The following is a 144,179-nucleotide window of genomic DNA, read 5'->3' as shown; positions in this document are numbered from 1 at the left end:
GAAGGAAGTAACTATGCGTAGCCCACACTTAAGGAGTGGGGAGTTGGAGAGTTACATTCTACCTTATTTTTTTTTTCTTTTCTTTTCTCTTTTTTTTTCTTTTTTTTTTTTTTTTTTGAGACAGAGTCTCACTGTGTCACCCAGGCTGGAGTGCCGTGGCGCAGTCTCGGCTCACTGCAACCTCCGCTTTCCTGGTTCAAGCGATTTTCTTGCCTCAGCCTCCCAAGTAGCTGGGACTACAGATGCGTGCCACCACACCAGCTAATTTTTTGTATTTTAAGTAGAGACGGGGTTTCACTGTGTTAGCCAGGATGGTCTCAATCTCCTGACCTCATGATCTGCCTGCCTCAGCCTCCCAAAGTGCTGGGATTACAGGCATGAGCCACCTCACCCGGACTTTTGTTTTTTGTTTTTTTTTTTTTAATTTTTGCTGCTCCTTGCAGATCAGGGCTAACTCCTGTTCCCAGGCAGTGTTCTCAGAGTCAGCCATGCTCTACCTTCTTAAGGGCAGAGCAGCTGTATAAATTATTTGAAATTCTGCATGTGAGATGTGCCTGTGGTATCTCATTTATTTATTTATTCAATCACATATTTATATCAGTATGGGCTCATGGACATTTATTCTATAATTTGGATTATAATTTAATACTCTTTTATTTATCACCTTGCTCAAATTGTTTGAGCATTGACCACTGGGAGCTCCTTCAGTTGGCTCCTGCCTCCGTTTGACATCCCCTCATCACTGTGGGTTTCCTTTTGCACACTTCCTTGCTCTCTGACACTGCAGGAAGCTAAGATGCTCCAGGTTTATCTTGCATCCTCCTTTTCTAGCCCAAGAATCAGCCATTTCTGTAAGGGGCTGCTTTGTGGCTTGTGTCTGTGTGTGCTTTATGTAGCTGGTCGGGTTTCCCCTGACATCAGCTTCACCCCCATTACTACCTGCTGTGGGCTAATTCCCTGTGTTGAAATTTCCCTCTCCTAGTTCATGACTTCTAATCAGCTGCTGATTGGGAATTGGCAGCCCTGTCAAATCAGAACCACTCCCACTTCGTGTTCTTCACTCTCTTCACTCACCGCACCCCACACTCAGCCTTCCGTTGTCTCCTCTCACACGCCAAGCTTTCCACTGCCTCGGGCTGTCCCTCCCCCTCGGACACTCTTCCGAGGCCCCTTCTCACTCTTCACCTCTCACTCAAATGCTCCCTCCTCAAAGAGTCCTCCGCTGACCACCCTATCCAAAAAGAGTCTCTCAGACTAATCGCTGTTTCAACACTTGTCTTCTTTAAAATTGATTTTGTTTGTCAATTGATTTTGAATCTCTGAACCTCTCCACCACTAGTCTGTAAGCTCAAGTGGAACCACATCTATTTTGTCCAGGGTAATATGCTGTAGCAGTTAAAATGGTGGCCTTTGGAATCCAGGTGCCTAGGTTCAGATCCCACCTCTGACACTCACCAGCAGTGTGATTTTAGACAATTCACTTAATCTCTGTATGCCACCATGTCCTTATCTGTAAAATGGGTGTGATGATAGACTAATATATAATAAAAGGCTTAGAACAATGCCTGAAATGTAGTAATGATTGGAAATGCTATGTTATGTTTTCCTAAGTGTTCAGATAGGCAGTTTCGTTAGCTCTGGTGTCTTACTGACTGAGATTCCATGGTGTAACAGAGCTGGACAATTAGCAAGAAGCATGCATTGCAACCACTTCAAACTGCACCTTGGATCAAATTGCTGAACACTGGACACTTGCAGTGAAAGGGCACCTTACAGGCCTCACAGTGGCTGGGATGTGGAAGATCCTGTTTCTGAAAATGACACAATCCCTTAGGAACTCCTGGACATCCAGACTCCTTCAGACCACAGGGGAGTCTATTCCTCCAAACATGCATAGAGCATTCCTGCCTGTACCCCTCTATTTATGCTGTTCCCTCAGCTGAAACAGCTGCCACACCCATCTCTCCCTTCCATCCTTTCTGGGAACCCCCTTGTGCCTGGCATCTAGTTGGCCACTAGGGATGGGGGATGTGCAATATCAGGGCTTGTTCCTGCCCTTCCAGGGGCACGAACCTACTGCCTGATTCCTCCCCAGCTGGGAGTCCTACTGGTGCATGGAGCTGGATCCCTAAATAAGCCCCTCCCACCATGGTCTCTCTGGCCATTCCTGTCTTATCTACCCTTTATTATACCCCGCCTTGTGTATCACTATAGTAATAACTTCATTAATAGCAATAATAATGCACAATGCTCAATCCCACCAAGTGCTTCCCAGATATCATCTCCTCAGAGCCTCATGTCAACCCTTGAGGCTGGCAGAGCTGGGGCTACACATCCTTGTTACAACATTGGGGCTTACAAGCACCCCTCCAGCACACAGTCAGTGCCCAATAAATGCCTGCCAAGTGAATGAGTAAATACACAAACACAAGAAATACTGGCTTGGGAGGCTCACACTCCCACAGCTGGTAAGCATGTGTCTGGAGCATGACTCCCAGGCTTCTCCTCTAAGCCTGTTCCCCTTTGCAGAGGGATGGGGAGGAAGGGATAAATGATCAAGCTACATTTCTGGTGTTGCCTTGGCAGCCCCTATGGAATACAGTGGGGACAATGGAGGGACAATGTCAGTGTCTTGATTCTCTGACTACTTAAATGTTATTATTATTTAATAATAACTGTCACCCATTAAGGTGCTTCCGCGTGTTAAGTGGTTTTCCTATGCATCTCATCTCATCTTCTCAACAGCCCTGCAAGATAGGTAGCCGTATCCCTCCTTGCAGGAATGGATCAGAAGGGAGAAGTAGTGGAGAATGCCCAGCTAGTGAGGATGGAATATTTGAATCAATATCTGCTTGCTCCAAAGCCTTTGCCATGTATACTGACCTGTCATGTTGAAAACTGGGGTAATCTCTCAGGGTTCTACATTTGAAGCATCCAAGAGGCTCTTAGGGAGGATGAACACACACACACACAGAGAGACAGACACAGAGTGAGAGGAGAGAGGGGGGTTGATGAGAGTCATCGGGAGGTGAAAAGAAGATTGTGGTACTGAGATTCCTGTACCTACAGTGCACAAACAGAAGCTTCCCTCTTCTTCAGCCCACCATTCAAACCACTTTTCCTATCTCCTCCCTTAGCTCCCCTTCCATGGAGCCCTATAATTTCAGTTCCAGAAGACACACAGAAATCAAATCACCAACTTTCCTCCTTTTACAAATAAAATAATTGAAGATCAGAAAAGGCAAAAGGCTTGTTCAAAGGTGAACAGCAACTTGACACCACAGTGGGCAGTAGGATCCATGCTCTCTGACTCCTAAGTCATTCCCCTGGGTGACCTTGACATACACGGTAACCTGGTTTCCCCTGGTTTTACTTGGGAGTTGCCATGAGGTTTGGCATAATTCATCCCCCGTCTCATCTCTGTGCATGTCCTAGGCTTGCTGAGCATGTCCTCTGAAGACGGAGATCTTCAGCCCTTAGTCACCCAAGGACTCTCCCTTACCCCCACAATTAGGCTTTAGAAGAAGAATGTGAAGATTTTTTTCTCAAAACTCACTTTGGATCCTTCTTCTGCATCGTCCTTCGATACTATCCCAAGTCCCAGCCAGGACAGTGGGGACTTGGCTGCAGAGCCCAGAGCTCCACATTACAGTTGGATCAGACTCCCTGGTTCATTAGCCCCTGGCACCCGGTGTTTGGTGGGGACAGAACCCAAGAAATGATGAATACTCCCTGATTCATTTTCCAGCCCGATGGCAGTGGAGCCATCCACCTTGCCATTAAGAGAGCCCCATGCCTGGTAAGGGAGATGCAGGCAAACAGAGATGAATATTTTTATGATCCAGCTCTGGGTAAATTCATTTCAGGGCCTGTTTAGCTTCAGGGCAAGCAGGAAGAGATTAAATAAGTTAATGGTTGTGATAGCACTTTCTAAACTGTAAAATGGTTGTGAAAGCACTTTCTAACGGTGAAGTGTTATGTAAATGTGCGCTGGGATGAGTGTGTGAGCCATCCTGAGAGGGTGTGGGTGCAGTGTGGGAAGCAGCACTCCTCAATGCCGCCAACCTCTGCTCAACTATTTCTAGCTATTTCATTAATTTAGGTTTATAATCTTTGCTATCAAGCCAATATTTTTTCTCCCCCTTTGAGGAACTTTCCCTTGCAGCAGGCTGGGCTGCCCTAGTTCGTGGCTTCAGTTTAAAAGTGCATCACGCCTGTAATCCCAGCACTTTGGGAGGCCAAGGCGGGCGAATCACAAGGTCAGGAGTTTGAGACCAGCCTGGCCAACATGGTGAAACCCCGTCTCTACTAAAAATATAAAAATTAGCTGGGCGTGTTGGCGGGCGCCTGTAATCCCAGCTACTCGAGAGGCTGAGGCAGGAGAATTGTTTGAACCCAGGAGGTGGAGGTTGCAGTCAGCCAAGATCACACCACTGCATCCAGCCTGGGTGACAGTGCAAGACTCTGTCTCAAAAAAAAAAAAGTGCACGCCGATGGCAAGGAAGGTTTTCAATCACTCCTTAATCAAAAGTAGAATTTTCTATAAAACTAATTAAATCTGGTAAGTCTTAGAGAACACTGAGTAACCTCATGAAGCTTTATAAAAGACACAAACACTATAGGAAGAGTGATATTTTTCTAATCAATAATTATTATTAGTGATTACATGACTGCATACTCTTGTCAAAATTTATAAATTATACACTTAAAATTGGTAAATTTTATTGTATGTAAATTATGCCTCCATAAAGCTGATTTTTTAAAAAAGGGATAAATACCCAGGGACACTTTGGCAATTTTCAAACAATTATTATTACATTTAACCTAATGCATTTCTAGGCACTGTAGGGGAGGAAGAATCTATCACTAAATTCATCTATCACTAAATTCATGGCTGAGGCCTCGCAAAGACAGATTAACAAGAGAAAAGCATACAGATTTATTTTATTTAAGTTTCATGTGACATGGGAGGCTTCCTAAGGAAAAGGAAGACCTGAAGAAATGTGTAAGGTTTTACAATTTTTATGCTAAGTTTGATGAAGAGTGGATAGCTTTGGAGAAATATAACTGGACAAAGATGGTATGAGCAAATGGTGACAAACTGGAAGAATTTAGTAAGTCCTGTTCAGATTCTTCTCTGTGACCCTGTGACTTCAAAGATAAGAATGTTCCTTTCTTCTGGTTACAGGGAGGGGCCTTTCAAAGGAGACCTGCTTCAGGAGGGGGAAAGGGAGGTGGATGGTGAGAATGACCTTCCTGCTTCCGCCATTTTCTCAAACACCAAGGTGCCATATTTTGGGTTAGCATATCCTGAACCCATCAGTATAGATTGTACCTTCCTACATTATTTAAAATCTTATCTTCAAAACACAGTCTTGAAAAGAGTTACGAAACTTCACATCAAACCCCCCTAATAATTTTCTATTTTCTAGTTTTGCACTTCAAATTTAAAAGGCATTCTTTTCTATTATAGCTTCCTGCTGATTACAAGAGAGCCCTTGTCTTCATTTTCTAACCCTAATCAGCTAGAAAATTCTCCCTGACTCTCTTCTGCCACAGTCCTCACTGGGCAGATTCTCAATGAGGAAATGTAAAGGAGGTCATTTTCAACGAGGCTGCAGGGAGAGGGTGTCTGCTTTGCCAGCTGTGTTCTAGTTGGAAGTTCCCAGGCATGTGTCACTTTAAAGTTAGGCAAGATAAACATTTTCTTTGCAAAAATACAGCATTGACAGTGGGTCCAGCATTTTCAGTGATTCTTGCTGTCATGTGGGAACTCTTATTTCTGTTTTGTTTTTTTTTTTTTTGGAGACAGAGTCTCGCTCTGTCACCCAGGCTGGAGTGCAGTGGCGCAATCTTGGCTCACTGCAACCTCTGGCTCCCTTGTTCAAGCAATTCTCCTGCCTTAGCCTCCTGAGTAGCTGGGATTACAGGTGCACGCTGCCACGCCTGGCTATTTTTTTGTATTTTAGTAGAGACAAGGTTTCACCGTGTTGCCCAGGCTGGTCTCGAACTCCTGAGCTCCGGCAATCCGCCTGCCTTGGCCTTCCAAAGTGCTAGGATTACAGGAGTGAGGCACCGCACCCAGCCAGGAACTCTAATTTCTAACTCTTGATATTTGCACTGTTAAGAAATGAGCATGATTAACGTAACTCCCGATGTCTCCTTTTCCTTCCATATGGAGGGAATTTTATTAGAAGTCTTTCTCTGCTCCTTTATTAAATCTCTCTTGGGGCGGAAGTGACTTATCTGATTGGCAAATATGAAAAAATGAAGCAGGCAGGCTGAGTTTGGTTCCTTGTCTTTATCTTGAGAGTGAACCTGTTTGTAGGAACATGAGTTCTCTGCTTCTCCACGTCCTAAAGCTAATCTGGGCAGACCCCTCTCCATATAGACCCAGTGTCCTGTCCCACTCCAGCTGCTGGGACTGGGTAGTTAAGTCAGTTCAACTTTAGGGTTTAAGTTTAGTAAGCCTACTTACCCAAGGATATAAGCCATGCCCTCCAACCTAGCCTTTGTAACAGCTTGATGTTCCATTCACCCCTTTTGGACAGAGAAGGGGTTGTCATTATTGAATTACACTCAAATACCCCAAGACTTGTAAGAGAAGGCAGTGCGCATGCATTGAATCCTCAGTCCTATCAATTAACTAGAGTGTGACTATGGATCTACCACCTGATCTTTCTGAACCCCATCTGTAAAATGATGGGAGAATCATTATGGAGAGTAATGATACCAGCATCATTGAGCAGGTGTGAGTATCAAATGAGTAATAAACACCAGATAGCTTGGCCAACTGTGACGACCTTTATAAAGTGACCCATGCCTAAAAACACTGTAACAAGGTCTTTGGTAAACATATACAATGCACACATGCACGTAGAGATCCAAGCTATTTACATGACATCTGTTCACTTAGCGCTTCATAGATCATTGTCCACTTCATAGTCTTGGCTCTGGAACTAGCCCTAGCAAGACTTAGTAGCAGGTGAAGGCACCACTTTGTTGGATGTCACATGAATGTGGTGAGATGGCTGACAGCATGGATTCTGATGCCAAAAAGAACTAGTTTGTCTTCCAGGTCTGCCACTTACTAGCTGGGTGTCTGTGGGTGAATTACTTCATACTTCACTCTTCTTAGTCTTGACTTCTTTTTTTTTTTTTTTTGAGACGGAGTCTCGCTCTGTGGCCAGGCTGGAGTGCAGTGGCGCAATCTCGGCTCACCGCAACCTCCGCCTGCCAGGTTCATGCGATTCTCCTGCCTCAGCCTCCCAAGTAGCTGAGACTACAGGTGCGTGCTACCATGCCCAGTTTAGTCTTGAATTCTTTGTCTGAAAAATAAGAATAATAATAACTGATGGTGATAATGAAACCTGCTTTGTAGGGTTATTATAAGGAGCAAATGAAGGAAGGCATGGGATGAATCCAATACAAGTTTGGGCACATCATAGGCATCCATTACATGCTAACAGGCATTATGATGTCTACCCACCACCTCCATCATGGCACCTATGACACACAACCCCCAGGCTGGTCCGGATTCTCACCATAGCTCCTTGTCTGAGCCTAGCCTCCTTCTTAGCCTTTGTAGCCCACTCCTCTCAGCAACTCATATGTTCTCAATTCCTCCAGTCAACCACCCCATCCCACCCCACCATGCCCTGTTTACCCCAAGCTCCTGGCAGATGAACAGGAACTATGCTCATTTATTTATTTATTCAGTAAGTGCATACTGGGCAACTCCTCCATGCCAAACCCTGGGTGGGAGTTGGGGTCACAGAGGCAAATCAGCCTCATTCTCCCATTCTTGAGGAGCTCACTCATGAGTGAGTAATGAACACAAATGGCTCCACTCCATGGCAAGATGTGAAGGGGCAACTCCAGAGGGACAGGCAGTGCCTTGTGAGCACAGGACATGGTTCTTTCCAAGGAGGTCACATTTAACTAGAACTTAAAAGGCAGGAGGTGCTGAGGAGGAGCTTGCAAAACAAAGGAAATGGTGAGGAAAAGGACTAAGATAAACAAAGGCATGGAGGAAGGAAATGACAAGGATTGTGAGATGAAAGGTTATAGCAATCCAGAGCCTAGAGTGCTTAGGAGGAGACCACCAAGAAGAACTTTGTAATCAGAGGTAAGGTTGGGCAGGTGAGTTGAAGTTAGGCTTTGCAGAGCCCTGGATTTTGTCCCCAGGACTCGCATGTGCTGTGGGAGTCCATTAAAGGTCTTTGCACCACAGCATGCAGGAATGAGGGCAGCTCCTTAGGACAATGATGCGATCAAGTAGGAAGAATGGATTGTGGAAGGGTGGGGAGGACCAGAAACCTTCTGAAGACCAGTTGGCAGTAAGAGCATCATCACCTGTTTTCTAACTTATACAAGAAGGGGCTACTGAGTTCCGTATGTCAGGCAGAACCTGTGTCTTTGGATAGGACACTTGAACCTTCCCGGGCCTCTGTTTCTTCATCTGTGAATGAAGGATGTCAATATTCAGGAACAAAGGCTATGCCTCTGGCGTCAGATCTTGGGCATGGGTTGTTCCTGCTGCTTTCTGGAGTCTTCTGCCGCCTTTGAGATGCACTCCCTAGGACCCTGCTCGGTCCAGCCAACTCTTCTGAACTTGAAGACTGACAATATCTCCTCATCCTTCCCCAAGCTCCACCAGATTGTCATGTCCTGAGGACAGAGGCAGACATGTCCATATCATCTGGACATGCCTAGTAGGTGCTTGCCCTGAAATTGAATGTCACGTGAATGTCAGCATTCTTTGAAAAGGCATATTCTCCAGTCAGATGAGCAGCCATGGGTGCCCGGGATTTCATCTACTGAGCCTTTACTTCATGCATAGAAACTGTGGCTGGGGTCTCTTTTTTTTTTTTTTTTTGTCCTTATTTACAATTGTGATGTTTTTTATTTTATGAGTTTTTTTCTTTCCTTTTTTTTATCATATTTTCAGTTCTAGGGTACACATGCACAATGTGCAGGTTTGTTACATATGTATACATGTGCCACGTTGGTGTGCTGCATTAACTCGTCATTTACATTAGGTAGATCTCCTAATGCTATCCCTCCCCCATCCCCCCACCCCACAACAGGCCCCGGTGTGTGATGTTGCCCTTCCTGTGTTCAAGTGTTCTCATTGTTCAATTCCCACCTATGAGTGAAAACATGCGGTGTTTGGTTTTTTGTTCTTGCAATAGTTTGCTGAGAATGATGGTTTTGGCTGGGGTCTTTAATGACCTTTGCTTAGCCCTCCAAGAGGATTAGGAAATGGATGTTTGTGCTCTCATGTTCCCAATGACCAAGCTGAGGGCCAGAAAGATAAGGCATTTGCCTAAGGTCACAAAGTAAGGACACAGCAGAGCTGGGACCAAACACAGATGGGGCTGTCTCCTCACCAGTATTCTTTCAGCTACATCCCACATCAGACTCACATTGGCCCCCATCCCCGCCCAGCACCTCTCATTCTCTAGGGCTTTTGAGTGGCCCCTGCATATCTCAGGATCCTCAGCATGATGGTTCTCCCCACCTCAAGGAGAATGGCAGCAACATGATCTGGGGATGAATTAGCACATGAATGCATCTCGTCCATCATCCACTCCCAAAGGAAAAACAAAATATTAAACATGCTCTGTGTGCCCTTTCCTATCCTGGTGGAGAACAACAATTAAAACTTCTCATTGCAGGAGTTGCCCTAGAGACAAATGAAAGGAAATTGAATGTGAAAATGAGGGGAGAGCGGGATCTCCATAGAGGATCTCCGTAACTTCAAGACTGTTCAGAGAGACGATCATTTTAAAGCAGGCTTAGCTGGCAGTCTTCAGATGAAAACTCAAGAGCAAGCCCAAAACATTTCTGGAGTGGTCAGTGAACAAAGGCTTTTCTAATATAAAATAAGTATGTGTGTGTATATATATATATGTATATATATATATGTGTGTGTGTATATGTCTACAAACACACATATATACTTATATATGTTATATATAAACACATATACATATATAAACATATGTATACATATATACATACATATAAGTGTTTATAAACTTACAAGTGTTGTATATATATAAATACTTCTATGTATGTACTTGTGTATATACACACACTTATAGAAATGCTTTCTAACTTAAAACATAAGAGATGTTCATTAAAGAAAATCCTGGAAGTAAAAAAGGAGAAATCTTCTTTGGTCCTACCCCCTTGCTTCTTTCCCTTGCCCGGTAAACAGGTTGTATTAGTCTATTCTTGTATTGCTATAAAAGATACCCAAGACTGGGTAATTTATAAAGAAAAGAGGTTTAATTCGCTCATGGTTCTGCAGGCTGCACAGGAAGCATAGCGGCTTATTGGGAGGCCTCAGGAAACTTTTAATCATGGTGGAAGGTAAAGAGGAAGCAGGTACATCTCACATGGCTGTAGCAGAAGGAAAAGCCCAGGTGGGGGGTGCCATATGCTTTTAAATCACCAGATCTCCTGGGAACTCTATTACAAGAACAGCACTAGGGGGATGTGTTAAACCAGGAGAAATTGCCCCCATTATCCAATCACCTACCACTGGGTCCCACCTCCAGCACTGGGGATTGCATTTCAACGTGAGGTCTGGGTGGGGACACAGATCCAAGCCATACCACAGGTCCTCTCCAAAAGAGAGTCCAAAAGGTAACAACTGATTCCCTTCATTCCATTTATTTTTTCACATGCTCAAAACTATGACTTCATAGGGAAAGGAGGTGTTTATTTAGCACCTACAATGTGCCAGGCAAGTGGCATTGCTTTGCCTTTGCTACCTCATTTAATTCTCACAGCAATGCTGGGAGGTCAGTATCATTATCCGTGTTTTAGGGTTGAGGAAACTAAAACTCAGAGTGGTTCAGAAACGTACTCAAGTCACACAGCTTCCAAGCGGTGAAGCTGAGATTCCCGCTTGGCTCTAACTACAGGCCCCCCATTACCTCAAAGGAAGCAATGTGGAAAAACATGAAGACTTGGCTGCCACTCCCAATTGCTCCCAGCATTACAGGGCAGGTGAGATGTGCATGGCATCGACCAGAAGCCCAGACAAAATGCTGTAACTGTATGAAGTTTCATTAAAATCCTTTGCGAATTTACAAAAGGAGCATATTACTTTTAGTTGGAGAGAGGCAAACAGAGATTAGATTAATGGAAGGGGTGACATTTGAACTGGTCCTAAAAAAGGGGGTGGGATTTTAAAGGGCATACTGGAGGAGGTAGAAGACTTTCTAGGCAGAAGTAACAGCCTGAAGAAAGAAAAAGAGTTAGAACACTCAGAAGCCGTGGACAGGAGATAGACTCCTTCGGCTGGAACTTGAAGATGTGTGAATAGAAGATACAGACAATGAAGCTGGAAATGAGGTTGGAAGCAGATACTGAAGGGCATAGAATGCTTGGTTAAGGGTTCGAACTTCTGTTGTTGAGCAGAAAAATGGTATGCTCTGAGTAACAGTTTAAGGGAATCACTGTAGGAGCACCTTGAAGGCAGAATGGAGGGAGTGGGGGCAGCTTTCCATGGTAGGAAAACCAGGCAGGCTGCAGTTACTGTAACAGAGCAGAGGCCCATGAGGGTGAAGTGGTAATAGTATTGGGGACATACGAAGAGGAGAGCACTGGACTGTGAGATATATCAAAGATAGAAATGATGAGGCTTGTGTTGGGGAGATTTCTGACTTGAGTTATTGAATAGGTGGTGGGCCATTAACTGGGAGGGAGCACAGGAAGGGAAGCAGGCATCAGGGACAACGCAATGAAATCAATTTTTGTCCAGTTGAGTTCACGGTGATTGTGTGACATCTGGGTGAGATGTTGAGTGAGTAGGTGGAGGTATACCTCAAGCACTGGAGATGCTGGCTGACACCTTCCAGCACATTCTATCGCAAACCCAGCGGGGGCCTTGGAAGTCATCTATTCTAGCCTCATCATCCCTGCAGCAGGCCCTGCAACACCTATGCCTCCAATTCACTGACCTTTCAGTATCTCTTCTCTGAGCCACTTCCTTTACTTCCTCATCCCTGGGACCTTCCTCCCTCTGAAGTCATAATGTCTAGTATTAGATACTCTGATCTAACTATCCCATCTTCTCAAGACTTTATTTCATATTGGCCTTATCAGCACTCTTCCCCCTTCAGCCTGTCCTTTCTCTCCCAGTCTTTGGGATTGTTTGTGCCCATTTTTCATCCCTCTGGTGCTTTTACTCCACATGGATTTTCTAAGCCATTCTTTCACCAACATCCTTAATTCCCTTGCTCCTCTCTTGTGCCCTGCAACCAGCTGATGAAACTCCATCACTCCATCAATGCAGTGCCCCACCTTCTCTATTTCTATGCTAGATTGCCAAGCATGAGGAAAATCATGCAACTACATTGATCAAATATACTAAAATTAATGGTCTTTCCTCAGTTGGGCTCCCTACTCTGTTGTCAAAACCTTCCACTTGTCCTTTTTCAACTCTCTAATTCCATCTTTGCTCTTGTTGTTCCATAAATTGTCCCCTCTTTTCCTGCACCTCAGCCTCCCCTTCTTCACTGGCTCCATACTTAGATCTTTCTCACTTCAGTTGTCATCCCATCTCTCATATTTTTCTCTTCCCAACTTGTCAAAGGACTTGCCTTCCATGACATTCACTGACTTCCATTCACTTCCAAGCCCATTAAAATCAGCCTTCCTTCCCACTGCCCTCCTGGAACCACTCTCAGGAAGGTATCAGGGAGCTTCCAACAGCCAATGGCCACATCCTTCCTCCATGCCTCATCTCACTATGCCTGTCTCTTAGATTTGACTCTGTGAGTCACTGTACTTTTCTTAAATCTCCTACCCCCATGACTTCTATGGAGCAACAGCTTCTGGTTTATCTCATACCACTTTCATTCTTTCTCAAAATTCTTCATGGGTACCTCCTCCTCTTTCTGCCCCTTGAAGTTATTCCTTAACGTTATAGTAGTAGACCATGACTCTTTTAACTTTACACATACACTTGTCTGGGGGCTCTTATTCAAATCACCAACTAAATACAGACAACTCCAAAGACTGTATCATCAACCCGAACTTCTTCCATGAGCCAGACTCAAATCTATCTGCATACCTGATCTATTCCTTGACATACCATTGACTCCTCAAAGTCAACATATCAAAGTGCTCTTTCTCTTAGTTGATGACATGACCATCAACCTGATTTAACCTGGAAGTCATCCTTGACTCTTCCTTCCCTCACTCATCACATCCAATAGATTTCCAGGTTCTGATTGTTTTATGTCCTAAATGTCTCTGAAACTGCTTACTTCCTAATATCTCCTAGTGCTCTGTGTATCCTTAGCATCTCTACCCTGAATTCCTGTAACCCTTGCCTCACTGGTCTCCTATACACAGCCTTGTTTCCTTCAAATCCATTCTCCACACTGTTAAAGATAAATCCTATAGAATCACTCTCTTCTTTAAGACCTTTCAAAGACCCTGGATTGCCCATAAGCAGTGTTTACCAAAGAGGTTTTTTTAAAAATGGCTTTTCAGAATGTTAAAAAATGGTTACCAAGTTAATCAACTGAATAGTTTTCTTCATTGGAGGACTTCTCAGTGCCCAATGGGCTACTGTTTATTGGGAATCTCTAAGATATTACCCAAACATACTTGGCCTCAGGACTTTTCCCAAGGAGCATTTCACAGGACTGGCTTTCTAAGAAAAGTATTTTAGGACTCATTAGTTTACATCATAAAGTCAGAGCTCCAGAGCTCAGCATCTAAGGATGCCATGATATTGACCAAACTGACCACTCCAGTCTGACTCCTACCACTCCCCGCCTCACCTCCTGTGCTGTGGAAACAGCAGACACATGCCCGTCCCTACTTTCGTCATCCCATCTCTCACCTCCTTACTGCTCATGCCATGCCCTTTGTTTGGATGGCTCTTCCAATGCATCTTCTCTTTGCTGATTCCCAGTAATTTTTCACATCTCAGCATAGCTATCGTCTCCTCTGGGAAGCATAAAGATCATGGAATATACACAATGGGAAAGCCAGATATGCAGAGCAGACACCTCTCCAAGCAGCTGAAGGAGAACTGAAACTGACTCCTACCTGATTAATTACAGAGGGGCTAAGAAAGGGGCTAATCCTACCTGATTAATCACAGAGGGGCTAAGTCTTGAGTTGCCAAGACTGATTTGGGCTTCGCCTAGGTTTGCTTACCCCATGGAAGGACAGGAGCAAAAGGAAAACACATTATCTTAGACTGGATATGCCAATAGGGAGAGCCCAGAAGAACTCAAGACACCTATGCTCAGTCCCTTTGTCCATTCCTCCAGACCAATGAAGTCCCCTTCCTATCTATGGGAGTCATGAATTGATATGAGTGAACTAACAGATACAACCTCTTTCCATCATTTCCAAAAAGATAGAATTTCTCAGTTTAAGGGCCAAAGTAGAAAATGTGATCAAGCAAGAAAATGATTTATCCTCTATAAGAAACATTGCATACGCTTAATTACATAAAAGAAACAGGCCATTTGAGTGCATCAAAAGGGTTAAAGAGAGGCTGTGACCCTGCCAATCTAATTAAGGCACTTGATGCCTTCAGAAATTCTTCTTATGGCTCTGAGAAGAGAGACACAATGGAGCCTAGAAACAGAAAGTAAATCGGGATCCCCATGGTCTCCTTCCTGGCTTTGCAGAGAACTGGATTTCAAACATTCATCTCAATGAGCTTTACCACTGTCTGAGTGCCAGAAGTCACTGTCACTCCCCAGTTCTCCTTTTCTCTGAAGTCTCTCTGGTTATTCTAGTTAGGTGGGCACCTAGACTGACATTCAGCTTCAATTTCTCCTTCTTAAAGGGCATCCTGGTTGCCCCCCATTTCACGCAGTTGTCTGCTCCCTGAGGATATGTCCTCCTTCCAGTTCTCAGCTTCCTTCCTATCTTGCTGCTACCCACTTCTCTGTTTCCCAGAAATCTAATTAGTCTCTGTCTCCCTCACCTTACACTGCCCACAACCCAATGCAAAATGTCAGGAAATTGTTTCTTCATTGAATGCATCAGCAACCTGTCTCCCACGCAAAATGCATCATCTATCTTTTGGCCCAGACCCCGTTTCTTGTTGTCACACCTCATTATGATCAAGGTTGAGATACAGCATGGTGCCATGGAAGGGGCAGGCCTGGGTTTCCATACAATTCTGCCAGTAAACCCTTGCTTTGTTTAAGTTTATGACCCTTAACTTGTCTGGGCCTCAATTTCCCCACCTGTCAAATAGGGATAACAATAGAGAAGTCTCAGAATTTGTGATAATCAAATAAAAGGACCTCATACACCAAAAAAGCCCATAAATATGTTGGTTTAATGGAGACGCAGGGGATTTCCAGGCATTCCTGGAGAGCAGCTCTTTATCATTGGGTGTTGAGAGGGTTAAACATGAAAATGAATGCAGTGCCTGCAGTTCAATTCCAGGCTGATAGGAGCTCCCTTCCGTCCCTCACTTTCCCAATAAGCCACGTGTCCCATTGTCCTGCTGCCCCTGTACCTCCAGGACCGTTGGAAAGATGTGGGTGACCCTTCCACTTCCCTTTGAGCTGGATCCCCCACCTCCATGCCCTCTATTTACTCTGTTATGTTGCCAGCTCACTGAGTTCTAATTGCTTGTCTCATTAAAAATTGCTAATCTAATAAATACTAATTACTCTGAAATAAAACAAGAGCATCCTTTGAAGAACAGCATACTCAAAAGCGTCCAAGGTAATAGGCATGGGGATAAGCCACAGAGCGAGGGCCTATCTTTTCTCCAGAACTAGTGAACTCTTTCCAGATTTTAATTATATTACTCAAAAACAAAAACAAGACCTATTCCCCTGTGAGGGATTCATCCCTGTTTTATGGAGAACAGAACCAGCTGTGTTGAATAGCAGGAAAACACAACAGGAGAGGGGCAATCATGGCTAACATGTCCTGGACAAGAACAATTGCACATGTTGTCCTCACCACATGCATAAGAACAAGCACACTGTCCCCAGCCCCCCAACCCCTCCCCCGGCCGCTGGGTTTTTACCCATCCCTCAGGTATCCTGCCTAAGGGAGGATGAGAGGCATACATGTTCTGCAAAACCCTGTGTCCTCACCAGGCTCATCATGGCAAATGGCTGGGAATCTAACAACCCCAAATTTCCACCTAAGTTTGCATTTCAAACAGCAGCCTGCACACTGGAAACACTTGGGTTGCTTGGACTCATCTGGTCCATGATATAATGATTGGAGTTCTTCTTGGGAAAAGTCATTGAACCTTAGTCTCAGTTTCCTCATCCATGAAATAGGGCCAATGCTTTCCAGTCTGTCTACCTTCCAAGGTTGTTGTTGAGCTGAAAACAGAAATGAGACACCAAATATAGAGTCATGTTGCAGAGAACCCTTTTTTAAAGTAAGAGAGTTACACTGAGCAATGCTCTCTTCTCTCTGAATTAGGGTCATGGGGCAGAGAAGCCAGGCGATGACCCTCCAACACCTGGTGACCAGGGAGGAATGCTGGCTTTTCTATCTCATGTTATGACCAAGTCCTCTCTACTGACCTAGGCCCACTGGGAGAGACCCCCTTCTGAGATTCCACCAGAAGGGTCCCTTTGTGGATGCCACCCGGTGTGACATGTGGCATGGAACAATCTTGCTGGAACAGCCCCCTTTGAGGCAGCCTGAACTGCTCACCTCATCCCTCCAACCTGACCTTTTGCTCGGCGCTGGGGCTGGAAAGTGACAGCTGAGATAGTGTTCATAGCCACGTTTTCCTTAAACATAACTGAGGTGTGTGCAAACGCCTTGTCAGAAACAATAGTGCTTGGTGATCCATGCTGCTCCTTACAGAGGGTGTGAGAGAGAGCTGGGAAATGTGGTCCTTGCCTCTGCATCCTTCATCAGGGACTCTCTAGATGAGTAATTCTCGGCCCAGAGTGATTTTGACCTCCAGGAGGTGTTTGACAATGTCTAGAGAGATTTTAGATTGTCATAACGGTTGTGGAGCAGCTACTGGCATCCAGTGGGTAGAGGCCACTGACACAGCTAAACACCTTACAATGTACAGGACACCCCCCACAACAGAGATCCCGCCCAAAATGTCAGTAGGGCTGAGGCTGAGGAACCCTGGTCTAGATAATATTTCAGGGCTTTTAAAAACATTTGGCAGCTGTTGTCACCCGCACTAGCCTTTGCCTGTCTTTCCTTAATGGCAAATGACTCTTGAGGGGGCTTCCTGATCAACCACATAATGAACCCAATAACGACAGTCATTGCCAAAGAAAAGGTTCTCTCTTTTGAATAGAATGATGGTGTTTGCCATCCTATTTTATTATTGCCAAAATAACACACAGGCTAGTTTACATAGTCTGTCTGCCATCCCATGAATGACGGTGCTGAGACTTGCTTGATCGAAAGAACAAGTTGGTTTCCAATGGAAGAAGGTCCTTCTTTTCCAAATCAGAACCCTTCATATACACAAGTAAGCATGACATTTGCAAATCACAATGCTAATCCAAAATTATATAAAACTGGATGGATATATAACATTATATATCCAACCCAAGTCTTCACTGATGCCTTCATCTGTCAGCCAATAGAAACATGTCAAGCTCCTTTTATGCCCAAAACCTTGTGTTCCAGCATGGGATTCCAGTGAAAAGTGGCCTCTGCCCTTTAAGGGCACACTCTAATGGGAACAGACATTTGCAGAGAAGCAATTTCAGGAAAATGGGATGGATTGAGTGTGGAGGCCTGTGGCAGAAACTGACCAGTTGTTCTCCAAACCTGTTCCCTTTCCTCCTGCACACATAGCCATACCCTATTTTCCAGCCTCCTCTGAAGCCAGGATCTCTGCATTCTGGACATTGGACTATGAGTCAGAAGTGATGGGACTCACTCATAGCCTGGCCCATGGGAGCCTCCTATGGTTGGCCCCTGTCCTTTCCCTGTCTCCTACCCAGATACAGAGGATCCAGCAAAGGACTGTGAGACCCCATGGGACTGCAAAGCCACAAGATGAGAGGGACATGGCTACCTGGATGGCCTTGGGAATGACCACCTCCAAACAAGAGTACCCACCATATTCATCAGAATTCTCCAGAGAAACAAAATCAATATAATACACACACACACACACACACACACACACACACACACACACACACACACACACATTAATTTGATGTTATGGAGGCTCAGAAGTCCAACCATCTTCTGTCTGCAAGCTGGAGAACCAGGAAAGCCAGTGATATAATTCAGTCTCAGTCAGAAGGCTTGAGAAGCAAGAGAACCCACAGTATAAGTTGCAATCCAATGCAAAGGTCCAGAACTTGGGAGGCTGATAGTGTAAGTCCTGGTCTATCCAAAGACCTAAGAACTTACAGTGCTGATGTCTGAGGGCAGGAGAAGATGGATGTCCCTGCTCAAATAGAGATAGCAAATTCACCCTTCCTCTACCTTCTTGTTCTGTTTGGGCCCTGGACAGATTGGATGGTGCCCACCCACATTGGTGAAGGCAATTTTCTTTATTGATTCAAATGAGAATCTCTCCAGAAACAACCTTCCAGACACACCTACACCCAGAAATAATATTTAACCAGCTATCTGGGCATGGCTTGGCCCAGTCAAGTCAACACACAAAATTAGCCATCATACCCACAATGGACTGAGGCATCAATTTGCATTTGTTAATCTACTGGAACTTGGGACTTTAGTTGCTACAGCAGCTGATGTTACCTATATGAACTAACATAAGTTTTGTGCCCAGGCCATCATCTTAAGTGCAGCTGACTCTCCTTTGTGTCTGCCTTATATGTTATAGAGACCTTTATCTCAACACATGGGAGATTTTGATGCACTAATGCATTTACTCTCTGTCTCTCTACAGGGGTTGCCACAGACTTACTTGACAGAAGAGACTTAGGGATGGCAGTTAGACTAAGAGGGGGTGCTAGGAGATTTGTCTTGAGGCTATAACTGCCCAGAAAGAGTACTGTTGCACTCCTGATATAAAAATAAAAGAGTTTCTAGAGTGGTTTTGACACACTGCATAAGAATGAGAAAATGGCAATTGCTCCATTTCAAAGAAAGCGTAAGGAGTTCCCCTACCAACTTGCTGAAGAATAACTGGGTTGAATCTAGGGTCTGCCTTTTACCATTGGTGATGTTAGATAAGTTACTTAATCGTGTTCATCCTGCTTCTTCATCTGTAAAAATGGGGGTAGTGAGAGTACCTGCTTCATAGAGTTAGGATTAAATAAGATGATGCATGAAGAATGTCTCCTCTAGCTTCCGGCACCCAACGCCAGGCATCCTGATTGTTATTATCTCCAAATCCCCAGTGCTTAACCACAGTGCCCAAAAGCATGGTAAGTGTTTGCTGCGAGAATGAATAACTGAATTTTTAAAATCATCCAAGTCAGAGGAAGATAAGAGGAAAGATATTGCTCATCCAATGCTGATTCAGCTATCATAATTAATTTTAGAGATACATTTTGCTGGCATCTTTCCCACAAGGATTCTCCCCTAGATTTAATTAGGAAGGCAAAGTCAACATCCTGCCAAGGTACTTATACTTTTTTATGCTCCTTTTAAAAAATAAATAAATAAATAAAACAAAAAAAAAACTGTGATGCTATTTAGTGCAATGAAAGGTATTGTCCAGGGTCCTCACTGTAGCAGTGCACATTGCATTGAAGAGCCAGCCAGCTGTGCTACCTACCTTTGCAGAGAGAAAAGGGAAAGGGCCCTGGGGATCTAAGAGCCAATGCAAGGTCAGAAGACAGAACAATGGGGCTCAAAGGCTACTAAAAACAACAACCTTAGGAATCATCTCAAGTCATAGATGGGGAAGCTAAGACCCTGGGAGGCGCCAGCCAAATTGCCCAAGATTACAAGCCAGGAAGCAATAGGTGTGATTCCAATGGCTTCTCTCTTAAGCACCTCCAGAGGGTTTGGGTGGGTACATTTTGATTCTTCTTAAGCATCCTCTCCATCCTCTGTCCCCAGGATCTGGTGCAGAGTAATTTCTTCTGGCTCCTCCAGAGGTAGATATGGGTATCTGAGGGCAGTGGACACAGTCTGGACCCCTTATGCCACACTGGAAGGCAACTGGACCAAGGAGCTGAGTAAGACTCACAGCAAATGCATCCACTCTTCCAGGAAAAATATGCTCCAAGTCCTTGGAAGAGTAGTCAGATGTGTCAGCTCCATCTGCAGAGAGTAGTAAAATCAATAATATCCTTTGGGGTCAAATTGGGGTTACAGTACATTTTAGGGTCCCCTTGGGGTCAAATTGCCTGCAGAATAACTCAGAGGGTGGGGTGGAGGTGGGGGTGGGAGTTAGGACAACAAAAATCTTGCTTGATGAGCTGCCATGGGCAATATGTCCCACCAATCCAATCCCAATCCAACATCCAGCCCAATGCCCATTCATCCAGAGTGGCCACACATGCTGGAGGTTAAAGCACAACTCTGAGGGCTAGACTGCCTAGGCTGGAATCTCTGTTCTCTTGCTTACCTGTAAGACTGTGGGCAAGTCACTTACCTGTGCATGACTCAGTACCCCCCCCTATAAAATAGAGATATTAATTGTCCACAACTCATAGGGCAGCTGAGAGGATTACATGCAGCCTAGCTCCTTGTGCATACCACCCTCTCCAACACACACACACACACACACACACACAATTGTGATTACTGTTTCTGAACCATCTCTTCTGGGTCTGGCACTGATCTCAGCACTTCAGAGAATACAAAGATGAATGGTTCGGTCTCTGGACTAAGACAAGCATCAGAGGACTCTAATGTTAGAGTCCTGAGTGAGTGGGGCCCCAGGCAGGCTCACACTGTGTGTTTTGGTCAAAGGAGGGTGCTGAGCCTGGTGGTCAAGAGCCAGGGCTGGCAGCTCATGGTTGTGGGTTCCGTGCAGAGCTGGCCTGGGCAGAGGGGATCCCAAGGAGAAAGGTGGCAGGTGGCAGGTGTGGAGGCTGGAGGAAGTATGCTGAGAGCTGGATGACAGGGAGTGTGGCTCAAAAGGCTGATTCCAGAGCCTCTTTGGAGGGCAGGTTTTAAAAGGGGAGGGCTCCGTGTAGAGGAGCATGAGTGTCTCCCACGTGGTAGCTTTGCCTGCCTTGCCTGCCTTGCAGTTTACAGTGTTCATTTGATCTCACAACAGCCTCGGGGCAAGGCTGAGTGATGTCTCGTATTTCAGACGTGACTCCTCAATGCCCTGTACACTAGGCCCCTTCCTCAGCACTCAGCCTAAGGTAACACATCCAATCCTCCTGACTGCCCTTATCAACATCTCCTATCTACAGAGGGGAAACCGAGCAGTGAGACGTTAGGTGCTTTGTCCAAGGCCCCTCAGCTAGTGAAGGAGTCAGTCCCACATGAAGCTGACTCCACAGTCCACACCTTTAACCAATAAGCCAAAAAGGAAAAGTGGGGCTCAGAGCCAGGAAATGAGTCCTCAGGGCCTCTGCTGTGAGCAGGCTGAAAAGACAGACCTCAAACTCCATCCTCAGAGGTATGGACAGTGTCCTCCTGCCACACCCTTGTCCCCCTGGTTCTTGGGGTGATTCTGTGGGCTTGTCTATTTCATGGTCTCACTTCAGGCCTGGCCCACCTGCCCTGGGCCAGGCTCTCTATTCCCACTTTTGACTCACATATCTTCAAATATCCTCAGCTCTCTAGAATGTAGCTTCTGTCACAAGCTTCTGTCACCATCTCCCATGGCCGGCCCAGGAGATGTGGTCTAAAGGAAACAAACCTTTCCCTCCATGTCCAGAATCAGGGTGAAGATCATAGTGGACATTGGTATGAGTGGCAAGTGCTTTTAGCTGTGAGGAATCCTTTTGCCCCCCTATAGCCTAAAATAAATCTTTACAGAAGGAGGAAATTACCGAAGGTAAAACTGAGTCTGTATAGTGGTACCTGACTCACTTGAGAACAGTGCTGGAATGCCAATGGGCCCAGGCCTTTCTGGTCATCCTTCTTCCAAAGCAGAGTGCAGAAGGGAGATTTGCTAGCCATCAGCTGCCCAGTGGCCTGCAGTGGCCCCACTGCTGATCCTCTGAATGATCTGGGTAAAGATGCTTCACCTTTCTGTGCTTTTGTTTCCTCTTCCATCAAATAAAGATGACAATGATGACTCCTGCCTTGTATTATTAGTATCAATTAAACCATATTTGTAAATGCCTTTGCAAAAATGGCACTAACTATATACAAAGGAGTGTCATTATAACCAACTCATGGCTGATCTGCCCCCTCCAACTCATCAGATCCAGCATCTACTTCCTTTGATCATTCCAAAGGATTTAAACAGTTTGCATCTTGGCTGTACCACCTACTAGGTTATGACTTTGGACAATGTATCACCATGTCCTCATCTGTGAACTGGGGATAATATTAACTCCTGATAGGATGGCTGTGAGAATTAAATGAGAGAATTTACAGTAAAGCATATAGTTAAAGCAGTGCCCCGTAAAAGTAAATAGATATTTATATTCACAGCAATTAGCAGCAGCGGCACTCTCCCCACTTTGCTGTGTAACTTGTGTTTAAATGTCCTCCTTCCAAGATTGTGGGCTTCTCAAGTTCAGGGATCATTTTATATTTTAGTACATTCATCTCTGAACTGGATGTTGGATCACTCTCACACAGCTCTCTGAGATGGAGTCCACCGCTCTTGCCCTCTACGCCGTCTCTTTCCAGCCACTGCTGTGATGGCCTGTTCCACCGAGCTTCAACTGGCTTTGTGCAGGTGCCATTTGGCAGTGCCTTTTCTCAGGTTAGGGCTGTATGTCTCTTGTGCCCTATCCCTGGGCTTCTCTCAGGGTGTCACACTCCTGGGCCCTCAGATCCATGCAATCAAAAGTGTAGGATGTTAACTCTACGGGCAGCTTTGGGCCAACAGGGATAGGAGCTAATGCCTTCCTTCCACTTTCATCATCTGAGGGCAGTCCTGAGATGCGTTTCATAAAGTGACTCAGAAGTTCCATGGGATTGAGCAACCAGTCACTCATGGTGGTGGCCAGTTGAATAATGTCTCCTTGTCTTGGGTCTCTCCTTCCCATTTCACCTCCCAAGGCCCTCATTCCTGATTTCTGGCATTACATTCTCAACTAAACAACCCCACTGTGAACTTTTCTCTCAGGTTCTGTGGCTGGGGGACTGGGGGGCCATGGGTAGGGGATGGTGGGGGCAGGTTAAGAAAACCTGCTTCTCTCGCTATGCTCCCATTACAGTAAATAGCATCCCCAACCACATTGTTTCCAGGAAAGCACCTGGGAAGAAAATCTACTCCTCCTTTCCCTTCTTCATCCCCCTGCCTAGCCCTCAACCACATACTCACACACACAACAATCAGCTGATTTTCTTCCCATTGATTTTACTCAACTTCCCGTTGAGTCAACCTTACTTCCTGTTGATTTGACTTTATTTCCTGCAGACTCTTCTTTACTTCCTATTGATTCTACTTCCTTAATAGTTTTTTCAGCAGCTCATTTCTTACCTCCCGGTTGCCACTGCCTTTGTTTGAACCACCATCGTCCCTCTCTCAGGACACAACAACCATCCTGATGGTCTCTCTGCGTCCAGCACTCTACAAGGCCAGATCTCAGAGAAACTTGTACAGTCTGCCCTGGAGCTGGCACTTTATCCCCAGGGCAGTGCCCTGTTCAGATTCCTGTTGTAGAAGATCTTACGTGGTAGAGGGCATGATAAGAAGAGTCTAGGTACAGGGAGATAATTTAGCCTAAATAATTTAGCATAATTAAGTCTAATATGAGGCTGCTACCAGGAGACCAGGAAAGAGGTGGTACAATCCCAAGGAGCAGCAAATTTGGCAGTAAAGGTTTTGAGTTCACTCTCCATCTCCTGTATCCTAGGATTCCTGTAACTCATGACATTGCACCTCCAGGACTTCAGCAGGAGGGAGCAACCTTGCAGAGTCTGACAAAGCAAGCACATTTGGCATGGGGGACTCACAAACCCACTGTGAGCCAGCTTCTTGTCCTCAAATAAAAGTGCTGCTTCATCTCTAGGCAGGGCATGGAGCAGCCAAAGGGAATTAAGTAATAAACTGCATAATGACCATAGACCCACTCCACTTCTCTCTGTGAATCATCCCAGCACCAACACCCTCAGCCTTTGTGCTGATGAACAACTGTTCCAATCTGGAGAGCGGAAGCCTGAAGTTAGCTGTTTATATATTTATCAATGTCACCCACAGGTTCTTGGAGGTGGGAGATCTAGAAAAGGCTTGCTATGGTTAAACCCGATATACAATACACTGTTTATTTAGGGACTAATAAAGGCTGTCTAGGGTTCTTTTTTTCCACACTAACAGTTTCACGCCAACCATCATATTTAACACTCATAACCCTCTGAAGGGGCATTATTTTTCATTTTACAGATGTAGAAACTGCAGCTCAGAGAAGTGAGTAACTTTATTAGGCTCACAGAGGAAAGTATGCTTCTCTCCGTACCTACTACATCACACTGAAATTTCTTTTTAATCATTTTCTTCAAAATTACATGAGGCTGGTCAGAAATTTCCCTGCATGGAAAGAACCGGTTATAATCATCAACCTATTTTTCAAAGGTTATTTTTTTACATAGAGCCAAAGGGCTTCTTCCTGTTCATCAAAAGCCCTCAAGGCTGTTTAAATGCTCCTATCCAAGAAGACCCCTGGGACCTCTCCAGGCCACACCAACCACTTCTACTCCAAACTTTCATAGCATCTAAGCCTGTGTTCATCCTGTTTTGTGTGTGTGTGTGTGTGTGTGTGTGTGTGTGTGTGTGTGTGTGTGTGTGGCTTTCTTCTTTCTTTTTTTTTTTTTTTTTTTTTTTTGAGTCAGAGTCTCATTCACTCAGGTAGCCCAGGCTGGAGTGCAGTGGTGAAATCATAGTTCACTGTAGCCTCGAAATCCTGGGCTTAAGTGATCTTCCTGCCTCAGCCTTTCCAGTAGCTAGGACTACAGGCATACACCACTATGCCTGGCTAAGTTCTTTTTTTTTTTTAGACAGAGTCTCACTTGTCGCCCAGGCTGGAGTGCAATGGCACACAATCTCTGCTCACTGCAACCTCCGCCTCCCAGGTTCAAATGATTCTCCTGCCTCAGCCTTCCAGGTAGCTGGGATTACAGGCATGAACCACCACACCTGACTAATTTTATATTTTTAGTAGAGATGGGGTTTCACCATGTTGGTTAGGCTGGTCTTGAACTCCTGACCTCAAGTGATCCACCCACCTCGGCCTCCCAAAGCACTGGGATTACAGGCATGAGCCATCGTGCCCAGCCTTTTTTTTTTTAATTTTGTAAAGATGGGGTCTCACCCAGACTGTTCTCAAACTTCTGGCCTCAAGCAATCCTCCCTCCTCAGCCTCCTAAAGTGCTAGGATCACAGGCATGAGCCAACACACCTGGCCCCTTTGGTTCTTGATGGTCAGCATTTCAGACAACTTCTCTTTATTATTTAACTGCTCATCATGACACACCATTAAAAGGACGAAAAGGCAACCCACGAAGTAGTAGAAGATATTTGCAGTACATGTGTCAAAGACTATTATTCAGAATATATAAAGAACTTCTACAAATCAACATGAAAAGACAAACAACCCAATACATAAGTGGGCAAAGTACTCAGAAGCTTCACCAAAGACATTAATTTTAATGTTGATAATAAAAACCCTTTAACTGAAGTATAATAGACACACAGCAAAGTGCAAGTATTTTGAGTATGCAGCATGATGAATGTTCACAAATGCACCTGTGTGACCAGCACCCAGCTCAAGAAAGGAGATCATAACTAACACCTCCATTATCCTTCAACTTACACCCCCTTCCAGCTACCGCCTTTCCCCATTGAGGGTAATCCCTCTTCTAACTTCCAGCACTACAGATTAGCTTGGCTTGTTTTTATGTGTTCTGTAAATGGCATCATGAATAGAGTCATACAATGTGTACTTGTTTGAGTCTGTCTGCTTTTGCCCACAGAATGTCTGTGAAGTTCATTCATGGCTGATTTCTTCCCCTCAACCTTATGTTTGTGAATTTCATCCATCTTTTTGTGCATAGCTGTAGTTTGTTCATTCTCATTGCTGAGAAGGGCTTTCAGGTACTTACCAGATTGAGGCTATTTTGAATAGCACTACAATGCACCTCCCAATACATGTCTTCTGGTGGACATGTGCACACATTCCTGTTAGGTAAGAAGAGTGGGTCCCTGAAACCTGGAATAATACTGAACCCAATTGCTGTCAATCTGAACATGATTCTGTTCGTGTATTCCACCCACAAATGTCATGCCTTTTCTGCCTTCATTAAGCACTTATCATGCACTGTGGCTGTAACTTTTGCAGTTTGAGGTGCAACAACAAAAGTAGCATGAATTTCTTTTTCTTCTTTCACAATTTCATGGATAGAAGATTTGTTCTTACTGTAGATCTTAGCAACTTCAACATACTTTTTTTCTTTTTCTTTAAGTCAAGAACTTTCACCCTTTCTATTAAAGAAAGCACTTTAAAGCTTCCTTTTGGCATATCCGAATTGCCAGCATCAGTACTCTTGCACTTTGGGGCCATTATGAAATAAAATAAGGGTAACTTGAACATGAGCACTGCGATACCTCGACAGTCAAACTGAAAACCAAGATGGCCACTAAGTGGCAACTGGAAAGGAGTGTAAACAGCATGGATATGCTGGGAAAAGGGATGATTTGTGTCCCAGACAAGACAGAGCAGGACAGTGAGAAATGTCTTCACAATACTTAGAATAGCATGCAGTTTAAAATTTAGTAGTTATTTATTTCTGGAATTTTCCATTTAATATTTTTGCGCTGCAGTTGACCATGGATAACTGAAAATGTGGAAAGCAAAACCACAGCTTTAGTAGAAACTGTCAGTTTTCCAAAGTGGTTGAATAAATGTATACTTAACAAAATATGAAAATCCGGTTGTTCACATTCTTAGCGACACTTAGTATTTTCTCTTTTTCATTTTAGCAATTCTGGTAAGTATGTAATATTGATGTCTAATATTGGTTTTAAACTGCATTTTCCTGATGTCCAGTGAGGTAGAGCTTATTTATGTTTATTGGATATCTGGATAACCCTTTTGGTAAAGCTCTTGTCTGAGTGTTTTGCCCACCTATATATTGGGTTGCTTGTCTTTTTCATGTTGATTTGTAAGAGTTCTTTATATATTCTGAATACAAGTCTTTTTTCTGACACATGTAGTGCAAATATCTTCTACTACTTTATAGAAGAAGTAGGTTGCCTTTTCATTCTATTAATGGTGTGTCATGACGAGCATCTTTCATTTTATCCAAATTTAGTCCAGATTTATACGATTTTCTTTTATGGTTAGTGATTTTATGTCCTCCTTAAGAAATCTGCCTACTTCAGGATTATGAATACATTTGATCATGTTTTCCTTTAAAAGGTGAAAATCTTTCTTGTTTAAATCTGCAATCCATTGTACATTGTGTGAGGTAACAACTGAGATTCATTTTGGTCCACGCATATATGGCTGGGAAGGCTATCCTTTCCCCCACTGCTCATGGTGTCTCTTTTCTAGGTCTGTTTTGGGCTCTCTATGCTGTTCCATTGTGGAGTTTTTCTATCCTTGAGCCTACCAAGCTATTTTTTTTTTTTTTTTTTTTTTTTTTAGACAAGAGTCTCACTCTGTCCCCCAGGCTGGAGTGCAGTGGTGTGATCTCAGCTCACTGTAACCTCTGCCTCACGGGTTCAAGTAATTCTCCTGCCTCATTCTCCCAAGTAGCTGGGATTACAGGCATGCCACCACGCCCAGCTAATTTTTGTATTTTTAGTACAGACAGGGTTTCAAAATGATGGTCAGACTGGTCTCAAACTGCTAACCTCAGGTGATCCACCCACCTTGGCCTCCCAAAGTGTTGGGATTGTTTGATATGAGTCCTAAATTTCTTTTCAAAGAATCAATATGTCATATGTTCAATTCTTTGCCTTCTACTTTTAAACTGAACTTCGTCATAAAGCAACCTTTTTCAATTACCTGCTCCACCCTGACTCATTCGGATTACCTGCTCCACCCTGACTCATTCCGATTACCTGCTCTGTCATAACCATTTTTCCTGCCAAACCACTCACCCCCGTCACTCTCTTTAAATTAGCCAATCGGAATTAGTTTAGCCTGTGCAGTCTAACCCTAGCCAATGGGGAAACGACACAGCAGCAGGGGCCATGTGTATCAGGGATAAGAACCCCTTCACCTCCCTTGTCCAAGTGTGCGCTCACCATTGCTCCATCTGTGAGGGTGCACCCTTCTATAGAAGTACCTTGCCTTGCTAAGAATTAAAAAGAAAATTTTATATTCAAGTGCTATTTCTTTTGTGGCACCGAAACTTTATTTGTAACAGGATTACAGGCGTGAGCCACCGCACCCAGCCTATACTGTCTTAATTATTGTAGCTTTTCATCTGGTAATCCTCGGGGTTTGTTCTACTTCAAAATGGCCTTGGCTGTTCTTGGTTCTTGCAGTTCCATATGAATTTTACAACCAACTTGTCAATTTCTGACAAGAACAACAAAAAAAGATTAAACTTGCTGGGATGTTGATTGGGATTGCTTTGAGTGATGGCTTTATAATACTGAGTGATCTGATGCATGATATATTGAATCATTCCATTTATTTAAGTTTCCTTTCTATAATGTTTTGCAAATTTCAATATACAATCTTATGCATATTTTGTTATATTTATATATGAATAATACGCTATTTTAATAGTACTTTTAAAATTTTACTTTCTGTTTCTTGCACATAGAAATACTATTGAATTTTTTGTATATTGTATATTGTATATCCAGCAAGATGGTTGCTTAAGTTTCAAAGCATGTGTCTTATTTCCCCAACAGGCTGTAATTCCTAAAGGAGATCTTGGCACTGGGCTCCCAGTTTGACATACCCTAACTCCCTCACCAGTCCTTGAGATAGGTATAAATAGCCCCAGTTTAAAGATACAGTAACTGAGTATCATCAATGACTCAATTTGCTGAAGGTCACATGGCTTTTTGTGCATGACAGAGCCCAAGGCCAATGCTGGAATGTCTGATTCCAAGGTCTATATTCCTTATGCTACAGCAGACAGGGTGACTGATATTGTACCTGAGTAAATTTCTCTTTCCTCAGCACTGAACTAGGGACACAGAAGGTGCTTAGTTGTTTTTTGTACAAGGGTAAAAACCTTTCAAACTCATTGCTTACTTTCTCATTCTCTGTCTTCCATGAGAGCAACACGTGCATGCCAAGCTGCCAAGTTCCTCCTTTAAAGAGAATAACTCTGGACAAAGCGCTTGGGGCTTTAATTTTGCTGCTCTCTCATGTTGCAGACTGAATTTTGTCTGAAAACTATCTTTTCTGCTCCCAAAGGCTTTCACCTTGTGTTACAGACACAGAGCACTGGGCGCTTTGTTGGGAGTGGGGACTGGTCAGGTAAATGGATGCACAGAGGGAGAAAGAGGTTATTCAAGGCAGGGAGGAAAGGGAGTTGGGAGGCAAGAAACAAGGAATAGAATCCTCCTCTGACCACTTTCTGTACCAAGAGCTGGTCTGAAATTTTGGGAGGTGGGTGGTTTTTAGGAGCTCAGGTGCACAGAACTGAGTTCCTCATGGTCACTTCCTGGAACATTAGCACATTTTTGTCAGAGGCATTTGAACAAGAGAGACTCCATCTTGAATAGGGGCTGGGTAAAATAAGGCTGAGACCTACTGGGCTGCATTCTCAGGAGGTTATGCATTCTTAGTCACAGGATGAGATAGGAGGTTGGCATAAGATATAGGTCATAAAGACCTGGCTGATAAAACAGGTTGTGATAAAGAAGCCAGCCCCAACCCACCAAAACCAAGATGGTGATGAAAGTGACCTTTGATTGTCTTATTTGTTCATTATGTACTAATTATAATGTATTAGCATGCTGAAAGACACTCCCACCAGTGCCATGACGGTTTGCAAATGGCATGGCAACATCAGCAAGTCACCCTATATGGTCTAAAAGGGGGAGGAACACTCAGTTCCAAGAATTGCCCACCCCTTGTTTAGCATATAATCAAGAAATATATAACCTTAGTCCAGCAGCCCAAGCTGCTGCTCTGCCTATGGAGTAGCCATCTTTTATTCTTTTACTTTCTTAATAAAGTTGTTTTCACCTTACAGTATGGACTCATCCTGAATTCTTTCTTGCGTGAGATCCAAGAACCCTCTCTTGGGGTCCGGATTGGGACCCCTTTCCGGTAACAGTTTCAGGCAAGATGCCCCTTTGGTATCTCATTATTTCTCTCCATTATTCTGTCGATGTTATGGAGTATCCAATCTAGTGCTTATGCGTCCTCCCAATTTCCCTTCTAATATTTGTTTGGATGTATAACTTTTTAAAAAATAATTTGAGGGATGTGGTTTTAAAAATTACATGAATGGGATTTTTTCAACAAATCTGATTCCGTTTTTCACTTGCTTCCTTTGACAGGTGCTTTTGCAGTCTATCCAGGTGGCTCCACATAAATACAGTTTGCTGCTTGTAACTACTGTAGTATCCTCTTCCCTCATAGGAATATACCACATTTTACTTATCCATGCCTACAGGTGCAGATTGCTTACTTTCTGCTCTCTTTGTGACATTCATTCATTTCCTGATTCACAAACATCTGTTGAGTGCTTTTATCCTTCAGGCAATAATCTAGATATTGGGGCTAAATTATACTAAATTGAACACCCTTATAGCAACTATTACTCTGGGGGATTACATCTTTGAGTGGGATTGCTGGGTCAAAGGAGGTACACATACTTAATCTCAGAGTCCTGCCAGATGGATCTCCAGAAAGGCTGTATCCGTTACCCTCCTACCACCTATGCCTGCAGGTTTTTATTCTTTGCAGACTCCCCAGAATTCAGTATTAGATGACTTCTTATTGTTTTTCAATGTGATGGGTGTGACATGGTATTATGTTGCTTTAATTTGTATTTCTTTGACTAGTGTTATGATTAAACACCTCTTTTCAAGCAATGGGGTTTCTCCATCTGAATTTTCTGTATAGACTTTGCGATTTCCTTTAGACTTTTTGTCTTTATATTGCTGATATAAAAAAGCTCTTGGAATGCTCTAGATGTTAATTCCTCATAGGTTTTAGATACTGCAAATATATTTCCCTGTCCTGGTACCTGCCTGTCATTTTTGCTGATCGTTTTCTTCCCATTTTTTTTTTCCTGTATGCTTTCTTTTTTTTTCTTGTATCTTTCTTTCTTTCTTTCTTTTTTTTTTTTTGAGATGGAGTTTCACACTTGTCCCCCAGGCAGGAGTGCAGTGGCACCATCTCGGCTCACTGCAACCTCCGCCTCCCGGGTTCAAGTGATTCTCCTGCCTCAGCCTCTCAAGTAGCTGGGATTACAGGCACCCGCCACCATGCCCGGCAATTTTTTTTTTTTTTTTTTTTTTTTTTTGGTATTTTTAGTAGAGACGGGGTTTCGCCATGTTGAGCAAGCTGGTCTCAAACTCCTGACCTCAGGTGATCTGCCCGCATCAGCCTCCCAAAGTGCTGGGATTACAGGCGTGAGCCACCGTGCCCAGTGTCCTGTATGCTTTCTAATTTGAGGGTTTGTTAAGGAGATTCTTCTGCACTCCTGAGTCACAAACATATATATTGTTTTGCCTCTCATATGTGCCTCTTTAATCCATTTAGAGTTTTTGTTTTGGGGTTTTGTTTTGTTTTTAAAACATGTGAAGGATAGGAACCTAGCTTTCTCCATATAGTAAGGCAGTTTCCAAAATACTATTTATTAAAAGGCTCATGCTTTCTTCATTAGATGATACCTTGATCTTACATGTAATCTTCATAAATACTGGGTTCACTCCTCTATTCATTTGATTTATTTGTCTGTTGTTGGAAAAATCATGCCTCATTTTATCATTATAGCTATTAGAATATTTTTAAATGCATAAGGAACACCCTCTTTGCTCTAACTTTGCTGCTAGAAGAACTCTATTCTTTCATAAAAATTTAGAATATGTCAAGTTTTTATTGTGATTGGAATCACACTGAATTTGTGACGACTTTGGGGGAAAACTGACATCTTTACAATACTGAGTCATCACATCCATCCAGGTGAAGCAATCTCATTGCCCAAGGCATGACTCGAAGTTCTTTGTTTCACAACCAAGAAAAGCAAGGAGCGAGAACACCAAGGGTGAGGTTGGAGCAAAAGTTTAATAAGCGAAAGAAGAAAGTGTAAGAGTTAAAGAAAGAGGAAAGAAACAGGAAATGTGGCTGGCGGTTAAAGACAGGTTTTCTTTAGATAAAACCTGAAAGGGGCTCCTGGCTGATTTTGGTGAGAAGCACTTTCTCTTACAGACTGTAGGGTAAAGAAAGAGAGATCACACTGTTACTGTGTCTATGTAGAAAAGGAAGACATAAGAAATTCCATTTTTATCTGTACCCTGAACAACTGTTTTGCCTTGAGATGCTGTTAATCTGTAACTTTAGCCCCAACCCTGTGTTCACAGAAACATGTGTTATATGGAATCAAGGTTTAAGGGATCTAGGGCTGTGCAGGATGTGCCTTGTTAACAATATGTTTGCAAGTAGTATGCTTGGTAAAAGTCATCGCCATTCTCCAGTCTCGACTAACCAGGGGCACAATGCACTGCAGAAAGCTGCAGGGACCTCTGCCCAGGAAAGCCGGGTACTGTCCAAGGTTTCTCCCAACTGAGACAGCCTGAGATATGGCCTTGTGGGAAGGGAAAGACCTGACCGTCCCCCAGCCCGACACCCGTAAAGGGTCTGTGCTGAGGAGGATTAGTAAAAGAGGAAGGCCTCTTGCAGCTGAGGTAAGAGGAAGGCCTCCATATCCTGCATGCCCCTGGGAACGGAATGACTCAGTGTAAAACCTGATCATACATTCTTTCTATTCTGAGAGGAGAAAACCACCCTGTGGCTGGAGGCGGGATATGCTGGCGGCAATGCTGCTCTGTTACTCTTTGCTACACTGAGAAGTTTGGGTGGAAAGAAGCATAAATCTGGCCTATGTGCACATCCAGGCATAGTACCTTCCCTTGAACTTATTTGTGACACAGATTCCTTTGCTCACGTTTTCTCGCTGACCTTCTCCCCACTATCACCCTGTTCTCCTGCCGGTGCGAGTCTCTGAGTTCCCTCAGTATTTATTGATTACTATTCTACTATCTCAGCAAGGGGAATGCGGCATCTTTTAATAGGTGTTATGGTCTGACTGCTTGTCTTCTCAAAATCCATATTGTTAAAACCTAACCACCAATATAACAATATGAGGAGGTGGGGAATCTGGGAAGTGAGTCTTCTGCTACTTTGTTAGAGTTTTTTTTACATATTCTGGATCTGAGCACTTTGTCAGTTCTGTACGTTGCAAATATTTTCTCCTCCTCTGTGGAATTTTACTTTCTTTAATGAAAAGAAGTTCTTAATCTCAGGAAATCCAATTCACCAATGTTATTAGGGAAGAATTTAAGGTAGAGTTTAGTGGCTCCTTGTGCTACCCTCCGCCCCACTCTGGGTGGCCCAATGAGCTTCTGCCATTTCCCAATATAAGGTTTCTTTCTGGACAGCAATTCATTCATTCAAGTATTTCTTAAGCATCTCCTGTGTGACAGGCTCTCTCCTGGCTGTGTAGGATTCAATGAAACAAAACAAAAGCTTTGCCCTTATAGAGCTTACATTCCAACAGGGAGTTAGAAAAGCATAAGTCTGAAATCTTCAATGTGAGTAATGAAATAAATCATCAAGACTGCTGAGTGGGCTGAGCTGGGATTAGACATGATGAATGTATAAAATCAGAAAGATGCTATGACCTTCTCCAGTGGCACTCAGAAGCCTGAGAAGAGATAAAGCAGGCAATAGAGGGTTGGAAATTAAAATGAGGAAAAAAAACAGCAACTCTTTGGCTTGATTTTCAAGCAATATATTCTAATCTCCAGATGTTATTGCCACAACTGTTCTGCTCAATTTTAACACAATATAGCAATGCCCAGACTAATCCAGTGGTCAGCTTTTTGGCTCAAACAGAAACTAGGAAATGAAAAAGATTTTAGTGAGGTCACTAAGCTTTAGGAAAAATGGGTGTTATCCAGCCTTTGCCATCCCTAGCCTCTCACTCAGATAAGATCATGTAAAATTAGACAACAGATTAGGAGAATGAAGATGCACAGAGACTATCAGAAAGTGATGCTAACAGGAAGAGAAGAGAAAGTAGATGAGCACCTTGCAAGGCAAATGGAGCTAAGAAATACAGGAGTCGGGGGAGCACAGACTTTAACTCTTAAGGGGTGAGCAGCCTGATCAGGGGATGCATTCAGGCTCCTTGTGGACATTTCCAAATCATTACATGGTGCAATAACTTGACATGATAGAGCCCAGAAAAGAAGATTTATTTATATTTAGTCTACTACCTTTATGAACTCAAGGATAGATGTGATGTTGTCCTCTAGAGGGAGAATTCTCTGCCCCATCCCCTACTGCCAATGATATTTTTAAGTTGTCATAAATGGAGAAAAACTTCAGTTATCATGAATATAAACCACACAATCAGTAGTTCTTAACTTTTGGAGTCTTAGACCCTCTCCCTAGAAAAAGAAGTCATGTATTTACATATAAAGAAAATTTTGCATACAATTACAGGACTCTGATGCCTAGCTTTGAACTTCAAGCTGCAATCTCTGACTTATAGGTAATACTCTCATTTATTAGTGATACAAAAATAAATAAATACTGTTACTATTTTTGTTCCACTTTGCCAAAGTTAGTGTATCTTCCATGATACCCTCTCAGTTATATTTCTTAATAACAATGAGCTTAAAACCCATGTTTATAAATACAGTGTAATCCTGGTTAATCTTCCCCAGCTCCACTTCGTTGCTGAGTAATTTATGCAGGGCTATATTTATTCACCTGTTCAGTGCACCACGCTGTGGCCTCACCCACCTGGAGACACCCTGGCCTGATCTCAGCTTCCTCCCATCCTCAGGCCTGTGGACCCAGGCCACAGCATGCCTCCTGCCCAGGTGCACCTGACTGCTGAATGCCTGCTTCCCACCTCTACCCAAATTCCCCTACAGTTTTCCTAATTCCAATTTATTTATTAAATGTAAGAATAATGTCCTCCTTTATGGAGAGGTACTGTGACATCATCTCTGCCCAGAGTGTACTTGAACAGCAGCGCTGATTGTCCAGGAGAGTTTCCAGGACTCGACAGTCACTGAAAAGCTCTCCGTGCAGCTTTTAGGCGATTTAATGTCTACATATTACAGCTCATGTCTCTGCTCTTATGGGAGCCTCTCAGGCTCTGCTCAGAGCCCATCTGTTTGTACAACACACAGAATACTAAGAAATTCATGAATTTTTCGTTGACAAAGATTAAAAGCAAAATGTATAAGCAAAATGCAGAATGCTGGCATATATGGGGATATGAGTAACACTACATTGTGTGTGTTTGTGTGTGTGTGTGTGTGTGTGTGTGTGTGTGTGTGCATGCATGTATGTCATTTTTGAAATCCAGGGCACATTTCACATGTTCAATAGCCACATGTGGACAATGGTCACATATTGGATGGCACATCTTTAGAAAGTTAATCACATGAAGGCCTTATATATAAGGGCTCTTAGAGGAATTACTCCATCAAGAAGTGAATCTAGGAAGGAAAAATAGATATAAGAAGTAAATGTAGAGTGATGTCACCTAAGATAGTGGAGTAAAAGAAAACAGCCTTCACTCCCAAACAACAAAACAAATATTGACAGGTATCCACAAACCAGAATAGCCTTGGGAGGGCTCAAAAGCCCATTCCCCAGCACTTTGGGAGGCCAAGGCGGGTGGATCATGAGGTCAAGAGATCAAGATCATCCTGGTCAACATGGTGAAACCCCGTCTCTACTAAAAATACAAAAATTAGCTGGCATGGTGGTGTGTGCCTATAGTCCCAGCTACTCAGGAAGCTGAGGCAGGAGAATCACTGAACTCAGGAGGCGGAGTTTGCAGTGAGCCGAGATCACACCACCGCACTCCAGCCTGGGGGATAAAGCGAGACTCTTTCTCAAAAAAAAAAAAACAGAGAATACCCGCACAGAAAAGATTGCTTGTGAGACTGGCAGAACAGAGATGCCAGAAAATGGTTAGAAACAAAGAAGAAAGGCAGAGGCTACTGGCATCAGCCATATGGTAGAAGCCATCCTGTCCCCAACAGCCTGTTTCTCAGGGTGTAACAGCATCTTCTGCCTTGAGGTTGAACAACAGCCATTTTCACTGGTGAATCTGTGAGAGAAAAAAACCCTTGGGTAGGGTTTTCCCCACCCAAGAAACAGCTGTTGTGTGGCTTCAAGACTACAGCCACCACCCTCCCTTGGGTATGACCCTGACACACGAGCCACAGCTGCCCCACAAGTGAACACACTCCAGACACCAGGCTCTGTGGCTGCACTACACCCACCCGTGTGTCAGACACCAGAGACATAGCCATAGAACAAGCTTGCACCCCAGAGCCCAGAATCAAGGTCTCTCTGCACATGTACATGTCTATGCTTCAGGCATCTGCTCAGCTGCCACAGAGAACTAGGCCCTGCCCTAACCCCGGAGCCACTGTAACTCTGACCATGTCTGTGCTCCCATTCTTGGCTGACACTTCACAAGCACTCACATCTCATATATTGTTACCAATGCAGCAGTAGGGGTGCCTTCTCCCAGGCACCAGCAGACCCCAGAGCCATAGTCCCTCCACACATGCCCAAGCTTCAGATCTCAGCTCTATGGCTACTCCAGGGTACCATTCATCAATACTAATGCCACTGCCAATGCAAATCGGCCCACAAGCTGGACCCAGTACCAAAAGGGAACTCCTGTCCACAACTTACCCAGTTGGAGAAGAAGAAGTTGAGAAGATCTTAGCAGCTATTACCAGTGAAACCCAACAATCTTCACCACCACTGCAGACATCCACACTGTTGGCCACTTGCAATCTTCAGCAACATCAACACCTGAGCTGACAGAGCTGCACAGAGACACTGTCTGATAACAGTGGCACCCTCACTGGTGTCAGAACTGCTACATAGCATCCAGGAAGTGCCTTCACACCTCCAAGTAGAAGAAGGTCTTTCCACATTGAAACTAGCCCATAAAGTCTGGAAGGGATTGATCTTAACAAATGTGCAGAATTCAACATAAGGCAACAAGAAACATGAAAAGCCAAGAATACATATCGCCATGTATTAGTCCATTTGCATTGCTATAAAGGAATACATGAGGCTGGGTAGCTTACATAACAAAAAGAGGCTTATTTTGGCTTATGGTTCTTCAGACTGTACAAGAAGCATGGCACCAGCACCTGTTTCTGGTGAGGCCTCAGGAAGCTATTCCACATGGCAGAAAACAAAGGGGGAGCAGATATATTACTTGGCAATAGGGGGAGTAAGAGAAAGAGGGAGGTCTCATACTCTTTTAAACAACCAGGTCTCATATTAACTAATAGAGCAAGAACCTGCTCATTACCATAGGGTGGGCACCAAGTCATTCATGAGGGACCTGCCCCCATGATCTAAAACCTCTCTTCAGGCCCCACCTCCAACATTGTGAATTACATTGCAAAATAAGATTTGGAGGGGACAAATATCCAAAATATATTATTCCTCATTGGTCCCCCAAATCTCGTCATGTCTTTCTCATGTCGCAGAATACAATGATCCGTTTCCAGTAGTCTCCCAAAGTCTTAACTTGTTCCAAACATCAACTTGAAAGTCTCATCTGAGATTCAAGGCAAATTCCTTAGAGTTATGAGGCTGTGTGATCAAAAATAAATTATTTACTTCCAGGATACAATGATAATACAAGCACTGGGTAAACAGTCCCTTTTCAAAAGGGAGAAATCTGCCAAAAGAAAGGAACAACAGGTACCATGCAAGTCCAAAACCCAACAGGGCAGACATTAAACCTTAAAGCTCCAAAATAATCTCCCTTGACTCCATGTTCCACATCCTGAGCACACTGGTGCAAGGGGTAGGCCCTCCAAGCCCCGGGCAGCTCCATCCCCATGGCTTTGTTGGGTGCAGGCCATGTGGCTCTGCTTTCATGGGTTGGAGTAGAATGTCTGCAGCTTTTCCAGGCTGAGTGCATATTGCTGGTGGCTCTACCATTATGGGGTCTGGAGGGTGTTAGCCCAGTTTAGACAGTTCTACTAGGTAGTCCCCTAGTGGAGACTCTGTATGGGGGCTCCAATCCCACATTTCTCCTCATCATTGCCTTAGTAGAGGCTCTCTGTAGGGGCTCTGCCCTTGTGACAGGTTTCTACCTGGGCACTCAGGATTCCCCACACATCTGAAATCTAGGTGGAAGCTGCCAAGTCTCCATAACTCTTGCATTATGCACACCTGCAGATCCAATACCATGTGGAAGCCCCAAGGCTTATGGCTTGCACTCTTTGGAGTTGTGACCCAAGCTGTACCTGGGGCTGTTTGAGCCAAGGCTGGAGCCTGTGCTGCAAGTATGTGGGGAGCAGCATTGCAAGGTAAGACAGCACAGGGCAATTGTGCCCTGGGCCTGACCCCTAAAACCCGTCTGTCCTTTTAGGCCTCTGGGCTTGTGATGGGAGGGGTGACCTGGAAGATTCCTGTAATGCCTTTTCCCCATTTTACTGAATATTAGCACTTGGCTCCCTTTTAGTCATGCTAATCTCTCTAGAAGAGTTTGTTCCCCAGCCTGCATGGATCCTTCTCCTTTGGATTCCTCTCCTGAAGATGCTCTTTCCTTCTCTACCACATGAACAGGCTGAGGATTTTTGCTCCCATATCTTACTGTAGGTTGTTAGAAGTAGCCATGCCACTTCTGGAATGCTTTTCTGCTTAGAAACTTTTTCCGCCAGATATCCTAGGTCATCACTCTTAAGTTTAGTTGTCCATAAAGTCCTAGGACATGGATAAAATGCAGTTAAGTTCTTTGCTAGGGAGTAACAAGGGTGAATTTTGCTCCAGCCCCCAGTAAGTTTTTCATTTCCATCTGAGACCTTGTCAGCCTAGCCTTTACTGTCCATATTTCTATCTGCATTTTGGTCACAACCACTTAACCAGTCTCTAATAAGTTCCAAAGTTTCCCTTATTTTCCTGTCTTCTTCTGAGCCCTCCAAACTCCTTCAATCTCTGCCTGTTACCCAGTTCCAAAGCCACTTTCACATTTTCAGGTATCTTTATAGCAATACCTCACTACTCAGTACTAATTTTTCTGTATTAGTCCATTTTGCATTGTTATAAAGGAATGCCTGAGGCTAGGTAATTTATAAAGAAAAGAAGTTTATTTTGGTTTATGGTTCTGTAGACTGTACAAGAAGCATGACACCAGTATCTGCTTCTGGTGAGGCCTCAGGAAGCTATTACTCATGGTAGAAGGTAAAGGGGCATGTCACATGGTGAGAGGAAGCAAGAGATTGGGGGGAGGTCCCGGACTCTTTAACAACCAGATATCACATGAACTAATAGAGCAAGAACTTACTCATTACTGTGGGAAGGCTGCCAAGCCATTCATGAGTGATCTCTCCCTGTGATCCAAATACCTCTAGGTCCCACCTTGAATATTGGAGATTACATTTTAACATAAGATTTAGAGGAGACAAATATCCAAAGTATGCCACACCACAAAACAAACAAAAAACCAATAATCTCCCAGTAGCTGACCCAAAAGAAATGGAGATATATAAACTGCCTGACAAAGAATTCGAAATAATTGCTATAAGGAAGCTCAGAGAATTTCAATAAAAATACAAAAAAACAATTCAATTAAATCAGAGAAACATAAATGAACAAAATAGATCAAAATCATATACAAAAATAAACAGATTGAAATCATATGCAAAAATGAAAATTCTGGAGCTGAAAAATTTGGTGAATGTAATGTGAACTGCAACAGAGAGCATCAACAGCAGAATTAATAAAGCAAAAGAAGAATCTGTGAATTCAAAGACAGGTTATATGAAAGTATACAGTCAGAGGAGAAAAAAGAAAAAACTTTAACAATGAAGAAAGCTTAAAGAATTTATGGGGCAGCATCAGGAGAACAAATATTTAAATTATGGATGACCAAGAAGCAGAAGAGAAGAACAAAAAAAAACCCAGAAAGCTTATCTAAAAAAATAAAAGCTTCCTGGTGCATAAGGGGCACCAAAGAAAATAAATAAACAAATAAATGTTAGAAACTTCCCAAATCTGGGGAAAGATATAAATATTGAGGTATAGGGAGGTCAAAAGTCTCCAATCAAATTCAATCCAAATAAGACTGCACCAAGCCATATTACAATCAAACTGTCAAAAATCAAAGACAAAGAGAGGATCCTGAAAGCAGCAAGAAAAAAGAAGCATATCACATAAAAGAGGGCTCTAACAAGGCTGGCAGTGGATTTCTCAGAAGAAACCTTACAGGCCAGGAGAGAGTGGGATGATATAGTCAACATGCTTCAGGGAAAAAAACCCCTGCAAACCAATAATGCTTTACCTGACAAAGCTGTCCTTTAGGAAATGATAAAGACTTCCCAGAAAAGAAAAGCTGAGGGAGTTTGTCACCACTGGACATACCTTACAAGAAATGCTAAAGGGAATTCTTTAACCTGAAAGAAAAGGATGCTAACAAGTAACATGAAAACATATAAAAGTATAAAATTCACTGGTAAAAGTAAGTACAGAGTCAAATTCACAATACCCTAATACTGAAATGGTAGTGTGTAAATCACTTATATCTTTAGTATGAAGGTTAAGGCTAGGCATGGAGGCTCACGCCTGTAATTGGCACTTTGGGAGGCCAAGGTAGGCGGATCACCTAAGGTCAGGAGTTTGAGACCAGCCTGGCCAACCTGGTGAAACCCCATCTCTACTAAAAATACAAAAATTAGCCGTGTGTGGTGGCACATGCTTGTATTCCCAGCTACTCAGGAGGCTGAGGCAGGAATCGCTTGAACCCAGGAGGTGAAGGTTGCAGTGAGCCGAGATCACGCCATTGCACTCCAGCCTGGGTGACAAGAGTGAAACTCCATCTCAAAAAAAAAGGTGGGGGGTTAAAAGACCAAACTATTAAAAAGAATAACAACTACAATGATTTGTTAAGGGATACACAATATAAAAATACGTAAATTATTACACAAACATATAAAATGTAGTTGGAGGGGCACTGGAGTAAAAGCATAGAGGTTTTTGTGATCAAGGTTAAGTTATCAGCTTAAAATAGCCCATTGTAACTATTTGATGTTTTATGTAAGCCTATGGTAACCACTAAGCAAAAATCTATAGTAGATACACAAAAGATAAAAAGAATCAAAGCATGCCACTAGAGAAAACCATCTAACCACAAAGGTAAACGGCAAGTGAGCAAGAAAGGAAGAAAGGATCTACAAAATAACCAGTAAACAATGAGCAAAATTACAGTAGTAAGTCCTTACCTATTAATAATTACCTTGAATGTAAATGGATTAAATTCTCTAAGAAAAAGAGTGGCTGAATTGATTTAAAAAAAGAAAAAAAGCAGACTCAACTACATGCTACCTACAAGAGACTCACTTTGCCTTTAAGAACACACATAAATTGAAAGTGGAGGGATGGAAAAAGATATTTCATACAAATGGAAACCAAAAGAGAGCAGAGATAGCTATATTTACATCAGATAAAATAGACCTGAATTCAGGAGAACATTGACTACATAAAAAAAGAGACTAAGTTAAAAACTATAAAAAGAGACAAAGGTCATTATATAATGATAAACGAGTCAATTCATCAAGAAGATAAAATAATTACAAATGTATATACCCTCAACCTCAGAGCATCTAAATATATAATGCAAATATTAATAGACCTGAAGAGAGAGATAGACTGCAATACAATAATAGTAAGGGAACTTAATACCTCCACTTTCAACAATGGACAGATCATCCAGAGAGAAAATCAATACAGAAATATTGAACTTGAGCTACACTTTAGACAAAATGGACCTAACAGACATATACAGAACATTCTACACAACATAAGCAGAATATATCCTCAAGAGCACAGGGAACCTTCTATAAGATAGATTATATATTAGGCCACATAACAAGTGTTAACAAATTTAAAAAAATTGAAATCACATCAGGTATCTTTTCCAATCACAATGGCATGAAACTAGAAATCAATAGGAGGAATTTTGAAAATTCACAAGTATGTGGAAATTAAACAACATGCTCCTAAACAACCAGTGGTTGAAGAAGAAATTACAAGGAAAATTTAAAAATATTTTGAAACAAATGAAAGTGGAAACACAACATACCAAAACATATGAGATGTAGCAAAAGCAGTTCTAAGATGGAAGTTTATAGCAATAAATGCCTACATCAAAAAAGAAGGATCTTAAATAAACAACCTAACATCATACCTCCACAAACTGGAAAAAGAAGAAGAAATTAAGGTTCAAATTAGCACAAGAATGGGAATAATAAAGATCAGAGCAGAGATAAATGAAATATACTAGAAAAACAGTAGAAAAGATCAAGGAAACTAGGAGTTGATGTTTTGAAAAGGGCAAAATCAATAGAACTTTAGTTAGACTAAAAAAAGAGAAGACCTAAATAAACAAAATCAGAAATGAAAGATGAAACATTACAACTGATACCACAGACATATAAAGGTTCATAAGAGCCTGCTATGAATAATGTTGTGCCAACAAATTGGATAAACTAGAAGAAATGGACGAACTCCTAGACATATATAACCTAGTAAGACTGAATCATGAAGAAACAGAAAATCTGAACAGAGCAATAACAAGTGAGAAGATTGAATCAGTAATAAAAAGTCTCCCATCAAAGAAAAGCCCCACAACCTGATGCTTCACTGCTGAATTCTACCATCCATTTAAAGAACTAATACCAACCCTTCCCAAGTGCTCCAAAAAATTGCAGAGGAAGGAATACTTCCAAATTTATTGTATAAGGCCAGCATTACCCTGATACTAAAGTCAGATAAGGACACTGCAAGAAAAAAATATATTACAGGCCAATATCCCTGATGAATATAGATGTAAAAATCCTCAACAAAATACTAGCAAACTGAATTCAACAGCACATTAAAAGGATCATTCATCATTATTAAATGATATTTATCCCAGGGATACAAGGATAGTTCAATGTACACAAACCAGTAAAAGTAACACATCACATTAACAGAATGAAGGACAAAAACCATATGATCATCTCAATAGATGCAGAAAAGGCATTTGACAAAATTGAATATCCTTTCAAGGTAAAAACTCTCGACAAATTAGGTCTAGAAGGAATGTACCTCAGTACAATGAAGCATATATGACAAGTCCACAGCTAATGTCATACTGAATAGTAAAAAGTTTAAGGCTTTTTCTCTAAGATCAGGAACAAGAGAAGGATGCTCACTCTCACTGCTTCTAATCAGCGCAGAACTGGAAATCCTAATCAGAGCAACAGGTAAAAGAAAGAAAAGGCATCCAAATGAAAAGGAAGAAGTTAAATTGTCTCGGTTTGTAGAGGACGTGATCTTATAAGTATAGAAAACTCCTAAAGATTCCATCCAAAAGCTGTTAGAACTGATAAATGAATTCAGTAAAATTGCAGGATACAAAAACCAACATACAAAAATCAGTAACGTTTCTGTACACTAATAATGAGCTATGTGAAAAAGAAATTTTAAAAATCCCATTCACAATAGCTACAAAAAATAATAAAATACTTAGGAATAAATGTAAGCAATGAGGTGAAAGATCTGAACACGCAAAACTACAAAATACCCATGACAGAAACTGAAGAAGACACAAACGAATGGAACAATATCTCATGTTCATAGATTGAAGGAATCAAAATTATTAAAATGTTCATCCCACTCAAAGCAACCTACATATTCAACGCAATCCCTACCAAAATTCCAACAACACTTTCACATTAACAGAAAAAATAATCCTAAAATTCATATGGAACCACAAAAGATCTGAATAGCTAAAACATTTTTGAACAAAACAGAAAAACAAAAACAAAGCTGTAGGCATCATAGCATCAGTAGGACAGTAACACCCAAGGTGTGGAGTAATCCCAGGATTGAGAAATGTTTCCAATAAAAATGTAGGTCAACTTTAACTTGCCTCTGGCAAATGGCAACCACAGTTGTAGCTCAAAGTGTCCAGTGCAATTCTATCACATCTTGGTCACTCGCTAGCTTGGCAGAATCAACTATTCGCTGCATTTTGAGTAGGGGTTGTGAGTTGTGTTTTTCATTTGTGTTTTGTGTGGGTATCAAGGGTAGCATGGGGGTTAGTATAGGTCCTTGCTACCCAGAGGTGATTTATAGACCATTAGTACCTGCCTCAACTCCGAGGATATGAATATGTTACAAATTCAGAATCTTGAGAATCGCCTCAACCCTACCAAATTAGAATCTGTATTTAAATAAAATCTCCATATACACTTTAAAGTTGGAGAAGCTTTAAGTTTCTTAGAACTGTTAATTTTAAAGAGAGAGATGATAGCTATGTAGTGGGCAGAGTAGGATCAGTCCCTAATTTCTACTTGAAATATCCTTGTCTCAGATTCTCCATTAATTTAGAGATACCATTTCATCCCTTATGAGTAAAGGCTACAACATCTTTTGTACCCTGAACTCACTTGATCAGCAGCCTTAATTATTTCAACTATGGCCCAGACCGAGGAATTAAAAAAAAAAAAAAAAAAACAGGCTGGGCACGGTGGCTCATGCCTGTAATCCCAGCACTTTGGAAGGCTGAGGTGGGAGGATCACCTGAGGTCGGGAGTTCAAGACCAGCCTGACCAACATGAAGAAACCCCGTTTCTACTAAAAATACAAAATTAGACAGGCGTGGTGGCGCATACCTGTAATCCCAGCTACTCAGGAGGCAGAAGCAGGAGAATCGCTTGAACCCAGGAGGTGGAGGTCGCAGTGAGCCAAGATCACACCATTGCATTCCAGCCTGGGCAACAAGAGGGAAACTCTGTCTCAAAAAACAAACAAACAAACAAACAAACAAACAAAACACTCCAGGCATGGATGCCTTAATAGCTACATATATATCACAGATTCTGTGTTTTACACATTAGCAAGATCTCAGACCCTTATGATTCCAATAAACTTAGGGCTATGGATCCCTGACCACAAAGGATTGGAAGCAGCAAAGTAGGGCAAAGGGAAAGAAGTAAAATATGGAGTTGGGGTGAAGTTTACAATGAGAATTGATGGTAGAAAGAATAGCTTTGACATTTTCATAGTTATTTAGATTAATAAATCTGTGCACACATCAAAAACAGTCACTCAGATCTTAAAGAAATTGTACTTAACCCTGCCTACATGTTAGCATCACCTACTTTTCTCAAGCCTCAATCTCGGAGATTCTGATCTAATTGGTTTGGAGTGGGATCCAGGCGCAGGTGTTTTATTAAAGCTTCCCAGGTGATTCTTAGTGGTTTAAGGTCAGTCATCATAGGGCCCAGAGGCCTAAACACCTGAGTAGCCTCTAAATAGGCTCTTTCCAGCTTGCTATAATCATTGACAATCAAGGACCCCAGGGTTGGTTAGGATGACCTTGGTTACTAGGATTTTCTTTTAAGAGGAAAACACTCTATATATTAGAGGTGATTTTGGCAGAAAATAAGATAGCCTGGAAGTAAATGATACATAAACACCGATATAAGTCCTGTGTCATAGTTGGAGAAATCTGGAGGGCACTGGTGTGTTGAATCAGACACCCCCTATCTCTCCCTCTTGACCCTCCCTCCATATAGCCCAACATTTACCATGCCCATCAATCACCTGGGGGTCTTGTTCCAATACAGATTCTGACTCAGTAGTCTTGGGGGAGGCTCCAGATGATGCTATTGTAGCTGGTCCAGGGACTACACTTTGAGTCAAGGTCATCCTGATGGCCTTGACTACTCCTCAATCCCTTCTTTGGAACCCAAACAAGAAGAACGGCTCCCATGAATTCCACTGGGGTCCTTGATCTACAGCCACTGTACCCAAAACTGTAGGCTTTCCTGAACTAACATCATATATTTTGTCCATCTCTTTTCTTAACTATTCCCTCCTCCCACTAGGCAATGTTATAGGAGGATTGGGGCCTACTGAGTTAGAAACAAGCTTAGAGAGCAGGTAGTTTTGCCCATTCATTACAAAACTATGGCACTGAGGCCAAGTTGCAAAGGATCTGTCAAGTTCACAAGTGATCGTGGTAAAGGCAAAACTAGATCTAAATCAGGACATGAACGCATCCATTAAGGATTCTGTCAAAATGATTGCTTCCTGTAGCTTTCTGTGTGAAACATCCATTTGCTTATCCTCAGGGAAATCAGACTAAGACTCGGAAAGGAACATAAAATTCTAAAGCTAGGCTTATGGCCTTTATAACCCTTAGATGGGGCAGATAACATGCCACCGAGGCTCAGAGACAGCTCTGACACTATGCAATAGCTACTGTTTCCCCTTTTGTGGAATGTTCACTTAAAAAAGCTCAAGGGCTCTGTAAGTTGCCCAATGAACTCCACAGACATCCTTAATTCATTTTCATTTATTGGAACCCTCTCTCAAATAATTTTCTAAATCTCACGCAATGATGATGTATATTCTTGCTCAATATTAAGAAGCCCTCATGCAAAATCGAAGAAATAAATTGTTCTTACAAAAGAAGGAAAAAGGAATTATATTCCCAGAACATTCTGCTTACCCAGACACACGGATCTGATTCTTGCTCCATTGTTTGTAGCATTCTGGATCCTAGGGCCATTGATGAGGCTGGGTCAGTGGCCACACTGGCTCCTGGGTACCCCTTCCCTGGCCACAAAAGTCCATCCCAGCAGCACTATTTAAACTGGACTTGTTATTTCTCACTTCAAAGCTCTGGCCTGGGCTTAGACCTCCCCAACAGAGCTTATTAGCGAGCTTGTCATCTTGCTCTGTGGCTATCTGGGTCTGGAGTCAAGAGCCATTCACAGGAAAATCAGCATGAAACCTTTAAGTTTGCATATTAAATATTAACACCACTAAGGGCTACAGTGGAAAAGAGGTTTGCTGAGCTCAAGGGCCCTCACTCCACCCCCAACTTCCCTTGGCTTTTCTCTTCTATGTTGTGTTCCTGGTAAATCCCATTATGTCTCGACTACCTTAGGCCCTCTCAGCCCCTTCTTGGGAATTAGGCTGTCTGGATAGGCAAAGAGGCATATACCCAGCTGCCAGGTGAATCAGATGTCCTCATCAGATCTCTTAATTTCCACTTTGGTGATATTTCAAAGGATCACAAATTATGTTCTTAGTGCCTGGTCAGAGAACTGGGAAAGAGCTATAAGATGAGACACCAAACTCCACCCCATGGTGATGTTTGAACCAGGCTGGAGCTGGTTTCACACGTTTTTCATTGTGCATGACTTTCTTAATTGCCTTAGTGGGAATGCGTTACTGCAAAATAAAGTGAAATTGTTTTCCTTATTGCTTGTAATTTACAGAGGGGTGGTTTTGATCATATAAACCAGGCACTTTTCAAATCCATTGATCTTAGGGTGGAAGGAGGGATTTCTTTTTAAGTATTCATTTCGAACTATGCTTTCACTAGTAAACTCAAAGCCCAAGGGGAAAAACCCATGATTCTCCATTTTGTAATAGCTATTAGACGTCCACAGCATCATCAGACCTGTGGAAAACGCATGCTTTGTGTATGGAAGAGGGAGAGGGAGCGTCAGGAGTTGTCCTTTGCCAAAAAACGTACTCTGACACTCAAAGGCACAGGCTGGTGGAGATCCAGGGAACCCGGGAAAGCCCAGGCCTAACTCAGGCCCGCGCGGATCTCTTCTGATCCCAGAAGATGAGGAGTTGGTCCTGGCTCTGGGCATCCTGGTGTCGACTGTGAGTTCCCAGCAGAGGCCCAGAGTCCCGGTCCGGCAGCCGAGGGAAGCGGCGGGGTCTTCCAGAAGAAGAAAGGGCCAAGGTCACCCCGGTGCCTCTCCAGCAGCAGCAGAGGGCGGCGGTCGGGGTCGCTGCTGGCCGGGGCCTCGAGGAAGGCGCGGGCCAGCTGGGGCCGGGTCTGCGTTCCCAGGCGCTGCCACCGTTCCAGGGAGCAAATCAGCCCGGGACGTAGCGCCTGCGCGGGACCCTCACTTGCCACCAAGACCCCCACAAACCCCGCCCCATCCTGCCTTACGCCCCGCCCCAAGGTCGTTCTCCCGACCCGGGGTCCCGCCCCAAGGCCGTCCTCCCGCCCCGCCGCTTGGTGGCGGCCGCATGCTGCCCGGATATAAAGGGTCGGCCCCACATCCCAGGGACCAGCGAGCGGCCTTGAGAGGCTCTGGCTCTTGCTTCTTAGGCGGCCCGAGGACGCCATGGCCGAGTGCCCGACACTCGGGGAGGCAGTCACCGACCACCCGGACCGCCTGTGGGCCTGGGAGAAGTTCGTGTATTTGGACGAGAAGCAGCATGCCTGGCTGCCCTTAACCATCGAGGTACAGCCAGCTTTGGAGCGGATGGCGAGGCAGCAGGGGCAGCCCCTGGGAGCTTGGGATGCCCTAGGAAGGGCGAGGACTCAAGGAGCACTCACTATGGGGCAGGGAGGATCCCCACAGATGAAGCCACTTTGAGCCGGGTTCTGGAGGATGAATAGGAGTTCTCCAGGCAGGGAAGAAGGGTGGGAAAACCGCAAAGGAATGTCGGTCAAAAGGGGGGACCCAGTGCCTGTGGAGTGTGACTATAATGTTGACTACAGCAGGCATTTTCTGGGCTTCGGGGTCCTAATCCTTAAAAATGGGTATCTCTAAGTGACTCATCCATATGGCCGATTATCGGAATCATCGCAGGTGGGTCCCAGAAATCTGTATTTTTAAAAAGAACCCTCAACAGTTTAGGGTCAACCAGGCATAGCAAACACTGCCCTAGAGTGTGAAGTATTTTCCATTACCTCTGGGCTTTATTTAGAAAACAAATTTAACAAGTGATGTCGTAGTATAAGCGCCGGTATTGAATCAATATTGACTTTTTTAATGTGTGATGCCTTAAGATGGGTCCTTAATCCATGTTGAGTTTTTGTTAAAGAAATAGATAAATCTTTTACAAGTATTTGGATTTACTCAATGAAAAAGAGTCAAAAAATGTTCAAACTCTCTCCAAACATACACTGAAGAGAGCATAAAAATTAAAAAACATATTAGAACATGTATGTCCAGTAGCAAACAATCAAAAATTATTGAGTGTTGACTGTGTCTCTACAGATGGGAAACTGAGGCACAAAAATGTACATTTGTCCGAGGTAAGATTGCTAGTAGGTAATGGGGTTGGAATTCTAGGCTCTTAACCACCACAAAATCTGCATTTTTATTGGCATTTCAATTTCTTAAATATGTTTTTACTTTAACAATCAAGTTAAATACTTTTTTAAAATCAAAATTTGAAGAAATAATTTGAAGATTCAGTGGATTTTTTTTTAAATCTCTGAGAAATCTCTTCTTCAACGTGACACCAAAACCACGAACCAGACAGTTTTTCATAAAATCATGATACATGCTCCACAAAAAATAACCCACTAGCAAACTGTGGGACAGATTTTGTCTCACATCATTGAAAAGGCCAGTATTCTTTTTCTCTCTTTCTTTGTCTTTTTTTTTTTTTTTTTTTTTTCCTGTAGATACAGGGTCTCGCTCTGTGACCCAGGCTGGTCTTAAACTCCTGGCCTCAAGCGATCCTCCTGCCTCTGCCTTCCAAAGCACTGGAATTACAAGTGTGAGCCACTGCAACCCGCCAGAAAAAAGTGTGCCTTTCATGGCCCTGTCTGGGTGGCTAGACACATGTGTGTGCTGGTGGACCTGGCCCAGCCAGAGTCCCTGAGAGGAGCATGCATGGCCTAAGGAAGTGAGCTTCAGGGAACAGTGATGACCATCATTTCACACTCGGACCCCTGCCCAGATGGGTGGGTGGCTGGCAGGAGGGATTCCGGTTTCCTGCGCCTGGAGAAGCCCTGGCAAGCGGAACCTGAAAGTATGCCCTGTCCTTTTCTTCTCCTCAGATAAAGGATAGGTTACAGTTACGGGTGCTCTTGCGTCGGGAAGACGTCGTCCTGGGGAGGCCTATGACCCCCACCCAGATAGGCCCAAGCTTGCTGCCTATCATGTGGCAGCTCTACCCTGATGGACGATACCGATCCTCAGACTCCAGTTTCTGGCGCTTAGTGTACCACATCAAGGTGAGTGTGTTTCTCCTAGAGGTCCATCGGGTGATCTTGGGTTTGCCCTCCTCCATGTCTGGCCTTAGTGGTTTATCTTCCCTCCATCCCAGTCCCAAAAGCATTAAAAAATGGGGGAAATGTACAAGTGCGGATTTCTAAAGGACTTTACCGGAGAGAAGATAGATCCTCTGAGGTCTCTAACAGAACCCTACCTCCACTTCCTCCCAGCCCCCAGCTGGCCGCAGGAAGACATCTCTGGTGGGCAGTCACAGGCTGAAGGCTGGTGGGAGGAGGGGCAGTCTCCAAGAGCCCCTGAAATCCTCACACCTGGGTTCCTACCTGCTGTTTCCAGCTAGGGGAAGGCGCAGGAGTGAGGAATGGAGGGAGTGCAGGGCTCTGGCCGATCAATGCCTTCTCTCTCTCTCTGCCTCTCAGATTGACGGCGTGGAGGACATGCTTCTCGAGCTGCTGCCAGATGACTGATGTATGGTGAGCTCCACTGGAGCCTGACCCCTCTTAGTCCACAGTGGCTGTATCAGAAAGAAAGACCACCCCTTCTCCATGAAGGCAGTGCTAACCCCTCCCCGACTGCTGCCATCTGAGGGTCCCTAGGGATGGGAGAGGCTTCCTGGAGGCACTCATGTCTCTCCCTTACCACTTTGGGAGCCAAGGGCTTTGTAGGCAGCCCCCTTTATCGCAGCTGCTCATATCTATAAAGTACTTCACAAGTTTCAGTTGGCACTTTCATTTACCATTGCTTTTTTTTTTTTTTTTTTTTTTTTTGAGATGAGTCTGGCTCTGTGGCCCAGGCTAGAGTGTAGTGGTGCAATCTCAGCTCACTGCAAGCTCTGCCTCCCGGGTTCACACCATTTTCCTGCCTCAGCCCTCGGAGTGGCTGGAACTACAGGCGCCCGCCACCACACCTGGCTAACTTTTTGTATTTTTTTTTTTTTTTTTTTTATTAGAGACGGGGTTTCACCGTGTTAGCCAGGATGGTCTCGATCTCCTGACCTCATGATCTGCCCGCCTCGGCCTCCCAAAGTGCTGGGATTACAGGCATGAGCCACCACGCCCAGCCTTACCATTGCTTTATTAAATAAGCACTGGTGCTTGATTACATCAGCTGAGCCAGGTATTAGATACGCTATTGAGTTTTGAGGAAATAAGAGTACAAAACTCAGAAATGAGTTGAAGTATAGTGACATCTTCAGATTACAGAGCCAGGTGTCAGAATTTGCCTTGGCTCAGAAGGCCTCTGGGGGCCATCCCTGACCGCTAGGCTTCCCACTTACACCTGCTCCAGCAGCACCACCCCTCGCCACTGCCTGGTCCTTTCCTTCACCCTTGATTCTGTCTTCTCTTGTCCTTCTCCAGGTCTTGGCAGCACCTGTCTCCTTTCACCCCAGGGCCTGAGCCTGGCCAGCCTACAATGGGGATGTTGTGTTTCTGTTCACCTTCGTTTACTACACCTGTGTCTTCTTCTCCATCACGCTGGGGTCTGGGAGGAATGGACAGACAGAGGATGAGCTCTACCCAGGGCCTGCAGGACCTGCCTGTAGCCCACTCTGCTCGCCTTAGCACTACCACTCCTGCCAAGGAGGACTGCATTTGGCAGAGCTTCTTCCAGGTGCCCAGCTGTACCTGTGCCTCAGCTTTTCTCAGCTGGCTGATGGTCTTCGGCCTCTTTCTGTCCCTTCTGTCCCTCACAGCACTAGTGTTTCATGTTGCACACCCACTCAGCTCCGTGAACTTGTGAGAACACAGCCGATTCACCTGAGCAGGACCTCTGAAACCCTGGACCAGTGGTCTCACGTGGTGCTACGCCTGCACGTAAACACGCCTGCAAACGCTGCCTGCCCACACAGGTTCAGGTGCAGCTCAAGGAAAGGCCTGAAAGGAGCCCTTATCTGTTCTCAGGACTCAGAAGCCTCTGGGTCAGTGGTCCACAGCCCGGGACGCAGCAGGAGGCCAGGCCGGCGAGCCCTGTGGATGAGCCCTCAGAACCCTTGGCTTGCCCACGTGGAAAAGGGATAGAGGTTGGGTTTCCCCCGTTTTATAGATGGTCACGCACCTGGGTGTTACAAAGTTGTATGTGGCATGAATACTTTTTGTAATGATTGATTAAATGCAAGATAGTTTATCTAACTTCGTGCGGAATCAGCTTCTATCCTTGACTTAGATTCTGGTGGAGAGAAGTGAGAATAGGCAGCCCCCAAATAAAAAATATTCATGGATTTATTTATTCCAGAGCCCCCCCTGCCTCCATCTGGTCCTGCCCTCCTCACCCTCCTCATTCCCATGTGCCCTCGGCCCCAGCCAGCTCTGCCTCCTCCTTACCTGGGCATTCACCAGGCTCTGTCCTTGCACAGATAACTTCTATCCTCTCTGCTCACAATCCCAGCAGAAGCCCCTCCTGCCTGAAGCTGTCCCTGACCACTCAGGCCCCAAGCAGACTCCCTTCCCCACCTCCCATGGCCTGCAGTCACAGCAGATCCCACCCTGTGCCCTGTCCTCTTGCTCCCTTCTCAAGACCCTGCTGCCCCTCCTGTACCTCTATAGACAGTAGCTGGACCTCAGATATTACCAGGGGATGCCTTCCAGAGAAGGGAATCCGTCCTGTGTCGAATCCTGGCCTTCCACACTTCCCTGTGTCTCTAGTCCACAGCTTTCTTGTCACAGAGATGAACTTAGAGGGTTCTGAGGATTCAGCGGGATATATAACTGAAGTGCTTTAAGAGAATTGTATAAGAAAAACACTACTTCTCCCGCTTTACAGTCTCTGAACCCAGGTTTCTTAACCAGCACTAGACAGAGAAGAAGCACTGACATCCAACGTGCCAGGGTTTGTGTCTTCTGTTGTAACCCGGTCACCCTGCACAGACCATGGCAGCAGGGGAGCTTGGTCTGTGGGAGCAATTACTGTACAGGTGCCTCTCAGCAGGGCTGGAACGTGGAAAGTCGGAGCAGGGGGACCATGGGAGATCAGGCAGCTGCCTCATTTTAGGAATAGGAACGCGGGGACCCAGAAAGAGGAAAGCTTTTGTGCGAGATTCTTTTGTTGACCAAATACTTGACCATCACCATGAACGGTGCCAGGAACTGGGACTCAGCAGGGACAAGGTGAAGGCCCCACTCTCATGCAGCCTTAGTTCTGGAAAAAGATAAAAAGAAGGTGCAAAATCCCAGAAGAAAATAGAACAGGGTAATGGCAGGGAGTTCGATTGGCTGGTAAGGAAATTCCTGTCTGCGGATATGGCATTTAAGATTGGGCCTTGAAAAAGAGGGAGCTAGATTCTTAGGAAGAGGGGATGGCAAGTGCTGTGCAGATTTAATTTGCTGTGGAAATTAAAACATAGCAAAAGGATTACTTCTTACAAAAAGAAATGCTGTTTTGTAAGAATAAATAGCCCTAATAAATTAACTAAATGCAATGCAGAATCTCAGTTTTCCACAAGACTGACTCTAGGGTTTTGGCTGGAAACACAAAGTTGTTTTGCCAATGTATTCTAAATACCTCATAATTTTCCCTCTACATATATATATATATATATATATATTTTTTTTTTTTTTTGATGTGGAGTTTCACTGTTGTTGTCCAGGCTGGCGGTCTTAGCTCACTGCAACCTCCACCTCCCAGGTTCAAGCGATTCTCTTGCCTCCGCCTCCCAAGTAGCTGGGACTACAGGCATCCACTACCATGCCCGGCTAATTTTTTGTATTTTTAGTAGAGACAGGGTTTCACCATGTTGGTCAGGCTGGTCTTGAACTCCTGACCTCAGGTGATCCGCCTGCCTTGGCCTCACAAAGTGCTGGGATTACAGGCGTGAGCCACTGTGCCCAGCCTCCCTCTACATATTTTATTACATATATATTTATATTTTCTTTAATTTCTTTCAATAACATGTTGCAGTTTTCAGAGTATAGGTTTTGCATTTCTTTTGTTAAATTGATTCCTAAGTTTACTCTTTTTTTATTATGATAAAAAAAATCTAATTAGCCTGGCGTGGTGGTATATACCTGTAGTGTCAGCTACTTGTGGGGCTGAGGCAGGAGGATCGCTTGAGCCTGGGAAGTCAAGGATGCAGTGAGCTGTGTTCCTGCCACTGCACACCAGCCTGGGTGACAAAGCAAGACCCTTTCTCAACAAAAAAAAGCAAACAAAAAAACTAACATGAAATCTGCCCTCATAACAGACTTTTAAGTGTGCAGTACGGTATTGTTAATTACATGAACATTGTTGTACAGCAGATCTCTAGAACTTTTTCATCCTGCATCACTAAAACCCTGTGCCCTTTAAAGAGCAACTCTTCATCGCCTCCTCTTTCCCAGCTCCTGGAAACTGCTACCCTTCTTTCCACTTCTATGACTTTTACAACTTTAGCTTCCTCATCTAAGTAGGAATCATGCAGTATTTGTCCTTCTGTGACTGATTTATTTCACCTAGCGTGATGTCCTCCAGGCTCAACCATATGGCAGGACTTCCTTCTTTTCTAAGGCTGCATGAAGTTTCATTGTATGTATGCACCACCATTTCCTCATTCATTCATCCACAGGTGGATAGAAGGTGGTTTCCACCTTTTCGCTATTATGGATGGTGCTGCCATGAATATGGGCACGCAAATATCAGTTCAAGATTCTGTTTCCCAATTCTTTTAGATGAATACCTGCCAGTTGGATTGCTGAGCCATATGGTAGTTCTATTTTTAATTTTTTGGAGAGCCTCCATACTGTTTTCCATAACCGTTACAACATTTTACATTCCTACCAACTGTGCACAAGGGTTTGCCACAGCCTCACCAGCATTTTTTGTTTTCTGGTTTTTTGATAATGGCCATCCTCACAAGCATGATGTGATATTTATTTTACTTATTCTGTTCCAATCTGGATGATTTTTCTTTTGTCTTCTTGCCTAATTACCCTGGCTAGAACCTCTAGAACTGGCTAGAACCTCTAGAACTGTGTTGAATAGAAATAGTGAGAGTGGGCCAGGCATGGTGGCTCATGCCTGTAATCCCAGCACTTTGGGAGGCCGAGATGGGTGGATCATCTGAGGTCAGGAGTTTGAGACCAGCCTGGCCAACATGGTGAAACCCCCATCTCTACTAAAAACACAAAAATTAGCCGGGAGTGGTGGCGGGTGCCTATAATCCCAGCTACTTGGAAGGCTGAGGCCGGAGAATCGCTTGAACCCGGGAGGCGGAGGTTGCAGTGAGCCAAGATGGTACCACTGCACTCCAGCCTGGGCAACAGAGCAAGGCTCCGTCTCAAAATAGAAAGAAAGAAAGAAAGAAAGAAAGAAAGAAAGAAAGAAAGAAAGAAAGAAAGAAAGAAAGAAAGAAGAAGAAAGAAAGAAAGAAAGAAAGAAAGAAAGAAAGAAAGAAAGAAAGAAAGAAAGAAAGAAAGAAAGAAAGAAGAAAGAAAGAAAGAAAGAAAGAAAGAAAGAAAGAAAGAAAGAAAGAAAGAAAGAAAGAAGAAAGAAAGAAAGAAGAAGAAAGAAAGAAAGAAAGAAAGAAAGAAAGAAAGAAAGAAAGAAAGAAAGAAAGAAAGAAAGAAAGAAAGAAAGAAAGAAAGAAAGAAAGAAAGAAAGAAAGAAAGAAAGAAAGAAAGAAAGAAAGAAAGAAAGAAAGAAAGAAAGAAGAGAAAGAAAGAAAGAAAGAAAGAAAGAAAGAAAGAAAGAAGAAAGAAAGAAAGAAGAAAGAAAGAAAGAAAGAAAGAAAGAAAGAAAGAAAGAAAGAAAGAAAGAAAGAAAGAAAAGAAAGAAAGAAAGAAAGAAGAAAGAAAGAAAGAAAGAAAGAAAGAAAGAAAGAAAGAAAGAAAGAAAGAAAGAAGAAAGAAAGAAAGAAAGAAAGAAAGAAGAAAGAAAGAAAGAAAGAAAGAAAGAAAGAAAGAAAGAAAGAAAGAAAGAAAGAAAGAAAGAAAGAAAGAAAGAAAGAAAGAAAGAAAGAAAGAAAGAAAGAAAGAAAGAAAGGAAAGAAAGAAAGAAAGAAAGAAAGAAAGAAAGAAAGAAAGAAAGAAAAGAAAGAAAGAAAGAAAGAAAGAAAGAAAGAAGAAAGAAAGAAAGAAAGAAAGAAAGAAGAAAGAAAGAAAGAAAGAAAGAAAGAAAGAAGAAAGAAAGAAAGAAAGAAAGAAAGAAAGAAAGAAAGAAAGAAAGAAGAAAAGAAGAAAGAAAGAAAGAAGAAAGAAAGAAAGAAAGAAAGAAAGAAAGAAAGAAAGAAAGAAAGAAAGAAATAGTGAGAGTGGACATCCTTGCCTTGGTCCTGATCGTAGAAATCTTCATCTTTCACCATTAAGTCTGATATTAGCTATGGCTTTTTCATAAATGTCCTTTATCAGATTGAGGAAGTTCCCTTCTATTCTCAGTTTATTGAGTGTTTTTTTTTCATGCAGGGATGTTAGATTTTGTCAAATGTTTTTTCTGCATCTGTTGAGATGATCATCTATTGGAATGTTGGTTTTTGTCCTTTATTGTATTGATATGGTGTAATACACTCATTTTTTTTTGGTATGTTGAACCATTTTGCATTTCTGGGATGAATTTTACTGGGTCCTAGTGTATAATCTTTTTTATATGCTGTTGGATTTGGTTTGCTAGTATTTTGTTAAGGGTTTTTATATCTGTATTCATAAGAAGTATTGGTCTGTAGTTTTCTCTTGTGATTGTCTGATTTTGGTATCATATATAACTTTTTAATACTAGAAATTTTATTTTATTTTTTAATTTAAAAGTATTATTATTAGAAATAGGGTTTCACCATGTTACTCAGGCTACTTTTGAACTCTTGGACTCAAGTGATACCCCCACCTCTGCCTGTCAAAGCCTGGGCAAGATGTTGAGAACTCATCTCTAAGGTAGGTAGGTAGATAGATAGATAGATAGATAGATAGATAGATAGATAGATAGATGGATAAAAAGGCCGGGAGCAGTGGCTCATGCCTGTAATCCCAGCACTTTGGGAGGCCGAGGCAGGCAGCTCATTTGAAGTCAGGAGCTTGAGACCAGCCTGGCCAACGTGGTGAAACCCCATCTCTACTAAAATACAAAAATTAGCCAGGCATGGTGGCACACACCTCTAATCCCAGCTACTCAGGAGGCGGAGGTGGGAGAATCGCTTGAGCCCAGGAGGCAAAGTTGCAGTGAGCCAGGATCACACCACTACACTCCAGCCCGGGCAACGGAGTGAGACCCTGTCTAAATAAATAAATAAAAGATAAATGAAAAATAAGTAAAATTAAATAAAATTAAATTAATAAATAAAAATAATAAAATTAAAATAAACAAACATATTGGGCTGTGTAAATTATGCCTATATATCAAATGCACATGGATGTCCTCAGTTTTCATGATTGTTCCCTGTGCATTTGAAAAGGAGGCATTTCTCTCAACTAAGTTCAGAGATATAAATCTCTGCTTTATTATTAATATGGCTCAGGCTTTCTGTGTTCTCCATCATTATTGTTGTTCATTTGTTCTATCTCATCCTGAAAAAAATACACTAATGTCTCCTATTAGTATATTTTCATCTTCTCCTTTAATCTCTGGTAGTTTATGCTTCATAAAGTTGTTGCTGTGTTACTGGCCACATAAATGTTGATTGTTATATCTTGTGTAGCCTTTGGCTCAATGAACTATCCTTTCTTTGAGTGATTTCTGGCTAGATTTCTACCTTGTCAGATATGAAGATCATGAACTGTGTCTATTTGTTTCTACTAATTTGCATTTGTCTGGCATATTTGTGCCTAGCATCTTATTTAAATCTTTCTGAATCTCTTTGTTTTAGGCATGTTCATTCATATATGTGTGCATGTGTATAAAAAGGTTGGATTTTGATGCATTTTTTTGAATTAGTGAATTAAGCTCATTTCAGTTATTGATGTTTCTGATGTTCTGGTCTTAGTATTGTTTTATGTTTGTTTTTATATACATATACAATTTTTCTCTATGGGGACTGTTTTCTACATTCTTGTTTAGTATTCTCTTCATGTTGCATTTTCATTTCATACCTTTAGACTAATATCTGAGGGTAGTTTCCTCAGCCCTTCTTTTTTCTTTCTTTTACTTTTTTTTTCTTTTCTTTTACTTTTTTTTTCTTTGGAGACAGCGTCTCACACTGTCGCCCAGGCTGGAGTGCAGTGGTGCGATCTCAGCTCACTACAACCTCTACTTCCCAGGCTCAAGCGAACCTCCCACCTCAGCCTCCTGAGTAGCTGGGACTACAGATGAGTGCCACCATGCCTGGCTAATTTTTTAAATTTTTTGTAGAGATGAGGTCTCACTATATTGTCCAGACTGGTCTTGAACTCCTGGGCTCAAGCAATCCTCCCACTTCAGCCTCTCAAAGTGCCAGAGTTACAGGCATGAACAACTGTACCTGACCAGCCTTTCCTTTAAAAATACTATCTACTGTAGCACTGTCCAAAGAACTTTCTATAATATTGGACATGTTCTGAATCTGTGTCGCCCAATGTGGTAGCCACTAGCTTCTGTGACTACGGAGCACTTGAAATATGGCTAGTATAATTGAGAAACTTAATTTAAAATTTTATTCAATATTAATAAATTTAAATAGCCACATGTGACTGGTGGCCAACCTGTTGGGTGGTGCACATCTTTTGATTCCCTATTGTAAGCAGAATTGAAACCACTAACATTTCCTTCCCCCCACCCCTCTCTCTCCAAAGCATCTAAAGTAATATTCTTTAAGTGCTAAGTAATACCTCCAAGGCAGCCATCAAGCTTACTTTTGGTATATTCTCTCCCTTTTTTCCCATTTTTGATAACTGAAATATACCTTTATTATCAGAGAATGTAACAAACACATAGGATTTCTCACACTCGTGCCCTTTATTTAGTCTTAGTTCTTCAGTTAAACATATTCATTTCTCACCACTAGTCCTAATGAAAAGCTTCCTAAACATTTCTTGATTGTGTGAAGCTCATAGCTTAGTGGATTACTCAGGAAGTGCTCACAGGAACATCATTTCCTGATTCCTTCCTTCCTCTTCATTGAGGTTTGTCTATGGTCTTTCTACCTGAAGGTCATTTGGCTGAATTTAAAAATCCCGAAGTGGGGAGGGTGTTACATTTCCTTTCTTGGGTATTTGTACTATGTTACTCCATTTACTCCACTGTGTTTTTAACTTAAAAGTCTTCTGTGAAGATCTAATCCCATGTAAGTTAGTTACTTGGTCATTTTACCTTATGCCAAACAGATTTCTGTTCTATAACGTACAATAATTTTAAGGCTATGTCTTGGAGTCGACTGTTTTTGTTTATATGTTCTAGGCACATCATGTTCCCTTCAGGTACACAGGTTCAAGTCATCTTTTTTGTCTTCGGGAATGTTTTCTTTAGTAGTTTCTACCCACTGCCTTACTTTCCTCTTTGAGGGGGTCTGGGGCTGAGACTTCTATTATGATATGTTGCATCTTCGTTGCCTGTTATATCCATCACTTTCTCTTCAATTCTCTTCATCTTTTTATTCTGATTTTTTTTTTCCTACTTTTCTATACTCAGTTTTTCTTTTGCTATCCTGGTTGCTCTTCTGGACTTTGTGAGAATTGGGAGGCTGAAAAACAATGCCACTGTCAGCATCTTGCCCTGAGTCTTATTGTGTTTTAAAGTTACTTTGTTACTGTCACTGTATTTTGCTTACAAAACAACTTTATTCACAGTGAGGAAATGCCTGCGGAAATACACCAGTTCTCAAAGATTCTAACCTCTTTGTATATCAAGCGAGTTAACTTGAGCTAGTTCAATGAATTTATTGTCAGTGAACCTCCTACGGCAAATACGACTTACAAATTTAAGTGAGAAATTTTGCAAGTAAATGCTCTCAGAAATACTTAACTATAATGATCATTTATAGTTTGAGGCGAAAATTCTATAGCTCTTGAAACTACTGAACACATTTTAATAATATGGGAGAGCTCTTTGTACTAGTCAATACTAAAACTTATAAATTCAATGTTGGTACCTGGTGCAGTAGTACGGGACTTACTTACACAGCAGGTTCACTGGTTAAGATGCCAATTGCTTGGGCCCCTGGACTTAGAAGGCCCCCAAAGGCTGAACATGGCCAGGGCTGTTCTGACCTGGTGGTGCCTCTCCTCAACACTGGCCCTATCAGCTCACTAAGCAAGGACAGCAAGAACCATGGCCGCTTTACCATCTTACTGGCTGGACTGTAGTGAGTTAAGTAACACAGTGTCTCATTTCTACTCATCTCCACAACTTGGAGGTCATGTGTAACCGCAGTAAAGCTTCATTTTAAGAGAGACTCACACATATTTAGCCTATCTTGTATAAGAATAATAGACTGACCATAGTTTTATAATCCCATCTGGTTCATTGTGAAATGCCCTGTGCTCCCTATATCTATATGTCGGATGGGGCACTCCATCTTTTTAGACTTAATTTAGCTTGACTCTCCCTCCCACACCACCTTTCACAATCTCTCCAAGGATTTCAATGGGGTCTTACGTTTCTCCCCATCACCCCTTACTTTGAGCTCTAACATCCACTGATTCCGTTTGGTTTATGGCTGATCCTATTCTTGTTCCACACACATCACCCTACCCTACAGTGAACACTACTCTGATTCTTTCTCCACAGGGCTGCCAATGTCAGCCTTTGGGGATACACTGGGGGTTAAGTTTGGGGGTTTAGGGAGGGGTGGGGGTTAACATTCAGACTACAGCTTAAAGTGGGATATTAGAAACTTTGTTTTGAAAAAGACCCTTAAGCATTGTTACAGCATTACCACCACCCCAGTAAAGCCCCACCACCTGCATCTTTCTCAAGTCCTCTCTGCCTCACAGACCGCACCCTCCTCCTCCCTTTACATAGGTAATCCTTGAAACACCAACATTCTTACTTTATTATGCAGAGCAACTTGGTTCTCTAACTTGGGGCTATCTTCTCTGGATTTAACACCATGTCCATGTTGTTCCTGGAACTGGGCCAGGTCGGCTGTGTTTTCGCATAGCCCAATAATGAGAAGCAGATAATCTAGGAAAGAAGGGAATTTATTGCTATAACCGGATACAGGGAGAAGGCTGGACATAATTCCACCAGACCAACTCAAAGTGTTGCAATTTTCTTAGTGCTTATATAGGTTGGGGTTATGTGCCTACGTGCAGTATAGCATTCACTTAAGTCTATAGGTAACTAATTTTGTTTCAACTAGAAGGTCAGAGGCCAAAAAGGGAGATGGCTTCGAGAAATTTCTCCTCCTTCTCACTCAACTGGCCCTGCAACACCTGCTACTGTTGTATTTTTTTCAGGGCAGCAGGCAAAATGAACCACCATTGGGTTGTGATGATAATGTTGGCTTTTGGGTTGTTTTTGTTTTTGAGACGGAGTCTCGCTCTGTCGCCCAGGCTGGAGTGCAGTGGCGCGATATCGGCTCACTGCAAGCTCTGCCTCCCGGGTTCACGCCATTCTCCTGCCTCAGCCTCCCGAGTAGCTGGGACTACAGGCGCCTGCCACCACGCCCGGCTAATTTTTTTGTTATTTTTAGTAGAGATGGGGTTTCACCATGTTAGCCAGGACGGTCTCGATCTCCCGACCTTGTGATGTGCCCGCCTCGGCCTCCCAAAGTGCTGGGATAACAGGCATGAGCCACCGCGCCCGGCCTGGATTTTAGTTTTAAAGCAAGTAACAGATGGAAAGTATCTGCCATATAGTGGATTCCATAAATTTCAATATTCCTCCTTTATGATATTGTCCACATTCAGTGAAAAGCATCATTAATAGTGTTCTTAGGAGGAAAAAATTAAAACCTTTCCTAAGATTATTTTACTTTGAAAAAAGATCATAGAAAGCACTGAGAGACAAACTAAATGTCAGCGTCTGTCCTTTCATCTTTATTCATATAATTTAAGCGGGAGAGAAGGAATTACTACTGGTCTGCAACTAAAGAGATCAAGAATGTTGCAAGAATAACACAATTTGCTCGATTTTTAAAAAATCAAACAATTGGCTTGAGATGCTCACCTTAAAAAATATGGCATATAATCACAAATAATTAGGTCGATTTTTGCTCCAAGTTACAACTGCCTTTTTTCAACATCTCTACTTTCTTTGGCAACTGTTCAACAGGGTGACAAGCACCCCCACCTACCTTTGCTTCAGGCTCTCTCAGAATGAAGGTAGTCAGATGCTAATGTCACAGCAGGAAAAACTAAACCTGAAGTAAAACTGTATCATTAGCTTTGTAATTACTTATAACAAAGGTCTTTGTATATATAAGGAAAAGAATAAAATGTGTATATTATGCATTCTTTCTCCTTGAAATTCTAGAAAATCCTTTCGTAAAGATGGATTTGTACATACCATATTCTGAATTTTATTAATCTGTTTCTTGATATTTTTAAAATGAACATCACTACCTTTGTTACAAGCAGCTCAGGGTAATGTGCCTAGTAGTTGGCAATGCTAGGCTGAAAGTGTGTGATGTCATACAGAGTCACGAAGCTGGGGTTTTATTTACTCCTAACCACCTACGATCTTACCCCAGGAGAAAGCCTTGCCAGCCTCATTTGGCACCTAAGGTCAAGATAATAAATTCTGGATTTTTTTTAGGAGGCCAGGGGTGACAAGTACATACTGTTGTGTAATGGTTACACTAAGCAAAAAACACCAGCCACTCAGAGTCCTTTACTGTAAAGTGTAGATAACATTGTGTGGTATGCATTGATTGAGGAATTAAAGGTAGTTTAACTGAAGACGTTGAGGAAACTTGGTTCTGGTTTTAGTACACCAGAATTCTTTTTTTCAATTTTAGAAAAGCAAGGAGGTTAGAAAAACTAGAGAGGAATTGGGGGATGCTTTTTTATGGGTTCATTTATAAGACGAAGAGAACTAGCCATAAATACTTTGTGAGATTTGTCCTGTCTTAAACTTGAATTATGAGTAATGCTTAAGGGAATTTAATAAAGAAGGAAAGCTAAAAAAAGAGAGAGAGAAAGGCAGTTGGTCCAAAAAGTGATTCCAGTGGACCAGCTAGTGTGATGTGTGATTAACACAGATTATCTCCTTTAGGACTTACGAAGAAGTAAGTACTCTTGTTACCCCCAAGTTCTTGGTGAAGAAACAGGCTCTGAGACTAGAAGTTACTTGCCCCAGGTTAGTTTAAGTGGTGTGGTTCGGATGTTGCCAGAATCTGCCCTGTTTCTCCCTTCTGGTATTTGTTTATTCAGCTCAATCTTTGGCCCTGAGCTAGGTCCAGGGGGTATGCATTCTAGCACAGAAGGAAGTCCCATGATGGAAAGAAACCGAGCAGAGTGATCAGGAAGGCAGGAAGAGCTTTGTGTGGGCCCTTCAGGCAAGGCCCCTCTGGGAATTCCCCATTTTAGGTCTCTTTTTCAGCCAAGTATAAGGCAAGGACATCGCACATATGAGAACAGATAGACTGACACAGCCATCTTTGATCCAGGGGAAACCAACTTACCAGAGAAACTTGATACAATTGCTGAGCAGATCTGGCCTTTTGAGGTTTGCAGGCAGGAATTCAAAGTGGAAATTGTCAGCCTGTTTTTATGAGTATTTTGTCTATCAATATTTTTCTCTCAGGTTTAGAAAATAAGGCAAAGTGGGTTCCACCAAATGTAGCATTTCACCTGGCAAGTGATACAGAAGAGTGGGGCAGACAGTCTCCCATGTGTGTGAAGGAGTTTTTGGAACACAGAATCTAAGCTGGTGAGGGATGAATGAAGTGTGGAAACAACCATAAAGAATCTTTAGATATTCAGGAAAGAAGTCCTTTGTCAGTGTTTCTCTACATACTGATCTGTGTTTTCACCATGGTTAAGTTGTTTTGTACTTTATTTTGTTGTTGTTGTTTCTGCTAGGCAGAAATGTTTTATTTTTTAACACTGTCATATGTATTGCTTCTTTTGTGTGTATTCTGGGTTTAGGTTTTTCTTTTTTTTTTTTCCTTTTTTTTTTTTTGAGATGGAGTCTTGCTCTGTCTCCAGGCTGGGGTGCAGTGGTATAATCTCGGCTCACTGCAAGCTCTGCCTCCTGGGTTCAAGCGATTCTTCTGCCTCAGCCTCCCGAGTAGCTGGGATTACAGGCACCTGCCACCATGCCCAGCTAATTTTTTGTGTTTTTAGTAGAGATGGGGTTTCACCATGTTGGCCAGGATGGTCTCGATCTCCTGACCTCGTGATCCGCCTGCCTCGGCCTCCCAAAGGCTGGGATTACAGGCGTGAGCCACTGCACCCGGCCCAGGTTTTTCTTAATAAGGACTTCTCTGCTCCACAATAACAAATTTTCTTCATGTTTTCGTCTATCCTTTTGTCATTTCCTTTGTTTAAATCATGAATCTATCTGGAATTTACTTCTATATGAGAAATGAAGTAGTGATCCAACTTTTTTATGCAAATGGCTAGCCAGTTCTCATGACGCTGTTTAGTGACTAATGTATCCTTTGGCAGTGCTTTGAAATGCCACCTTAATGTGTAAGGGAGGCAAAATTTCACCTCTACCCTCTTAGCATTTTCGGCTAGGCTAGAGAATTAAATTGACATAAAACAGATTCATAGGAGAAAAGCATATTGATTTAATATAAGTTTTCTGTGACACAGGAGCCCTCATAAGGAAACAAAGACCCAAAGAAACAGAGTTAAACACTGATTTTGGACAAAGAGTAGTATATTGTGGAAAATGTGACCAGGCAAGGGGCCTTGGGCTAGGCAAATTCCTTGTGGCTAAAGGAGAAAGGTTCATTTATGATGTTAGTTTATACAGAATTCTCTCAGCCTCAACTCCCAGCCCCAGTGATGAGTGTTACTTTCCTTCTAACAGAGGACATCTTCCACTTGGAGGTTTCTCTCTTGCTTTCAGGAAGAGAAAGGAGAAGGCATAGTGCCCTTCGTGCATCTGTTGTTTATCAAGGGCCATTATTAGCACAAAATCGTTATACCAGAGTGGCATGTTGTACCTGCCTTCACTCGTGTGCTGAATTCCCACTTGTGTTTTCAGCTTTCCCTCAGCCTCTTCCGTTTTCACTTCTCTTGATGCCTGCACCTGCGTGACTATCCACCAGGGTTTGTTGCTGCAGCTTTGGGTTGCTTGTTGATGGCTGCTAACTCTAGTCCACCCTCACAGCTCTCCTCGTTCAGATTTTTCCCAGCTTTTCTCACATCTTAAATTCTCCATATCAATTTGAGGTTCAAACTGTCCAGGTACAAAACTCTTAAGTTCTTTGTTGTGACTGCGTTACATTTATAAATAGGCTTAGGGAGATATTATATCTTTGCAACAACGAAGCCTCCGATTGATTTAGACAATGCTTTTCCATAGCCCTATGTACCACTAAGAGCTTTACAAATACTAACTTAGCCCGATATGTTAATCTGCACAACAGCCCATGAGATGGCTACTTTTACTGTCCCTGTATTACAGATGAGGAAACTGAGGCATAGAGGTAAATTGTCCAATTGTCCAATTCACTATTTTAAGATTTTTAGGTTTATTCAACACTTGTTTACTGTCCTTCAGAATTTTAAAATTTGCTTCATATAAGTATTTTACATTGATCACCCATTTTTTTTTTTCTAACTGACTCATGTCTATATACAAGAAAACTGTTGGGTGTTACATGTTAAATGTATAAACACTTAACTTGTTGAATTCTCTTACTGGTTCAAATATATTTTGGGAAGGTTGTTTTTCTTATGTAATTCAGAAGGTCTGAATTGCACCTTTAGAGCTTTTATCATTTTTCTGAGACAGGGTCTCACTCTGTCACCCAGACTGGAGTGTAGGGGCGTGATCTCACCTCACTGCAATTTCCGCCTCCCAGGCTCAAGCGATTCCCCTGCCTCAGCCTCCCGAGTAACTGGGATTACAGGCGTGCGCTACTACCGCCCGGCTAATTTTTGTATTTTTAGTAGAGACGGGGTTTCACCGTGTGGGCCAGGCTGGTCTCGAACTCCTGACCTCAAATGATTCACCGGCCTCAGCCTCCCAAAGTGCTGGGATTACAGGCGTGTAGCCACCACGCCCGGCCTTTTAGAGCTTTTATGTGGCCGTTCTGTTTATTGTTCTACGACCTCTCCCAACTGTCCCCTGTGAAGGATGAGGAAATAGCATCCTTGTGCTTCCTCTCTCCTCCTGTCCATATCTGCTGCTGCCAATTTTGGTTAGTTTTCTTATGAGTCTTAATTCTTCTAGCTTTTCCTTTAAATAATATGTTCCTAGCTCTGTGACTTGATCTTTCAACTGTATTTTCTGGACTTCCTTCCACGGGAAAACCTATGTACTTTACCTCTACCTTCTTTCTCCTCCCCTTCCCAGTGTTTGGAAACACTGTTATTTTTGTATTTCCTGGAGGTCAGGAGGGTGGGACTAAAAGTTCCAATCCTGTAATCACATGGTAGGTTGAAAGGGGTTTATTATGAAGAACAAAAGATGCTCCTCTCACTCCTATCACTTAGAAAATTCCAGAGGCTTCAGGAGCCCTACGCTGGGACCTGGGGATGGAGACCAAATCTGTATTTCTTAATGTATCACAATGTTACAGAAACGTAACAGCAAAAGGAGTCTGGGCCAGAGCCTCTGGGCCCAGGCAATGCAAAAGAGCCCACTACTGAAGTGGCTACTTTGTCTGCGGTATATACCCTGGAGTTCCTTGTAGGACACAGACACACACAAGGAGTTTAAGAGCAGAGGTTTAATAGGTTGAAGAGGTGAGAAACAGAAATAGCTTCCTCTATAGAGGAAGGGGTCTCCAAGTGGAAAAAGGACAGTTTGAATGCTCTTGAGTTTCGTGGTCCAGTTGAGGAAGTGGTATCTGATTTGTATGTATGGCTCACAGATTAGTTTGGGTGGGGAAGGCTGGTCACTCACATGGATCTTATGCCGATGGGCTTTCCAGTTGATTGGCCCCATCTGGTCTGCTCCTTAAAATACATGTGGCTGGCAGAGAAGTCTGCCGCCTTGAACATGTCTAGTCCTTAGTTCCTGCCAGCATTCACCCATGCAAGCTCCCAGCTTGCATGCTGCTATTTGTTAGAAAACGATCTGGGGCTGCTTTCATTAAAAAGAAAAGCCTTGGCCAGGCACGGTGGCTCATGCCTGTAATCCCAGCACTTTGGCAGGTGGATCACCTGAGATCAGGAGTTCAAGACCAGCCTGGCCAACATGGAGAAACCCCGTCTCTACTAAAAATACAAAAAATTAGCTGGGTGTGGTGGCGCATGCCTGTAAACCCAGCTACTTGGGAGGCTGAGGTAGGAGAATCACTTGAACCCAGGAGGCGGAGGTTGTGGTGGGCTGAGATCGCGCCATTGCACTCCAGTCTGGGAAACAAGAGCGAAACTCCGTCTCAAAAAAAATAATGAAGAAAAGCCTTACCGAGGACTCTCATGCCCTTGCTATCTGCCTAAACAATTCCTTTTTAACTCCCATATCACTATGGTGAGGTGGGGTGAGAGGTTACCTGGAGCGCATCTTCTGTGGGGCACCGCCATGCCATATCCAGCACCAATGCCAAGTGCCAGGGCAAGCTGACCTCAGCAGAGGCTTGGGTGTGGACCACCCAGATGGCAGCTGGAAAGGGGTCACAGCTAACAGTTGGGGCAGAACAAGTAGTAGGATCCCAGGTGAAGCCAAGTCACCCAGACCCTGGGAGTCACCAGGCACAGACTATGCGTTGTCCTGCTGCAGACCTCAGCAGCGAGGCCAGGAGAGCACGCAGACCACCAGTAGGTGAAGGACGGCGCCCAGGAGGGGCAGCAGATCCCAAAGTGTGACTCCCTGGGGACCAGCTGGGGGCTGGGGGCCCCTCCCAATGCTATAGGACCAATAGCGCTCTAAGGTCAAGGAGCAGAGGTATCCTAGGTGGCAGGGACAAGGGCCTATTTCCCAAGGAAGAAGCAGCACCCGAGCTCTGCTTCCCATAGAACTGATGACTTCCTTCCCTCATCCTGGGAGCCTGAAACTTCCCATATGAAACTGCCCCCTTTGCAGTTTGCATGCTGGGTTCTTGACAGAAATAGTTATAATTAAGCATTGATCAGGCTGCACTTAGACCCACTTTCTTGTTGCTGAAAGTCACGTAGCACTCTAGATAGTGACCATTTGCATATCCGATGTTTCTACAGATAGGATTTCTGACTTTAGGATTGTAAGACTGACTGTTTAATAATTTATTTGTATCCCCTTCGTTCCTATAGACAGGATCTCTGACATTAGAAAAAATCACTTAAGACGTTTTTCAGAGCCTGAATTCCAGCAACCAGTTTGAAGACCCCCACAGAGGAACAGATCAGCATGAGAATACAGCGGCTTCATCTCCCTGTCCCATGTCATCCTGCACTTTTCAATCAATCAACAATCTCCACTGGCCCAGTCCTACTCTCTGGGAGATGGATTTGAGGTTTCCTCCTATCCCCTCCTTCGGTGACCCTACCATTCAACTGCTTTCTCTGCTGGAACCCAGTGTTGGGATATGTGCGCATTTGACAACAAACCTATTACAGTTACACATAGACCCCAAGTGTCCAGGCACTGGACGGCTGGCATTCCCAGACCCCACCCACCTGGTACCCAGGAAGTCTGTGCAGCCTTCATCATTGCACTTGCACCCAGCCTGCACTATAAGAAGGCAGCTAAGGGACTGAATTCTCTCTCCTGGATGCAGACACCCACTGGGTATCCAGCAGAGCCCGCTCCTTTCTGGGAGGCACATTTCTGTGGGTAGGAAAACAATGCCTCCTTCCCTCTCTGGCTTTGTAAATTTCCCATTTAACAATAAAAACCTTTCCTAGGCCAGGCGCAGTGGCTCACACCTGTAATCCCAGCACTTTGGGAGGCCAAGGTGGGCGGATCACGAGGTCAGGAGATTGAGACCATCCTGGCTAACACGGTGAAACCCCGTCCCTACTAAAAATACAAAAAAATTAGCCGGGAGTGGTGGCGGGCACCTGTAGTCTCAGCTACTCGGGAGGCTGAGGCAGGAGAATGGCGTGAACCCGGGAGGCGGAGCTTGCAGTGAGCCGCGATCGCGCCACTGCACTCCAGCGTGGATGACAGAGCGATACCCTGTGTCATCATGAAATCCTTATGTTGACTGGGATGCATGCTGTATGACACACCCTCTCCTGCATACCCCCGACTCAGGCCAGTGGGAGGGAAGGCAGGCTAGGGGAAGAGGGTTCCTCAAAGACCAGGCTGCCAGATCAACATAAGCTTCTCAGCAGAAGGTACAATGCCAGCCTGCAGTGCTCACCCCAGCTCCTGCTCAGGGGGCCTCCCTTTAACCATGCCAACACTGTGGAATCTGAACTCTTACCACAATGCTCTCTCTTCATACCTCTTGTGTACGCTACATGTGCAAGTGTTTATCTAGCGTAGTGATTCTCAGCCAGGGGCAATTTTGCCCCCTCAGGAGGCATTTGGCATTTTTGGTTCTCACAAGTTGGGGTCAGGACATGCTTCTGGCATCCAGTGGGTGGCGGCCAAGGATGTTGCTAAACATTCTACAAGGCACAGGACAGCCCCTCCCCGCAACACCACTGGGCTTCAGCAGGCCCGCTCCAGGCAAACACTGGCGTGCTTTATAAACCATGCTAAATTGTGATTGATGCTTCCTAATATTTTGTCATACAGAAATGCTTCACTTGAAAAAGTTTGTCTTACACTGTCTTTTGCTTACACCTGTGATTTACTTGGGTTTTTCTGTACCCCACGTTCATGAACATATTTCCCCAAACTTTCTATGAATGCTTTTACAGATTCATTTTGTAAGGTTGGGATTTCAGCCCATGGGTGATTTTTTCTTGTGAGCGACATGAGGGAGGGAATCTCTTCTCCTTGCCACCACTGCATGGTCACCCTGACCTGCACTGTATCGTCCTCTTCTTCCTGGTCACAATGGTGGCACTGCTCAGTGCCTTGGCCCCCTGCCTCATCCCTCCCTGCTCAAGGACTCTGCTCCTCTGTCATGTCATACTCTCCCACACATGGGCCCTTCCTCCCTTGCACCTGCATTCTGCATCTCCTGCAATGACATGCTGTTGCATTGTCTCGCTTTGGGAGCTCTCCCTTGCTCCCGGTTCTCCTGTGACCACTACAGGCTTTCCTGCCCTTTCACAGCAGGGCTTCACCCAGAGCCCGCACGAGTCTCCTCCCCTTCCTTAACTCCCGCCGGCGTCCTGCTGCTGAATGGACCAATCACAATTTCCTTCCCAGTGTGGAAAAATATGAAATGGATCATTAAAATGTTACCTTAACATTTCGGTACCAGAAGCTGCCATTTCTATGCTAGAAAGAGGCTCCAATTCAGCACAAAAGCGGACAGTGAGCAATAACGTTTAATTAACCAGTACTGTGAGGTCACCTTCACGGACTAGCATCCCTTCCGTGAGCTGAAGGACTGAACAAGCAGAAGCACAGGCCAAACCCATCCCTCCATGCTCCCCACTGTGCAGATGGGCTCACTGAGGCTCCGGTGTACATTGCTTGCTCAGCACTGGATCTATTTCGGGCCAAAGTGTCAGCAGAACTGATACCCACGGGGCATCCAAGTCCACATCCAGACTGGGCTCCCTCTAATGCCATCTCTTAAACCGAACCACTGCCTGCCGATGGTGAGTTTCCAATCATGAGCTGCACTGGGGGTGCTGGAGGCCTGGCTGGGCACACATCCTGGTGGGTATGAAGGGGATTTGGGAGTGGCATCTAGAAGATCAGCATGAGGGGCACAGAGGAGAAAGAACCCACAGCTTGCAGCCAGCAGGGGAAACTGGCTCAGCACACAGACAGGGCCCCAGTGAAGCCCATCCAGGCCAGCTGCCCTAAGTGCAGGCCCGAGTGGGACAGGACAGGACTGATAACTAAGGAAAATGAGAGAAACTGAGTGTGCAGGGGCCCTACTGCCTTCTGCCCGCAAGGAGGCTATGCTGGGTGTGCAAACAGAAGAGCAGGTACATGAAGATCCTCACTGAGGGGGCATGAGGAGACACCAGGCCAGAAGAGGCAGGGCCAGCAGGGCCTGGGAGAAGACCAAAGGAGACAGTCAGTGAACTATGGGGGAGCCCGGCACCCCATCCAAGCTGCTGGGGTCAAAGGCAAGTCCAGTGCCAGCCCCTCCAATGGACCAGGCCCTGCCTGGCCTGCTCCAAGCTGCTGCCCATCTGAGAGGAGCCCTCTATGGGTCAGTGCTGGGTCCTCCAAGGCCACTGTCACATGGCACCTCAGTGCCATGGTTAAATCTAGGGACCCGAGATCACTAGATTCACCGCTATTTCCTGGCTGTATGGTCTCGAGGAGATCATTCCCATCCCCAGAGTCTTGTCTTTTCGTCGTGAAATGGGACATTAACACGTACACCTCACAGAATTCTCGCAAGGATTAAATGATGAGTCTTATTCGATGAGATCCCATGCTTTAGGAACTTATTATGGGGGCCCACCCACTGTGGACCATCACATCCAAGGGGCTGGGGAACAGAGGTGACAGGTGGCTACGTAAGAAAAATCTCAGCAAACAGCAGGGAGGAGAAGGAGGCCATGCCGTCTTTCTGAAAAGAGGAGAAGTCTTCTCGCTTTCGTCTGATCCCTACACCGAGACGCACAGGGCCCCAACATACCAGCCACTCCCAATGTCAGTCTTTCCTCTCCGGCTGATATGTTAGGACCAGCTGCTCCATAGAGTCAATCTGCAGGAGAGGGAGCAGCCATCAGAACCTCTGGGAGATGCTCCTCCAGTTGGCCTTAACGGCCGCCCATGCAGGCTGGCAGCAGCAGCAGGCAGGGGTGAGGCAGGTGGGAACTCCAGCTTGTGGATTTCCCTAGCCCAGGGAAGGCAACCCTCCCTCCCTCACCCACTCTGCCTGCGTCCCACATGGGAACTCATGCACCGATCCACCCACACACACTCAGGCCTCCTTGAAGGAAGACTTGAGCAACAGGAAGAGGACAGACAAGAACCCCAAGGGGGCCAGGGGTACAGAAGAGAGAGGGCCACGGCAGTCACCGGGGGCCACCTGTCACTTTCACCTAGAACCACCACACACTTGCCTGGCCATGGTCTGCTATTTCCCAGAAACTGGAATCTGCTGCTCGGTACTTCCTCCCGGGGTAGAGCTGCCACATGGCGGGCAGCTGGGAGAAGGGCATCTGGCCGGAGGAGAGTAGCTCCCGGGTGTGCACTGCCATCTGCCACAAGTGCACTGTGATGCTGGGTTCATACTGAAGGGACCAGAGAAGAGGCGGCAAATCATGGATAGGGTTCCCTGCCAACTGGGCTGCACACAAGCAATGGCCAGTGGGCTGCCAGGGTCAGAGGTAAATGTTTTCAGAATTCCAGACCAAGAGCCTTGGCACTGGTGCTTGTGGCTTCATCTAGGATGGCTGGGGCCCTTCTGGCCCCCTCTGACCTGCACCCTGCCTCGCCCCACTGCAACCCCCAAATTTAGCCACTGTTTCCAACCTGTCAACACCTTGGGTTAAAGCTGAGTATTATCTTGGGGCTCCATCTCTGCCATTGCCGTAATTTTTTAAATCTTCTTTTTAAAAACAAGATATACATGGACTCCTGGATCTGAGGGTGATAGATTTTCCCGCCAAAATATATGGCAGTTCTGATCATGACCTTCACACACTTATAGTAAATATACGAAATAAGGCTGGGAGCAGTGGCTTATGCCTGTAATCCCAACACTTTGGGAGGCCAAGGCAGGAGGACTGCTTGAAGCCACGAGTTCAAGACCAGCTTCAGCAACATAATGAGACTCTGTCTCTACAAAAAATAAAAAATTAGCTGGCCATGGTGGCATGTGCCTACAGTCCCAGCTACTCGGGAAGCTAAGGTGAGAAGATTTCTTGAACCTGGGAGGTAGAGGCTGTTGTAAGCTATCGTCAGGTCACTGCACTCCAGCCTGGGAGACAGAGCAAGACTCTGTCTCAAAATAAATACATAATAATAAAAATAACAAAATTAGGCTGGTACTGGAAGTTAGAAAGATGAAAGGAAAAGTAAAACCAAAGCTTCCTACGTTATGCAACAAAATGGAAAGTCTTTTGCACAATTTTCTAAGTATTTGTCTTCTTTTGTGATAAAATGTCTTTTTGAATTAAGAATATTAGTGCTCTATCAATCAGACATGTTGTGAATAATTTTTCTCAGTTTGTTGTCCTCACTTTTTTTATGGACTGCTTTTGCAAAGAGAAGTATTTTAAATTATACAGCAAAATCTCTCCTTCTCTGTGTATTCTGACTGTAGATCAGAGATCAGCAAACTAAGTCTGGCTTGCATCTGCTTTTGCAAATAAAGCTTTATTGTAAACAAACTAAGGCTCCTTCTCTCATTCCTTTACTGTTGCCTTTAGCTGCTTTTGCACTGCAATAGCAGAGCTGAGTAGCTGCAAGAGCATAGCTCTCCAAGTGGAAAATGTTTACCATCAGATCCTTTACAGAAAAAGGTGGCTGATCTTTGCATTAGATGTGTCACCCAGGAAGCCTAATTCCCACCCTAAGACATCGATCTATTTTTAAGAAAGAGGGGAAAAAAATACTTACTAAGTAGGTCCCTTATCCCACCCATGGCTAAGTTATTTGAAGAATCCATTCTATTTCCATTGAATCATTTTTTTAAAGAAAAATCTTAACTGTTTTTTTTGTTTTGTTTTGTCTTGTTTTGTTTGAGACAGAGTCTTGCTCTGTCGCCCAGGCTGGAGTGCAGCCCAGGTTCAAGCCATTCTCCTGCCTCAGTCCCCCGAGTAGCTGGGACTACAGGCGCCCGCCACCGCACCCGGCTAATTTTTTTGTATTTTTAGTAGAGACAGGGTTTCACCGTGTTAGCCAGGATGGTCTCGATCTCCTGACCTTGTGATCCGCCCGCCTCGGCCTCCCAAAGTGCTGGGATTACAGGCGTGAGCCACTGCGCCCGGCCAACTGTTTTTAAGAGTACAGTTTGGTGGCATTAAGTGCATTGACATGTGGAACCGTTGGCACTATCCACCTCCAGAACTTTTTATCTTCCCAAACTGAGACTCCGTACCTGTTACTAACATTAACTTCCCATCCCCGACTCCCTCCAGCCCCTGGCAGCCACCATTCCACTTTATGAATGAAACCACTCTGAGTACCTCATACAAGAGAATCTGTCCTTCCGTGACTGGCATATTTCATTTAGTATAATGTCTCCAAGTTTCATCCGTGTGTCTGACTTTTAAGTGTGAATACTTCATGGTTTGTGTTTTGTTTACCCATTCATCTATCAATGGACACTGGGGCTGCCTCCACCTTTTGGCTAGTATGAATGATACTGCTGTGAACATGGATGTATGAATACATGCTTAAGTTCCGGCATCAGAGTCTTGTGGGTATATATCCAGAAGTGGCATTGCTGGATTGTGCCGTAATTCTTTTTTTGAGGAATCCTCATCCTGTTTTCCATAGTGGCTGCACCATTTTACAGTGCCCTCCATTAACACTTTTTCAGGCTTTTGAAAAACTTAAAATATTTGCTCCCCAATTTTTGCATGCTTTATTTAGTGTATGTACAGAAAAGCCTTTCCATGTTCTCTACCAACATTTTTTGAAATAACCTATTTGAACTTTTTTTAGGAAATGTGTTATATTGTTTAAAATGTCAGGGAACTGGCTGGGCGAGGTGGCTCACCTGTAATCCCAGCACTTTGGGAGGCCAAGGTGGGCAGATCACTTGAGGTCAGGAGTTCAAAACCAGCCTGGCCCACATGATTAAACTTTGTCTCTCCTGAAAATAACAAAAAAAATTAACTGTAAAAAAAAAAAATCGCCTGTAATCCAAGCTACTCGGGAGGCTGAGGCATGAGAATCACTTGAGCCTGGGAGGTGGAGGTTGCAGTGAGCCAAGATCACAGCACTGCACTCCAGCCGCAACAGAGCAAGACTTTCTCAAAAAACAAACAAACAGGCAGTGAACTGTTTACGATGACCTAAATGGCATTTTTTTTTTTTTTTTTTGGGACGGAGTCTCACTCTGTCACCCAGGCTGGAGTGCAGTGGTGCGATCTCGGCTCACTACAAGCTCCGCCTCCCGGGTTCACGCCATTCTCCTGCCTCAGCCTCCCGAGTAGCTGGGACTACAGGCGCCCGCCACCACTCCCGGCTAATTTTTTTGTATTTTTAGTAGAGACGGGGTTTCCCCATGTTGGCTAGGATGGTATCGATCTCCTGATCTCGTGATAAGCCCATCTCGGCCTCCCAAAGTGCTGGGATTACAGGCCACCGCGCCCGGCCCTAAATGGCATTTTAAATATCCGGATATGCTTTTACTACATTACACTAAGGTACAGCCAGCCCCCCATTTCCATGGATACTGCACCCATGAATTCGACTAACCTCAGATTAAAAATATTTGGGGAAAAAAAGAAATTCCACAAAGTTCCCAAAAGCAGAGCTTGAAGTGATGTGTAGGTGCAGCATTAGGTGTTATTAGTAATCTAATTTCAAATATAGTAGAGGATGCGCTGAGGTTATATGTAATTACTACCCAGGTCATTTTCTATCAGGGACTTGAGCATCCACAGTCGGTCCTGGAATCAATTCCCCACCGCCACCCACACCAGAGACGCTACTGTATTTACTTCATCCCTCGAAGACTGGCTGTCATCTAAAGCCCTCATCTACAGCCGTTTCCTGAGTCATTATCATTATCACCTGGGGAGCTTTTGAAAAGTAAAGAATCTAGGACTCCACCCAAGCCTCCTGAATTAATTTCCAGAATCCGTTATCAGTCAAATGCTTCCCCAGGCCATTCAGGCGGTGAGCCATGTATGTGAGCATGTCTGTGACTAGCTTGCCACAGAGGTATATTATTCTCATTTTGCAGATCAGTAATCTGACACCAATGTCACGTTCATCCTGTTGGCCCACCTGGTGCCCCCAGGTTGCAATGCTTTTGCTTATACTACTCCTGCCTCCTTTCTAGACCTGGAGAACTCCTACTCATCCCACAAAGCCCAGCTCAATAGCTGCCCCATTTGTGGGCCTTCCCAGCAGGCACTGGGAATGGCACTAAGCCCTGAGCTACCTTAGCCTCGGCTTCACCACGCAGGACCACATTATCTCATGTGGATAAGCTTGTGCCTGTGGTCCCTTTACGGGGGGTGTTCCTGGGGCCAGGGCTGGGCATGGACATTGCTGCGCTCCTAGACCTGCACAGAAGTGAGTTTTCCAGTGCGGGTGAGAACGGCCCCCTCTGACCCCCCACCGCGGTCCCACACGGGCAGGGGTCAGTGCGCAGCCCTCCCCACAGCCTCCCCTCGTGCCCAGGACTCACTCTGCTGCCCTGGGAGGCGCTGCCCTGGGAGCTTGAGGCCCTGGCCCATTCCCTATGCGAGGGATTGAACCGCACGACCACAGTCACCCAGGTTCTTCCCTCCTCATCTTCGTAGATGCCAGGCCTCTGGATCCACAGACGGCCAGGGGGCACCCCTAGACGCACAGAAGCTTTGGAGGCCATGGCAAGTCTGCAACCGGGACCCACCTCCAGGCTCACATGTGTAGCTTTCCAGCTGCGCAATCTCCTTAAATGGAGCAGCTCCGGCGTGGGTGGGGCCCGGGCCGGCAGTGGGGGCGGGGCCAGTCGGGGGAGGAGGGGGAGGAGGGGGAGTAGTGGGAGGAGGGACGGGGAGGAGGGGGGAGGAAGGAGGCGGAGGGGGGAAAAAAAGCAACCTGCAGCAGGGGCTAGGCAGGGACGAGGCCAAAGAGCAGTGGAGTTAGGAACCCGGCCTGGGTCTCCTGGAGGGGCTGTGGCTGGACCGGGAGCTGCTGGAGGCAAAAGGGCAGCTCCCGGGGATAGAGCTGCCCAGGCTTCACCCCAGGCCTCTGCAAGGAATTTGGCTCCTAAGACCTATTCCGCCTCCCTTCCACTGGTCCCAGTCCCTCCGCAGCCTCCTCCCTGAGCACCCCTGCCCAATTTTCTGGCAGGTGATTCCCCTCCTTTGCTCCCCGCGACCCCCTGCCAACCATCCTGCCCCAGATCCTGAGCTGGCATGCACGACCCTGGTCTCTCCTACCCCTGTGGCCATTCCTTTAACAGGACTCTGTGTCAGGGACCCTTCTCTGAGCTTAGAGCTTAGAAGCATGGGGGGCGGGGGGCGCTGTAACCTCAGTGGACTCTTGCCCCTGGAGCTATCTGGTGAAGGCGCATCCTGCACAAATCAAGCTCCCTCTCCTTAGAAAATAAGCCAGTGCACTATCAGCATCTGAGATCAGGATCAGATAAAGCCCACAGAAACAAGGCCACCGGAGGCCACGTGGCCACCTGGCCAGCCCATCCTTGGCCATGGGGCCCAGAGTGCCCACTTGGCCTGGTCGTCTTACTTGCTCGACTTTGTCAAGAGGCCTCAGAAGCTCAAGAACATAGCAAGAAGCAGGTCCGTTCTATAAGCACCCTGGGCTGCTTCTAAATGCACCATGAATAGGAACCTTTTTCTTTTGAAAACCACAAGCATGATTCTTCTAGTTCAAGTGAAGATTAGCATTGAGATGATGCCATTCTGCTGGGGAGATGTGAAAATGATTTCTGGACAGTCCTGATCCAGTGTAAATGGCAGGTAGGATAACCACTTTTGAAGAACTCCCTGGGCAGCTTCTGTGGAGGACTGAGTCTTGTTTTCACAGCAATTCCACCTCCATCCCCAGTGTTTTTCCAAGGAACCAACACTTGGGGTGGGAATGGAGTGGGCCAGGAAGACAAGGGACATCACAGTCTCATATAATGTGATCCATACGTGGAATCACATACATGTGTCACCTTTGCCATATTCCATTGGTCAGGGGTAGGTCCTATCCTTACTCAAGGTTATGAATACCAGGAGGCAGGGATCATGGGGACCCCTGGTCTCCTGGGCCCCCCCGAAGCCTGTTTGCTGTAGGTACCTACCCTATGGGACTCTTCTGAGGATCAGATAAGGCTGTGTGTATAGTGTTAAAGCCTGACACATAGTGAATACTTGAAATACCCTGGTCAATAGTTATGTTCTCAGACTAGTTCCCTCTCCCAAGCAGAATCCATCATTCCTACCCTTGTAACCCCAATGCAATTACTATTTATCTCTATCATTTTCTGTTGCAAATATATATTTTGATATTCTCAACCTCACTCTCTGATGTACAGGTGTGTGGCTGTCAGTGGGGTTGGAGGTAAAGGTTGCTTAATATGTGGGGAGCCCCTATGCCATGTCAGGTATTTTTCATAGGGTATCTCACTAACACCTCCCAACAACTCCATAAACTAGAGACCGTCACCCCCATTTCATAGATGAAGTATCAGAGGCTTGAGTGGCTTAGTAACCTGAATGAAGTGGGTAGCAGAGGAAGAATATGGACCCAGCTGTTCCTGGCTCTAACATGCATGCTGCTTGTTGACTGCCTTGGCCAAGTTTGGCTCATTACATGGAAGAGGCAGAACCTGGAGTAGGGAGATCCACAGTGGCTACTGTAGAAATGGTGGTGGGGTCTGAAGATGGAGACTGAGAACACCTTGCCATGAGTGGGTGGTCAGAAGGTAAGCAGAGGTCTCCATAGGCAGAAAGAAATAACTACCAGTTAGCCTCGAGGTGGAAAATAGATTGCTTCACCGATCACCCTCTTTGGCCAGGTCTCCCATCCCTCAACCCTTGGACCTCATATGAAAAAAGCCATGGAGCTGCAGGTGACAACAGTTTGGTTCCTGGTCCTTCAGCTGGTCTTTGTCCATGTCATGTCTGAGATAAGTGAGATAAGGCTATGTCTTCTGGCCAAGTTGTCCATCTCCGGTACCTGTGACCTGAAGGATTCACTCTCCGGGGTAGGTGTCACCAATGTCTTTGAGAACCACTTTGATTCTCCAGAATTGCTCCCAGGATTGCCTGGTACTGATGGTGCACTCATGCCTGGGCCCAATGCTCTCCTCCTCCAGCAGAGGGAGCCCTTCACAAGCCCCAAGCCCTGGGGACGTTGAGGCTGGACACCCACTTGCCGGAAGGATTCCAGACCACAAACAAGGAGGCGCTGTGCAGGGCTTGGAAGGCTGGGTAAGAGTCACTGATACCTCTGCACATTTCTCTTCAGCTCCTCCTAGGTACTGGGCCAAAATGGCAGGGCAGACAAGATGCCAAAGGCAGACAGCCTAGACAGGGCATGGTTTACATGGAACTGGCAAAGTTGTCCCACCGAGGAAGCAGCATGAGTAGACCTGGAAGAGAGGTAATTCAGGGTGTGTCTGGAGATCAGGAATAATGAGGATTACCCAAGCTCATATGATAAAGAATAAGAATGTGGTGGTGGTGGGGGCAGGGGTGGCATTGATGCTCCATTGTAAGCATCAAACACGCCAGTCCCAGCAGCTGGTTTTGAATGACGAGCAATGAGTGTTTGAGACAAGGAGTGACATAAGTATGCACTTAATGTTTGAACTAATGATAAAACCAAAGAGTGGCTTAGTATCAAGTAGATCATGACTACTAGAGAAAAGACTGCATGGGGATTGTGCAGATAATAACAAAAACAAGAACGTCCAAGTTCCAGCTCTGCTTATTTCAGGCAGTGAGCAGAGCAAACTTGCAAAGTGGTAAAACAAAGTCAACCCAACCATGGAACTGAAGAATGAGGGTTTAGGAAAGTTTTGCTTATGTACACTATTTTCTTCTAAAGGTTTTATTTAGATTAATTTTTCCATGTTGATATCCAATTAATGCCATTTATTTAAAAGACTATGCTTTGTCTACTGTACGGGATTATCACTTCTGTCATAAATCTGGGAACATTTATGTATGAGTCTGTTTCTGGACACTTTTCTATTCCATTAGTCTGTTTGTCTCTCCTTGTGTTGATACCACATTGCTAATTACTATAGCTTTAAAATAGGTCTTTATATCTTATTGCAAGATTCTGTTTCTCTGGAGAACCCTAATATAGCTATTCTCTTCCCTTTACATATCCATATGCATTTTAAAATCAGCTTGTTAATCCTCCCCACCTCCAAAAGCCTGCTAAGATTGATTGGGATTGTGTTGAATCTATAGGTCTATTTGAAGAGAATTAACATCTCCAACATATTAAGCCTTACAATCCGAAGCAATTGCATAGTGTATCCTTCCATATTTTGAGTTGTCTTTAATTGTTCTCTCTGATTTCATTAAATTAACTCTTAAGTATTTGATTGATGCTATTTTAAATGTCATTTTAAATTCTGTATTATGTTTGTTGCTGTTATAAAAAAATGCAACTGGTTTGTGTGCATTGACACTATATCTAAGACCTAGATAAATTGACTTAACTCTAATAGTTTATCCACTATTTGAGGAAATGTCTTAGCCATTGTATCTTCAACTATTCCCGTCTCATCCTTTCTTTTCCTCCCTTTCCCTCTCTTTCAGTGACTCCAATTACACATTGTCAGACCCTTTAAACAAGTGTACTGTGCTCTCTATGCTCTGTTCTGTTTTGTTTCCTTTTTTTTCCTCTCTGAGCTTCAATGTTGATGTTTTCTATTAGTTTATCTTCCAGTTCACTAATGCTGACATCTCCTATAACCAATCTGCTCTCAAACAATTGATTTCTTTGCTGCAAATATTATATTTATTAGTTCCAGGATGCCCATTTGATGCTTTTTTTAAAGATTAAAACTTTATCTGATAATCTCTACACTCTTAATCATTTTGTCCATCATTCTATTTCTTTGGACATAATCATGGTTAAAGTTCTTGTCTAATAACTCTGGTTTACTGGTGGGCCTCCTTCTATTGTCTACTTTTTCTCTTGGTTTTTAGTTAAATGGTCTTTTCTCTTGAGTAATATTTAAAGGAATGCCAAATATTTTGTATAAGAGCACTGGAAAGGCTCTAGCATTTTCCCCCCAAGTAGAGTTAACCCTATTCTCTGCTAGGCAGATAGAGTGAAGTATTGAACAGTTTAATCCCAATAGGGACTAAACTGAGTCAAGGTTATGATGCAGTTTGAATAAGAATCAGTCTATCCAGCCAGGCACAGTGGCTCACTTTGTAATCCCCACACTTTGGGAAGCCAAGGTGGGTGGATCGCTTGAGCTCAGGAGTTTGAGACCAGCCTGGGCAACACAGTGAGACCCCCATCTCTACAAAAAAATATAAAAAGAGCTGGGTACGGTGGTGCATGCCTGTAGCCCCAGCTGAGGCTGAGGTGGGAGGATCACTTGAACCCAGGAGGTCAAGGCTGCAGTGAGTCAAGATTGAGCCACTGCACTCCAGCCTGGGTGACAGAGTGAGACCCTGTATTAAAAAAAAAAAAAATTGCCTATCTACCTCTAGTTTGCCCTGCTCTCAGAGTATGACCCTCAATCAAGAGTCTGGTAGGTCTTTGTCTCAGCACTGTGAACAAAATTCTCTGGAAAGGAAACTGGAGGAAAGAGACTTTATATTCCAGTGACTAGTTTGCAAATAAGGGAGATGCAGCCTTCAGTGTAAAACAAGATGTGTTCCAGAGCACAAAGGGAGGGTTGGGGTTCTGTAGCAAAAGTTTCCACCCAGGTTCCCAATCAGGTCCATTTATGCAAATGAGCGATTCAGACTCAGGTAGTTCCAATTAGTTGATACAGCTGAGCCTTGATTGGTCAAGGCAGGTGGGCTCTGATTGGTTGGTTTAGGCGTGCTCTGAAAGTCACCAAGTCAAACAGACGTGTTGGATTTCTGGGAACTCAAGAGTACCTATGTGATTTCTAGTTAGCAGATGGCTGCTTGGCTGTATTTTACTATTTCACATTTAGGCCTCGTTAGCCACTAGGGATCTTTCTGTCTTTTTTTTTTTCCTTTTGAGATGGAGTCTGGCTCTGCCGCCCAGGCTGGAGTGCAGTGGCGCAATCTCGGCTCACTGCAAGTTCCGCCTCCCGGGTTCACGCCATTCTCCTGCCTCAGCCTCCCGAGTAGCTGGGACTACAGGCGCCCGCCACTACGCCCGGCTAATTTTTTTGTATTTTTAGTAGAGACGGGGTTTCACCGTGTTAGCCAGGATGGTCTTGATCTCCTGACCTCGTGATCCGCCCGCCTCGGCCTCCCAAAGTGCTGGGATTACAGGCGTGAGCCACCGCGCCCGGCCTAGGGATCTTTCTTGAAAGATTGGCTCTTTCAGGTTCACATTTGTTCATGGCACTAAGAGACTGCAGGAAATTATTTTGCTTTTGGGGGTTTTGGCTTTGCTCTTCAGCATCCTGCCCTGAACTGCTTCAAATTGTAAAAAGCCTGTGGAGAGAGGGTACTGGCCACGCATTTGAGATTCCCTCAAGTCTCCACATTTGTCCAGCTGCACAAAACTCACAGCTAATGTTCTCAGGAAAAAGCAGCTGCAGATGCCTGACAGCAGGGGTCAGTTCACCTGCTCTCCAGCGTTTTCAGCTCCTGCCAAGTTGTTCTCAGGAACTCTACCCCCTGGTGAGTCTTTGTCTTCTCAGGAGACCACAGGGAGCCTGGGCAACATGGTGAGACCCCACTCTACAAAAAATACAAAAAGTACCCGGGAGTGGTGGCACGTGCCTGTGGTCCCAGCTACTCCGGGGCTGAGGTGGGAGGATCACTTGAGCCTGAGAGGTCCAGGCTGCAGTGAGCTGTGATTGTGCCACTGCATTCCTGCCTGGGTGACAGAAAGAGACCCTGCCTCAAAAAAAAAAAGACCACGGGAAATTCCACTCTACTTTCCTGAGGTCTTCAGCTTAGCCTGTCAGCCTCTCACATCACACAGCTTCACAGTTCAGCACCTCTCAAGGAGGAAGCTGGCTGGATGTTTGAGGCCCCCCAAGCCTCTAATTTGATGACTCCACAGCATCCCCCGACTGGACTCAGCACCAATTTCAGTCTTTGCCCAGGATTATCAAATGACAGGAAGGGAAAGGCATCTGCAGATGCTCACCTCTGAGCTGTCCTCCCTCCTCCAGAATTTTACTTCCTCTGGCCCTTGTTGCTTCCATAGCTCCCTGATGGTTTGGAAAATACAATCTTTATTTTTATTTAGATTTTCCATAGCGTGGCTGTAGTGTTACCAGAAAGGGGTCCCAATCCAGACCTCAAGAGAAGGTTCTTGGACCTCATGCAAGAATTTGGGGCAAGTCCATAGGCTAAAGTGAAAGCAAGTTTATTAAGAAAGTAAAGGAATATAGAATGGCTACTCCACAGGCAAAGCAGCCCTGAGGGCTGCTGGTTGGCTATTTTCATGGTTATTTCTTGATTATATGCTAAACAAGGGGTGGATTATTCATGAGTTTTCCAGGAAAGGGGTGGACAATTGGAATGGAGGGCTCCTCCCCTTTTAGACATATAGGGCAACTTCCTGATGTGTCCGTGTCATTTGTAAACTGTCATGGTGCTGGTGGGAGTGTCTTTTATCATGTTAATTTTATAATTAGTGAATAATCAGCAGTGAGGACAACCAGAGATCACTTTTGTCGCCATCTTGGTTTTGGTGGGTTTTGACTGGCTTTTCTTATCACAATCTGTTTTATCAGCAAGGTCTTTGTGACCTGTATCTTGTGCTGACCTCCTGTCTCATCCTGTGACTTAGAATGCCTAAGCTCATGGGAATGCAGCCCAGTAGGTCTCAGCCTTATTTTACTCAACCCCTATTCAAAATGGAGTCACTCTGATTCAAACGCCTCTGAAAGTAGCATTGGCCTGTTGCCAACCACTTCGTCTCACCCTAAGAGAGGGAGAGCTGTTTTTTGTTTTGTTTTGTTTTTTTTACGGTAGAAGGAATTAAATTATGTCTTTGTGCTGATGGAATTGATGCTGGAGAGACTGGACTACAGGCAAGGTATAAACTGAAGGCAAGCACAGTGGTGAGAGCCCAAGGGGATGACTTGGCTTGAAGGAAGGAGGGGCTCTTCTTCCAGTGTAACTGAAAGGAACAAGGAGAATCGGCTCAGATGCAAGTAAGGGTTTTAGGTTTGGGGGCAAGAAGATGAAATTCCTTTCCTCCATCTTTCACAACATGAAATTACAAATGGTTATTTTGTAATTTTCTAAGACCTAACCTTGGAAAATAAACACATGAAAATATTAAGAATATGTTTATGACCTTTGATAGAGATGACCTTCTTAAAGATGATAAACAAAGCAAAAGTATGACTTTTTTTTTTTTTTTTTTTGAGATGGAGTTTTGCTCTTGTTGCCCAGGCTGGAGTGCAATGACACCATCTCGGCTCACCATAACCTCCGCTTCCCGGGTTCAAGCAATTCTCCTGTCTCAGCCTCCTGAGTAGCTGGGAATACAGACACGTGCCACCACACCAGCTAATTTTGTATTTTTAGTAGAGACAGGGTTTCTCCGTGTTGGTCAAGTTGGTCTCGAACTCCCGACCTCAGGTGATCTGCCTGCCTCAGCCTCCCAAAGTGCTGGGATTACAGGTATGAGCCACCAAAAAGTATGACTTCTTATGACAATACATGAATTTTTAAAAGTGACCAGAGTAAGAGAAGATAGTAACAATATATAGCAAAGTATTAGTTTCCAGTATATGTAATGCACTCTTACAGATCAGTAAGTAAAGCGAATAACCCATTGGAAAAATAGGGAACAGCTAGAATTTACAGAAAAGGAGATGAAAACGGCCAGTTGCTGTATGAGAAGATGTTCAATCTCACAAGTAATCAAGAAAATGCAAACTTTAAAAGTGAGATACATTTTTAAAATCTATAGTAGTGCCACACAAAAGCAATTGGCAATATCAAATGTTGGCAAGTGGTGTCGTTTGCCTTATTGACCAGGTCCCTTCTTCACAAGGAGCTGGTGAGGGAGAACCAGGCTCTTCCTCCCGTGGCCACCCTAGCCAGTCAGTTTCCACAGAACTAACACACTAGGCTGGGCAGGCCAATGCAAGTTTCTTTACTGAAAGGTGGGTCCGTTTCAAAAGGACAGTTTGGACACAGAATAGACAAACATTAGAGTTTGAGAGTTTTCCCTTGAGTTTTGCAGACAAAACATCTCGTAACTTCAGTATTCACCAGGAAAAATTCCCCAGTGGCCTCTCCCTCCAGCCCTTTCTCCTGCCTGCCTTCAGGATCACCCCTTGTCTCATAGGTTTTAATTTTTCAGGTCTCCTTCTTGGATAGAGTCTATCCTGCCCACAGGTGAGCCCTCTCTTCCCATGCCAAATTTCCATCTAACCCTTGGTCTGGAGCAGGTGCAGGCTTCAGCCAGGTGGAAGCTGCTGGGTGGGTGCTGCCTAGCCTTTGATGGTTGGGTAAGGAGAAGCGGGGTGAAGTTAGGGTGATGGGTTCCAGTCTGTTGGCCAAGGTTGAGCCTGGCCTCTCTCATTCAAGTTTCCTCATTGGCAAGAACTGTAAGCCTGCCAGTTCTTTTATTAATAGATCTATAAAGTTGGCACCTCTCCCAAGGGCAGACCTTTTCTCCCCCATAGGACAAGACAGTCTAAAACCAAACTGAGGAAACAACACTTTCTCTGTTAGCACGGGCTCGTCCTGCCCTTGCAAACTTTGGTCTCATTATTGGCAGAGGGGCTTTTGATTTCTCCCCAGCTCCACTGAGAGGGGGTGGGGAGAGCTGGATTTATCTTTCATAGCTGAGCTTTGTTGGAAGAGGACCAAGGGATAAATTCATTCAGCCCAGCCATTCTTTCACCTTCCCCAGACAAATGGAAAAAGAAGGTTCCTACAGTGCAATAGTATTTTCCATTTGCAAATGAGTTAGGAAGCCAGGGGCACATAGCATCAAGCCTATGGCAGAACTCTTGCCTCCCTTTCAGTCAGAATAATTGTCTCCCACCTTTTATTCAGACTTTTGTTATCACATCAGCCTCACTCTGACTTGGCTTACAGCATGTAGGTTTATATTGCCTGGATCCTATTTCAGGCTTTCTATCTCTGTCTCCACTAGACTCTGGCTCCCAAACAAAAAGGGGACCTGGAATATTTGAAAGTGAAATGGGAGAGTTCCCTGACCCCTGTCCCATGATGTGTGACAGGGGCATAGCTCTTATGTTCAGCCGCCACATCCTCAAACCCCTTACCGGAGGGGGAGCATGCAGACGGGCAGGTGCAGGAGCCAGGGCGAGCACTTTTTGGGCTCTGGACCCATGGCAGCACCTACGGGTGGGTGTCTGCAATTCCCAGAGTCCAAGTGGGCACATGTTACAGCGTTCTGTTAGCCTTGCTGTCCATGGATGACTTAAGTGTTAGACAGTTCACTGGACCTAGGTCTTTGTCCAATGTCCAGGAAGAATCAGGTCACACATAAACTTGAAGGATGAATGCAGCGGTTTCACTGAGTGGTGGAGGTGGCTCTCAGCAGGATGGATGGGGAGCTGGAAGGGGGATGGAGTGGGAAGATGATCTTCCCCTGGAGTTTGGCTGTCCAGTGGCTAATCTCCTCTCCAACCGCCCCCAGCCAAATTCCTCTCAACATTCAGATGTTCCTTTTCTTCTCTCTGCTGTGCCATTCTGCCATTCTTCTGCTCTTCTGTTTGTCTCCTCATCTGCTTCTGGAGCCTGGGGTCTGGGGTTTATACAGGTATAGGATAGGGGACATGACGGGCCAAAAGGCAACTTTTGGGCATGAAAACAGGAATGCCTCTTTCCATTTAGGGCTGCAGGTTTCCAGGTTTGAGGGTAGGGCCTTTGCCAGGGAACCACCCTCTTCTACCCAGTATTTCTGGGTCTCCTGTCTGTATCAAAAGCATATAGGATTTGATGGTGAACAGCCCCAAATCCAAAGGTTACATCTGACTAGTTGTGTGACTTTGACCTTATAAACTTTTTGAACTTCCTACTCCTCACCTGTAACACAAAAATGCTATCTACCTTACTATGTTGTAAGAAATGGTAATCACATTTGTAAAGTCCCTGGCACACCGTAGATCATCGATGATAATTTATTAGCTGGGGGACAGAGACCATTTCTTATTCATCTCTATGTCCTCAGCATCAAACCAGTGCCAGAAACATTGGAAGGGCCCAGAGAGTATTTGTTGGATTGAAATATCCTTTAGTCAAATTGTTTCCTGGGTCAAAACAGTTCTAGCCAAGTTCAACATGAACCCAGAGGTGTGCTGAAAATATAATTCATTCTGACTCTCTTCCGCCAACTCCTCATAGAAAATGTACTCAGGAATGAAAGTGTTCACAGCAAAACAAAGGCCCTGGGTATTGAGAGTTTGCAGTGAAACAGAGAGGTCTGAGGGGTCAGGAGAAACAAAGCATCAGTCCGCACAGACGGTCCCCCGGGGTCTCTGTAATTATCATGTCTTCTTTTGCAGGTCTGCTGTGTGACTGGTCTATTTAGGTTAGCAGAGTTGCCGAGGTGAGAGGTGCACTCTGATTGGCCATGGAGGCTGCCCTTGTGTGCCTGGAGCTTTTCCTGACCATGGTACAAAGCTTCCTCATGCAGTGCATGAAGATCCACCTGCATCTTCCCTCTGCTGCCTCTCCCTCTGGCCCTTTGGGCTGTGGTTTTAAATGGTTCTTCACTTAATCTATCAGAATGACCCAGAAGGAAGCAATTGTTTATAAATGGGTCACTCCCTCAAGCGTGGTGGCAGCCTTCTTATGATGAAGAAATTGGGTCTTTGCAAATAGTAAGTGTCTAACCAAAGGCTGGGGTGAGAGGAGAGAGGCCTGCATGTGTTACAAGCTCCCCATGGAAACTGGGCAGTATTCCTATCTTTTAGAGATGAAGAACCAAGGCTCTGAAAGCAACCATCAGGATGGGCACGGTGGCTCACACCTGTAATCCCAGCACTTTGGGAGGCTGAGGTGGGTGGATCGCTTGAGCCCAGGAGTTTGAGACTGGCCTAGGCAACATGGCGAAATCCCATCTTTACAAAAGATAAAAAATTAGCTTGATGCCATGGCAGGCGCCCCATGGTCCCAGCTACTCAGGAGGCTGAAGTGGGATGATCTCTTGAGTTCGGGAGGTTGAGGCTGCAATGAGCCATGATCATGCCACTGCACTCCAGCCTAGGAGACAGAATGAGACCTTGTCTCAAAAAAAAAAAAAAAAAAAAAAAAAGTGACCGTCACTTAGCCAAGATCACAGAGGTAGTTAGTGAAGGAGCTGGAATCTGAACTTCAGCATGTTTGATTCCAAAGTTCAGACTCTCTTCTACTGTACCACAGGTACCTGGTGGACGCTGCAAACCCTGTTCACTGATTGACTGACAGAAGTCAGGCTGGTACTCGTGAGCTGGGGACATACGCCCCAGTAACTCAGCAAGCCTCTCAAGCTACATTGCCAAATACTAATCACTCATCTAATCCACACAGGCCATCTGGGGCCCAGCTCCAAGCTACTCCATAACAACAGAGGGCACCATCTTATTTATACTCGGGCCCTGCAGGATCCAACTTGTCTAGGAGATATTCTGGGGATGAAATGGAGGGGACCTCACTGCACAACTCTAATAAATAGAATGCCTGATTTGCAAGGCCATGGTTGCTTGAATATCTGAGGTCCCAGGGATGCCAGCCAACATGCCTGGCTTTCTGGGGTTGGGAGAGGAAGTAACCCACCTCTCCCTCCTCTCTGTAAATACAAATATTATGAGGACCCTCCCATCCTTAGAAACAAGCCTGCTCACCACCATCTTTTCATGATGGTCAATATAGTATGTGGGTTAAAAACACAGATTCTGGAGCCAGATTGCCTGCTTTCAAATCTCAGCTCCAGTATTTACTAGCCACGTGAATTCCAGCAAGTAACTCACCTGTCAAAAGGTATAATGAAAAGGCTACAAACTTTGTATAGTTGTAAGGATTAAATGAGCTGGAGTGTGCTGAGTTCTTAGAACAGTGCCTGGCACACAGTAAATGCCTTAGGTCTTGTTATTATTGAGTATTGTGCTAGCTCTCCAGTCTTCCCTTCAAAGCTAGACTTCTCAGAAAAGTCTAGAGGCACTAACCTTCAAGCCTGATACCTGGTACAGACCATCTCATAATCTTGTTTCTGCCAACCTGCCTGCAGCCTCCACTGAAACTGCTCTCTTAAAGGGCCCCAGGGGCCTCCTTCCTGAAGGTGGTGGATCATGAGTTCCTTTAGTAGAAGCCATCCCAGTAACTGCCGCCTGCCACACTGTGGCCCTTCCCACCTTCTCAACCCTCTGGTTTTCCTTTGGTTTCCATGCCTTGACACTGGCAATTCTCACCTTTTGACATACCAAAGTTTAAAATGTTAGGTGGAATTAAAATTAACCATCATCCACCTCCTAAAAGCTTTCCCCCTAAACTTCTTTTCCTTTTTTAGACAGGGTCTCACTCTGTCAACCAGGCTGGAGTACAATGGTGCCATCATAGCTACAATGCAGCCTCAACCTCCTGGGCTCAAGCGATCTTCCCACCTCTGCCTCCCGAGTGGCTGTGACTACAGGTGCTTGCCACTGCACAGGGCCCCCACCAGACTTCTGATAACAGCATGTATTTTGTCCCCACCATTCACCTTTCTCATCAGAGAGATTTGGTAAATGAGGCTTCACTGAACACACAGAACCCAAGATGTGATCGTTTAACAGCCATCCATCTTTATCCACCAGACTAGATTCCCTAGTGTCCAGAGAAAAGGTTGTTCGCATTTTCATTATGCTATAGGGACCTGCTATAGGAGGCGGGCAGGCATAGGGGCAAGGCAGGGGCAATGAACAGCCACTGGCTGGTCTCACTGGCTTATATAGTATGTTAGCTGGACTTTCTGGGCAAAAATCAAAGGTCTCAACTCAGATCTTACACACACATGCAACATACAGCCAAGTCCATGGTCCTGTGACCTGCCAGGTTCATCATCCATCACTCCTTCCCACTGTCTGGAATCATTCATCCCCCTGAAACCTCAGCCCTGAACCAGCCCTGAGTCCAATTCCACCCTGATTTAGAGAAGGGGAGTGGATTAAAGACCTAGCTGACAATTCAGCAACTCCAGCCTGTCTGCTGGCCATACTAGTGTTTGAGGTCCCCACTTCGAAACTAGGGTTCAAGTCTCCACACCCCAGTCCCTCCATCAAAGATCTGCCTTAATACCAACAGTTCAGGGAGCATTTTCTGCCCCCAACCCCCAACATACACACACCCCTACACACAATGCACGCATACACATACACATACTCACGCATCCTTTGCAAACACCAGAGGACTGCATCTGATTCAGGGCTGTGTCTCAGGCCTCAAGTCCTGATAACAGTCTCTCTGATGCTGAATGGATAGACACGGACCATGTCATCTTGGGGTTTACAGTAGGCCTGGCACATACCAGGTGCCTGATAAATGTCAGAAGAGCCAAATTCTTGCTGCCTTGTGCCTGCTGCATGAAAAGTCATAAGGAACGGCATAAAGAGTACGTCCTTGGGGATGAGACAGCCAAGCTTGGATTTGGGTTCTGGCACTTCGTTGGCTTTGGGATGGTGAACACATTCCTCAACCCCTTTGCACCTCGGTTTCCTCAAGGTTGCGAGGATTAGCAATGACATATGGAAATGTGTGCTGTAAAAATGCCTGCCTGGGTTTGATCTTGAGGAATGGTGCTATGAAAACAGAATATTATAACTCCCCTCCCCTTTGAGAGGGGAAATAAATCTGAAATATAAATTTTTCTTCAGGAAAAGAATTACTTGTAATGAAAATAAACTATGAAGAAATTACCGTACCTTTGTTTATCCAGTGCAAAAATGCTGCCTCTGCTCTGAAATATTTGTAAGGCCTTTTGGGTTATAAAGTGTGTTAGGTGGACTCTCTGGGCAAAAAATCAAAGGTCTCAACTCTGAGCTTTCTTCTGAGTTTTCACCCTCCCTAAGCTTCCTGATGCTCAAGGTCCAGAAATGCACGAGATTGCTCAGCTGTGTACTCCATCTTTGCCTCTTTATAAAATATAAATCAGTCTGGGAGTGGTGGCTCACACCTGTAGTCTCAGCACCTTGGGAGGCCAAGGCAGGAGGATCGCTTGAGCTCAGGGGTTTGAGACCAGCCTGTGCAATATAGTGGGATCCCATCTCTACAAAAAAGTAAAACTAAAATATGAATCAGAACGCTATATTCTGTGCCGACTCCTAGCTTTGTGAAGCACATTTTATATTACTGCATGAAGCCACAAAACCTGGCAAGTGTAGGAGACTGCTGAGTGTTACACATTTACTCACTCGAGATATACATGTATAGAATTTGGTTTTGTTTGGGATTTTTTAAAAAAGTGTTCTCTCCCTCTGTCCTCCTCCTCCTCTGGTTGTTCCCCAGCACTGTGAATAGCTCCAGGAGCCTTTAGTGTTTGAGGGGGCAGCTTCCTGTGCTGCTTCTCCCTGTTGGAGGGATGTGTAACAAGTTTCTATTGATAAAAGTGCTTTGGACAATTTCAGAAACTAAAATTCATCTCAAAACAAAATAGTAGCGATTGTTACTGCTGTAATTATTGTCAAGTCCTCGTGTATCAGCTTTCCCCCAGACAGTGGTAGTCACCCACTTGCTAAGATACCAAATTTACCTCTTTTTGGGGTCTCCCTCCTTCTGCGTTTTGTCACCTTTCATTTCTTCAATAAATATTTATCGGGCTCCCACTTTGTGCTGGCACGGTCCTGGATGCAGCAGATCCAGAGGGGAATGAGACAGGCACGTGCCTCTCTGCTTCATCCACGTCCTTTCTAGCAGGGTGGCAGATGATAAACAAAACCAACTGATGTTACTCTAGATGGCAATAAAAGTGTTATGGCACTGTAATGGGCTGGAGTGATGGAGGAGGGTACCTATGTCAGACACAGGGCCCAGGAAGACCCCTCGGAAGAGGGTATTTGGGCAGAGAGAGCCAGCTGCATGATCTGGCAGAGGGGGCACAGATTCCCAGGAGACAGAAAGACAGCGTGAAGGTCCAAGAGCAGAACTAGCCTGGAGTGTCTGAGAAACAGAAAGGCCGGTACGAGGAGGGGAGGGGGATATTAGATGAGGTTAGGAGGTGAGGACAGGCAGCAAGTCACACAGGGCTGTAGGCCAAGGTTTCATTCCAAGGGCTGTGAGAAACCGAGAGCGGATTAAAAAGATCCATCTTGTGGCTCCGCAGAGAAGGCACTGCAGGATTTGAGAGCAGAAGCCAAGACCACTCGGGAGGCTGTTGTGAAAGTCCCAGTAAGAGATGAGGCGGCATGGACTGGAATGGTGGAGAGAGAGGTGAGAAGGCGCTGGAGGAAGGATCTATTTCAGAGCTGATAGGACTCGACAGTGGGTTGAGGTGGGTGTGAAGGAAAGAGGGGAAAGAAAGCAGGACCTCCGCCTCCCCAGTACATGCTTCACCAGCCTTCCTGACCAGCCAAGACCCTGGCCCAGCTCCCACCTCCACCCAAGCACCATCCTCATTTCCCTCCTCACAGGCTACATGTTCCAGAGCCCCCCTCCTCTCTCACCTGCACTCTCACCTCCCCAGCTTCTGTTGTAACTCCAAGAAGGAGAAGGAGGGAAAAAAGGACGTGACTCGAATCTGCAATGGCAGCTGCTCTTGGCCCAGTGCGAATGTGTCTGGGATGTAAATCTGTTGTCTCTCTGGATAAAACAGGAAACAATTACTCATGCAGATGAAAAACTTTTATTCCCCTCCTTGACAGCTAACATCTCAAGGAGTCTTTACTATGTCAGTCCTCAGTTGAGATAGAAGCAAATATTTTCTGTCTGTAGTCTCTGGGATAATGTAAGGCAGCTTCTGGTTTAATAATGAGCTTCTGATTTTTGGCAGGACCACGGAGATACAAGGCGGGGGAAGGAGAAAGGCAAAGAACAACGAGAGAGGTTCTAGGGAAGCGCACCTGATTGCAGGTGAAAATTATTTCAAAGTCAGGGGAAGTCGGATATGGTACTGGTCTAGTTACTGAGATGATACAGGGGCTCCTGGGAAAGATGAGCCCTTAGACAGCCCCTGGGCAGGGGATAGGGACCAGAACCGGAAATTACAGCTCTGGGTTCCAAGCTGGGGCTTATTTCATTTAATCATTCACTCATTTAACAAATCTTCATTGAGCATCCACAATGTGCCAAGCCCTGTGTAGATTTCACTTTAGGTACTGGCAGGAGTGGGAGGGGATTAACAAGTAAAGAGAAAAATTATGATGCAGAGTAAGCATGAGAAGAAACCAGCACAGATTTGGATGCTGCTAATAAGAGCCCAAAGAAATTGCATCTAAGCAGAGGCCTTAAGATGAGGTGGGCAAAGGCAGAAGACATGGAATTCCAGGCAGAGGGAACAGCATACGCAAAGGCAGAAAGGCAAGAGGTGCTCAGCAGGCCCAGGGAGTTGCTAAGAGCTCAGTATAGCTGCAAAGTAGATTGTAAAGTGTGGAAGGCAGCTTCTAAAATAGCTCTCAAGTTCTTCACCTGCAGTTTATCCTTTGCATGGTCCCCTCTCCTTGAATGTAGGTATGATTTGTGCCTTGCTTCTAACCTGTAGAAAACAGGACAAAGGTGACCGGGCGTGGTGGCTCACGCCTGTAATCCCAGCACTTTGGGAGGCCGAGGTAGGCGGATCACGAGGTCAGGAGATGGAGTCCATCCTAACACGGTGAAACCCTGTCTCTACTAAAAATACAAAAATTAGCTGGGTGTGGTGTTTATTTATTTATTTATTTTTCAACTGAAAAAGCTTAGTAGCCCAGCCCTGTGGTTATCCACTAACTCCAAAGTTATCAACTAGTGCTTAGCTAGTTACCTGCTTATAAACACCAGAATTCTAGCTCAGCTCCAGCAAAGATTAGTCAATAGCTGGCAAAAAGAAACACAGACAGATGGACAAGAGCCAGAGAACACCAGAGACAAGAGTTAGGCTGATTAGGAGGCCAGAGCTGCGAAGCCAGACAGCCAGCAGCCTCTTTCCAGCCCTGTTCCTCCACCACGTCGTCACTCAGGTTTCTCTTTCCTTTGCTGCTTTCCTGGCTCACTTGAATCAATTTACAGGTGACTCCATACACCTGTCTTCCTCTGCACTTCCAACCCCAGTGGGGTCTTCATCCCTATCCAGAGGAGGCTGGGGAGTGAGGATTGGCTTATCCAACTCTGGCTGAGGGCAGCTTCTGGAACAAAGAGGCTGCTTAGAACACGCCCATGGAAAGAAGTCGAATTGAATCCATCAGAATTCCCCACTTGTTGATGCTGGATTGAAGTGGAGACATTCCATTCCATGAGGCCCATTTTGTAGATGGGGAACTAAGGCTAGAAAACATGTCCCTTGAGCCTTGCTTTTAATGATGACAAAGAGACAGCGGTGTGTAGTACAAAAGGCCTTGAACCAGAGATGCAGAGATCTGGGCTTTACTTGTACCTCTGTCAGGGACGCCCTGGGTGACTGCAGACAAGCCACTTATTCTCTAAGTTTAGGAGAAAATCAGAAATTGCTGATTCATCACTCACTCAGCAAACATTTCTGGAGCCTCTTTGACGTGCCAGGCCTGGGATAACTATTGAAATATGTGGGCTCCAAACTGTAGCCAGATCACATCACGGAAGTTGGGTTTGGCCCTGCGGCCACCTGTCCGCATGGCTTTCGGTCACATTTTCTCACTTGCTGTGTCTTCTTCACATACGTGTAAATGAGAGAAAAGAAGGGCCTGTTTTTCATGCTGCTGTGCAGTTTGAATAGTAACGTAGGATGGTGCACAGAGCAGCCCTGGCCTGCAGAGGCTCTCAATCTGTAGACAGCATTGGTCAATGGCCTGCTGCAAAGAACCAGCAACAGGCAGGACATGCAGTAGATCGGGGTCTGGAAACACTTCGTCCAAGCCACACACCTCTGGAAACTTAGCAGGAAGGCTTAATTTGAAACATTTGTGATCATACTTCAGGATGTCACTTGTAATTCCCGTGATCTGCAAAAAGGTGAACTTTCACACTCACATTTAATAGCTTCATTCTAACATCTCAGGTACCCCATAAATACATCACTCTGCACCCACAAAAATTAAAAATAAAAAAATTTTAAGTTGTTTTATGATATAAAAATAGCTTGAATCTAACCAAACTATAGACAAAATCATGAGTTTGATATTCTGGTAACTTTTTGGAAATACATAAATGCATATTAATCATTGCAATTCTCTATCTTTGCAGCAGTTATAGCCTATCGGGGAAAAATTCGGAAAAATAGAAAAGCATTATAGATGGGATGGAATCATTAACAAGAGGTAGATTATGAAAATTTCCAAATGAGGGGCATGAGTAGTAGGGGTGACCTGGGCTTCCAAAGGTGCCTCTGGCCACAGAGTGAGGCAGGAGATTCCAGGTGAGCCCAGACAGGAGCAAGGAGGGGGTTGGGCTTGTGACCAGAGCTCGAGTCTGGGAAGGGCCTCCACTGGCCACCCTGAGCACAATGAAGGTGTGGTACGATACCCAGCAGGGGCCTCACCACGTGCAGACATGGGCCCTCACCCCCTCCTGAGCTTAGAGCCCCCAGGGAGGCAGGCAGGAAGTGGTGTTTGCAGACAGCTTTCAGCAGAGTGCCCAGCAGGTGCCCTTTGTGCAGATGGTACAGTTCCCAGGAGATCTCTCTCAGTGCCCTGCCCTCCAGCCCCACCCCTGGTTCCAGGGAGGGCCACACTAGGGCAGGATCCAGCAGGACAGCAAGAAGCCAGCTCCCTGCCTGCCTGACTACAAGGTGCCTTTTGGCTCTCAGACAGTGCAGTAGCGAAGCAGCGGAGCTGCAGCCAGCCAGAACCCGGTTCAGATTTCAACTCTGCCTCTTACTAGCCGGCTGACCTGGGCACTTTCTTCCTTTTCTGGCCTCTGTCTCCTTCTCTGTAAAACTGAACATGAATATCTGTCTTCTTGGACATTGCATCCACCCGATGTTTACTGGGCATCAGTTAGGAGTTAGGCATTGTTCCTGCTGTGAGATCCCACTGATGCCTGGGGTGACCGATCATCATACTCAACAGAGCTTTCATTTATCAAGTGCTTCTTCTATACCAGACCCGGGATGAAATGCTTTACAGCTAATATCTCGTTTAATCGTCACCAAAAGCCAAGCAGAGGTCGAATCATCCCATTTAACAGTTCAGAAAAAGAAGTCTCATGAGGTGAAACAAGCTGCCCAAAGAATTTCAGCTTAGCACAGCACAGCTGGGATGGAACCAAGGCCTGAAGGACACCAGCCTGCTTCCCAGCACCTCCCAAGGGGTCCACACCTGGGACATTCTGGGGAAATGCCTGGGATTAGCCAAGGTCCTTGATCCCCTTCCCACACTGCATTGCACACAGGACGGGGCACACTGAGTGTCCATACCCAGTCAGGAGTGACTGGTGGAGGCTTGAACAGCATGACCAAGCATTCCACCTCACATCAGGGGTCCTGCCCCTAAATCTCAGCAGGACCGCAGCCAAGTGGCTCCCTGACTGGGCCTGGGCAATGAAGAGATGACAGTTGATAAAGTTCTTTGGAGAGTTCTCAGAGCACTGATCAAACATACAGTCACCATTTGGATCAGAGGGAGCTCGTGTTGCTGGCCTTGGATGCTGGCCTGCCACTCTCTAGCTTTGTGACCTTGGGTAAGTGACTTAACCTCTCTGAGCCTCAATCCAACTCAGTTTTCCTGTCTGTATTCCAGGGATAGTAGTAATGCCTTCCTCACAGAGCTCAGAGGTTAAAGGACATGATGGAGGCAAAGTGCCAGAGCATGGTGCCAGGCCCCAAAGGGTGCAATGATGTGATGGGATCATAAGAAGAGCGGGTATGGTGGCAGCCCCATTTCCCTGCACCCTCCTGGCTCCAAGCATGGGAGGCAACACCCAGTAAACCTGTGGAATTGAGTTGAATCTACCAACCCCAGATAAGAACCCATGTGCAGTGTCATGAACCCACTTGCAGTTATAGGGTAAAGACCTCAGAGGAAAAAAATATGCTTTGTTGGCCGGGCGCAGTGGCTCACGCCTGTAATCCCAGCACTTTGGGAGGCTGAGGCGGGCAGATCACGAGGTAGGAGATCGAGACCATCCTGGCTAACACAGTGAAACCCCGTCTCTACTAAAAATACAAAAAAAAAATCAGCCGGGCGTAGTGGCAGGCGCCTGTAGCCCCAGCTACTCGGGAGCCTGAGGCAGGAGAATGGCGTGAACCAGGGAGGCGGAGCTTGCAGTGAGCCGAGATCGCGCCACTGCACTCCAGCCTGGGGGACAGAGTGAGACTCCATCTCAAAAAAAAAAAAAAAAAATGCTTTGTCCACAGTCCAGGATGGAAGGCCCAGTAGGGGGCTTTACTGAGCAGGGCAGAATCTATTTTCTTTCCCTCCATATTAGAGTCAAGCACATGTAGGGAGCTCCAAATGCCATGCCTTTCCCCAGCTGGTGGCTGCTGTTATGCCGAACCCCTATCTACTCCAATGGGGATGGCAGCAGGTTTGAGAGGCTGAAGAAGGGACCCAGGGCTGCTGAAGGAGACATGGAGTTTTACTGGGGCTTACATGCAGGGGAGAGCATCTAGCAGTGGTGGGCTGGGCAGGAGAGCCACACAACTTACAAAAAGCTTGCAGCATATATAGCATCTTCACTTAGCACCCTCCCCCAACAGTCTCCACCTGGCAACATTTACCTAACCCAAAACAAAGGGCCTTGATCCCCTGTACTGTCTGTGTTGCACAGGATGAGACAGGAGCTCAGATGTTCCTCATAGATAAGGAATAGGAATGAATCTCCAGGTTGGCCACTCCCAGATTCCTTAGCTCAGAACTCCAAACCACATTCACCTGCACCTGCCATAAGGGTTATTCTCAGGGGATGCTTAAGTTACTGCTATCAGGTGCGTTCACTGTAAGCAGCTTTTGGGGAAATCACCTGCTGGGTCTGGAGGAGCAGGGCTATCATAGGAGAAGGTCCCCCGGGGTCAGAAGAGCCTGGTAATCTCAAGCACACCACCTCCAGGCCTCACCTTCCCCATGCATCCATCCAGGGGCCTCTTCCTCTGTGTCACTCTGGGATCCATCCTCTTGGTGCATTTGGAGTCAGACGAGACCTGGGTTCTAATCCTTGGCTGGAGGGATGCAAGATGCACGTGGAAGGAGAACCAATTCATCCTGTCCAGGCTCTTCTAGAGCAGCTGGTCTCCTGCCGACCTGTCTAGCTGACCCTAGCACCAGAGCAAGCTCAGCCAAGGTGGGCCAAGCCAGGCCCCGATTGGCAGAAACACTCAACTGACTTGAGACATGTGGGCAACAATAAGTGCTTCCTACATTTCGGTGTGGCTTGTCATGGAGCAATAGCTCACTGGTATAACCAAGAGGCAGCAGAGCTGTGCGTGTGGTAAACAAACAGCAGTCCAACTGCCAAGGAACATTTCATATACGGAGGCAGGAAGCCGTGACAGCACCTGCAGTTTACCAGCAGGGTAGTTATGAGGCCTGGTGCTGTGGGGGTCCCTCTACCACGAGAGAAGCCAGCCTGGGGACAGAGGACGGAGGAGACCCTATTCCTCACTTGTCCCCTCGTGTGCTCCCACATGGCACAGATATTTGATGCTCAGAGCTGTGCCAGGCATCTTACAAAGGTGAAGGAAAGGAAAACTGTATAAATGGGGATGCCAGCTCAGTGCCCTGATCTGATGAACCAGTGCTGGAAGCTTCTGTTCAGGGATAAAAATAAGCCCTTCTTATTTCAGCTACATTGGCAGGCTTTCTGTTGCCTGCTGCTGAAACTCCTATCTGATGCACAGTGGCTGCCTGGTCCCCGCAACTCCCTGATTTCTGCAAGACCAGGCCAGACACCAAGAACCTCCCATTCTGTCTCCATGCCAGAGGTCTGTGCCTAGTTGGTGCACTTCTGAATGCAATTAAAAAGCTTGTTTGAGGCCAGGTGCGGTGGCTCGTGCCTGTAATCCCAGCACTTTGGGAGGCCGAAGCAGGTGGATCACTTGGTCAGGAGTTCAAGACCAGCCTGGCCAACATGGTGAAACCTCGTCTCTACTAAAAATACAAAAATTAGCCTGGCATGGTGGTGGGCACCTGTAATCCCAGCTACTTGGGAGGCTGAGGCAGAAGAATCACTTGAACCCGGGAGGCGAAGGCTGCAGTGAGCCGAGATCGCGCCACTGCATTCCAGCCTGAGTGACAGAGCAAGACTCAGTCTCAAAAAAAAAAAAAATGTTTGGTGCTCAGCCCAAATGTGGGACAGTCTGTTTCTATTTTATTTTCTCTCAATTGATTCCTTATGAAAAGTTCTTAACCTGCTCTTTTAAAATACTCTGTGTCACCTCTCCCAAACAGCACAATCCAACAAGGTGCTGACACTGTTCCAAATTGCTGTCCACTTAAGATTAAAGTCCAAAAAGAAAGGGAGAAAATAAATCACAAGACATGAAACTGGCCGCACCACTGCTGTCCCCTCTTTGGCTCCACACACACTCTCAGACTTTCCATTTCTGATTGCAGGTGTGTGGCTGGAAGGTGAACTGAGATAGCATGAAAACAGGTGGCATGGGCTGCAGAAGGAGCACTGGGGCAGGAAACCTGGATCCTGCACTGCTCGGATGCACTTGGCTGTGTGACCTTGGACTTGGCCATCCACTCTCTGGGCTTCGGTTTTCTCCTGTGTTCAGGGAATTCTCACTAAGTCCTCTTCCCATTCTGCTCCTCTGTGAGTTGAGTGAGGATCTTTCTCTTTAATTTCAGCCTCCATCTTGTAAACCAAGAAGTATCTGAGACAGGTCTCAATCGATTTAGAGATTTGTTGTGCCAAGGTTAAGGACATGCCTGGAAGTAAAAAGACACGAAATCACAGACACAGTCGCTAGTCTGTGCCTTTCTCCAAAGATGATTTTGAGGGCTTTGATATTTAAAGTGGAAAAGTAGGCTGGAGAGGAGAAAGGCAGCGTATGGTCACATGACTGAATCCACATGTTGCAAAGGAAACGGAGTAGGTAGGGGATAGTCAATTACGTATTTGTCTCATGCTCAATAAATCAGCAGTTTACATAAGATAAGGTGAACATACAGTAGCTACCTGTGGAGCTATTTAACCTTTTATCTGTAGCTATCTACTTAGGAGCAAAAGGAAAGGCAGCTTCTTGCATGACTCAGCTTTTGGCTTTTTTTTTTTTTGGCCTTTTTGGCATAGTGAATTGGGTTCCCAAGTTTTAATTTTCCTTTCAGAACCTGCAGCTGCAGCTGTGTCCCATGAGTGTGGTAAGGCTTAGGGTGTTTTTGGAGATGAGCAGACCCAAGTTTTAATTCCAACTATGATGCCCAAATGCTAAGTTAATGTTGGACAAGTATTTAACCAATCTGATCTTCAGTTTGTCATCTGTGAATGCGGAACAATAATAATAATAATACCTTCTTTTGATAATTAGGGATAATGAATATGAGATATAAGCACAGAGCAGATGTTCCATGGCTGGTAAATATTCTCCCTCTTCCTCTTTGTGTGGTTGTCTGCTTGCTGTGTGTCTATGGAAGTCAGATGAGCATTTGCCCAGAGGTTGGGTAGATGGAGCCCAGAAGCTCATAAGAATAAAATAACTACAATGGAAACAGAAAATTAGATGTTCCATATGTTGTAACTCATTTTTGGCTGGAAATTATAGAGACCTTGGTTGGGAGTGTCATTAGATACTTGGAAAGGATGGGTGATGATTAGCACAGGTGGCTGGAGATGAACTCCCTGAACCGGCCCTGACATCTTGTTAGAGAGAGAAAAGCTCACATAGGTGTGAGCCTAGAATTTCAGTTAATATGCATTTATTCTGTATCTTGTCATCGCAAAGTTGAGTTTTGCAGTCTGCTAAGAAGAGCAAAGAACTTCCCAATAATATTGAAAGGTAATAGACCTAAGGACCTTGAAAAGCTACATTTGTTAAGGAGTTTATTGTAGAATAGCATGCTTGTTCAGTAAAAGTGAAAAACCACCTTTGTCACGGGTAGTTGATTTCACCGGACAGTGCGGGTGATCATTAACCCACCATGACCTCCCACATTCGCTTTCAGTCACCTCCCTGTTTTTGCCAAATGCAAAGTATTTGTTTGATGCCAGATAAGTATTTGTTTTGCAAATAAGAATAATGTGGCCGGACGCGGTGGCTTACGCCTGTAATCCCAGCACTTTGGGAGGCCAAGGCAGATCACCTGAGGTCAACAGTTCGAGACCAGCCTGGCCTACATGGCAAAACCCTGTCTCTACTAAAAATACAAAAAAGTTAGCTGGAGGTGGTGGTGCACACCTGTAATCCCAGCCACTTGGGAGGCTGAGACAGGAGAATCGCTTGAACCCAGGAGGCGGAAGTTGCAGTGAACCGAAATGGTGCTACTGCACTCCAGCCTGGGTGACAGTGAGACCACATCTAAAAAAAAAAAAAAGTTTAAGTTCTAGATCTATAGATGATCCTGGATCGCCCACATAGGCCCTAAATGTCATCACAAATGTCCTTATAAGAGGGACAGAGGGACAGAGGGACATCTGACTGCAGAAAAGGAAAGGCAACGTGAAGACGAAAGCAGAGGGAGATCTGAGGATGCTACACTACTGGCTTGGAAGAGGAGCAAGGGGGACCAAGGGCCAAGGAATGCAGTTCTCCAAGCTAGAAAAGTTCAGGAAGCAGATTCTCCCCTAAAGCCTCAGGAGAGAGCACAGCCCTACCTTGGTTTCAGCCCAGTGAAACTCATTCTGCACCTTTGACCTCCAGAACTACCAGACAATGTTTGAAGGCACTCAGTCTGTGGGATTTGTTACAGCAGCCCTAGGAAGCTGACATCCCTGTTAAGGCTCAGCGTTGTTCCCAGACAGGGGACTGAGAGCAGGATCCATCCAGCGCTGCTCAGATCTTGCTGTTACCTTCAGGAGATCCCAGGGAAGAGTTTGGAAAAGGGGAGGCTTTGGGTGTGGAATAGTTAAGTGACTTGTCATACAACCACACCAGAGGACGCTGTGTGGGTGTTAAAAATGACATCCCGTAGAGCTTGGATGATGCAGGGAAATGCTTAGGATATAATGCCAAACAAAAAGAACAAGGAGGGAGTATACGTAGTAGAATTTGACTGTGCTAAAAAGGGGGGCAAGTCCTGTCTGAGAGCAAACAAAACAAAATATTGCAAAATGTACCCAAGGACTATCTCTGGCTGGGGGGACTCTGGCGATGGCTGTTTACATTGTACTTTTCTGTGTAGGGTCTCATTTAAGAGGATTCAGGGCTGCAGAACAGCAGCTGCTAAATGAGCAAGTTATAGCCAGAAGATTTTCAAATGTCAGCAGATCAGGAGCTCTGAGATAACATCGGAGACCTCCCAGCTGCTGCTGGAACCCTCAGGGTTGGACCATGGGAGGGGAGGAGGGGGAAGGAGAGAGTGTTGGAAGAACTGAGGAGGCAAGTTACAGACAATAATCTGCCAGCGAACAGGTTTTCTAACCCACCTTGCCTGTGGCTGCGGCACTGTTCTCTTTTTGCTGAGGGAAGTGGGGAATATGAGATGTTCGCCTTTCCCATTATCTAGGTCTCTGAATTATTGGGAAACACACATCTAGGCAAACAGCAGGCTCATTTTAGCGAGCACTATTTCACACTGCTGCCAGCTGGGGCTGGATGGGGCTGGCAGGCATGGCAGCCTCCCTGTCTCCAGACCTGGGCTGAGACTATGCCACTGACCCCAGGCTGGAAGGTGACTTCTATCTCCAAAAGAGCTGATCCTAGTTATCTAGTTCTCCACGTGGTTTAGACATGAAGAAGCCCAGGACTGGAGGAAGTGAGAGCAGTGCCGGCAGATCACTGGGTGAAGCTGTGTCTATCTGGTGCCACCGTGACTAATAAATTGGCAGGGTCCTGTGTCCAGAGGAACCCTGGGCTGCCTAGTGGAGATAGCTGTCAGGACGGACCCTTCTAAACCAGGAGCATGGGTCTTGGCTGCTGGGTGAGGAGTGGATCTGCCAGCTCCAGGCAGCGGGATCAGAGTGAGGAAGGGTCTTCTCCAAGCTCTGTGCTAATGGGAATTAGGCTGAGAAGGGACTTCCAACCTAGCAGAGCTCAGCTGGAGGCCTGGAGCAGCGGAACTGTCTTTTGGCACTAAAAATTAATAACGTGGAAAGCTGAGAAAGAACAAGGCTGTGAGCCTGCCCACCAGGCAGCCTGGACAGAAGTCAAAGAATTCTATTTTTATCAAGAAGTGCCACGTTCTATTACACTACTCTAAAAGAGATGCTCATTTTTAACATGGCAAGGAAGTCTCGGTCAGGGGTAGCTCTGAAAGGAAAGGTCTGAGTTGTAGGGTGTGTGTGTGCATATGTGTATGTGCATATGTGTGTGTACATCTGTGTGCATGTGTATGCATACATATATATAAAATATATATATATATAAATATATTTAAATATATAAATATACTTAAATATATAAAAAATATATAAATGTATATATATAAATATATATGCATGCATGTGTACATGTGTGAGCACCTACAGGGGCTGTTCAGAGAAGCCAGAAAATGTGACTGCAGAGATTTTTAACACCTGCAGCCTGGCTGGACTGGAGGCATGTGTCTTCTGGTCACTTCCCCTAGGCCAGATAAACAACCCAAGCATCACACCCAGGACCCTGCATATTCACTGCAAATTCCAGAGGTCCCCAGTTGAGCTCACTGTCCTCCTGTCCAAGTCTGCCCCTCCTGCTCTGAGTCCCACTTAGCCCTGCACAAACTAAGGCACATCCGAGATGCTGGTTTCCCCTTGCCTTGCATTCAAAGTGGGGCCAAATCCTCTCAACCCATTCCTCACCTCCCTCTTTTGACCCACCATCAAAATAAATAGAACACACCACCATCTACCACACTCTCCTCATTTGTTCCCTTTCCTCACCATGCACGGGCTACCTGAACCCCACACCTGAGCCCCATACCTAAGCATCTCCTTCCTTCCTCCTGGTCTCGTACTTCCAAATCTCAGCAGCCACCATGGCTTCCCAGCTCTGCCCACTGATGCCCCCAAACAGGGCAGACTCTGGACAAATGTGGTAGAATAACTTCCTGCCTTTATCTCCTCCCTACCTCCTAAACTCTATGAAAATGATAGTAAGGGAATGAACTAAATAAAAGCTGTTGACCCACAGGGATGGAGAGAACAGGAGCTCAGGCAATGGCAGACAGGATCAAAGCACCCAACACTTGGGAGCAGCCTCAGAAGAGTTGAGGACAGTGTACGGTAAAGGTGAAGGGGGTGTGGGAAAGTGGAGGGGCAGGGTGGGCATCAAGAACAGAGACTCTCCAATAAATCCTGGGTTTGCAATCATCAGGCACCAAGAAGAACTGGCACCGAAAGCATGAGGTTGACTGAAAGTCAGTATACTGGCTGGGCACCGTGGCTCATGCCTGCAATCCCAACACTTTGGGAGGCTGAGGCAGGAGGATCACTTGAGCCCAGGAGTTCAAGACCAACCTGGTCAACGTAGGAGACCCCATCTCTACAAAAAATAAATTAGCTGGGCATGGTGGTGTATGCCTGTGGTCCCAGCCACTTAGGAGGCTGAGGCAGGTAGATTGCTTGAGCCTAGGAGTTCGAGGCTGCACTGAACTTGCCTCTACGATCCAACTTGGGCAACAGAATGAGACCCTGCCTCTGCAAAAGAAAGTCAGTATACAGTTACCAGCTAGCACCCCAATCCATTTCCCTCACCTGCTCAAGCAGACCACACCCCTCCCCCCACCTCTCTCAGGAGACCCCAAATGATTGTGTGGTGAAACCACACACCACACCTCAACACCTTATGTCCAGTCTTGAGGACACAAAGCACAGGCAAGGAAAGGGTGGGTTCCCAGCTGAAAGTGGGGGCTGTGTTTAAGGGAAACATTACATTGTGAACTGTGGGGGCCTCTGCTCCCTTCCCTCCTGGCAAGTCCACAGCTCTCGCAATCCCTTAGGATGGAAATGGAAAGGTTCATTTCTGGAGAAACTGAAGGTGCCAAAAGGAGACACTCTGCCTGCTGATATCTGGGGATCCCCAACAGGAAGTTGGGCTCATCATCTTTGCTAGTCAGGGTTCTCCAGAAAAACAGAACCAGTAAGATAGATAGATGACAGAAGGATGGCTGGATTGGTTGATAGACTGATAGGTAGATAGACAGAAGACATAGACTGATGGATATAGATTTGTTATAAAGAATTGGCTCATGTAATTGTGGAGGCCAAGAAGTCCCATGATCTGCCGTCTTTAAGCTGGAGACTCAGGAGAGCCGATGGTGTAAGTCCCAGTCCACAGAGAAGAGAAGACCAACGTTCCAGCTCAAGTGTTCAGGCCAAGAGAGAAATTCTCCTGCCTTTCTGTTCTATTCAAGCCTTCAAGGGTATGGTGCCCGCCCACATTGAGGAGGGCAGCTTGCTTTATTCAGTCCATCCATTCAAATGCTAATCTCATCAGGAAACACTCTTAGGCACACCCAGAAATAATGTTTAACCAAATAACTGGACACCCCAAGACCCTGTCAAATTGACACATAAAATTAATTATCACACCATCCAATTACTCTCCAAAAAAGCACTCTAGGTGACAATCCCACCCACATACAGTTTTAAAAGTTCCTAAGAATCTGCTCTGATCTTAAAAAGAAACAATGGTTCAGGAGAGATTGAGGAAGAAAGTCAGAAACAAACTAATTGGGGAAAGTAAAAAAGAAAAAAGTATCTGCAGAAAATTAAAACAAGGGAGAAAATACAACCTTCAAAAATTAGATATAATATGCTCAGAAAGAAAACAGGAGAGCCCACACATCGAACAACAACGGAACGCTTTTAAAAAAAGGGAACAAAAAAAAGCTCTTAGATATTTTTAAGGCATAAGCAGAATGAAAAATTCTTCAACCAAGAGCTGAGGAAAGTAGAATGAAAAGACAAAAAGATGGAAAATAAGAAGAAAGAGATAAGAATTAGAGGATCAAGGCAGTCTGGCATCTTACTCCAATGTGTTCCAAAATAAATAAATAAAAGGTGCAGGTGCAACAGCACAACTCCAGAGGACGCCATTCATAGAATATGGGGTGAACAGTGCCCTGGAGTCGGACGCTGCAGAGGCCCTGATCAGAGGGAGAGAAATCAGGCAATCAATGCTACAGATATTTTTGCAAAGCCAAAGGACACGCGTTTCCAAGTTGAAAGGGCCAGTGAATACCCAGCACAGTGGGTAAAAGAGACTCACAGTAGAGCACGTCATTGTCAATGACAATCAGAGGCTGAATGCGGTGGCTCATGCCTGTAATCTCAGCACTTCAAGAGGCTGAGGCTTGAGAATCCTCAGTAAGAAGTTGGGCTCACCTTCTGTATTAGTCAGGGTTCTCCAGAAAAACAGAAACAATAAAATAGATGGATGGATGGATGGATGGTTGGATGGATGGATGGATGGATGGATGGATGGATGGATGGATGGATAGATAGATTGATAGGTAGAGAGACAGACACAAGACATATACAGATGGATATAGATTTATTATAAAGGATTGGCTCATGCAATTGTGGAAGCCAAGAAGTCCTATAATCTAGAAAGATTGCTTGAGGCCAGGAATTTGAGACCAGCCTGGGCAATATAGCGAGATCACATCTCTACAAAAAATTTAAAAATTAGCCAGCCATAGTTGCACATGCCTGTTGCCCCAGATACTCAGGAGGCTGAGATAGGAGGATCACTTAGGCCCAGGAATTCGAGGCTGCAGTGAGCTAGGATTGCATCACTGCACTCCAGCCAGGGCAAAAGAGTGAGACTCTGTCTTTTAGAAAAAAATTAATATATTAAAGAATGTCAGAGAAAAAAATAGTTCAATAATAGTAATAGCTAACATTAATTCAGTTCATTAAATTCCAGGAACTATTTTAAGTATTTTATGTGTAACTTCTAGTGAGAAAAAACTGGTCTCATTAATAAACATGTTGGAATTTAAAATGCCATCAAATCTCAATGGCCATGCTGAGTGCTAGAAGATGAGGGGGCAATGCCTTCAAAGTTCTGAGAGGAAATATTTCCCATCCTAGAGTTTGTGAACCAAAAAGTATCTGAGACAGGTCTCAATCCATTTAGAAGTTTATTTTGCCAAGGTTAAGGACATGCCTGGAAGAAAAGGACACAGAATCACAGAAACAAGTCTATGATCTGTCCCTTTCTCCAAAGATGATAGTGAGGGCTTCAATATTTAAATGGGAGAAACAGACATGGAAAAATTCATCTCTGGAGGGGATAGAGGAAGGGTATGGTAATCCACACATTGCAAGAGGAGAAGAGCAGCTAGGGAATAGTCAGTTACATATCTGTCTCCTGCTCAGTAAATCGGCACTTTACATAAGATAAGGTGAACATGGAGTAGCTACCTGTGGAGATATTTAATCTTTTATCTGTAGCCATCTACTTAGGAGCAAAAGAAAAGGCAGTTTCTTGCATGACTCAGCTTTCAGCTTCTTTTTTTTTTTTTCCTTTTGGCATACTGAATTGGGGTCCTGAGTTTTTATTTTCCTTTCACAAGTTCAACATCCAGTCGCATTATTAATCAAAGGTTAGGGTCAAACAAAAACATTGTCAGATAAGGAGGGGCTCAAAAAAATGGGTCTCCTGTGCACCCTTTCTTAGGAAGCTACTGGAGAACAGGCTTTAGCAACAGAAGATAATAAGAAAGGGAAAAATGCATGTTAAAAGATAATTTTCAAAAACAGGTTAAATGATAACTCAATATAGATATAAAAATGAATATGTGCTGTAACAGTCCATTTGCACACTGCTGTAAAGAACTACCTGAAACTGGGTAATTTATAAAGGAAAGAAGTTTAATTAACTCACAGTTCCACATGGCTGGGGAGACCTCAGGAAACTTAACAATCACGGCAGAAAGCGAAGGAAAAGCGAGCACCTTTTTCACAAAGTGGCCAGAGAGAGAGAGAGAGAGAAGGGGGAACTGCCAAACACTTTTAAACCATCAGATCTCGTGAGAACTCATTCACTATATGGGAACACCATGGGGAAAACCGCCCCCCATGATCCAATCATCCCCTACCAGGTCCATCGCTTGACACACAGGGGGATTACGATTCAAGATGAGATTTGGTGGGGACACAGAGCTAAACAATATCACATGCTGCTCAAGATTATGTTTAACTCCTCTGTGAAGAAACTGAAGAGGTGTGACAGCCAATTCAAAGGAGAATCTGAAGGACAGGCACATTTATTGATCAGAAATATTGAAATGGCCTGGGCACAGTGGCAAATGCCTGTAATCCCAGCAAGTTGGGAGGCCAAGATGGGAGGATCACTTGAGCCCAGGAGTTTGAGACCAACCAGGGAAACATAGGGAGAGCCCACCTCTATAATTTTTTTTTAATTAGCCAGATATGATGACACATGCCTGTAGTCCTAGCTGCTTGGGAGGCTGAAGTGGGAGGATCTCTTGAGCCCAGGAGGTTGAGACTACAGTGAGCCATGATTGTACCACTGCACTCTGGCCTGGCACAGAGGGAGATAACCTAAAAAAAAAGAAAAGAAGGAAGAGAAGAGAAATATTGAAATGAATGTGTAAAATGGAAGCAAACTAGGGGATTTGGGGGGAAGTGAGGAACGGTTGTCTCTCTTCAAAACATAAGCATTTCCATATCCATAGACAAGAATTATTTTTCATTGCTATCGGTTATCTGTAGCTTTCAGAATGGTAAAAAAGGTCCCATAGAATTGGAATCAGATAACCTGGAAGAGTATGCCCTAGATAGAGAAATATTCTGTTCCTTGCCTCCCACTGAAGCAGAGTGTTTTCTACAAATGCAATCCAGGTAAAGGAGAATACCTGTTAGGAAGCCTGGGAAGAGCATTCTGGGGTGGGGTTGGGACAGGCTGAGAGATGCCAATCAACTTGTGAATACACAGCTAAACAAACTCAACAAAACATGATTTGCTTTTGTTTTCTTGAGACAGAGTCTCACTCTGTCACCCAGGCTGAAGTGCAGTGGCATGATCTTGACTCACTGCAACCTCCACCTCCTGGGTTCAAGCAATTCTCCTTCCTCATCCTCCCAAGTAGCTGGGACTACAGGTACCTGCCACCATGCCTGGCTAAGTTTTTTATATTTTTTAGTAGAGACACAGTTTTGCCATGTTGGCCAGCCTGGTCTTGAACTCCTGACCTCAACACCATGCCTGGCCTAAACAAAATATGTTTTAAAAGTCTTCTCCCAGGCTGGGCATGGTGGCTCCCACCTGTAATCCCAGAACTTTGAGAAGCTAAGGCAGGGGTATTGCTTGAACCCAGGAGTTCAATACCAGCCAGGGCATCATACTGTGACCCCCATCTCTATAAAAATAAAATAAAAATCTTATCCCTGTAATCCCACCAATTTGGGAGGCTGTGGTGGTAGGATCACTTGAGGCCAGAAGTTTGAGACCAGCCTGGGCAACACAGTAAGACCTCCATCTATACAAAAAGTTTTAAAATTAACCAGGCATGGTGGCGCATTTGTGTAGTCTCAGCTACTTGGGAGGCTGAGAAGGGAGGATCACTTGAGCCCAGGGAGGTAGAGGCTGCAGTAACCCATGATCGCACCACTGCACTCCAGCCTGGACGATAGAGTGAGATCATTAACAAATGAAAAGAGTCAAGCTCTGTAAAATATTTGAAGAGATTTATTCTGAGCCAAATATGAGTGACCATGGCCTGTAACACAGCCCTCAGGAGATCCTGAGAACTATGCCCAAGGTGGTCAGGGTGCAGCTTGGTTTTATACATTTTAGGGAGACATGAGATGTCAATCAAATACATTTAAGAAATACGTTGGTTCTGTCCAGAAAGGTGGGACAACTTGAATTGCTGGGCGGAGGTTGGGGGCTCCTAGGTTACAGGTAGATTTAAAATTGACTGGTTGACAATTGGTTGAGTTTATCTAAAGATCTGGGCTCAATAGAAAGAAAATGTCTGTGCTGTGATAGGAGGTTGTGGAGACCAAAGTTCTACCATGCAGATGAAGCCTCCGGGTAGCAGGCTTCAGAGAAAATAGATTGTAAATGCTTCTCATCAGAGAGGTATAACGAGTCCTGTCTGACCTCTACTTCCCATCATGGCCTGAACCAGTCTTTCAGGTTAAAAGTACCCTGGCCCAGGAGGAAGTCCATTCAGATGGTTGCAGGGAGGGCGGGGCTTAGAATTTTATTTTTGGTTTACATCCTGTCTCAAAAGAAAAAAAAAAGAATAAAAGAGTTTTTGGTTTACACCCTGTCTCAAAAAAAAAAAAAAAATGAAAGAAAAGAAAAATCTCAAGGACATCTAAAAGCTGGTAAGACAGAAATTACCAGGCCAAAAATAAAAGGAAAGTAAATTCAGAAAGGGAAAAAAACCAGAATGGAAGCTGCTGTTTCCCTGAGCGCTTTTTCAGAACCTGAAAATCAGAACATGTTTGAGCCTCATGGAGACTGGTGGAGAAAGAAGTCCAGCCAGGCCCTGCCCGACTCTAAAGGAAAACCCAAACTTGTCGATATTTGATAAGACTATAAATTGCTTGCCTCTTTTCACTCTCTGGTGCTCCAGCAGCACAGCCCCACACCAACCTTCATCTGGAGTGTCTCAAGACCTTCTGGAATCTTCTCCCACACATACCTCCTTACACAGGTCCATTCTGTGAAAATAAGCAATTCAAAATCTAAGCTGTTGGAACTTTAAAATATTTTGAGCCTTAAGGGAATTTGATCATGGGACCTGAGTCATGTAAATAGGCAGCTGCAACCTTTGTTTCTCTGATTATAGATTAGCCTTTTTCCTTACTTACATTGTTGTGTAAAATGTCGTATATGACTGAAGGGTTCCAGGGAAGACCCCTTTCCTCTTCACTGTTGATCTTCATTATAGATTAACTCCCTCTTTCCTCTCTGACGGAGACTTCATGACCATCACATTGTCTGGGATAGAATGTTAAACACATTCTTAAATTGGAAAGGAAATGAAAACAAGCTGTAGAGAAAAGAAAACAAGGTGGAGGCAGGGGAACAACCTATAATTAATTATAGGTTGTAACTCATAAACCAGCCTTGCATAGAAAATGTTAAACAAGAAAGTTAAAACAAGAAAAGTTATACAAGAAAATGTTCTACAAGGTTACTAAATGTCTTTGCTTTCTGCCTATGTAAGCAAGACTTTAACTTTTAACTTCAGGGCCCTGGCCCCATTTTCCTAGAGTCTGTGTGTCTCAGATGGCCATTCCCAGCTTTTGGCTTGAATAAACTCTTTAAAACTGGATTCTGGGCAGGGTGCAGCGGCTCACGCCTGTAATCCCAACACTTTGAGAAGCTGAGACAGGAGAAATCACTTGAGCCCAGGAGTTCGAAACCAGCCTGGTCAATAAAGTGAGACCGATTAAAGAGAAGTAAACTTAAAAACGAACAAAAACAACTTTGTTTTTAAAACTTAAAAACTTAAAAACAACAAAAACCCTGGATTCTGATCCTTTCAATTACTTTATGTTGACAATTCTACTATGGGTGCTGCCCAATCAGCCTTGTAAAGCACAGGGCTGACCACTTCAACTCCCTGCTGAGGGCTGAATCTGGAATAAAATCCAGATTCCAGAGCTACAGTGCCCTTAGATCTGGGGCTCTTGCTTTTGTACTTCTGTTTTTCCACTTTACTTAGCTGAAGCACATTCCCTACAGCAAGCTAAGAAAGGAAAAGGTCCATTCCCAAACCCTTCGCTCCCTAGACCACTGCTCTGTGTGCAGACAACGAAAACAGCCGTGAGTTCACAGAAAAGGGAAGGACTAACTGCCCGGGGCAGGCTTCAAGGAATGCCTGTTAAGCCCCAGGGAGGAAGTGGCTGTTGACTTGGGAAGAGTCCGTTGGGCAGTCAAGGGCTAAGGTGGTGGTTGACATGAAGGCAAATTTTCCATGCCCTGGTGAGAAGTTGGAATCCTTGCTGTGAACATTGGGTAGTACAGTTTGCAGGACCATTTGCTTGGCTATTGGGTCCCACCTGTTGACAGGTGCCAAGCCTGATTTTCCTTGGCCTTCCCTCCTGATTTAGCTGAACACCAACCTTCTCAACACAACCCCGAAGTACACCTTGCTAAGTTTTTAACAGAGCTGCTAGATTTCAAGGCATGATTCTCAGCACTGTGTCCGGAATTGGTGGGTTCTTGGTCTCACTGACTTCAAGAATGAAGCCGTGGACCCTCGCGGTGAGTGTTACAGCTCTTAAGGTGGCGTGTCTGGAGTCTGTCCCTTCTGATGTTCAGATGTGTTCGGAGTTTCTTCCTTCTGGTGGGTTCGTGGTCTCGCTGGCTCAGGAGTGAAGCTGCAGACCTTCGCGGTGAGTGTTACAGCTCTTAAGGTAGCGTGTCTGGAGTTGTTCATTCCTCCCAGTGGGCTCGTGGTCTTGCTGGGCTCAGGAGTGAAGCTGCAGATCTTCGCGGTGAGTGTTACAGCTCATAAAAGCAGCGTGGACCCAAAGAATGAGCAGTAGCAAGATTTATTGCAAAGAGCAAAAGAACAAAGCTTCCACAGTGTGGAAGGGGACCCGAGCGGGTTGCCAATGCTGGCTCGGGCAGCCTGCTTTTATTCTCTTATCTGGCCCCACCCACATCCTGCTGATTGGTATAGGGATAAGCAAGTACCTAGCCACCACCATCTTTGCTACCAGCGTGGCTCACCTGCCTAGCTCAAACCTTCATGGAGCTGTGATCTGTACCCCAGGATACAAACAAAAGTGGGCACCATCCCATGGTCCATATCAATTCATGACCAGCTCCCAGAGGACCCTCCTGCTGCCATGCTGATCCTCAGGCTGCAGACCTGCTTGACTCTTCACACCTGGCTACTACTGCACTACAGGATTCTCAATATGACCCCTCCATCCACCCAGCTGCCAGGACCAGAAACCCTGGCCATGCAGTAAGAATTCACTCAACAAACACTGAGACCCAACTCTGGTCAGGCACTGGGGACAAATCAGATGTGGCTCTACCCTGCTGCAGCTTGCAGTGTGACTGGGAGTGATGACAGTCCCTAGCCTCAGCCTGTCACCTTGCATCCGTCAGTCCCACATCAGCCCGTTTACCTCAGGCTCAGATTGTCCATCGCAGGGACCGTGCAGCTCAGTGTTGGCCCTGCCTCTGGGCTTGCCCCTCCAGCTCCCTCTTCACTCTGCTTCCAGAGATACATTGCCCATTCTAATTTAATTTTACCTCTTCCCAAATAAAACTCCTCAGTAGATGCCAATTTTTTTAAGGATAAAATTAACCACCTTGTTTTGGCACCCACAGGACTGCATGACCCTCACGCCAGGCCCCCAGCTCAGACATGTTGGTCCAGATGGAGCACCTGGCAGTTCCTTGAATGGGTCACACCCATCACACCTCACACTGCTGCCATGCTGGCCTTGTGCCATGAATGTCCCGCCTCCTCCTGCATGGTGCCTTGGTCAGATAGGCTTCGACTTGTCTCCCATATTTCAGAAAGTCTTCCCTGCCCCTCCAAACCAGGCTCCATGCCCTCTGGTTCCCCATAGCGCCCAAGCCACGCTCTGCAGCAGCACACATCGTACTGAATGGTAAATATTTACAGTCTGTCTTCTACACTAGACCATGAGGGCCTTGAGGACGAAGACAATAAAGCCATTCATTTCTGCATCATCAGAAACTAGCCCAGCACTCAGTATGTATGTACCTGGTGAATATTTACTATATGAATGAATGTAATGATTGAGTAATGTGTCTAGACTTCATGTTTGGCCCACCGGCACTAATAATACCTCCTTAATCTTTCTCTTCTGACACTCAACTTATGACCCCCTGACTTGGATTCCCATTAAGGACTGAAAGTTTGTGTTTCCCCCCAATTCCTAGGTTGACACCCTGACTTCCAATGTGACTGTGTTTGGAGGTAGCACCCTCAAAGGTAGACAGCAGCAGTTTATTGATCCTGGGCCACTTTCCAGAGACCACTCTCCTAGGACAGACCATTGAACTCTTATGGATCCTCCTGGGACCAGTCACAGCAATTTGGATTTATCTACCCCAGAAGGTAAATGGGTCAAAACAACACATTAATTAGATTAACTCCAAGGCAAAATTCTGTCTTTTTTTTAACTTTTTATTGAGAAATAATGGTAGATTTGCATACAGTTGGAAGAAATAATATGAGAGATTCCATATATTCTTCATTCACTTTTCTCCTATGGTTCTCCTTGGTTTCATCATAACCAAGAAAGCCCTGGTTGATAATCCACTGTATTCAGATATGACCCATCATATTGGATATGATCCACTGTATCAGATTTCCTTTTACATGCACTCATTTGTGTGTGTGCGTGTGTACGTGCACATTTAGTTATATGCAATTTATCACATGCACAGATTCATGTAATCACCACCACAATCAAGATACAAAACAGTTCCATCAAAGGGACCCCTCAAGCCACCCTTCTATTGCCAGAGCCACCTCCTCCCCACTCACCTGGCAAGTACTAATCTAGTCACCATTTCCATACTTCTGTTCTTTCAAGATTGCCATCAAAATGCAATCATACAGTATATAACATTTTCGAATTGACATTATCCACTCAGCATAATTATCTGGAAATTCATCCAAATTGTTGTATCTGTTAATAGTTCACTCCTCATTATCAATGAATAGTATTCCATGGTATGCACATACAACAGTTTAACCATTCACCTGTGCAAGGAAATGTGAATGGCTTCCAGTCTCGATTTTGAATACAGTTGCTAGGAACATTTGGGTACAGGTTTTGTGTGAACATCAGTTTTTATTTCTGGGTTTATGGTAGTTGCATGTTTACTTTTACAAGAAACTGCCAAGCTGTTTTCCAAAGTGGCTGTACCATTTTATACTCCCACCAGCAATGTAGGAGAGATCTAGTTTTTCCACATTCTTGCCAGCATTTGGTGTCTTCATTATTTTGTATTCTAGCCATTCTGATAGGTGTATAGGGGTATCTCGTGATTTTAATTTGCACTCATTTAATGGCTAATGAGGTTGGATATGGTTTCATGTGGTTATTTACCATCTCTATATCCTCTTTGGTGAAATGTCTGTTCACATTTTTTCCTCATTTTCTAAGTAGATTGGTTTTTTACTGTTGAGCTTTGAGCATTCTTTGTATATTCTAGCAACTAGGAATATGGGCTCTATCTGGAAGGAATTCTGATGGATATAGTTACTTAGCTATTACATCACTTTATATACAGAGTTTGGCAACCAAATTTTCAAATCAGGAATCCAAGGAAGAAGAAAACAATGAGTAAGAGACATCCTCAGTGTGGAAATTTTGAGAATGGCTTACAATGTCTCAGTATCTCAGACTGCTGGCTTCTGAGGAGCCCCACTAAGACCCTGCTGTCCCCATGTTGGCCTGTCTGGGGCAGGCAGCCTGATTCTTATCCATCAGGTACCAACAGCCTCAATGACATGGGGCAGACATCCCTGACACCATTGCCAATCAAAGCCCATTACCAGCCCTGCTGTCCCACCCGCCATCACTGTCTTTCTTGTGCAGGTAGCTGGCATGGGAGACACAGAACAATTTATGAGCCACAGCCTCAGGGCTTGGTTTGGCCAACAGAATCAGAAATCCAGCTTGAAGGCTGCTGCTATATTTCACCCTTCCACTTCCCTTTGAACACGTTTCAGAGCTATTGATCTTAAAAGTAGAAGATTAGTCACTTCAAAATGAGGCTCAGAGAGTGTGCTACAGAGGAGAGCTGTTCTGAGGATTACAGGCAGCTGCCCCTCCTCCTTCTACCCCTCCACTCCAGCATCCTCATCTAGGCCCCTGGGGCAGGTCTCCCAACTGGAAACTCCTCAACAGTGAGGGCAGGACAATTAAAAGAGGCCAAGCATGTAAAATGCCACAGTAGATGATCAATAAATGTTGGACAAAAATCTAAGCATGCTGGCACAGGGGCAGCAACAGGGAGCTACCACGCCTGAGATCCTGTTTCCCAGAGGCCTCCTGGTCAATGTTTCACAATCCAGAGTCAACCTTCAACCTTGCATTCATAAAAACTGAATTTTCCAATTCTCAGTAGATGTCCACTAACCTAGCCCACAGGAGTGAAGCAAGAAGCAGAAGGCCAGTTTATTAATTTATTAAAACAATGCAAGGTGTAACTCTTTAGGGACCAGAGCAGCCCAAGCCTATGTGAGACTGCCTTCTCCACTGTCAGCAGATTGGCAGGGAGCCTGGCATGGCTTAACGAACAAGAGGCAAAGCCTGAGAAGCCAGTTTGGACCCAGGCATCAAACATGGCAGCCCAGGCTCTTAACTGCTGTGCTATGCTCCCTCCAGCAGGTTCCAACCGAAACTAACTTGGGGCCTGTCCACCCACAGCCGCCTGTGTCTGTTTCTTGTTTTCCCAGGGAGGCCATTCGCCCAATCTCAGATGGATCCCAAAACGTCACCCAAATTAGGGGCTTCACCAAAATCGCCCCCAGGAAGGGAAAATCCGTCTTCCCAGTACTTCAGGCTCTCTTGTCAGAGCGTTGGTCTGAGCTGGCTACTCTCAGCCTACAGAAAAAACGAGCATCCCAGCTGGGCGCGGTGGCTCACGCCTGTAATCCCAGACCATCCTGGCTAACACGGTGAAACCCCGTCTCTACTAAAAAAACAAAAAAATTAGCCGTGCGTGGTGGTGGGTGCCTGTGGTCCCACCTACTTGGGAGGCTGAGGCAGGAGCATGGCGTGAACCCGGGAGGTGGAGGTTGCAGTGAGCTGAGATCGTGCCACTGCACCCCAGCCTGGGCGACAAGAGTGAGGAGACTCGTCTCAAAACAAAAACAAAAACAAAACAAAACAAAAAAAGAACATCCCCAGATATGCTAGATCTGTTTAGCTCTTCTGTTTGCAAGCAACAAATATTAAATAGCTCAACCCAAATGGCCATAAGCAAAAACGAAAATATGTTCATATAATGGGAAAGTCTAGGGGGAGGGGGAGGGGTAGGCCCCGCTGGATTCAGGTCTCAACCTGTGGGGCCAGAACTGGGAAGGTGGCTGCCTCAGTGACACCATCTTTTGTTGACAACCAGAAGATTGGAGAGGGGACAATCGGCTTCCTCAATGACCAAAACAAGTCTAGGATTGGGGCTCTTTGGCTCTGCAGCCAGAGCTGGTTCATGTGCTCATCCCTGAGCCAATCACTATCATCAGAGGGGGACCTGAGGTTCTGATTGGCCAGGCCTGAGTTGCATGCTCCCAGAAGCAGGGAGGAGGTCACCCTCATTAGAAGCAAATTGTGACGACTTTCAAAGGAAATCGGGGCTAGCCATGACTAGCCATGGCTGAGTGGATGCTGATTAGCTCCAAACCACAAATGTTCACCCCCCCATGATCTGTGCTCATCTCTGCACTTGAACTCACCCCAATGCCCACACCTGGAACAATCTCGTGTTCATCCCACCACTACTCCATCCTACACTCCTGTTCACTAAAAAACCCAGAGCCTGCCTCCACCAACCAGCCTTCCCTGATTATCTCAGCCCACACATACCCTTCCTCGGCACTCTGAAGCCACTTACTGTCCACAAAGCTCACAGGGCACCTAGCACGGCTGCCTGGTCAAGCTCTTTGTCTTTTGGGGTGTATGTATTCTCTCCAATACAGTTCTCTAGGGCTAAGGTATATAAATTTTTTCTTTAAAGAATTGGATCGTAAATATTTTAGGCTTTGTGGGCCAGACAGTCTCTGCAGCAACCACTCAACTCTGCCATTAGAGCACAAAAGTAACCATAGACATGTAAATGAATGAGGATGGCTGTGTTCCAACAAAACTTTATTTGCAAAAACAGGTGGTGGGCTGGGTTTAGCCCAAGTACTGTGGTTTGTCAACCCTTGCTCTAGGGCTTTAAGGACTGGACCTTGCCTTCTTGATTTTTGCATGTCCCATTCAAGCCAGCACAGCACTTCACACACAGGGACCGACAGTAATCAAAGCTGACTGGACAACATTGAATTATATTATTTTAGTTTCCTTCTTTTAAAAGAAACAGTAGAAAGCTGTGAAGACTATAGCCAAATAGGAATGAGTGCGTGTTCCTGGTTCACACCAAGAATGAGATGCAGGATACGCTGGGAATTTCTCTGTCCAGACTCTTCCAGAAGTCAGAAACAACCAGAGCAGCTGGTAAAAGATACTCCTCTCTGGGGCACACCTATCATAAATAAATGTAAAAGCACGCATGTCTGTGGGTGTTTTTAGTGTGTGTGTGCATGTGTGTGTACATGTGTCTGCATATATGTGTGAATGCATGTGTGTAGCATCAACACACCACCAACAGGCATCCACGTTGCTGGCATCCATGATGCCAGCCCCATCATCCTGCTGAATCCACTTCCTCCTCAAAGACCCTGCCAAGACTGTCCCATAGCGTGCATCTCTGTGACTATCTCTGGGAATAGAGATGGTTCAAGCCTGGGCCATTCTGTGATTCCACGCTAGGCATTTTGGGACCCCTTTGTTCTGTCTGGAGGGCCATGAGCTACAGAAGTCATGTGGAGGGCCATGAGCTAGAGGAAAAGTGAGTGTTTTTAATGAGAGTATTGCTCCCTCTTGGTCTTAAAGAGCCAATTGTGTCTTTGAGCTGAAAGCCGTGGGAAGGAGCACAGGAAAGAGAATGAATGGACTTGGGTTCTGAAAACCATCTTTCCTGCTGCTGGGAGGGGTTGATGGGCCCTCTTGGGGTTCCCCACTTCTATTGAGCCCCAGATGTCCTCCCTTTTATGCCTCCTGCTTTCCTGCCTCACTGGGCTTTGTGATAGCATCTGAGCTCTACCACGTATTTACCGTGGGATCCTGAACAAGGTGTGTTGTCAAACTGAGTCTCAACCACTCATCTGCACATTAGGAATCAAATCTATTTCTTAGGACAGTTGTGACAATGGAAGATGATGCATGTGAAGTTCCTGAGACACAATTTACTCTCAGAAATGGCAGCCAGCATTAATATTAATAATTCTACTTATTATTATTAGCAATTACCTAAAATGCTTCATGATCTTCAGCTGTGTTCATGTGGCCTTATTCTCCTAGAAGGCCCTCCAACCCATCCCCACTCCATGGTGCCCACTTCCTCACAAAGGGACAAAAGCATTTCCCTAGCCATTCTTCATAAATACCACTAACTCTTTCATACAACCTTCATGAGTCTTCTGACTCAAACCATAGTGGAGGCCTTGTCTTGTTCTGAGAAGCCATATGGCAAGGTGGAAAAAGAACCCAGGAACGGTTGTTCAACCTGGGCATAAGGCAGGGCTCTCCAGAGAAAGAGAACCGTTGGGATATACATGAGGAGATTTATTATGGGAATTGGCTCTTGAGACTATAGAGGCTGAGAAGCCCCATGACCTGTTTTCTGCAAGCTGGAGAACCAGGAATGTTAGTGGTGTAATTTTGTCCAAGTCTAAAGGCCTGACAATTGAGATAGGGTTGGGGGACAGCTGCTATAAGTTACTGGGTTCAAACACCCCAGAACTAAGCTCTCTAATGTCCAAGGACAGAAGGAGATGGATGTCCCAGTCAGAGAAAGGAGGGAGAATTCGCCTTTCCTCTGTGTTTTTGTTCAATCTGGGTTCTCAGTAAATTGGATGATGCCCACTTACTTGGTGAGAACAGGTCTTCTTTACTCAGTCTACCCATGCAAATGCTAATCTCTTCCAGAAACACTCTTACAGACACACCCAGAAAGAGTGCTTTACCAGCTATCTGGGCATCACTTTGCACAGTCAAGTTGACACATACAATGAAGCGTTACAACCTGAGTTCAAATTCTTGCTCTGTTGCTCGCTATCTGGATACCTAGGACAACCCTCAACCTCTCTGAGCCTCACTTCTGCAAAAATGCAGTTGACTCTTGACTCTATGGGGTCACTGTGAGGAATTGTTAAGGTGACAGTGAATGGTACGTTGGAGGAGCTCCAAAAATAAAGGCTCATGTTCAATAAATGCTGTCAACCCACAAAAACATTTCTTATACCTGCAATACGAACTTGATTTCCACAAATAATACAACATTTTTCTTAGTCTACGTTTTTTCCTAAGGAACCACCCAATGGCACAGAAAATGAATTCCCACTTCCACCTTCCTGGTGGCTTGGACAACTCTCTGTCCTTCAGTGTCCTTGCTACATTCTCCCTCTCCCATTTGTGCTGTCATCAGCTCCATCAAAGCAGGAGAAAGAGGCAGGAATTAGGTCTTTATCATGATTGCTTAGACTGTTCTGCTAGTGTTCATTGAAAGACCTTTTTTTCTTTTTTTCTAGTTCAAAATTCAAAAACTAAGAGCAAGGTCTTCCTTACCTAAATTCAAGTAGACATCTTCATTAAAAAAAAAAAAAATAAAGACTCAGAAGCCATAAGGGAAACAAGCAAATGTTCATGCTCCCCCTCATTCTCCCTTGACTCAGCAGGGAGAAACTGGTCACAAGGCTTCCCCCGGCAGGCAGAGGCCACACAGAGAAGAGTGTGCATCACCAGCGGCCTGTGGATGCCCAGAGAAGCGGGTCTTATCTGGTCAAGGGAAGAACAATGTTTTTATCCACTGGTCATTGCATTCAGTGGTCCAAAAGTGTTTACTGAGCACCTACTGTGTGCAAGGCATCATGCTACATGCTGGTGTGACCCTAGGGGAAGAAAGAAGTCAACACTGTTCTGGAGTTTCTCAAAACCCTAGGGAGCCAGCCCTAGGCCTTCTCTTCTGTGGGGCTGGCCTGTCTCAAGAGGGGCCTGACAGGGACCCCACAAGTTCTTTTAAATGATGCTTCCCCAACACTACAATGCTTTTATATTTTAAATACCATGTTGATCCTAAATCCAAACTGCTGCCTCATCCTAAAGTCCTTGGGGATCTAGGTCCCCAGAATTAATTGCTATCCAGGTCAGGAGGTATCTGTTCATCTTCTTTTCCATCAGGGCAAAATGTCTGATCCTGACTGGCCCTTAACTAAGAGCTGGAGAACACAGCAGCTTCACTGCACTCCTAAAGAGGAAAACAAAAAAGAACAAAGCTCAAAAGGGCATGGAGAGAGGGTCTTGCATGGGAGGGACCCTAAGCTCAGTGAGTACAGCACAGATCCATGTTGGAAGGCTGAGCACGTTGTTCTGTAGAGTTGTGGGGTCTATTTACCTGCTAATTAGTACCAGGAACTTCATCCGTCCACAAAGACATCTCTTACACCCACAAAATGAATTTTGTATTTCACAAATAATGCAGTTTCTCTTAAATCAGCACTTTTCTTCTCTAAGAATCCTCCCAGCTGCACAGAAAAATTAAAAATATTCCCAGAGAATGGGGTTTATAAAAACACTTCAAAATCTCAAGAAATGGATATAGCTATAGAAAAAGGTCTCAGAAACTGCCACCACCATTGCAGACAAGGTGACTCAAGGTTGGTGTGGACAGTGGCCTCATCAGATAGGGATATGGTCCTGCCTTGCAAGACTGTGGTTAGGGCATCACAGAGATAACCACCGGCAGGAATGGGCAGCTGCCCCCAGACTCCCCCTCCCCCCGTCCCTCCTTTCCTTGGCCTTGGCTGACAGCACAGCAGCCTAAAGTGGCCTGAATATTGGGGTTTTGAAAGTCTCCAGAAATGCTCCCAGGAAAGTGAGCCCCGCACAAGCCCAGACAACAGGTTTACAAGGCTTTAGATGTCTTCTGTGCTTTACTGCACCCCAACTCTCAGCTCTCGAGGCCACCACCCCACGCTGACTCTTCCTTCACTTTTGGCCCTCAGTTCAGTTCCTCAGCAGTTACTAGATTGTGCCGTTCGGGAGGAAGAATTGTTTGAGTCACAGCCCTCCTCCTGTCCCCAGCTCTCCTGCATCTGCTTTTAAGCCAGGAAGTCTGGCATCCCCATTCCCAATGAGCCTCTTGCCCCTGGAAGGAGAGTTCAGCTATGTGACTTTGGATAAGTCACCTACCCTCTCTGTGACCTTGAATGCCATGATGGGGTGCTTGGGCTTGCTCTGAAGGACATCGGAATCGACAGAAAAATTATAAGCAAGTCATTTGCATTATATTGATTTGCATTTTTAAAAAGTTCCTTCTGATGGCTTTTTGAGGGCAAAAAACACATAAATGGAAAGAAGTCTTGCATTGGAGTCAGACAGACACATCATGGTGCTGCCCTGCTCAGTGAGGTGACCCTGGGGAAGTCCTTTAGCGTGGCCACCTTGGGGTAGTCTTGTTAAAATGCAGATCTAATTCTGCAGGGAGGAGGGAGGCCTGAGAGTCTGCATTTCTCCCAAGTCCTGGGGTGATACTTCTATAATAAGACCCAATTTCCTGGGCATCTGCAGGCCACCAGTGACACCCACGTTTCCCTGCACACCGGGCCTCAGTTTCCTCATCTGTAAAATGGCATCAAGAAAACCCCAGGTGTATGGGCTGCGTGGGGTGTGAGTGAGATCTCATGCGTGGCTAGGTAGGCTTGTGCTGAGGCCCCCCTGCCCCCAGCTCCCTTCCTCCCCATTACTGCCATGCCCCAGGATGATTAGTGTCTGTTCTAAGCTCAGCACTGACTCCTTCATTTCCGCTCCTCCCTCCTTTTATAGTTGGTGTACTCTGGAACTTTGCTTGGCACTGGACTTGCCTTTCAAATGCCCTAGAAGTCTTCTTTTAGCTCTTCTCTCTTCTCAAATTCAAAATCCACAACGCTTGCCCAAGGTTTCTACAGTCCCAGAGCCATTAGAAGATTAGAATTTTGCAACACCTGCCTCTGCTGCTGCCAAGGTCCCACTTTTCATGCCAAGCAAGGCACAAGACACATTGGCCACATTCTCCTTCCAAGTGAGGGAGCAACCTGTGAGGATGGGCTTTCTAATAATAAGGCCTTAGGTCTGTAGCTTACCTGGTTCACTTCCCAGGCCCTGCAGAGTGCTGGGGTTGGGGAGGGCTTGCAGAAACCCAATGAGGAAGGGTGGGAAGCTCTGTGTGTAGGCCACTGGCCCAGAAGTTTCAGGGCCTGGGAGCTCATCCTGGCTCTGCCTCTCACTCCCACCATGACTCTGGGCAGGTCATGACCCACTGAGGCCTCAGTTTATCCATCTCTAAAAAAGACATGGAATTAAGTGTCCTCTAGGAACCCTTGCAGCCCCCCATCCTCTTGTGGTCTCCAGTCTGTAAGTGAGAAGACTCAGGGTTTCTGACTATGGGCCAGGGCTCTTTCTACCCATGATATACATGGTAGTCATACTTTATAGCCATGATACATGATACATACATCACATACATCCAAGATCAACATGGAGTGACTCCCTTCCATTGTGAAAATGAGCCATTCAACCCTACACTTCTCTCCCACTGTGGCCCCATTTCTTTGTTCTTTTTATTGCAAAACTCCTGATAGTGTTCTTGGGGAGGTTTTTAATTATGTCTGCCAATTCTCTCACACTGCTCCCAGGGAGAGATAGGGTCCATGTCTCCCACTTGAAATGGGGTAGGCTTTTGAGAGTATTTTGGCCAACAAGGTAGGGCAGAAGACCACACACACAGCTCTGCCTTGCTCACAGAAATTCTCCTTCTTACGCAGTTTCAATACCCTGAGGCCGCCATGCTGCAAGGAAGCCCAAATGAACCCCTATCCAGCAACCTCACGGAGAGACCCTGAAACTTCATGAAAAGCGAGAGAGAGATCTGCCTGATCAGCACCCAGCAAGCTCCGGCTCCAGCCACTGAGGGCCTGCATGACACTGCCTGGCAGGTCCCAAGTCAGAACTGCCCAGCCAAGCCCTTATTCTCAGAAACCATGACAGATAATAAAATGATTGCCATTGCTCTGTGCCACTAAGATGTGAGTGACAAGACAGCACTCAACACTGGAACAATCGTCTATTTGTGCTCCTGCAAATCCCTTCACCACTCCACTGCTCCTCCCAAACTGCTTTCATGACTCGTGACCATCACTGTGCCAAATCCAACAGTTTTCACCCTTCATCCTACTCAACCTGTCAGCACCATTTGACCTGAAGTCATATCCTATTATGTCATGCTCTGCTCAAAACTCCCCAGTGGCTTCCCATCTAACTTAGACTAAAAGCCAAAGTCAAGACAATGGCCAAAGGAGCTCTACCTGATCTGCTGCCCATCCCCCTTACTTTTCTCACTCAATTCCCATTACTCCACCTTCTGCTCCCTCTGCTCTGTCCACTGTGGCCTCCTGGCAATGCCTCAAACATGTTTCCACCTCAGGGTCTTTGCACTTGCTGCTCCCTTGGCCTGGAACTCCTAGATAATTGCATAGCTCTTGCCCTCATCTCCCTCAAGTGCCACTCCTCTAAAAAGCTTTCCTTAATGGCCCTTATTATTTTAAAAAATATTTATTATTATTATTATTATTTTTGAGACAGTTTTGCTCTGTCACCCAGGCTGGAATGCAGTGGTGCAATCTCGGCTCACTGCCACCTCCACCTCTTGGGTTCAAGGGATTCTCCCACCTCAGTCTCCCAAGTAGCTGGGATTACAGGCACCGGCCACCAAGCCTAGCTAATTTACATATTTTTAGTAGACACGAGGTTTCACCGTGTTAGTCAGGATGGTCTCGATCTCCCGACCTCGTGATCCACCCACCTCGGCCTCCCAAAGTGCTGGGATTACAGGCATGAGCCACTGCGTCTAGCCCCTTATTTAAAATAGACACCCACCTGCTGGGCACGGTGGCTCACACCTGTAATCCCAGCACTTTGGGAGGCCGAGGCGGACGGATCACGAGGTCAGGAGATCAAGACCATCCTGGCTAACACAGTGAAACCCAGCCTCTACTAAAAATACAAAAAATTAGCCGGGCATGGTGGCGGGCGCCGTAGCCCCAGCTACTAGGGAAGCTAAGGCAGAAGAATGGCATGAACCCGGGAGGCAGAGCTTGCAGTGAGCCAGTATCGCACCACTGCACTCCAGCCTGGGCAACAGAGTGAGACTCCATCTCCAGACACCCACTAACACCCCTCACACACACAGACCACCACTACTGGACCCTTTCTTGCCCCTGTTTATTTTCCTATAACACGCCTCATGCTCTGGCATACCTTACATTCATTTGTTCTGTCTCCCTCCACTCAATTTTAAGTTCCATGAAGGTAGGAATTTTAGGCTGTTTCATTCACTGCTGTTTTCCAAGCATCTAAACAGTGTCTGGCACATAGAAGGTACTCAATAAGTGTTTGAATGAATGAATGAATTATATGATATGATTATGGCTCCCAATTGCTGCCATCAGAGTGATACCAGACACAAATCATTACCCACACCCTTCAATAGCTCCCCATCATCTTGAGGATAAACCCAATCTCCTTAAACCTACCTTTAAGGCCCTTTATGACCTGGCTCCTGCAGACTTCTGTAGCCCCCACTTCTCACTGCTTCCTGCTTTGCACTTCACACTCCAGCAACACCTAACTGCTTGAGTTTTTCTATATGTCCCCATGATATGTCCCATGTTCTTGCCTTTGCTCTACTGTCCCCTCTCACCTGGAATGCTCTCTCTGCCTTCTCCTTCCTGAAACATTAACTCTCTTTCTTCAGTGTGCAGCTCAAATATCCCTTCCCCAAGGAACCTTCCTTGCCTTCCCTAGGCTGATTAGCTTCTTCTTCATGCTCCTAAAGCAGCATGGGTTGATCTCCATCACTGTAGCTACCACTTGATGGTTTACCTACCTGTTTTCCCCATTCCCCACTAGACTGCAGAGAATACCAATGACTAAAGACATGAGCATGTTAATTTAATGAAGGGCAAGGTCCAGGGACAATGCTGGAAACAATAGGCTACAGGATGACCTCAGATGAAAGGGAGAGGAACGTTGAGTCAGATCTTCTTGGTCCTTCTTTTGGAGAAACTTGGATGTCAACTGGGTATTAAGAGATGCTATGGAATTATTGTTGATTTCCTTGGGTATATCTATAAAATGGAGATAATAGTATGCCTGTCTCCATAGGTTGCTGTAGGCTTTAAATTCAGCATTAAGTTAGGCGCATCTTCAAGAGGTGCTGAACACAGAACAGTGCTCAGTCAGTGATACTGATGAACAAACATGATGCTTCCATCTGGTCCAGGGCTGGGCGTGTAGTAGACACTCCCAGAATGTCTTTGAATTAGTAAAAGAAATGGAGGCATGAGCATGTGGGGATTTCATGTGGCACCACCCGGAGCGTGTTTTGATGGTGCAAGGAAGAGAGGAGAGTGGAGCCCCTGCTCAGGATCCTGCACGGATGGGGCTGAGCCTGAGCAGATGGTGAGGTGAAAGGTCCCTGCTCCTCTTCCCTCTACCTTCAGCAGGAAATTACCTACGTGCTTCTCTCATTTCTATGACAATGACGCCCCTCCTGGGCCCAGGGAGCTGAGGAAGGGGAGCTGCTTCCCTGACAGTTCTGGAAAGACCCAGGCTGAGGCCGACAGGGGGAGGAAGATTTTGCCAGGCTCAGTTGGGAGACTCAGAATCACTAACAGTAATGGCCAAAAAATCTACCCACCCAGTGGCAAAATTGTAAGCGTGATCATCAGGATTAATATGAACTGCTTACTGAGACTAGGACTCAGCCAAGGTCCAATTTTTATTGGTTATTTTATTTGAACTGCATATGTTAATTCCATGAAGTAGGAATATTACCACCATTTTGTAGATGAAGAAACTGAGGGTCAGAGGCAGGTGGAGCATCTCCTAGATTCACATGGAGTCAGGATTTAAACAATTGCAGAGCTCTTCCCTGCTACACAAGTTCACAAGTTCCTGAGAAAAAGCCCAAACGATGAGGTCAGGAATAGCATCACCCCACCACACACGCTTCACACACACCACACATACACACATACACCAAGAACCCGGTTTAGTGATAAATTAAGATGTAGGGAGCCACATTCCTGTGTCCTGGGCCATTTCCTCCCAGGACCTCTGCGCCTGACATCCAGCATGCCTATTCTTCCCACTCTGCTTAGTGAAGCTGCCCTGTCCCACCCAGCACCACTCTCACATGCTCCCAGGCTGGAACCTTCCAATACTGTCAGGGTCTCCAGCCTCCCCCCAGCACCTCCCCTGAACATTGGTAGCTGCAGGACAAACCTTACCTACTGGTCAAAACACCGAGAAGTCAGGGCACATCCCTGGCCTTGGATGAAGACAGAGATGAAATACACACCCAGGGATTCAGGGAGAAGCCTCTGCCTTGGACAGGAGTGGCTAATTCCAGAAAAGAACAGAGACTCCACAAAACGGCATGAAGGGCCCTCCCTGCACTTAGACTGACTCTTGTCTAGCAACTGAGGGGTCTTTAGATGTTGTCTGTTTCAAAACAACTTTTGTGCCCATTGGCCAATATGATGAAAGAAACAGACTCTTATCAATGACATGCTTTCTCTGTCTTTCTATACCTGCATTCATTCATTAACATAGTTTTTGTTGAGCCCTGTCTATGAATTAAGTCCTGTTCTAGGTACTGGAGATACAGCAGTGAAGGAAACAGACAAGAACTCCTGGCCTTGTGGAGCTGACATTCTGGTAGATGGATAAGCCCCACATACAGAGGTAGACACACCGTGTGTCAGATGGCAACAGGGGCTGTGGAGACAAGCAAAAAATGGGAGGGGAGTGGCTGCAATTTTAGATCAGAGGTCAGGGAAACCTCACTAGGATGGTTTCATTTGAGCAAAGGCCTAAAGGAGCAGAAGGAGGTAGCCAGGCAGATATCTGGGAAGGAAGCATTCCAGGCAAAGAGAACTGCATGTACAAAAGCCCTGAGGCAGGAGCTACTTTACTTGGTCAAGGAACAGCAGGAGGCCAGCAAGAGCCAGAGGAAGGCAATAGGAAAGGAGGAGAGGTGGGGACGAGGCCAAGTGGTACAAGGCCTTGTGTACCACAGAAAGCTCTTCGGCTTTTCCTTTGAGCATGGCTGGAAGTGATTGGAAGCTTCTGAGCAGTGCTGGAATGTGATCTGACTTGAATTTTAAAAGATGACTGTCTACTATGTGAAGAATAGATGGCTGGGGACAAGGTGGATGCAGAGTCAATGAGGAAGCTCTCGCAATAATTCAGCCACGATGGCAGAGGCTTGGCCCGGTAGGAGCCTGGAAAGACGGAGAAGGGGTTAGGCTCACACAATGGTGTATTGATGGCTTATATATATCTTCTCCCAGAAGCAGCCCAGCAGGGAGTTAAGAGTGGGACCTCTGGAGTCCAGCAAGCTTGTGTTTTAATCCTGGTCACTCTTTCTCAGCTGGTTATCTTTGAGATAATTGACTTAATCCTCCTAAAGTTCCATTGTTCCTTCATTGGAGAAACTACCTCTGCTACCTCTTAGCTATGCTAAGCTTCCAATGTAGCAATGCCTGTGTATTAGTCCATTCACACATTGCTATAAAGACATACCTAAGACTGGGTAATTTGTAAAGAAAAAAAGTTTAATTGACTTATAGTTCTGCAGGCTGTACAGGAATCATGGCTTGGGCAGCCTTAGGAAACTTACAATCATGGCAGAAGGTGAAGGGGAGCAGGCACATCTTCACATGGCTGGCAGGAGAGTGAGCAAGTGAAGGGGAAAGTGCTACCCACTTTCAAACAACCAGATCTCATAAGAACTCTATCATGAGAATAGCAAGAGGCAAGTCCACCCCCATGATTCAATCACCTCCCAGCAGGACCCTCCTCCAACCATATCAGCCTGTAACACCCCCTCCCTGACCACCACCCAGCACAGCCTCTGACACACAGAAAGCACTCAATAATGATCAGACTTGTGGGGGCTCTTTGATTTCATGACTGTGTTACCAAGACCCACTAGGACAGAGGCCACAACAGCCTCTCTCTGCTGTACTCCAAAATGCCCACTCTTATATCTGCTCCAACTTAAACTCCAGGTTCCATCTGGGAATTCAGGACACTCTGACCCTGCCAGTCTGACCCAGTGGCCATGCTGGTCTTCCCCTTGTGACCTCAGAGATGGCTTATCCCATGTTTATATATAAGAGCTTTGGAATCAAAATTATGATAATAGCGACTTTTGGTAAGCAACTATTTTTTGTATGAACTCCATTGAACTAATGTAAGACCTTAAAATAGTTTTCCACACATTATGAGCTGTGTCTTGCTTTCCCCATGTCCACCAGTCATCTTAGAAATTGTTTTCATAGGATTTGACTTAGGCACAGAGCTGCTGCATCTTACAACTTCAGGAAGTGCTGGCTGGGGGCACCCCTGGCATGCATGGGGCAGCTAGCTATGGGTCTGGGCATGGCTTATCTTGTCCATGTGGTCATACAACAAAGCTTGGATTCACTGAGCAATTGTTGGACCTATCCTGGCTTCTGCCAGGTGGTTGTGCTTAGCATCATTATTTCTTTCAAGTTCACCAGTGAGCTTGCTGCACAATAAGGTCAAAGTAGCAGGGTCATGACATCCTCTGGGCCAAAACAGCAGGGTTTTGCCCCAGTCCCTGGTGTTGCTTCTGGCACCTCAGACTCCCCTGGGCTGTGTGGCTCTCATTCCCTTGGCATTCCTGTGATCCCTCCCAGTGGGGAATGCTTAACCCCCATCTCAGACCTCTGCCCACCTGGGGTTCACCACAGCCTGACCTCTTGCACACTACTGCCAACATCAAGGTGAGTTATTCATCAGTGTCATCCCAAGGATTAAAAGGAAAGAAGACTCATCCCAGCAATGGTCCTCCCTGGTCCTGACCATTCCCTCTAGCAGTGCCATCCAGCACATGTAATGCAGAGATCCTACTCTAATCCCCATCCCCCAACACACACACACACACACACACACACACACACACACACACACACACACACACACACACACACACACTCTGTGAGGAGATTTCTGGAGACAAGCTTTGCCCTGGGGGACTCTGCCAAGGTCCCCTGGCTCTGCCCTGCAGTAACTGAGCCAGCACCAGCAGCCTCATCACCCTCACCTGGACTGCAGCCTCCCTGCCTCCCATGGCTTCCTCTGCATTGAATTGTGCCCCAGGAAGCTTTCAAAGCCTATCCAGACCCTATCCCGCCACACCCTGACCCAGTGGACGAAGCCACCTCCTTGTTTCATCTGCAAGCTCTTTCATCACATGGTCATCACTCGCCTCCCAGGCTCCTTGCCCACCAATGTCCAGTCCCCCTCTGCACACTTCCCTCCTGATGTCCCCAAAGACTTGCAGGACCCACATCTTTTCTACTTTTCCAGGCCTCCACAATTTGCCACAGCTGTTTTCTCAGCCTGGACATCCCTTCTGCCCTCTGCTCTACAGCCCCAGTCCACAGGGAGTCTCTTCCGCCAGCTCCTCCCTCTCTCCTCCCAGAGCAGATGCTGTAGGGCATCACCTAGATCCTCCTTCAGGACCGAGTTCTCCTTCCCAGCTGTGGGGTTATTGAAGGCTGGGAGATCCTCGCTGGGTCCCTTCCCAGGAATTGCCCTCTACCAAGAGAACTGCCTCTCCCAAGGCCATGCCGTCCTTCCAGCCTGATCACTGTCGATGTGGGCAGTGGGGCCCAGGGCAGAGAGGCAGCTGCTGGCCTCCACTCAGTGCAACTCTGAATAACCATCTAGAGCTTCCTATGCTCAACCATGCCACATGGCAGCCTCTGCCTCTGCCCAGCCCTGCTCCCTGCCCTGCACCGCTGCAGGTGTTGCTCACAGCAGCCCCAATATGCCTCCTGCATGCAACCTCCCTTTCAGAGTCCACTGGCTGGGAATCGAATCTGTGATGGCCACCGACCCAGGGCAGGTGGGTGCCTGTGGTGAGCCTCTGTGTTAACACCTGCTCGAGCACCAGTCTCACTCCATGGGAACTCTTCACGGCCTTGTCTCCCCCACCAGATCACCATCCTCTTGGCATCTTTAACTGTTCATTCCAGAAACACTGACTAAGGAGCCCTAACTTATTCATTCATTCCACAAATCGTTAATGAGCCTGTACCAGGCGATGAGTGCCAGGGATGAGCAATCAGACATGGAGCTTAAAATATGCCTTCTACCTGTAATCCCAGCACTTTGGGAGGCCAAGGCAAGCAGATCACCTGAGGTCAGGAGTTCGAGACCATCCTAACCAACATGGAGAAACCCCATTTCTACTAAAAATACAAAATTAGCCAGGTGTGGTGGCACATGCCTGCAGTCCCAGCTACTCGGGAGGCTGAGACAGAAGAATTGCTTAAACCCGGGAGGTGGATGTTGCAGTGAGCCAAGATCGCACCATTGCACTCCAGAATGGGCAACAAGAGCGAAACTCCATCTCGAAAAAAAAAATGCCTTCCCCTCTGTATGACTTACCCATGGCTACTATTACAAATCACCACATATTTAGTGGCTTCAAATAACACACAGTTATTATCTTACAATGCTGTACATTCAAAATCTCACACAAGTCTGCCTGGGCTAATATCTGCATGCCGTCAGGGCTACATTCCTTCTGGAGGCTGAGAGAGAATCCACTTCTCACCTTTTCGGCTTCTAGAGCTGCCCACATTCCTTGGCTCATGGCCCCTTCCTCCATGGTCAGAGTCAGCAAGTGCAGGCTGGATTCTTCTCACACTTGGACCTTTCTCCTAGTGTCTTCTCCCTCTCTGACTCTAACTCTGCCTCCTTCTTCCACTCGTAGAGACCCTGTGGTTACACCAGGCCCACCCAGATAATCCAAGAAAAATCTCCTTATATAAAGTCAGCTGATTAGCAGCCTTAATTTAATTTGCAATCTTAATTTTCCCCTTTGCCATGCGAGCTAATATATTTACAGATTCCAGGGAGTAGAACATGGACATCTCTGGGGAGGGGATGCATTATTCTGCAGATCCCACCTTCCTGCCTAGCTTGGACATGACACAACAGTAAATGCTCGGTAAATATTACAACAAAAAACTGAACGTATGAAAAGCCCTAAACAGTTGATCCCAAGCATGACTGTCTTCCCTTCCCTCCCACCCTCTCTCCTTGGCCCAGCTGCACTGGTTCTAGCTTGTGGCACATGCTCTCACCCTTCCTTGCGGTGTCACTAACTCCTCTGTTCAGCCTGAGCCCCAGCAAATACTCTACCATTTTCCTCACTGGGTGATGTATGTCTCGTATGTGTATCTATCTCACTCTAAGATGTCTGTCTTGTCTCTGTCCTTTTCCTGCATCTGCGAGTTTTAGAGCACCTTCCCCAGTGCTCGAGTCTGCCAACTGGAATCATTCTGACAACTTCTGAAAGGAGCCGGGCACATTCCTCAGCCCCGGGCTCAAAACAAACAAGCCCAGTACAAACACATCCCATCCTCCCATCCCACCACATATCGCCATATATCTCAAACTTCCTGAGCCCAGTACAAACACCACCAGGAAAGTCTCCGATAAGGAGACAGCCGTTCAAAGTTTTACTGAAAGAGCGGGAACCAAAAGAATTCCTTTGTTCCCCTGTAACTTTCAGGCTATAAAAAGCAAACACTCGCATTGTTCAGGGCCCTCTTGTATGCTGTGGAATGGAGGGACCAGGTTCGAACTTGTAGTAAAGATCCTTGCCGCTTGGCTTTGACTCTGGACTCTGGTGGTCTTCTTTGGGGAACAAACGGTCTGGGCATAACACTTCCTCTGCCCCCAATCCTCAGGTCCCCGCTCTAATCCCAGTACAGTTTTTCTGCATTCTACTTCTGTCTTTTCTCACCTCCTTTCTTCCTCTAAGGGCCCCACCTATACATTGTACATTTTCTTTTTTTCTTTTGAGATAGGGTCTCACTCTGTCACTCAGTCTGGAGTGCAGTGACATGATCTCAGCTCACTGCAACCTCCGCTTCCTGGGCTCAAGTGATTCTCCCACCTCAGGCTCCTGAGTAGCTGGGACTACAGACGCACCACCACACCTGGCTAATTTTTTGTATTTTTTAGTAGAGACAGGGTTTTGCCATGTTGCCCAGGCTGCTCTGGAACTCCCAGGCTCAAGCCATCCACTTGCCTTGGCCTCACAAAATGCTGGGATTATAGGCATGAGCCACCACACCCAGCCCACACTGTACATTTTCAATAAGCAAGTCATTCCCATTAATGGTGCCACATTTTAAAAAAGTACTTAAGACGGCACATTTATTTTTTTGAGCAGACAAATCCATGCCCACGCTCTCACTCCACTTCTGACATGTCTCTCCTAAATTTACAACCACTTTTTTGGGGATGGAGGAACCATTTTTAAAATAATGACATTTAATATTCCAAACATTTCCACTCCTGGTAATGTATTAATATCTTAAATTGTCAAGCCTCAGAGGAAGCCAAAAGATCATAGTAATCACCCTGAGAAGCTGTGGCTGGTGCACGATTGATGAGAACTCCAACATAACAAAGAGCCGAAGCAGCTGCTCCTCCATCCCTCCTTCAGCTGGTCAAACCCACAGATCACCTCCACACCTTTGAGAGTTACACACGGTGGTGTGTGTGACACACTCACCTCATTGTTTGCAAAGTGAATATTCTAAGTGGAGTCTATCTGTCTATCAGTGGTTTTCCATTGCTGTGCCCTGGAGCTTATAAGAGTTCCAGCAGTGCCTCAAGGGCAACATCAATCAGAATTTCTGTGTAGAAGTGGTTTAAGGGAGGTGGTCTGGTTGGTAATTGGCCTTGGGTATTTGTCTTGATGCTGAATTTGCATGACAAACTTATTGCTAAAGATTGGAATTTCTGCCACTGCTGGCGGCTGCCCTTATTTTCTGCCACTGCTGGGGTGCCCTTTAGAAAACAAAGAGGGAGGCTAAGAAAAAAGAAATTTAGCATTTATGGAACATCTGCTCTATGCCAGGTATCTTCCAAACACTGACCTACTTAACCATTACAACAGTTCTGCAAGGTATAACTATCCCAATTTTATAAATGAAAGAGGCTGAAAAAGGCTAATTAACCTGCCTGTATTTGGTATCTTCTGCAGCATAACAAATTACTCCAAACCTTAGCGGCTTCAAACAACAAACATGCATTATCTCACAGTGCCTGTGGGTCAGAAACCAGGGAGAAGCATAGCTGGGTAGTTCTGGCTCAGTTTCTCACAAGGTTTTCAATCAGGACATTGGCAGGGGTCCCAGTCCTCCAAAGGCTTGACCAGGGCTGGAGGATCCGTTTCTGTGTAAGGCAGAATAATGGCCCCATAAAGATGTCCATACCCTAATTCCTGAAACCTGTAAATATTGTATGGTAAAAAGAAATGAATGTTGCAGACAGAGTGAAGGCTGCCAACTAGTATATAGGGACATTATTCTAGATTATCCAGTGTAATCACAGGGTCCTAAAAATTGAAAAGGGAAGCAGAAAAGGATGTCAGAGAAAAAGATTGGCAACAGAAGCAGTGTCGGAAAGATGCAGTGTTGTTGGTTTCAAGACAGAGGAAGGGGCAACAAGCCAAAGAATGCAGGCTACTGCTAAAGTTGGAAAAGACAAGGAAGCAGATTCTCCCCTACAGACTCCATAAAGAAACAGCCCTGCTGACACCTTGATTTTAGCCCAGGGAGACCCCGTTGGACTTCTAACCTACAGACTTCAAGATAAATGTGTGATGTTTTAAGCTGCTAGGTTTGTGGTCATTTGTTACAGCAGCAATAGAAAACTAATACAAGCTTCCAAGGTGGTTCACTCACATGGCTGCTGGCAGAAGACCTCAGTTCTTCACCATGAGGGTGACTCCTATAGTCTACTTTAGTGTCCTTACAACATAGCAACCATCTTCCTCCAGAGCTCTCATCTTCCTCCTTCCTTGCTCTCAGAGGGAGAACAAGGAAGAAGCTGCAATGCCTTTTATGCTCCAGTGCTAAAAGTCTAACATCAGCTTTCCCACCACATTCTAGTTGCAGAGTCACCAAGTATGCACAGTCCACACATAAGGGGAAGGGAACTGAGTGTTTATGGCCACACACCCTGAACATGCCCACACTCATCTGAAGCGAGGAGTTTCAAAGAATTTGTGGACTTTTTTCCACACTGCCAAGGTCACACCAGATTAATCAGTAGACTTGAAATAAAATTAAAAACTCAGACTTCTGTGCCCAAAGTCTACACTCTTTCCATTTCACAGAATTACAGAGCTGGTTCTAAGACTGAGGTATTGCAGTCTTGCCATATTACCAGTGGTACTGAGGCTAGGTTCCCCAGGAATAGTAATGGGGATCTGAGAACTATTTTCAATATTTTTAAATTGCAAAGGGAACATCACATTCCCAACCAAGATGAGGTCACACCAGCTCTTGCATGAAATGACATCAACTCAATTTGCTTATACTGTGATCAGAAGCTTTAGTTGGAAGTTATGGATGTCTTTAATAAAACATGGAGAACCTAATGTTATTAAAATAAGCTCTATCTGACAGATAACATCTTTCAAAATATAGCCTTCCAAGGACAAAAACCAAAGAGCATCTTGGTGGGGAGGGGGTTGGGAATCCCTGGTCTACAGCAGCTCTCTGTTTTACAAATGGGGAAACTGAGGCCCAGAGAGGGTGGGGTCTCACCCAGGTCACCCTGAGAATTAAACAAAGCCAGGTTTGAACCAGGACATCCTCATTCCCGAGTCAGTGCTCACAGCCTCCAAGGAAAAGGTTTTCTCATTTAATGAGAGAGGGGCGAGCAGAGAAGTAACCAAATAATTTTCTAACTGTTCCTCCAGGGCAGGCTTTGGCCATTTTTTTTTTTTTCTTGAGATGGAGTCTTGCTCTGTTGCCCAGGCTGGAGTGCAGTGGCGCGATCTCGGCTCACTGCAAGCTCCGCCTCCTGGGTTCATGCCATTCTCCTGCCTCAGCCTCCCAAGTAGCTGAGACTACAGGCGCACAGGGCCACACCTGGCTAATTTTTTTGTATTTTTAGTAGAGACAGGGTTTCACCATGTTAACCAGGATGGTCTCAATCTCCTGACCTCGTGATCCGCCTGCCTCAGCCCCGCAAAGTGCTGGGATTATAGGCATGAGCCACCACGCCCAGCCGGCTTTGGCCATTTTTAAAGTGTATTGCTTACGGGTAAAGGCCATTAATGTGTTCCCATGGGAGCTAATGAGAGGGAGGTGATGACTAATCTTGGAAGGGGGTTTTGGGGGAGAAAGAGGTGGAGTCTCTGTCCAAATGACTACACGGATCCCAGAATAGTCCCACAGGCAAGAAATGACATTGAGCCATGAGTTTGTTCTCTACCCTGGATGTCAATCCCTGAAAGAGGAGGACTCAGATGACCCTTCATCTGAGTTACTTGAATAATCTGGTTTCTCGAATAATTCCTAGGACCTAGCCCTGCACCTGCCCCAGCCAGGCTCAGACCTACTTAAAGCCCCAGGAAGAATCCCATCTCTGCAAAATAGCACAGCTGCTGTGGAAAACAATATGATGTTCCTCAAAACATTAAAAATAGATTTACCATGTGATACAGCAACTCACTTTGGGGTATATGCTCAAAAGAACTGAAAGCAGGGACTAGAACAGGTATTTGCACACCCACATGCACAGCAGCACTATTCACAATAGCCAACACATGGAAGCCTCCAAGAGTACATCGACAGATGAGTGGTCTATGCATACAGGGGAAATTTCTTAGCCTTAAAAAGGAATGAAATACTGGCACATGCTACAACATGGATGAAATCTGAAGACATTCTGCTAAGTGAAATAAATCGGTCACAAAAAACAAACACTGTATGATTTCACTTATATGAGGTACCTAGAACAGTCAAATTCACAGAGACAGAAAGTAGAATGGTGGCTGCCAGAGGCTGGGAGCGAGGAAATGAGCAGTTAGTGTTTAATGGGTATAGAGTTTTGGTTTGGGAACATGAAGCCGTTCTGGAGATGGATCGTAGTGATGGTTGCATGACAGTGGATGTACTTCAGGCCACTGGACAATACATTTAAAAATGATTAAGGTGGTGCATTTAATGCTGTGTATAATTCACCACAATTTTTAAAAAATTAAAAAAAGACATCAGGGAGGTTACACCCTTGGGGAGGGCTAGAAAACCAGGCTTGGAAGCTACACATCCAGGACTGACACCCCAAACTATCCTGAAGACCCCGCTGGGTGGAGACGTGGCTGCTGAGCTGCCGGGTACAGATGCATCACCAGTGCTGGACCCCAGATCCTGCCACTGCTAACCTAGAAATCCAATGGAGCTGCTGCCTTGCCACCAGCCCTGCCAGGATATCTTTACTTCTTCACAAACTTCTGACTCAAGGAGCAGAAGCCCAGGTCATGTGTGCACAGCCTGGATGCAAAGGGCCCTGGGAAATCACATGCATGTAATTTGTGTCAACTTCCATTGCAGGAAATGCGTTCTAGCTCATAGAGTGGGAGATTTCTCCCAAATATTTTAGAAAAAAGGGCCCTGATATGGTTTGGCTGTGTCCCCACCCAAATCTCATCTTGAATTGTAGCTCCCATAATTCCCATGTGTTGTGGAAGGGACCCAGTGGGAGATAACTGAATTATGGGGGCGGTTTCCTCCATACTGTTCTCGTGGTAGTGAAAAAGTCTCATGAGATCTGATGGTTTTATAAGGGGTTTCCCCTTTTGCTTGGCTCTCACTTCTCTCTTGACTGCCACCATGTAAGATGTGCCTCTTGCCTTCCACCATGATTGTGAGGCCTCCACAGCCATATGGAACTGTGAGTCCATTAAACCTCTTTTTCTTTATAAATTACCCTGTCTTGTAATCAGTGGCATGAAAACATACCATTACAGGCTCTTTCTCTCCATCTACATCACCCCCCTTCCAGATCAGGAGTAGTGTGTCTCAGCCCAACACTCCTAACTTCCTCCTTGCTGACCTCTCTCTCTAGAGCTACCCCTTCCTATCCAATCTGCAGCCTCTGTGTTCCCAGGGGTCATCCCTCTCTTCATTACACTCACATCCACTGTGTCACCAAGGCCAGCCAGCTTTGCCTCCCCAGCAGGCTTGTCCACCTTCTCCTTGCCACTTCTTTCCTCTGTCCTCTTAGAACCTTCATGCAGGCTCCCATTACCCCCTTCTGGTCCCCAAGTCCAGGGAATGCTCTTAACCACTCTCAGCTTCCCCCTATGATGCTTCTAGATGGTAAACCAGATCAAAGCACTCCCCTGGTCAAAATTCACCTATCACTGGCTCCTCTGTGCCTTGAAGATAAAATGCCAAGGCCTTAGCCTGGTATCCATGCATCCTTCACCCTCAGCCTCCCCCAGGATCATAACCAGAGCATATCCCAACTGCAGGCACCATGCTCTCTCTCGAGCCCCCAAATATTGCATTTCCAAATGAAACGTCTTTCCCACCTTTTGGCCAAGCAAAATACTCAGAAGCCTTGCTTGACCTCCAAGCCTAGGTTGAGGGTCCTCTCTGTGCCCCCTGACACACACATCCTGCTCATCTGCACCTCACTCAGTTCCAGAACAGTACTTATTGTTCTGAATTGGAACAAACTGTTCACTTATTGATACCCATGACCTCCAATAGCCTGGAAGCTCCTTCAAGTATGGGACAATGTTTTGTCTCAGCACTCAGCACAGCAAACAGTAGACACTCAATAAATGTTCAACAAATGAATGAGGCAAATGAACTTTTAGCCCCAAAAGAACATCGCCCTGTCTCTGGGGAGCCAGTCCTGGTATAACAGACTGGGCTCTTTAAGACTCAGCAGGTTTTGCTCTGGGGTGATGCTAGCATATCTTACTGCCTCCTGACCATGAGGCCTCTTCCCTCAAAACCACCAGAAGGAGACCAATCACTGGCCTTTCTCTAGAACTTCCTGTCTGACCAAACTTAGCCTAGAACAACTCAGAACCCAGCCTCTTATCTACTGAGCAGTCCTGCCTGCTCTGTCCAGGCTGTACCATGTCCTCAATGCACCAACAGCCTTGCCCAAGCATCCAGCCACACTGAGGCAAGATGAGCCCTGCTGAGCACAGCAGGACAGGCTTGGTCTGACCTAAGTTTCAGCCTAGCTAAGGCACAGGTCTCCATGATCCCACCCCAGAACTTCCTGGATGCCCAATGGTCCTGCATTTCATCACCTGCCTTTCTGCTTAGAGTTCTCCCCCAGCCTTTCCCTCCCTCCCTCCCTTCCTCCCTCCCTCCCTTCCTTCCTGAGTTCTCCCCCTGCCTTCCCATTCTTTCTCCCCTTCCTTCCTTCCTTCCCTCCTTCCTGCCCTCCCTACCTCCCTCCTTCCTTCCTTCCTTCCTGAGTTCTCCCCCTGCCTTCCCATTCTTTATCTCCTTCTTTCCTTCCTTCCTTCCTTCCTTCCCACTCCCCTGACTTCCCTCTCCTTTCCCTCCTGCTATGGTCTCAATGTTTGTGTCTATGCCATATTTGTATGTTGAAATCCTAATCCCCAACATGATGGTATTAGGAGGTGGGGTCTTTAGAAGGTGATTAGGCCATGAGGGTGAGGCCCACATCAATGAGATTAGTGCCTTTATAAAAGAGGACCAAAAGAGACCCCTTGCCCTTTCTGCCATGTGAAGACACAGGAAAAGGACAGCTATCTGTAAAACAGAAAGCGGACCCTCATCAGACACTGAATCTGCTGGTGCCTTCATCTTGGGCTTTCCAGCCTCCAGAACTGTGAGCAATAAATTGTTATAGCAGCCCAAATGGACTATGACACTTCTCTCTTCCATCCACATACATTTCCATGAACGCTTTAGCCTGTCAAACAGGTGGGAAATCAAGGAATCAACACATCTCGGTGTGCCCATTCTTGCAGCTGCTGTGCTAGGCACCTAATATGGAGCATCTCACCACCTCCAGCCCACAATCTCTGATACTGGGATTATGATACTCAGTTTACAGAGGAGGAAATTTTGCTCAGAGGTCCAATCATTTGCCTTACTCATTAAGTCACCTAGCTCAAGTTCAAACTCTGGCTGCAAAGGACACACCCTTTTCCCTGCACCATCTGCTTTTTCTGCTCTGACAATGTCTTCTGCAAGAGGAAGACGGCCTACTCCTTCTGCCCTTGAAGAATTTTCAGCACCACAGTAGGGAAAGCATTCCCTGCCTGCCAAGAAATTTAGACAAAAGGTCGGGGAGGCCCAGGAAAATTAGACATTCACTTTCTGTTGGGGAGATGTTTGAATTCTGTTTTCAAGAATAGATAAGGCTTAGGCTGCGTGGAAGAAAGTTCAAGGATAGGACAGGCAGAAGGATGGGGTAAGCTACAAGAAACATGTCAGCCTCCCTGGAACTCTGAGAGGCTCATGTGTCACTGAGAAGTGATGCCCATCCTTGCAAACCACAGAGGAAACAGAAATACTGGGCAATGGTAAAAATAGCTCCATGGTGACGATGTATTTTTTGGAACCACCTGGACAGTGAGATATTGCTGACACTCCACCGATGAGGCTGTTCAGATTGATCTATGCTCTTTTTGGGGGTAGGGAGGTGGGGGGAGACAAGCAAATGAACTAATCACTTCAGGTAGAGAAAAAAATAAAAGGTCACCTTTGGTACCAAGATATTTTTCCAAGTCACAGAGCCTAGCAATACCTAAACCCCATCCTTATATAACTGAGGGTTTTGCAGCCCGGGGGCTTGTTGTCTGCAGTGAAGATCTTTTAAGAAAACAAATGGTCATTGTTTACATGATAATGACAGAAAAAAAATTAATGAAAACCAGGCAAGGGGCCCCTGGAGATGATTTTGACAGGTAATTAAAAGGCATACTAGAAGTCCCAGGACTATATCTGCCCCACCCAGGGGCCTGCCTCCCTGGTGGGGTCTCGGGGAGTAGGTACCGCAGTTCTCCAACTTGCTGGAGGTTTGGTTTTGTTTTGGAGTTTTTCTTACCAAAGTTCATTCTTTGCAGTTATAAGAGAGAAACTGAGACCTAAATTAACATGCTAATTACTCCTTGGCAATTAAATTAACTTTGTCAGAAAACAAAAGTTATCTCCCTGAAATGCATTTCCCTTGTTGCTTTAGCTGCTAGCACTTAAAAGTAAATCAGCATCTATTCAAAGAGCATCTATCTGAGGGTCCTAGTAAAAAGCTACACGATCCTCTTCGTTTAGAAAAATGGTAAGAATCACCAAAAAAAAAAAAAAGGAAAAATAATACTATTAAGAATTGTACTATATGCTCAGCTGGCACTGCCTTGCCTCCGCTGCTGCTTCTTCTTCTTCTTCTTCTTCTTCTTCTTCTTCTTCTTCTTCTTCTTCTTCTTCTTCTTCTTCTTCTTCTTCTTCTTCTTCTTCTTCTTCTTCTTCTTCTTCTTCTTCTTCTTCTTCTTCTTCTTCTTCTTCTTCTTCTTCTTCTTCTTCTTCTTCTTCTTCTTCTTCTTCTTCCTCTTCTTCTTTTTTTTTTTTTAAGACAGAGTTTCATTCCTGTCACCCAGGCTGGAGTGCGATGGCACAATCTCAGCCTCCCTAGTAGCTGGGATTACAGGCTCCCGCCACCACGCCCAGCTAATTTTTGTATTTTTAGTAGAGATGGGATTTCACCATGTTGGCCAGGCTGGTCTCAAACTCCTGACCTCAGGAGATCCACCTGCTTCAGCCTCCCAAAGTGCTGGGATTACAGGCATGAGTCATCTCGCCCGGCCGGCTTCTTATATTCATTACCTCTCATTTAATCCTCAAATAATGCTGTAGAGTAGGTACTTCTGTTATGTCCATTTAATTGATAAGGAAATGGAGGCACAGAGAAGTTAAGGACCTTGCCAAAGTCACAGAGTTCATTTGTGGCTGAGCTGGGACTCCAAGTCAGGTCTTCAGTGCCGAGTTCTTACCCATCATGCCATCTGTCTATTGGGAGGTCTCTAGTCCCATGTATTCTTAAATGTATTATTTTGTACCATGCATTAGACTAGGAGCTGGAAAACTATCGCTACATGCCAAATTTAGCTGTCTGCCTGTTTTTGTAAATAAAGTTTTATTGGAACACAGTCACGTTCATTTACATATTGCCTATAGCTGATTTCATGCCACAACAACAAAGTCGAGTAGTTGTGCCAGACTGGCTGGCCTGCAAAGCCTAAAATAGTCACTATCTGGCCCTGTTCAGAAAAAGGTAGTCAATTTCTGCCTTAGATCATTGGTTCTCAAGTTTGTCTGTATTTTGGAGTCACTTGGGAAATTTTAAAAATACCTATGTCTGGGCTCTGCCTCAAGTGATTGTGATTAAACTGGTATGGAGTGCAGCCTGGGCACTGGAATTGTTAAAAAATTCCCCAGGGACCAGGGTATTCCAATGACAGCCAAGTTTAAGAACCACTGCCTTGGAGTGTAAGGGACTTAAACACCCTTGCAGTAATTACAGAAGTTCAGTTTACACATAGGAACACTTTATATGGCACTTAAACATAACTCTGCCATCCATAGAGGACCTCCTGCTCCTCAAAATCATATTAAATCTAGCCCGCAGCCCAATTCCACATTACTATGAACGTCCAGCCCCTCCCCACCATTTCAGAGTCCACTTGACTGGTGCCCAGACTTCTCCCTCCTCATCCTCTCCCCACCTACTTGACTTCCTGCTTCCTCCGTCAGAACCCAGCCCCAGGTCCAATTTCCAAAAAACTCCACTCTTTCAAGCATTTCCAGAAGTTACCGGAGTATGATGCTGCTGATGGGGAGCAGGTGCCGTCGGGGGTCATGCGACAGAACCCTGGCTATGTGTTTCTCGCTGGCTCCATCCGCTTGCCGCGCTCCCACTTCCGCCGACTCACTTCCTGAGCATCAGAGAAACCCTTCCCCTCCTCCGTGGCTCCTGTGCGGCCCCGAGGCCCAGCACCTTTTTGTGCCGTAGTTGGCTTACCTGTGCCCTTCCACAAAGACAGGTCATCCCTACAAAACACACCCATGCTAACTGCTGTGAAAATAAACATTTCTCAGCATTGTTCGTAGAGCAAAGTGCTTGATGACGTAAGATAGGAACCAACAGACACTGTTTGCCCCATTTTTTAGGTGAGGAAATGGCAACCTGCAAATTTTCAGAGACTTGCCCAAAGTCAGTCCTAGCCATCCAGGTTAGGCAGCTGGCCACACACGCTGCCCGGGGAAGCACAAAGATCCCAACCTTAAGCTGTTCCGGTCTCCAGGCTTTGGCCAGCCAGCCACATGCCATCTCTGTCAACTCAACTCTCCCTCGCTCCCGCTTCCCGGGTTCTGTGAATGTGTGGTTCCCAGTAGTCTCCGGCGTCCTCCTGGGATGTGACACACTGGCACATCTCCACCTACCCCAGTCAAGCCTTCCCTTTGAAATCCTCCCACCCTTGACTCCATTCAGCAGCATTTCATTTTGTTTTTGGAGAGACAAGGCCTCATTCTGTTACCCAGGCTGGAGTGCAGTGGCGAGCGCACCACCGCACTGGGCCACAGTCAGCGGCATTTTAAAGTAAAGATGTTCTGACCACACCCTTATCCCTACACGACTGACAAGGATCAACCAGGCCTCTTCTGGGAGAGGGAGGTGGGCATCATTTACATAACAATAACGTATTGAGTCCCTGTTGCGCCACTTGGAGACTTTCATAAGCACGTCAAACACAGCTTCTGCTGTCACGTAAAGAGAGGCTGTGTATTATTTAAGACGGAAGACTACACGTTCAGATCCCAGCTCTACTTACCAGCTGTGACTACTCTGTGCCTTAATTGTCCCATCAGTAAAATGGGGATAATGAAGATACGTATAGTACCCTCATAGGCTTGGTGTGAGAAGTCAATGTACATGAAGTGCTTAGACAGTGCCTGGCACAGAGGAAAGTGCTATGTAAATATTTGCTATCATTCTGGAGCTCACAGCCCTATTGGGGAAGCAAATCTGAAACAAATCATTAACGTTCGCAAATCTGGCCATGTATTAGAATTCCTCGTGGAGTTATTACAAACAGACTGTTGGACCCCTCCCCACACTTAATAACTCAGGCTGGCTAGGATAACACCCGGGAATCTGTATTTGTGAAATGCTCCCTGGAGCCATTCTGATTAGGCTGATCTGAATGAAAGCCACTCTTCTAATGCAAATGATCCTCCCTGTAGAACTGAGAGGACAGAAAGTCTTACCTAGCTCAGCAGAGCTAAATCAATGGGTGCTGGCTGGATGCTGGAAGTTGAGAGAGGAGTTAGCTACAACTCCCCTTCCTTCAGCATCAGCTCTCCTTCATCATCGGCCAAAGGCAGTCCACACAGTCTGGATAG

At 45.3% G+C, this 144,179-nt stretch overlaps 3 protein-coding genes and 2 long non-coding RNA genes across 6 annotated transcripts; 1 reads left to right on the top strand and 4 right to left on the bottom strand.

The window, feature by feature from the left end:
- Positions 1–6,785: 6,785 nt before the first annotated feature.
- On the bottom strand, positions 6,786–48,133 carry LOC115930611 (uncharacterized). Its single transcript, XR_004067239.3, has 3 exons — positions 46,744–48,133; positions 44,900–44,997; positions 6,786–7,328 (listed from the first exon to the last, which is right to left on the bottom strand). It is a non-coding gene; the product is annotated as an uncharacterized lncRNA (long non-coding RNA).
- TCL1A (TCL1 family AKT coactivator A) lies at positions 47,897–52,363 on the top strand. Of its 2 annotated transcripts, none has more exons than XM_004055658.4 (4): positions 47,897–48,508; positions 50,062–50,238; positions 50,656–50,709; positions 51,595–52,363. In XM_004055658.4, the coding sequence occupies exons 1-3, from the start codon at positions 48,389–48,391 to the stop codon at positions 50,701–50,703; spliced, it is 345 nt and encodes a 114-aa protein (XP_004055706.1). In that variant the 5' UTR covers positions 47,897–48,388; the 3' UTR covers positions 50,704–50,709; positions 51,595–52,363. The 2 variants fall into 2 exon arrangements, with proteins under 2 accessions (XP_004055706.1, XP_055217870.1); XM_055361895.2 differs by having other exon boundaries at positions 48,273–48,508; positions 50,656–50,704.
- Positions 52,364–70,202: 17,839 nt separating this feature from the next.
- Positions 70,203–76,744, bottom strand: TCL1B (TCL1 family AKT coactivator B). Its single transcript, XM_004055657.5, has 4 exons — positions 76,500–76,744; positions 72,250–72,420; positions 71,820–71,888; positions 70,203–71,222 (listed from the first exon to the last, which is right to left on the bottom strand). Exons 1-3 carry the CDS (start codon positions 76,680–76,682, stop codon positions 71,835–71,837), a joined length of 408 nt encoding a protein of 135 aa, XP_004055705.1. The 5' UTR covers positions 76,683–76,744; the 3' UTR covers positions 70,203–71,222; positions 71,820–71,834.
- Positions 76,745–94,621: 17,877 nt separating this feature from the next.
- Positions 94,622–99,534, bottom strand: LOC129526741 (uncharacterized). Its single transcript, XM_055361894.2, is given in 3 exon segments — positions 94,622–94,780; positions 94,782–94,994; positions 98,045–99,534. Coding segments are annotated over 3 exon segments (516 nt in total). The 5' UTR covers positions 98,189–99,534.
- An 8,332-nt stretch (positions 99,535–107,866) lies between these two features.
- On the bottom strand, positions 107,867–142,774 carry LOC101129988 (uncharacterized). Its single transcript, XR_008671479.2, has 3 exons — positions 142,591–142,774; positions 110,863–110,992; positions 107,867–110,712 (listed from the first exon to the last, which is right to left on the bottom strand). It is a non-coding gene; the product is annotated as an uncharacterized lncRNA (long non-coding RNA).
- Between the last annotated feature and the right edge of the window lie 1,405 nt (positions 142,775–144,179).

This window comes from Gorilla gorilla, chromosome 15 (assembly GCF_029281585.2).
Source record: "Gorilla gorilla gorilla isolate KB3781 chromosome 15, NHGRI_mGorGor1-v2.1_pri, whole genome shotgun sequence".
NCBI lineage: Eukaryota > Metazoa > Chordata > Mammalia > Primates > Hominidae > Gorilla > Gorilla gorilla.
Note: the sequence above shows the minus strand (reverse complement) of the source record. Positions and strands in the feature narration are given on the sequence as shown.

Coding starts and splice junctions, on each gene's coding strand:
- TCL1B (XM_004055657.5), bottom strand. CDS start 76,682: ATGGCCTCCAAAGCTTCTGTGCGTCTAGGGGTGCCCCCTGGCCGTCTG. Junction 72,421..76,499: donor GCGCCTCCCAGGGCAGCAGA/GTGAGTCCTGGG, acceptor TGGTCCCTTCAG/TATGAACCCAGCATCACAGT. Junction 71,889..72,249: donor AAATAGCAGACCATGGCCAG/GCAAGTGTGTGG, acceptor CCTCTCCTGCAG/ATTGACTCTATGGAGCAGCT.
- TCL1A (XM_004055658.4), top strand. CDS start 48,389: ATGGCCGAGTGCCCGACACTCGGGGAGGCAGTCACCGACCACCCGGAC. Junction 48,509..50,061: donor GGCTGCCCTTAACCATCGAG/GTACAGCCAGCT, acceptor TCTTCTCCTCAG/ATAAAGGATAGGTTACAGTT. Junction 50,239..50,655: donor GCTTAGTGTACCACATCAAG/GTGAGTGTGTTT, acceptor TCTGCCTCTCAG/ATTGACGGCGTGGAGGACAT.